This window comes from Phocoena sinus, chromosome 12 (genome assembly GCF_008692025.1).
Source record: "Phocoena sinus isolate mPhoSin1 chromosome 12, mPhoSin1.pri, whole genome shotgun sequence".
NCBI classification, from domain to species: Eukaryota; Metazoa; Chordata; class Mammalia; order Artiodactyla; family Phocoenidae; genus Phocoena; species Phocoena sinus.
The window spans coordinates 30396857-30507336 of record NC_045774.1 but is presented as its reverse complement, the minus strand read 5'-3'; the positions used below and the strand labels follow the sequence as shown (position 1 = coordinate 30507336).

The following is a 110480-nucleotide window of genomic DNA, read 5'->3' as shown; positions in this document are numbered from 1 at the left end:
AGGCACATACTTCTACAGGAGCCAAAAAGCATAGCTCAAAGGGATTTAAAATGAAGGCGGGCATCATGGCACATAGGCTGTTGAACTGATGTCATCAGGCAGGTCTTAGGACTGAAAGATGAGTCATTCTACTCACTGAAGCTTTCCACTGAAACAATCACCTGTTTTCCTGAAAGATCCTTTACTGAACTTAAGAGGAAGCAATCCCTTTCTCTGCTGAACACATTGGGGAAAACATGGTCCACAGAAGAAATTCCTGTTTTGAAGTTTCGGAGCCAAGAAAACCAGAGAAAAGCTGGAGCAGTCAGCAGGTGTAAACAGGGGACAACACAAAGCAATAAGCAATTGAATTCCGAATAGGATCCAGAGCAAGAGGAATATGCAACCACTATATTAGCATCTTCCTCAGGAATCATTGAAACAACTGAAGAAAATGCTAGATTCCCCAAACGACCTAGGATGGGGACTCAAACTATTTTATTTAGAAAACATTCTGGAAAGGTATAAACCAAACTGTTAAACACTTTTTATTGGGAAGGGGGATATTGTTTTTTACCTTCTATATTGTTACATCGTTTAAAAATAAGCATGAATTATCTTTATAAACATGAAAATCAGTAAAGATATTTTCATGATCATTTTTATGTATTGGTTTAAAATCATAACATAGTGAAAATTTAGCTGCTGGTGTTTTTTATTTTTAACTATTTATTTGGTTGTGCCGGGTCTTAGTTGCAGCAGGCGGGTTCCGTAGATGCAGCTCATCAGCTCCTTAGTTGCAGCAAGCATGTGGGATCTAGTTCCCTGAACGGGGATCAAACCCGGGCCGCCTGCATTGGGAGTGCGGAGTCTTATCCACTGCGCCACCAGGGAAGTCCCGATGGTATAGTTTAGAAGGTATAAACTTTGTCATTCTGACTCTCTCTGCTGGCTGGCCAACAGGACCAAGGAAGCAACCTTCATCCCTGCCACATATTCTAGGAGACTCTGGTGGGGAGCAGAACAACAGCATCTCTTCATTAGAGACTGTCAGTTGCAGAGGAAGGACCATATTGCTGGTCATTTCTTGGTCTGGAGGGAATCAGGTGACTCTTGGTAAAGACGGTTCTTCCTGGAGAATTCTTAGTGTGAAGGCACTCAGAATATGTCACCCAATGTTCTCCTGAGGCCCATCAATGGTATCTCACGCATGGTTGTTTTTAACCTTACATTTGATAAATGGATTAAGAGCCTCAGTTTACCAAGCGACAAAGCCTCAGGTCTTCCCTTCTTTCGTCTGTCTGGGATTTTCCAGGAAACAGAAGGAGTGTGTTATGTGCAGTCAGAGCTAGCTCATTGGTCACTTAATACCAGTAAATGCTTTGCCTTCAGGAAAGGCATCTGCCCCACAGCCACGTTAGGAGACACACGGGGTGATACTGACTCCAGTGTGATCTTCTCGGGGCCCACTTTCCCCTGCAGATGCCAGAGCTCTTCTTTCCTGCCTCTTGGTCCATGGAGTTTCAGTGGTGCTGGCTGCCTCAGCTAAGGGATGCCCACAGCTGTGTGAATCAGAACCTGGCTTCTGCTAACCTGGGACAGATTTCATGCTCCCATTTCTGCCATCTCCTGCCTGAGATCTTCGCTCCCTGCAATATGCCTCCTGATACCCAGTGTTGACCACTTTCTCTCTGCCATTTGGAAAGCACTGTCCTCTCCCTGTGTCCAGCTCTTTCAAAGAGAAGAAGTTCTCACAGTCGAGAAATAGCCCCGGTGGCAATTTATACTGTTCTTCTCTTTTGTCCCTATGGCAGCCTCACGTTGTAAAATACACCAGTCAAGCACTGTTACTGAGTCTAACTGCCACACCGTTTACTACTAGATATTTTCCCCCAAAGGCTCCTCTTGTGCTTTCCTGCCATCTGTCTCCACTTCTACACTCACCATCCCCCTCACCGTACTCCGTCTGTCCATTGGCATATCTCCACTCGACTAAACCCAAACTCTGAACTAATTTTAAGGTCTTTGGTAGAGGTGTTATGTAAATGAAAGCATGTGGCTAATTGCCTTCTAACATTCTGTGACAGAGGAGCTTTGAGGATCTGTTTGGCGATGTACAAACACACCCTCCAGAAAGATGTCAACTGTGGTCAGAGGTAGATTTACCATGTTGTTAATGAATCTTAATCTTTAGGGCCTCTCACTGTACCCGTTTTAAGGCTTGCTCTGTTCTCTGGATGACTAGAGGAGTGGCCCTAGCCATGAGCAGGAAGCAGGAAGTACTGCCCAGCCTGGTGGTCACCCTCTACAACCTAATGGTGGTACTGGGACCGCACTGGTACTAGCGGCTACCAGGAATATTACTGTATCATCCTGGGACTCCAGATATAACCTCAGGCCTCCAGACCCTATCTTTGAGCCCAACGAGATGTCTCCCTGCTTATGGGCAACTATGACCGAGAATTCAGGAATATTTTCTGTCCATCATTTCAGGTACTGCCCACTGGGAAGAGGGAGCAGCAAAGACCTAATAAAAGTGAACCATCTGCTGTGGCAGGGGTTATCAGGGTCCATATCCAGTGATATTGGAGTTTTCTTATAATTTTCTTGACCAATGCCTGAGAAAGAAACTCAGATGAGGCATTACCGGTAACGAATGAAGAAACTGCAAGAAAGCTTTCTGATCACTCAATTTCCATCAGTCATGATAGAGGAAAGAATGAACTATATTTCTAGTCTTTCTAGAAAAAGTATTACAAAAAATGTTCCTATGAAGAGATAAAAGTGTATGCAGCCTGAAAATGCAGGAAAAAAGTTATAAAAGTGTTAGGCAGACTATTGTCATCATAAATCATCAACATCACTTATTGTGTTGTGCTATTTTTCTTTTTAAAATATAGTAATTTTTTGTGATTTATTTTCTCATTCTAAATACTCACAATTCACAGTTTACTTTTGTATTCATAATTTTGTGTTCTCGTTCTTAAAGAAGGCCTATCCACCTGGCACTAGTCTGTTCAACACAAGCTGTCGTCTGGTTCCCATTCAGGCTGTGACTTAGCAAGGGCTGACCCTGCAGGGACAGATGCAGAAGACAGAAGTGTTTTTAATTTTGACGAGGTTTAAATTAATTAAGTCAATTGACCACAAATGTAATAATTTATATCAGGACTCTCAAGTCTCTTCCACTGATCTATATGTCCATTCTTGAGCCAATATCACATTGTCTTGATTACTGTGCCTTTGTAGTAAGCTTAGAAATCAGGTAGAAGTCCACCAATGTTATTTTTCTTTTTCAAAATGTTTTGGCTACTCCATGACTTTTGCATTTTCATATAAATTTTAGGATCAGCCTGTCAATTTCTATAAAAATTCCAGTTGGTATTTTGACTGAGATTGTATTGAGTTTATTGATACATTTGGAGATAACTGCCATCTTGCAATATTGAGCTTTCAACCAATCAACACAAACTATATCTCCATTTATTTAGATATCTTTAATTTCTCTCAGCAATATTTTATAGTTTTCAGTGTACAAGTCTTGTATATCGTTTGTTAAATTAATCCCTAAGCATTTTACTCTTTTTGATGCTAATGTGAAATTATTTTCCTAATTTGTAGAATGTTCACTGGTAGTATATAGAAATACAATTGATTTTGTACATTGACCTTGTCTCCTCCAACTTTGCAAAGCTCACTTAGTAGTTCTAGTAGCTTCTTTTTAGATTCCATTTAACTTGCTACATAAACGGTCACATCATCTGAAAGTAATGAGTTTCACTGCTTCATTTCCCATCCAGATGCCTTAAAAAAAATTTTTTTTTTCCTGATTGCAATGGCTATAAACACCAGTACAATATTAAATAGAAGTGAGGAGTAGAGGCATCTTTGTCTTGTTCTCAATCTCAGGGGCAAAGCATTTAATCTTTTACCATTTTAGATGGTGTTAGCTTTTTTTGAAGATGTCTTTAGCAGGTTGAAGAAGTTTCTTTCTCTTCCTAGTTTGTTGAGAGTTTTACCATGAATGAATATTGAATTTTGTCAAATGTATTTTCTGAATCTACTAAGATGATCATGTCGGTTTTTTGCTTTATTCAATTAATATGGTATGTAACATTAATTGTTTTTAGACGTAAACCAACCTTGCCTTCCAGTGTTATATTTTTAATACCAAGAATGTCTTTCTCAAGGACCTGGGAGCCATCCCATTAAAACATAATCATCTAGAAAGATTGCACCTTTATCTCCTAGTCTCTGTGAAAAGGTAGGGAACTAACCTCAATAAGCACCAATTAGCAAACAGAGATGGCCTAATGGCATTGACTAACCTCCCCAATAATGCCCAACAGTACTTTTCACCACCTCACTTCAGTGCTTAAAAGTTCTCTTACCTTTTGTTTCAGTGGAGGTAAGTTCAATCTCTTTCTCCTATTACAATAGTATTTAATAAAGTCTCCCTTGCCTGTTTAATCTGCTCAGTGCAGTTTTCTTACATTATGATAGCCTTCATAAGGAGAAAGGAGCATGGGTTCTCCCTTTGGTGGTTTCAGCTGTGGAACTGAAGTCACTATCCACTGAAGAGAGTCTTAATAAAAGGCAACTATCTCTTTGCTGGTTAAAAGGTAACTATCTCTTTGCTGGTTAAAAGGTAGAGACCTACAGAATGGGTGATAGAATGTTGATGTAAACTAAGAAGTACTGTGATTCAATTATAGTGTTCTCATTCTTTTTGAGAGTCTCTAGTTGCATATTATAATTTAAATGAAAACAACTACTTAGCTTTATCCCCTTAAAATATGCTACTGATAGAAAGGCCATTTTCCCCTCTCCCTGTTAACGGCTTTCCCAACAGTACCCCCGATAGTTTTAAAGGAATTACAAGAGCAAAGAAGCTAAGAGTCTGAGATAACTTGGTATAATTGATGACCCAAAGGAAAACACCACATATTAAACAGTGATTTAAATGCTATTCAACCGGTAAAATTGTGCCACTGTAGTATGTGCTTGCCTGTGTGTATCTCTGTTTCTCCTCAATAATTATGCTTCAATAAAAAAGAAGAGTCTTCCAAATAGTACTGTCATTATATAAAAAACAACCACATCATTAAATTTAGATAATTTGGAAATAGTCATAAGCAGAGAAATAAAAGTTAAATTAAAAGTATTGAAGGATAACGTAACTGAGGTTTTTTGGTTTCCTCAGTGAGGGCAATATTTATTCTTGCTCTAAGATCTTGATATGACAAATGTTTTCCAGTGAATTATTCACCCAACAAAAAGCAGTCAATTTCTCTTTGCTCTGTTCCATAGAGCTTGAGGGGGTTTTTAGATGGAAAAAAAAAAGAATACAAATGTCATATTGAAATCATTAGGTGGGAGACTTTGGTCTTTTTGTTTTCTCTTAATACAATGATTTTTTTTAAAGGTTAAATCATACTACTTTACAAATCATAAATAGCTTTGAGGATTAGAAAAAAGTAGACCTTTAAGCAGTCTTCTTTGTTTAGTCAAAAATGACTGGCTAACCTCACCCTAGTTCTCTGAGGCACAGTACTACCAAGTCTTAGAAAAGCAAATCAGCAAAAGGCCTGACCCATGAATCTCGGTGATCCTTACATACCTAAGTGTCTCCTCCAACCATGTTTAATCTCAACCAAACATTGCATAGTACCAAAATAAGACCTACTTTGTTTTTCTAAAACCCATTACTTTGTCAGTGTGTAATATATTTGGGATTAAAGGTTTTTCCTTATTAGAACTATTCAGGAAAAAAGTCTAGACTACCCCCAAATCAAAGGATACTGCTGGCTGTGAGTGATCAAATCCCTCTCTGAAATAATATTCTTCCCCTCCGTCTGTATTTTGAAAATTACAGAAAAATTAATAATGTAAAATGCAATTGATGCTGAATTATTACCCAACAGACTAAGTTAAGTGCTTAAGATACCAACAAAGCAGATGAACCAGAAATTACTAAGAAATTTTAACTGTGATGAATTTATGCAGCATTTCAAAATAAGAAAATCTAGAAAAAGTCATTTTAATTTCAGTATTTAGGTGTTTTATGACCTTCTGAAAAAATAAATTTTCTTTTGAATTACATATGGGGTTGTCATCACAATCTTTTTAGTATTTGGAGCTTCTAAAATTCTCAATCCAGCCCTGGATACAAAAACTCTAAACACAGAGGGTTAAGGCATCAAAGATGAAAGCTAGTACACTCACAACTATTTATATTGCAAAAGCTTTGCTCTTCTGCAAGAACATGCAGTTGCCCAAACACTAACCTCTCTTTACAAGGTTATGCTTATTAGGTAGGATTTGAAGCTCAATAGCAACACTGTTCATCCATGGTTCAATTCAGATTGTAATTTCTTTTTAAACTACCTGACCCTTATAATCATATGGTGAGTAGGTCTGATCATTCATCTTCCTGAGGCCAAGTACTTGGTCTGAACACAGAGTCACTTGTGTTTCTGAAGCCTCTCAGCATCACGATGATTGGGGTAGAAACTGTTGATTGAGAAAAGTTTGAAAGAAACCTTTCATACAATGTTTTCATTGTCTTGTTCTTTTTCTGGAATTAAAATTCCTGACTGGAAAAGCAAAAGTCTTCCTAGATACAAGGATGAGGTTTTAAGAGATGTTTCTAATTATTGTGGAAGCTATAAACAATTTCATTGTCCCCAATGTCAGAATGTGCTAAATAAGATTTTGCTTTTCCTAGGCCCAGTATTTATTAAGCACTCAGCAAATTCTTATTGAATAAATGAACGACTCTACCCAACTTCACATCCTTGTCTTGAAGCTGTATCATCCCTCATAGTATTAAAATGTTGCACTAGTGTCCAGCTTCATATCCAGTGCACCACAACCCACGTGATATCCAGATTGGATTATAGTTTGAAGGAGAGGAATCCTTGAGCTGATTGTTTAGACTGGGTTTCTGCCCTTCCCTGAACCAATCACTAAGGCAAAAGGAATGGGATGGGCTGATTTATCTAAAGTAATGCCCACCATCTCTGGAGCTAGGTTGGAGTCAATTCCACCCAAAGCATGTGGCTGCTACCCAAGAGAGGAGGAGAAAAAATATTCCAAAGGAAAGTCTGAGACCATTAAGAATTGGCAAGAGTTGCATGGCTTCTGGGTAGGCAACTAACACGTACTGACAACGTAATTTCTATTTTCAATATGACTCAATGAAAAACTGATGAATATTACATATGTTAGAAATCATCTTTCTCCAGACCTTCCTTCTAGTTATTTTTCTCTAAATTCATCCTTATTCTTTAAATGAAAGTTTATTGGTCACAAATTCTCCTTTTAAAAAAACAAAACTAAATATGTCTTTATTTTGCCTTTGTTCTTGAAAGATAATTTCACTGGGCGCTCATTCTAGATTGACAGTTATTGTCACTTAGCACCTTGAAGATGTTATTCGACTGTCTTTTGGCTTCAATTTTTGGCACTGAAAATTCAACTGTCAAAATCTGTCCTTCCTCTGCATGTGGATATTTAGTTATTCTGGCTGCTTTTAAGATCTCTTTGTCTTTGTTGTTCTTCAGTTTCCTTTTACTCATCTTGCTTGATATACATATTATTTCTTGTATATGTGGATTCATGTTTCTGATTAGTTCTGGAAATTTTTCAGCGATCATCTATCTCTTCCATTTTTTTCTATTCTCCAGCTTTGGGACTCTGATTAGACACATGTTAGACACATATCTTCTCATTCAACCCTTCAGGTCTCATCACCTGTCATTCATATTTTCTATCTCCTTATCTGTCCTTACTACAGTATGTCTTATTTTCTCAGTTAATTAACTACTCATGAAAGCTGTTCATGATTAGGTCTTCAGCTATGCAAGTTACTAAAAGCTTGTATCTTACTCCTGGGCTAAATCTCTAGTTTCTAGAGATGTAAACTTGGTTTCTTTGATCCTGGTTTGACTTTAGCATTTCAGATGTACCATTTAACAGTTGATATGAAACTTCCAGAAGGCACTCACTAGCAACTGAAACTAGTATCAGTAAATCTTTGTTGAGGGTAAACAACTGCATTTCTAAGTTTCCACCAATGCTAAGAGATTTTGGAGTTAGTAACTACTGTCTAACGGTACTTACAGTAAACACTTAAAAATTTGTACTTTGGGTTTGCCAAAGTGGGAATTAATGTCCTTTCAAGTTTATTTAAAGACTCAGTTCAGTTCTAGCAGACTCCCTCTAAAACAAGTAAGGGTGTTATGCGTGTAACGACTGCACAGGAAATCTGGTTTTGCCTTCCACCACTTACATTTTAAGCAGGAATGCCATCACTACACAAAACCTACAAGAATCCCACTCTGAGTAATTAAATGACCAACCTCTTAAAAACCTGCCAGAAGCAACAGGGTCTATAAAAATCTATTTAGTGTGTCATTTAGTTCTACTTCTGCTTTTAAAATTAGAATTATTTGGAGAAAAATAAGATTTCCTAATATGCATGATTTTCATGTTAACCAAAGGATTGCGAAAACAAAGGATTAAAATTGACCAATTGAAACAGTATTTAAATTATGAGAAAATGGGTTAATGTGAGCCATTGAGGGTGTTCTTTATTCCATTTTGATACCAGAAGAAAATAATAAAAATTGCCAAGGGATAGGGCAGGGTTAAATTGAAAATGTTTTAAGGGACATTTTACTAGGAGCATGCATAATGCATTGGCTTTGAGTACATTCTGAAGAAACATGGATTCCAAAATTCCCTTAGCTCTTTCCTCTTTCCAGTGCTCTTCCCTCTATTGGGAGTAATACTTTTGCAAAAGTCCTATAAATGTCAGTCCTATCAGGACACCCTAGCTCTGAATCCAGATGCTGCCACCAAAAGATGGAAAGTTGTTTCCTGGAGACAATACATACAGATCAACTTTCAAATTAGTAGCTACTTTTTAGAAAACTATCACTTTTCTAGTAGTCTGTTAACTGAGAAAAGAGAATGAAATTCACGTACTTGGTAATGAGGTAATAGGGTAAACAGGAAGCCAGTCCTTAAGAATGAGCAGCCCGCAGGTGTAGGTGGATTCATCCTCATTCAGTTTTTCCTTTACCTCCTTCCTCTCCCACCCACCATTTTCCTCCTAACATCAAGTGTTTTTTACATGCTTAATATCAAAATGTAAGCTCCTTGAGGGCAGGGACCACATTCTTTTGGTTCACTCTAATACCCTCTGTGCCCGGGCATGTGGCAGCCTGGCACAAAATAAATGCCAAATTAAGTACACAAATATTTATTGGGCAACTAGGGAAGGACAGAGGGAGGAAACAGCTAGGTGCTGGGGTCCCAGAGTATATATAATACAGAGACTTTGTTCTGGTTGGGAAAATGGGCTTGTTTACCATTTAAAATCAGTGTTATTTTTTTTCCCCACCAAAGAACCCCTAATGGAAGAGAATTCTGTGAGGCTTTCTGCTTCACCTTGTTTGTGCTCTTTCCATCTATCAGCGTTTCACCATTGTGATGGGCTGTGTGCTGTCACCTCAACATCACTGTCCCCTCCTTCTGTAGTGTCCTTTGCACTGCAGGGGAGCCAGAAACTACATTTTCCAGAACCTCCTTTGCTTTCTGGTTCTAAGTCAGTGTGGCCCAAAGAGAAGCATTTCCAGGGGATGGAGGAGGCAGAGAAGGGAGAGGCCACCCTCCCTTGGAGGCCATCCAGGCAGAAGTGTGCACAGGCCCGCAGACACGGGCATCGCAGCAGCTTCCAAGATCTCTCACAGGTCACCTGCTTTGGTGTTGTCAACAGCCTAGACAGCTGGTGACAGTTCCTTGAGATTCACTGCGTCGGTGCTGCAGGCTGAGGTGACAGGAGCTTCCTGGGTGCTTCCAGATTCTCACAGGCTCCTGGGCCAGCTCCCGAGATCCGCCCAGGGCGGTACTGCAGAGGCACCTTCCCTCACCTGCCCTTCTGACGCTCGGTGGAAGCTTCTGACTCCCCACATTGAAACCCTTTATGCTTACATCATCAGGTGGTTGTTTTCCTGACTGAACCCAAATAGAAAGGTTAAAATACTTGAATTTAGCATTAAGAGAAAAACAGGTTTCCTACATGTCTTAACTTAGTGAAAGAGATAATGCTTCACTGAGTCTACTGACTTTGTTAAACACAGATGAAATGAAGAAAGATGAACCTGCAGGTTTACATCAGGCAATTTCTTTATTTCCTGTGTGACAGTATTTTGAGGACACAGATTCCTAAAAAAGTGGGGGAAATGGTTTTCTCTTCACTGATTGATGAACTATGTCTGGACAGTCATTAAGCAGAAATGTGATGCATTCTGTCAAGGAAGTGGTCCAGTGTAACACTTTCAGGCTCCTGTGGGTGCCAATCTTGCTGTATTTTCTTGCTAAGAAATACAAGGTCAAGCTGCTCAAATCTTATGGTGTACTGAAGAGGTCTCGGAGCCAGAGGTCAGTTTTTTGTTTTCCTAAGTGAATTATGAAAATACGCAATTTTTTTTCCAGGAAAGGATGCCTAATGATGTTCTTTCCCACTAATGAGAAATTTTCATCATATTTAAATGAACTAAAAATGTCATTTAACACATAACTTACCCAAACAACTCTCATCTCCTTCTGAAATTTAATTTTTATTGTAGTAACCTGATCATGTGTAAAAAATAGTTTTGCTTTTCAAAAAATAAATGCTGAATAAGTTACCCTTGTGAATTGCTCTTCATTATAAAGGCGGACAATGACCTTTTCTTCCTTTATATAGCTTTTTTTATTGTGACATTCCTTTTTCTACACGAAGAAACCAATGAAAATCACACCAACTAGAGAAACTACTCTGCATTTTCCTTGCTCAAACCACAGATTAATTTTTGTGGAACAAATTTTCAAAAGTCATTTTTCATTATAAATTTGTCTAGATCGGTATTCAAAACATGATTTTTTGTGTGCAAGATTTTTCTTTTTTTTTTTTTTTTTTTCGGCACGCGGGCCTCTCACTGCTGCGGCCTCTCCCGCTGCGGAGCACAGGCTCCGGACGCGCAGGCTCAGCGGCCATGGCTCACGGGCCCAGCCTCTCCGCGGCACGTGGGATCCTCCCGGACCGGGGCACGGACCCGCGTCCCCTGCATCGGCAGGCGGACTCTCAACCACTGCGCCACCAGGGAAGCCCGATTTTACTATCTTTTAACAAAAGCAGTGAAGACCCTGAAGAAGGACCCAGTGGCAACGCCTTCCAGGTGCAGTGTTCTCAGTGAGCGACACAGGTACAGCTGCCGGGCACCCAGTGTACTCAGTGGGCCTGACTCCAGAGGCTGCCTCCATGGTTTGCTGTCTCAGATCAAGCTCCATCTGTGTCCATATCTGTATTTTTTTAGGGTTGATCCCATGCCTAGTAAAACAAGCTGCATTATGTTGAAACGGCACCACTTATTTTTCTACCACTAATCACTGTGCAAAACCAGAACATTTTCTTAATATTTAATGGCCAGTACAACAGCCTAACCCTTCATGCCACACTGTCATTCAGTTTAAGCAAAGAGGCTGGTTAATCTCAGTCTGCGTTGTTCAAGTATGTCTTCAGAACACACTAAAAGGAACAGTATGTGTCACTTGATAAGGAAAGTTCTTCAGTTTGAGACTCAGTTCAACTCAAACAGATTCAGATATGTTGACAGTCATGAAAGTAAGCATCACTCTTTCAAAGAGATTCTAAAACTCACCTAAAGAAAAACTTTGTTAAGAACTTAAAAAAAATTGGCTACTGTATTGTTTTTCATTTTATTTTTTCTAATCAAGACTACTCTTTTGTGGAAAAAATTGAATTTTGATGACAAGCAAAGCAGCTTCTACCTATTAGCGGCAAAACCTTTTAAGATTGCCAAAATAAAAACTTTTGAGTACACCAGTACTCCAGCAAGATGCAGAATGGTGGCCATGTGGTTACATCTCCTCTGTCGAGACTGCAGTGGCAAAAGTGTGAGGTAAGTATCAAGTCCCACGGAAGCAGTTCTCCTGAAATAAAACTATCCAGACACTTTTTAAAATCATCTTTATTTTGGTTGCAAAGATACAATTTACTTAGTTACTTAATATTTTATTTGTTCCCATTTGAAGTCTCATAGCTTGCCATGTAAAACATTGCCTTCACTATCAAACTGCTATATAAGAACATTATAAAATACAAACTATAAACTAAGATAATCTTCTTTACAGTATTCAGATTAGTGCATTAAAACAACATTGATTAAAAAAGGCAAGTGAGTTAAGTGGCGAACATCCAATTCCCTTTCTAATGAAGGATGGTACAAAATGGTATGAAGGGAAACAGAATTTTAAGTGTTAGGTGCTCAAAAACGGTAACTGTGGGAAAGTTACTTCCCAAAAGTAATCTTTATTATTCTACAGGACATAAGAGAAGGTAATTAATTTTCCATCATAACAGCTGTGGAAATACACAGCCGAATACAAGTTGGGATCTTTAGAATTCTAACACAATAGGTATTGATCTGTCATACTCTTCCTCCAAATCACATTAAACATTTATAGTGACCACACAATCCCCTGCAAACGAACGTAAGACTTAAACAGAACCCATATAAAAACAATCTATCCTTAGTATCTTACTAGCCAATCTACAGCAAATGCTTACTATATACACATCAGGAGTAAGAGATATACTAGGAAGTTATTCACTGATTTCATTCAGAATAAACAAGGGTCTTAAGAGAAAAATAACAGTAAAAGTTAAATAGACAATTTGTGTTGCTGTGAACTAGATAAAAACAAAACTCCAAACACAAACATATATGTTAATTTTTAAAGTTATTGACAATACTTCCTCTGCTGGCCCAAATCAAAATTAAATTTAAGATTTGTAATTGAAGTAACACAAACGTGGGTGCATGTTACACTGTGACAGAGAGGTGCACACAGAACACACACACACCTTTGAATTTACTAATCCCCAAAACTAAGTCAACAGGATAAATAAATTATAAACGAAAGGCATATACAATGTGGGCAAAAAACTAACAGTTACTAGGTCGAAAAGCATGAAGCTATGCCAGCAGTGATATTTAAAAAAACTTTCAGTATTAGAAAATATCAGATTTAATCCAAAGAAAATTTTCCCCCAAATAAAATTAGCAAAGTATGGGAACCATCCTTTAAGCAACAGCTTTAAAATAATAACAATTAAAAAAAACTACCATGATTAAAGGACTCTTCCTACATAATTTACATAATGTAGTGCAATATTGTGCTCCTTTATAATCTTAGCCTTTCACTCCCCATATGATGAGACCGATAATTACAACTCCGATAACAAGGATAAAAATGATGATGCACAGGGTTTTCCTGGATTTGCGCTGCAGATGTGAAAAAACAAAAACATGTTTACAGATGTAGTGGAGCACCTCTATAGCAAGTGAAGATCATTTGGTTCATTTCTAGAGTAAAATCAACAGTAATTTATTGCCCTCATTTTGGGCTATATTTTTTTGCTTTTCAATACATATAGCCCTATGATTTCAAAAAATATTCTTCTTGAATTAATGGTATAATTCAGGGGGTACTTCTGTTGGTACTTTTTCTAGATGTGTGGTTGGGCTTAATTTAAAAACGATACAGAGAAATAAAAATTAATAACTTGAGCAACAGAGTTTACCTATGTGTGAAAACAAAAAACAGCTTAAAGGAAGATAAAAAAAGCAGAAGGTAAATATTGGTCTTTGAAAGCAGAATTTTCCAACAAGAGAACTTATAACTCATCTCTTTCAATTTCGTCACGAAAGGCAGGAAGAATATTTAATTACCCTAATGGTTTACCCTAATTTATTTACCAGCAAAATTAGCTCCCCAGCCCAAGCTGAGTTAGTACAGGACTGGCACAGATTCATCTGCTTTCACCAGTCTTTTAAAGAAAGAGGGTGGATGGGGAGAGGTTTTGGTTGTACGTGTTCCTGCTGGCCTGATGCCTGGTTCCTAGGCATCAGGCCAGGCCAGAGGCCTTCTAGGAGTCTCCTGGGGTAGGGAGGGCCACATGGTTGGGGATTTAGGGGCTGGCCTCACTCAAAGCTGACGAAAGGTAGAATATATGAGTCCCTTCTTTAAAGTGGCAAGAAAACTTCCCTTCTCATCCAGACACCTACTCTCTATTTCCTTTATCCAAACCTCATGGAATTTTAACCAGGAGAAACTTTAGACAGTAGTTTGTCTCTTCCTTTTATAATAAGGAAATGGAGAAAGAGAAAGGGAAAATATCTTGCCCCATGGTCATACTGCTAGTGATTATCAAAAAGAGGATGGTTCCTTTCCACTGATGACTTGTCTACTGATCACACTGCTTGGGCTGTGAGCTACTTTTTTTTTTTTTTTTTTTAACATCTTTATTGTGGTATAATTGCTTTACAATGGTGTGTTAGTTTCTGCTTTATAACAAAGTGAATCAGTTATACATATACGTATGTTCCCATATCTCTTCCCTCTTGCATCTCTCTCCCTCCCACCCTCCCTATCCCACCCCTCCAGGCAGTCACAAAGCACCGAGCTGATCTCCCTGTGCTATGCGGCTGCTTCCCACTAGCTATCTATTTTACGTTTGGTAGTGTATATATGTCCATGCCTCTCTCTCGCTTTGTCACAGCTCACCCTTCCCCCTCCCCATATCCTCAAGTCTGTTCTCCAGTAGGTCTGTGTTTTTATTCCTGTCTTACCCCTAGGTTCTTCATGACATTTTTTTTTTTTCTTAAATTCCATATATATGTGCTAGCATACGGTATTTATCTTTCTCTTTCTGACTTACTTAACTCTGTATGACAGACTCTAGGTCTATCCACCTCATTACAAATAGCTCAATTTTGTTTCTTTTTATGGCTGAGTAATATTCCATTGTATATATGTGCCACATCTTCTTTATCCATTCATCTGATGATGGGCACTTAGGTTGTTTCCATCTCCAGGCTATTGTAAATAGAGCTGCAATGAACATTTTGGTACATGACTCTTTTTGAATTATGGTTTTCTCAGGGTATATGCCCAGTAGTGGGATTGCTGGGTCATATGGTAGTTCTCTTTGTAGTTTTTTAAGGAACCTCCATACTGTTCTCCACAGTGGCTGTACCAACTCACATTCCTACCAGCAGTGCAAGAGTGTTCCCTTTTCTCCACACCCTCTCCAGCATTTATTGTTTCTAGATTTTTTGATGATGGCCATTCTGACAGGTGTGAGATGATATCTCATTGTAGTTTTGATTTGCATTTCTCTAATGATTAATGATGTTGAGCATTCTTTCATGTGTTTGTTGGCAGTCTGTATACCTTTGGAGAAATGTCTATTTAGGTCTTCTGCCCATTTTTGGATTGGGTTGTTTGTTTTTTTGTTATTGAGCTGCATGAGCTGCTTGTAAATTTTGGAAATTAATCCTTTGTCAGTTGCTTCATTTGCAAATATTTTCTCCCATTCTGAGGGTTGTCTTTTGGTCTTGTTTATGGTTTCCTTTGCTGTGCAAAAGCTTTGAAGTTTCATTAGGTCCCATTTGTTTACTTTTGTTTTTATTTCCATTTCTCTAGGAGGTGGGTCAAAAAGGATCTTGCTGTGATTTATGTCATAGAGTGTTCTGCCTATGTTTTCCTCTAAGAGTTTGATAGTTTCTGGCCTTACATTTAGGTCTTTAATCCATTTTGAGCTTATTTTTGTGTATGGTGTTAGGGAGTGATCTAATCTCATACTTTTACATGTACCTGTCCAGTTTTCCCAGCACCACTTATTGAAGAGGCTGTCCTTTCTCCACTGTACATTCCTCCTGCCTCCTTTATCAAAGATAAGGTGACCATATGTGCGTGGGTTTATCTCTGGGCTTTCTATCCTGTTCCACTGATCTATCTTTCTGTTTTTGTGCCAGTACCATACTGTCTTGATTACTGTAGCTTTGTAGTATAGTCTGAAGTCAGGGAGCCTGATTCCTCCAGCTCCGTTTTTCGTTCTCAAGATTGCTTTGGCTATTTGGGGTCTTTTGTGTTTCCATATAAATTGTGAAATTTTTTGTTCTAGTTCTGTGAAAAACGGTTGGCAATATTTATTAAAGTAGACTTATTAATTTCCCAAATCATTCCCATCCTTGAATATGAATGGAAACTGCATTCAAAATCTCTCAACATTCAAATAAACTATAAAACACAAAGAGCTAAATAAATTCTAATACATTTAAAATATAAACGTTAAGAGTTTTGCTCCATTATTCATTCCTGGCCCAGCTGTAGCTTTCTATATTTCTCCAATGGCTTGTATATCTCACAGCTACATGCAGGAATCTTTTTTCTTACAAAGTAGAAAAATTTGTAATTTACTTTGTGTCAACTAGAAGTAGCATAAAATTTACAAAAAGAATATGTTCCTGACTCTGAAATTATCCTGAAAACTACTTATACTTTTCAGTATTCCATATGGCCATCTAATTTTTCAACAGAATATACTCTGCATATATTAAACACAGTTCAAGTTTCAATCTCATCATGCCCATGTATTTTCCCCAGATTCCACCTGGTTACCGCAGACCCATGTGTAACGTGCCTTCATCAACAATGAGAGCTGTTCCCCTAGAGTATCATTTTTCCTGGGGCACCCTCTCCAGCGTGCGGTGGTGAGGTCCTGTGGTGCCATGGTGATGAAAGCATTTTCCACCTTCCTTTATGTTCATGGTCCATCCAAACTATTTAGAAGCACTGCACCGTATTTTGCAGAGGCGTAAGTTTAATATCAAGGCTGCCAAGTGGGACTGTTGGGAAGCTGCTCTCTTTCCAGCCCTTGTGTTGCATGGCTCTTTCCTCATCCCTCCAGGGCCAGGGATTAAGGATGGGGGCAGCTCTTGCTCTGGAGGTACAACTTGGAAAGATGTGTTCCTTTTCCCCAGGGTGGCTATAGGCCTTCCCTTCCACAAGGAAGAGTAAAAGTAAAACTTGGGGATATATCTATATCCCCCTGAAGTCCAAAAGGAAAACGAAATTACATGGAATCCCAGTCACTGATGAATCCTGCTAAACACTCTGAGCAGCTATAACTGTTGGTATTTACAGATTACTCTGTGTGTGTGTGTGTGTGTGTGTGTGTGTGTGTGTGTGTGTGTGTGTTCAACTATTCATGAATGACACCTACATTCTAGGACATGGTGACATTAGCTATCCTGAGCTGCATATCTGAATCTCATACACAAAGACAGTAAACATGAGTTACTCTGTCGGTGAGCACAATTGGTTGTATAACTCAGCATCCTCTATATGCACTGATTTGTCCAGTGAAAAAAATGGCATTGAAACTAAAGGGAACTTCTAAGATCAGTGAGAAAAGTGAAAAGCAATTTAAAAATACCTAGGATGGTGATAATATCTTAGAAATTTTATAAGAAGGTAATAAGTTTCTGAGAAAATAATTATGAACAACTACATCAACAAAAAAAAAAATGAAGTTTTAAAAGGGAAATCAAATGCTAGGGTGGTATTTAGGGGTTCCCAAAGAGCCTGGGCTTATCTTTGTTAAATATCAAAGATCTACATATTAAGTGATATATTAATAGTTCATGGTGCTAATATTTGTAATCCTTTATATATACTTATATTTGACTCATACCTATGGATTCCCTATACTAACCTGATTCACTTAAGAAATCAGTTCATTCCTGGTGAAGAGTCTGCTGAATGCTGACAGAATACCCACTGGTCAAGGACACTCACTCTAAGCTAATATAATTTCCACAGGACCTGAAGAGATCTTTCTGGGACAAGGATCTTTGCCTCTTTAGTCCATAGTATCATTGACAAAAAAGTAAGGTAGAAGGGAACAGCAAGAAACAGAAGGAAATCGCTATCAAAGAGGTTTCTGGGTTGAAATGTCAAAATGACATCGGAGACCAAAAGTTGTCAGAAAAGACTGGAGTTGTGTACTGCTCCCCTCACGACTCTAAACTTCCCATCCCTGTGGGCACAACACTGGTTCAAACCTGAGAATAGACAGGCTACATACACGCAGTTTGAACTGACTGGCATATTTCTAGCCTGTCTTCCATGGTATTTGGAATTTTAACATCTCCAGCCACTTTAAACCTGATTTTACACACACACACACACACACACACACACACACACACACGTTTAAAAGTCTGAGTTATAAGACAATTTAGCACAGTTAATATTACCTGATAGTCTGCCGCCCTTGACAGCTGCTGGTTTGCTTGCTGGACGTGCACCTCAGCATTTTCCACATTGGCTTCTATGCTATCTTTAAAATAAAACACACACACAAAGCGGGTGCTGATGCTCTAGTAACAGAGCTGTATCAATCACCAGATTTTATTCAAGGTAAGATTAAGCATGTTCACTATTCAAAGGTTAATATTAATAGTGTATGGGTAAGGCTGAATTTTTTTTTTTTAGTGATACTACTTCTCAGGTGATCTAAACAATACTGAAGAATTTGAAGGAAAGAAACTTGATTATCTTCATTATAGTGCACTCCAGTTCTACCTGGTAACACCCAAAAGTACCGTCACCAGTACCTGCATTCTGTGATGGCCAACTCAGCAGCAAGCAAGGCATCTGAACTTTGGTTTAGGGTAAATACAGAGAACTGAAAACCGTCATCTGCTGGGCGGCCCTCATCAACCTAGGCTGAAACCTAGGCTCCCTGAGGGTCCCCAGAGCCTTCTCAACTGGTGACAATTTCCTCCCCCCCTCCTTTGACCTGGGGGTGGAACAGGTGTCAGTCCGTAGGATGGGTGACCACTGTTTCCTCCTCCTCCCTGCCGACTTTCAGTTTTAGAGCTAATGCTGTCCAACTCATTCAACCCTCCTTGCTGCAGACATCCACAGATGTCTTTTCTTCTCATTCTTTGAATATTTTAGCCCCTGAGTCACTGATGTTCTTTTCAAGGCTTCTACTATCCTACATATCGGTGATTTCAATATCCAATTGCTCACCCTCTAGTACCCAGGCCTCTCAATTCTTTGTTTTTCAAAGACTTTGCCTATGGCGCTTTCTGAGCCACCCACATCCGTGGTCACACCCCAAACCTGTCATTACCAATAACTGCAGCTTCTCTATCATCTATCATCTATCTCTATCATCTCTATCATCTCCGTTTCATCTCTATCATCTCTGTTTCATCTCTATCATCTCTATCATCATCTATCTCTATCATCTCTATCATCTCCGTTTCATCTCTATCATCTCTATCATCTCCGTTTCAGGTGTCACTCTCTGATTACCATCTGCTACCTTTAGAGTTCTCGCCTTCTAAGGCCCCAGCTTTAGTGATCCTACCACTTTTTCACTGCCCCTCACATACTTCATGTCCTCACTTTCCTCTTCCCTAGCCTAGACTCCATATGCACAATCATCTGTCACTGGTTTCTTGCATTTATCCTCAGCCCTCTTCCCTCCTACTGTGGTCACAGTTAGGTGACAAAACCCCAACCTGTCCCATGCAGCTGAACATGGGTGCAAAAAAGAATCACCGTGATGACTTATTTCACTTTAAATTCTTGACTGCACAGCACGCCTGCCTCGTCTCCCCAATTCCTGGAACACTAAGTCACACTTCCTCCTCTCTCCCCTAACTTCTCATGCCTCGTCACGCATTGTCATTCTCCACCAGTGACCTTATTTCTAGATCACTGAGACAACAGGAACAACCAGAAGACACTTCCACAATCTCCTCTGACCCTACCCACCACCACATGCAACAGTCTCTGTGCTCGGACTTCTCTCCCGTGGTTAGGGAGGACATGCCCACGCTCAGCGAGAGCCAACCTCCCCACGCGCGTACTTTATCCCATTCCTTGTTGTCTAGCTCAAAGACCTCAGGCCAGCTATTTCCTCCCTCTCACTATCAACACTTCTTTCCCATCAATCCTATTGCTGCCATCTTAAAAACACACAAACAAACCCCCAACCCCCTCATTTATGCCACACCCACTGGCAGCTATGACCTCATTTGACTCCTAGAAAGACTTGTCTCCACTTGCTATCTCCAGTCACTCTCCTCCCAGTGTCTTTTGAGCCTACTTTATCATGCTTTCACCTGCACTATTTCACCAGCACAGCTCTCATCTGAGGTCACCTATGCCCTACACATTGTTAAATTCAGCAATCAATTCTAAAGCCTCAGTTTACCTAACCGAATAGCAGCATTTGAGAGAGCTGACCTGCCATCGCTCTTGAAACGCTTTCTCCCCTCCATTCTAAAACTATACATTCACGTGGTTTTCTTCTATATCACTAGCTATTCTTTCTTGGTCATTTTTGTTCGTTCCTCCTCGGCTCTCTAGGCTCTAAATCAGGGATCAACAAACTTTCTTTGTCTCAACTTTAAGCTCTGCAGTTCATTCATATGGTTTCTGTCATAAATACTCAACTATGCCTCTGTTGTACAAAACCTGTTGTAGATAACGCATAAACGAATGGATGTAGTTTGCCGACCACACCCTAAATATTTACAAGTCCTCAGACACCCCTCTTCTCTATCTGCACTTATCTCCTAGGTGATCTCACCTAATCTCATGGCTTTAAATACCATCTATGTACAGATAACGCCCAGATTTATACCCCCAGGCCAGACGTCTCCCCTTTACCCCATCTTCTCTGTACCAATGCCTATCAAACCTTTACCTGGGTGACACCTGGCCCCTGAATCGTAACAGATCCAAAAATCACTGATTTATAGCCATCCAAACCAGCTCCAGTGACAGATTTCCGCATCTCAGAAAACGGCACTGCCATGATTTTCGTGAGCCAGGCCAAAACCTTACAGTCATCCTTGAACTTACTCTCTCACATCCATATCCAGAGAGTCAGTAGATCTTTTTGGCTCTACATTTAAAAAATATCCAGAATCCCACTGCTTCTCACCACTTCACTGCTTCCGTACCGATCCAAGACAACACAGCTGCTCACGTGGATTCCTGCAATAGGCTTTAAAGTGCTTTGTTTTTGGTCTTGGCCCTTTGCAGTCTGCTCACCTAAGTCAAATGATAACGCCCCTCTGCTCAAATCCTCCTGTGGCTTCCCCTCCATTAATACAAAAACAGTCCTCACGATGGCTCAGGGGCCTGTGTGATCTGGTCTCCTGTGACTTCTGACATCGTCTCCATCCTCCTCTTGCTCACTCCATTGGCCCAAGATGTCAGGCGTGCTTCTGCCTGAAGGCCTTTGCACCTGCAGTTCCCTCTGGCTGGAACACGTTCTCTTGCTTGCTCCCTTACTTCCGTGAAGTCTTCACTAAAATGTCACCTATCAGTGAGGCCTTACCTGACTCCCCCAGAAAAGCAGCACATTCCCCCACCTCCTGCAGTCCTACCCCTGACCTGGCCTTATTTTCCCTGTAACACTTATCACCATCTACTTACTTTTCTTTCTGTTTTAATTGTCTCTCTCTTCCAATTAGATTATAAGATCTTTTATCTGTTGTTTAATTTCAGCTGAATCCTCAAGGCCTAGATTTATGCCTGGATATAGTAGGCATTCAATAAATATTTACTGGATGAATGAATGGCTTTTGAAAATTTACCCTGTGATCTACTGGGGCTACAGAGGAGGGTAAGAATGGACAAATAATAATTATATTAAACTATAGGTCCAAGCATTTCAACTGAACCAAATTCAGAAAATGTATTAAATATATCTTTAGCATATCTACAGATATCTTCATATATCAAAATGATAAAGATGATCAGAATCCTGATCAGTGTTGACAACTACACCTTAAATGAATTACATTTAAAACTTAAAGGAAGTCTTAGTCACTGATTTTTTTTTTAAAGAATTTTTCAAAAAGAATTCTCAATATCTAAGTAATACAACTAAATTAATGTACTAGAAAAGCTATAAGAATTAATGTTCAGGCAAATGGCTTCTTATTCCCTCTACTTTAAAAGACAAGATAGTGTGCACAATTATGAACAGATGTTTTCCCCAAAGTCCTTGGTGTGATAAGAATTAAATTGGGATAAGAGAGAAACCAGAGATCCTGGAAATAAGCTAGAATGATGTTAAATGTTACCTTCCATGATCTCAGCAGCAGTAGACCCTGATTAAATTTGGAACTTCTTAAATAAATTAAGCCGGTCATTTCCACCAGTAGGAGCCAAAAACGAGATCTGTTTTAGATAATGCCAAGGGTGATGCTTTGTTTATTACAGACACTATACTTTTGATTTCAGGAGGACCGAAAGAGAGGAAGGAGCTACCCTGGCTCGAGAAGTTACCACAGGTAAACTGCATGTAGCTTCCTTCTGCCTCATGAAATCTAATGAGTAGGGCTTACCTATTACATCTCCTTGCTCATGAATCATCATTCCCAAATCTTTAAATATTTCATTAATATCCATAATATCAGCCTAAGAGAAAAAAAATGCATATTATTGTAATCAGAAATTCAGTCCCCAATCCACAAAAGGAGAAAATTTTAAAAAACACAAACCACTGCTCATACCTAGGTGAGCATGCATCTGGACCTAATAACATATATTTGGGGAATATCAGAAAACTATTTTACTATAGGCAATCCCAAGTAAGTAGACTCTGAATCTCAGTTCTCTAAAATAAGTCTGTGATGTTAAAAATATCAAGTGATTCAGAGTGGAAATGAAGGACTATACAATAGAGAAGGGTTGTGGGTTACTGAATTTATGTCATGCAATCTGATTTGTTTTCTTATCATGAATAGTATTTCCTCAAAAAAGTAAAAAATATTCTTATTGTATTTCTAGTAAAAATGTATATGTCAATTTGACACTTTAAAAGAATAAAACATTAGGTGTAAATTCAAAGCCTCACATTAATAAATCTGAAAATGCAATGGAAGAGTGATGGATAAGTAAGTTATAAATTTAATTTTCTTCAATATATAACTATTATTTTGCTTGATTAAAAAGTAAAGTTTAAACACTTTATTCAGGAAAGGTGGGGCAATTTACATATTCATCCTGTGCCTTACTTTCCCCATCTGTAGAAGGGCAATGATAATGACACAGTTAATTACTTCACAGAGCTTTTATGAGAACTAAGTAAGACAATTAAAGAATTCATCACATAGTGCTTGGTGCATGAAGCCCTCAATAAATGGTAGCTATTGTTAGCTATTATTAGCCCACTTTCTAGGGAACAGGTAGGTTCCCTAAGAACTAAGGCTACTAAACCTTTTAGACCTCTTTGATATCCTACACACACTAAAGAGAAATAAAACACTTTTAAAGCCCTTGGAAAAGTCTTATTCATGCATGTGTGATGTGTATCATGTGCCATGGAAGCTATCTAGACTCTCTGAACAGACCTTTACCTCTAGACTGATAATTTTCTCAATGCTCAGGTGGCTTGAGATGACTTAACAGAATTAAAAAAAAAAAAATTGGAGTAGAGGGAAGTATATTTTCTCATCCTTGCACAAATTCTAAAGAAATTACTTTTTTTTTTTAACAGAATGACTCTAATTTATATGAAATATGCCATCAAATTGATATATTTATTTAGTTTTCTCTCTTGACCTCTCTCCCAGCATCATCTAAGCATCTTGAGGACAAATTCACTAAGAACAGAGCAGCAATCCAATTCTGCAATGTAAAGCTTACTTCGAGTTGCCTAATAGAAGACTCTCTCTCCTGAATAAGGCGGAGGTCATCCTCTGTAATTTCTTCATCCTGCACCTGCACCTGAGGCTGAGTTTGGCTATTAAAAAGAAAAGAATATGTAAAATAAAAAAACCGGTATGAAAACAATGAGGCTTCCTTTTTATTTAAGAAATACTTATTGAATAGAATAATTTTTCTTCAAAGTCATAGAACTGCTCACTTAAATTCTAAAAATGTAACAGAAATGTTAACCAAATTTTATTCATGTTTCAGTTTAATGATGTTATGTTTAGAGTTATTATTTAATTATTGGAAACTATTATATTTGGCAAGTGAGTACTTCTTGGTTGATTTAAACTTCACCTATGGGAATAATCTATATCAAATAATAATTAAGTCAATAATATTTATTTGGATAATTAAAGAGTATTATTGCTATACTGGAATATTTTTATATATTTTATAATAAATAATGACACTGAAAAATTTTCAAACTTATTGTTTTCTATTTATAAATAACTTAGGATAGTCATGATATATACTGAAAGCTTTAATTCTGCCCAGGGACTGTGATGTAAAAAACGTATTTGAAGAATTATCTTTTGATCTGTATAATGTCTTATACTTCTTACCTTTCCCAGGACACAAGATTCCTTTCTTTTGAGCTCTCCTCAGGAAAACCACCCTGAATAATTTAGTAACAGAATGGATTGAGAAGATGCAAAGGAAAAACACACAACGCTCACATTTTACTTCATAATAATCTAAACTGATTGATGTACACACTGGAGTGCAGGTGTAAGAAAAGAGAGAGAAAAGTTCTTGTTCTAGTATTTTAGGTCAATTACTTCAAGTAATAAAAAAAATTATATCCTAAGCTGACAAAGAAGGAATTCATTAAATATTCTCAAGGGCCAAATAACAAATATTATTTGATTAAAACATAATGTAGTCTTGGAACCTCTATATCAAGGAACAACGAAACAACCTGTGATAGTTTCTAGGGAGACTTAAAATTAGATTAAGTCAAGATTCCACTCTAACGTATCCTTTATCTTCTCCAGGTGTACATTCGTTTTAAATATTCATACAATATATTCACTGTTCATTTACGTCATCTTCATGTAATGCAGGATTAAAGTGCTCTCTACACCAGTACGAATACAAAGTAACAGCCTCAGGCTCAAGGTAGGATTTGACTCTAATCTTTTCTGACAAAACGTTTCTATATTTTTACATAATCTTTTGTTCCACAACATTGACAGAATAACCACAATAATACATAATGATCATCCTTCTTAAAAACTGATTAGAAACACCTGAAAATAAGTATTCAAATACCGATTTCCAAGATATTCACAGGTCTTTACGACTCAAGAAACACGCCGTATAGCTCTTCACGGGGCCCTTGGAGGGTACCACGTTCTTTTTACAGTGCTGCTTTAAATACTTACAGACACTCTGGAACTGGCTCTCACTCGAGCGACAAACTCTTTCTCTCTCTCAGCAGCCTGTCTCTGCGCCTTCTGAAAGTTTGTCAGTGATGTGGTGAATTCCGCCACTAAGCGATCCTTCTGTATTTTCCTTTGACGCTAGAGGAAAGCCGGGGGGGAAAGAAACCTACCAGAATCAAGCTGTGAAGCTCTATAGAATTTGCAAAAGTTGTTTTGCCAGTAGCTGGCTCTTTATTTAATTCTGAAAATTTCACTCACTCTATTACAGGGCCTTACTGATTAACTCAATAACATTTTGAACAATTTGACAGTATGTTCAAATACTGTGCTTATTTTACCTTGAGGCAAAAGGCCCATAATGTTGGATTTCTCACCTCAAGTTCTCATCCTAAAAACTGGGCCATGATTTTATGTTAAAGTATTTTTTTTTTTAATGAAAATAAAACCTTTGACTCACCTAAGTAATAACTTCCACTAAGTAATAAGCAGGGTAATAAATACATGTGCCCCTAGGAAACCTCACATCTTGAATGAGCGTGCATGTTATATGAAGTCAGTCCTGGAAGGCCAGGAAACAATTACTCAGGAAGCATTTTCTGAGCACTTACTTAATTATGGGTCAGGGCAAGCGCATGGAAATAATTTTTGCTTTATTGAACCAAAGGATACTACCTGGGCAATTAAATATAGTTTTGTGTTCTGTGAACTAATCTCAAATCGATTTTTCTCCCTAATTTCCTTTCTAGCACAACAGTTCAAAGATCCTACAATACATTTGATTTCTTTCACATTCAATACATCAACAGTGCGTCTTAAAGCTTCATACCTGGTCACTGGGGGTGGTGGGCAGAGATCCAAACTCTTTAATGTACTTATCTGTTTCTTTGGCAAGTTGGTTCGTATATTGCTGCTTCTGTTGCCTAAAATGAGAAAACACGCATTATAGCGATGGAACACATTTCTTTAAGCTACAACTCTGCCACTTGATTCAACCCTGATGAATAGTTTTAGAAAAATCACTTTTTTATAGACTGGCTCCAAATTTTCTCTATGAAAACAAAATTTTCAGGTTCTATTCTTTGATAAATATTGAACAAATACTATGTGGAAGGTTCTTTACTCACACATGGAGTAACCAAGCTCTGAGAAGTAAATCAGCAGCCATTTAGAAAGGAAGATGACAAAAGCCAACAGGAGATTGTAAGGTGTATGATGTTTGAGATTTGGTGGCTGTGGGAGCCTTTGATGTGCATCCCACAATTGGGAGGTCAGTTGAATAAGTAAAGAAGATTTGTTGTCTTTAACTCTGCCCAGTTCCCAGGTCTCAGGGTACAGCCAGCCTCTCATATTTCTCTACCTGAACATTTATATCCTATACTTAAAAAAGAAAAAAAAAAAAAGCAGAGACGAGTAATAATACGAATTTACTATTATTTAAGTTTGCTGTGGAAAAAACAATAGCACTTCTCTGTAAAAAGAACAGAACAGAGTAAAAGAGGTAAATTATATAGCTATTTATATCTAGCTTGCTAGCTAGCTTATGAAGTAAAAACTAAGATCTCTAACTAAAGAAATTAACACTAAAAAAAAGCCTGTATTAATGTGATGCTTTACAGGTCACAACATCAGTATTTCTCATATATATTATCTCTCATTTTAAACATGTATTGGTCACACTTAGGATCCTTTAAAATAATGAGATACTATGTAAAAATGTTTTAGTATAGATATCTGTATTTGACTGATAAGGAAGAATTATACCCTACTTTTATATATTTACCAAGTGCCCTATCTTTAATATGCCTTTTAAAAATCTTTAGAAAAAGTAATATAATTAAAATTCTAAAAGAAGACTTTAATGATGTCTACATATTCAGAATCTCCACTATTAACCTTAGCAAAATATTATTAACTATTAAGAATTATGGTTTCCATTCCATTTTACTTTATTTTAATAAATGATGGTTTATTATTTAGATTTGGGGCATGTTTAGCTCCTTGATATCTATCCACTGCAGAAAAATGCAATACAAATTAGAAACAACTGCAAATTCCTCAAATTGTACTTCATAAAAATATGAATTACTATTACCTATCTCTTAATTTCTTCTTTGCAATTTTTCCTTCTGTAGCTAATGTTTGGCATATCACTTATTACATATATATTACTTGAAATTTGTAGCTGTTAACAGTGCTGAACTAAGATTTAAGACTCAGGTTCAGAATAATGTTGGGCAAATCATCAAACCCCAAACAGACATGTTTTCCTTATAAGCAAAATGGAAATAGTTCTTTTAAACTATCTAGCTCACTCCAATTTTGTAAGGTTCAGATGAGAAAATGCGTAAAAACACTCTGTAAAATCTGTAACCCATGAAGTATTATTGCTGTTTTTCTAATAGCATGTTAATTTATTCAAATATGTACTAGATAACTTCATTACAATTTTCTTTTTTTTAAACAGAGGCTAATGCTTTCTGAAATTCAAATATGTAAATATAAACTTTTAGAGGCATAGTTCATATTGGATATGCATTGAATCTAAGTGAAATAAAAATCATCTTATGGATTGTTAGCTACGGGAAGTGAATCACACAAGTAGAGAAGCTCAGAGTACCGTTTTTCAAAAGCCATCAAAAACAACCTATTAAAAGGTATAAAAAAGCTAACCAAAGAAGTTCTGCTTTGATAGAGTAAGCCAGATCTTTAAAATAAAGAAAAACATCTGCCCACTCTGGACAGGAAAAAACCTACACAAAAGCTTAGTACAAATGAGGCAGCAGAAAAATCTTATTAATTTTCCACTGTTTTCTCCAATAAACATAACACTACACACTATCAAAGGAACATAACAATAGGTGGTTTTTCCCATTTCCTTTTTCTTGTTTAATTAATACTTACAGCTGCTGCCTCAATTCAGGTGAATCTTGAGGTGTTCCAAGTTGATTCAGAGTCCTCTGTATTTCTGCAGCTATTATGATAGAAAATAAATGTGTAATTGTTACAAATATTAGGGCAATAGACATTAATACAAACAATAGGACAGTTAGAAAAAGACAGAAAAACAAAGAGATAAATATAGGAAGTATTAGTTGAGAAACAAAAAAGAAATGGTTTATTCAAATCTAATTAGTGACAATGGACTAATTTTCAAGATTAATTAAATTAATTAAAACTCAAGATTAGAAACAATGGATTTATTTTCAAGAGTATTGTGTGGGGACCTTACCATGTGAAACGGCAATTATGAGCCAAAAATATTATCGTCTTCCCTATTCCATCAGAACATTTAGTACAATGGCACATGGACTTTCACGTAACTCTACTGGCATAAAAATTGTAAGGAAAATAATTGTTACAATTACATAATTCACTGGGATATAAAGTGAATGAATTAGAGTTAATAAATGAAGGGGGAATAACAAAATTAGAAAAATTATTTTTCAACTATGTAATAAGTGATTCAAGCAAAGATCAAAGGATGCTAAAACCATGGGGATACTCACATGACCTCAAATTATCATCACACAGATGTCACTACTTTGAGTTAACTTTATCGAAGATAAATCTGTTGCTTATAAAACAAATGATCAAATTTAGGACCACCAATGGTACAAACTGGCATTATGAGCCTCCTGACATAATGCAACAAGAAAGTCACAATATGACCTATGTATTTTTCTTGCCAAAATATTTAACCCAAATCTAATCATGAGAAAGAAATCAGACCAATTTAAATTATGGGATAATCTACAAAACAACTGGCCTGTACTTTTTAAAATGTCAATGTCAACAAAAGAAAAAAAGTATGAAAGCAGGAAAGCTTTCTAAATTAAAGAACTAAAAAACACAAAATACTAGAACACCCAGTGTATGATTTTTGACTGGATTCTGAATCAGGGAAAAAAAAAAAAAGACAAACCCACAAAAACTATAAAAAAGTTGTGGAGACAACTGGAGAAACTTGAATTTGAATCTGGAGAGAGAGAGAGACTAAACAAAAGTTGAAAAATGTCAGCAACTGGTGAACCCAGGTAAAGGGTATATAAAAAATTCACTGTACTATACTTTTACTCTTCTGTAGGTTTTAAATATTTTATGCTAAGTTCACCACTCAGAAGTCTATGACCACTGTAATAAAAAAAAAGGGGCTCTTTACAAAACGGGAGGTCCTAGTTTTACGTATTTATATACACAAATAAAATGTCAAGTAGAAACAAGTTGAAAATCCATCTCAAAGTAAGAAACTTTCACACTTCTAAGAACTAGAGGAAAATGATTCAACCCACCCATTCTTTTCATTTAAAATAATCATTTATTTACATAGCTTAAATGCTTTTAAATAGTCACTACTTATTGATATTTATGGGATCAAAGGAATGACTGTATTCCAAAACACAGGATAACTTTTTTTCACTGAGGATGATGTAATAAATACTGGTTTCAAGTTAAAGATGAAAAATATAAATACTGGAGAGGAATCATATAGCAACTGTTAACCATTCAGCTACTTACAAAGGAATTTCTTTTTGCAGTTCTTCTCGGTAACAGATTTTTCTTTTGTGAGGTGGAGGAATTTTGTTTGCTGTTTTATAACATATGGCAGCTTCCAATTAGTTACATATTTCCTTCTTAACCTCAACAGATTTTCTTGGGCTACCTTATAGGGGTTTAAAGCTTTTATTTTCAAAAAAAGGATGTTGATAAGAGAAACTGATGCAGGCATTTATCACATATCTAGAGGGCTCTTGTCTTTTAAAAAAGGTCACAATAAGTGAAAAAAAAAAATAGATTGCTCAATAAATGACACCAGGAAAACTGACTAACCACTTGAGGGTAAAAACAGAGAACTCTAGCTTACCTCATGAAGTAAAATAAATCTGTAATAAATTATTAATATAAGAAACTATTAAACTGCTACATAAAACTATAAAAATGTATTTATTATACAATCTTATTTATGCTTTTGGCATGAGGTATAAAATATTATCCAAGTATGATATAAAACTAAAAACCATGAAGGAAAATGTATCAAACTGGCAAAACATACACAAAATTTTAAAATACTATATGAAAAATATGTATCTACATTACAAATATATAAAAGTAACGTGTGTGTGTGTGTGTGTGTGTGTGTGTGTGTGTGTGTGTACACGGGAGAAAATATCTGCAGCATATAATGAGTAAAGGGGTTAATATCCCTAATATAGAAAAGAATCCTATAAACTGGAAATATAAAAATAGCTCAATGAAAAATGGGTAAAAGGTATCATCTTAAAATTATAACAAGCAAAAAAAATATGAGAAATTAAACTTCACTGATAATCAACACATATAAGATTGGTAAAAATCAAGAAAAATAAGCAGATGATAATATAATTACAATCAAAAGCCTTGAAAAAGGTAATGACATAGGAAGGAGCAATGCCCATCATGTAGAAAGAATCAGAAATAACTGAGAAAAGGTCAGACAAGCCAGTACAAAAATCGGCCAGGAACAGGAACTTTAAAAATTGATAATATTCACTGAAAACATGAATAGCAAAAGAAAGATTGAAAAGAATATCAATCCTGGAAAGGATAAATAACTTTAATGTATGAACGCTATATAAAACTGTTCCGCCCTTAAAAAATTTAAGTAGACATGCTTCTGATAGGCCCAGTGGGAAGGAGCCTAAATCTACCAAGTGGTTATTTCCCTAGTTTTTGTAAACAGATACACTCAGCAACCTGTTTTCACCCTTTCTCCCTGAGTAAGGGCTTATATGCAAAGGAAGAGATAACCGGGAGCCCCTGAGGGCGCAATACTCCAACAAAACAGAAAACCAGGAGCAACACCTATTCTTGTGTACTGCTCAGAAAGGCCACCGAAGACCTGACAAGCTGAGCAGGGTGAAGCCTCCCCTATTCCTATATTCCCATTTAACTGGCCTGTCTGGAGGATGCAGAAGGCAAAGAGTTATGATGGCTAGCAGAAGCTTATTCAAATGGTGACTCCAACTGCAGTGCTCCTCAAAATGTGATCTATTTACTAGAACAGATCATCACAATCTCTGGAACCTTGTATAAACCTGCTGATACTTGTATAAACCTGCTGATATGGTAAATACTTTTTGCTCTACCCTAAAAAATAGAAAACATGAGAAGGAGTTTGTTTTCAACTGGATGGGATGGCGTAGAGCCTTCACAGTCTTATCTTAGGGTTATATATACTCTTTATCTCTGTACTACAAGTTAGTTGTCAAGGTTGTTGGTCCTCTCCTCCAATGGGACACTACACTAGTCCAACACACTGCTTACATGTACTTTTAGGATCTGAAAGGAAAGAAGCAACATGCACTCTTAGATGTCTTGGAAGGATGGAAGTATGCCAGCAGATAGAAGATAAATTCCATGAAAATACAGGACCCTGTTTCTTTGGTGAAGAATCTTGGTCCATTAATCCGTATGGATCACTGACATACTCCTGCAAAGTAAACGACAAATTGCTTTTCTTTGCAGTCTCAAATACAAATAGGGAAACAGTGCTTACTTAGTGAAACTTTTTATGTGGCTCCAACCCATTTTACTGAATGGCCCCAAACGCTGCCAGCTCTGGCTTCAGCTCCGCAAAAGAAAAGGCTATCCAGCTAGTTCAAGTGTTGGTACAAGCAGCTCTACAACTTGGTTTTAATGACCCGGTTGATCCAATGGTAACTCAAGCGCCTGTGCAATTTCAGAGTTCTGTATAACACTAGTGGCAAGTCCCACTAGGAAGAAAAAAACCCACAGGAGTCCCTTAGAATCTTGGAGCAAAATCATGCTCTCTTTGGCAAACCAATGTTATCTTTTGAGGAACAGTTCTAGTTTTGCTACTAAGTCCTGGATAAAAAGTAAACAGTGGTATACTAGGTGACCCAGTGACCTGAGCTGCCTGCTATGTATTAGGTGTTATGTTATCTTGTTAGTTTATCTCTTTCTAGATTTTGTTCTATGTATGTTAACCAGCCTGCCCCTCACCCCAACTTCTACAGCACTTGTTCACTGGACTAATAAACCAGCAATGGTTTAAGAATAAAAACCACTTGTAGGCTCACCAACTGGACTTCCCCTTCCTCAGATTAACATGATTACTGGAAATGCCATGTACCAATTTGCAGCAATAGCATCAAAAGTAAATAAGTGATGCGGCGCCATCTATGGGGCTATGAGCCAGTCACCCAGTGGCAAGATGATGATACTCCTTCCTTCGTGGTGGAGGTGGAATTTTATACTCACTGAAACAGTACTGTGGATTTTGTTATGCTTCTTCTACTGCCCTCCCCGCCATGATTCTACCAGCTTCCTAATCCATATATTAGTCACAATCATGGTATTCTACACACCAGTGCTTTTGATCAAGATATGCAATTTACAGAGAAAAAAAAATTAACAGAACTTCCAAGGACAATGGGATTCCTTGGTCTCCCAGTACTCCATTATCTGGAAGCTGCTGGACTTCTAGAATTTTTAATGGCCTTTTGAAGACCCAATTATGGTGTCATCTGAGAGACAGTATCTTGGGAAGGTGAACTGCAGCCCCATGGGATCTTTACGCTCTCAAAGAACCACCACTCCTTGGTGCTGCTTCACCCACAGCCAGAAAGAACACTCAGATTTAGGAACTAAGGGGCAAAAGTGAAGAGAAATAGTTCACATTTACACCTAATTACTCACTTGCAAATTTTCTTCCATCCCTTGAGGTGATTTACAGACAATATCCAAATAAGGAATATAATCACACCTCTATCTGGTAGAAGCAGAGGAAGAATGGACTGGAAATCACCCACTAGACCTGGCACTGGATGCAGGAAATAAACAGGCCTTGGTCCTACCCATCTGCAGAGATGGGAGAGGAGTTCAGGTTGTATGAGTGAAAGCGGTACCATGTTAGACAGGGGCTTTTTAATTTTTTCAAGCTTAAGTATGCAAAAAGGGAAATATGTTCATTATCGGAAACAAAAGGTATGAACTATAATGGACATTTATTTTTGGTCATCTGATACCCCAAATTCTTATTACATTGGCTCTTTTTGGTTTATAATACCATGACCACTGGGAAGCATCATTACAGAACCAGTCTTAGGGGAAAAAACTGGTTGTTAAACTAGTCTAAGAGTCTTTGGGCTTTGCTTACCTCCATTATGAGTAATGCAGGTGATTAACAGTCAGAGTCCTAGCAACAATCACAAAAAGAAAGGCCAGACTCATAAAACAAGCTACTTGTAATCAAAAGCTAGATTTACTTAGTGCTATTTAGGTTTCATAAATATCGAAGTTCTTTACAAGTCAAATGCTTTAGCTGACAACCTTCTTCTCACTCTGAAACAATAATTTTAATAACACAGTATCTCATAAATTGAACTTTCTTAGAAACGCAACCATTATGTTTTGCCTAACAGAGTGCATTAAATTAACGACTGCTAGATGTTTTTCATGAATACAAATGTAAGACAAGGCCCCTTACACTCAGGCAGCATGTAATCTAGAAAAGGAGAAAAAAGGTACATTATATAAATGTTATAATCATGTTTCAAACGAGGACCTATAATATAGGCATTCAATTGAAGGACAATCCAAAAAGCCTTAACAGAGGTGGCATTTGTATTGTTTTTGAAGTAAGACACTAGACACTTTGTTTTGGAGATTCAAACCTCTAATACCATACTTAGACATAACTTGAAATGATCAGATCACCGACTGGTTCCCCCAACCACAAGGGTAAACTCCTTAAAGGCAAGAACTAGGTATCCATTGTTCATTACTGTATCTCTAGAACCCACCATATTGTTCACACTCAACGAGTATTTTTTAAACTGAACAACAAAAGAGCATTAGAAAGACTGAATCCTATATAAGAAGTCATATGTATTTCTAAAACACAAGGCATAGAAAGGTAGGTAGGCTCCTTTATTACTCATTCATTCGACATGTTCCGGCCATCCACTATCTACCGGGCACAGTGAAGGGTTTCTGGACATCAACACTCGTTTACTTGTATATCTTTACTTTGTATAGCTCTAAACTTGAGGATCAAGTAAACGTATCATCTGATCAGGTGATAAAGGGCCTATGGAAACATAAATTTGAAATTACTGAATCAAATTTAGGAGAAATATTATATGGCATTAGTTCAATTCTATTATATACATGAAGTTGAGAACCAAACAGAATAACTGATTTGTCCAAGAAACTATGGCTATTTAAGTAGAAGAGCTGGGATTAGAATATAGATTTAGTTATAGATCTTAGTTTCTAAAACAGTATTTTTCAGTGTGCTAAACGGGCTAAAAGTAAAAGGCTTTTAAAAAGATCATTTCATAATCCAGGTGTATGATAGTTGCCAAAGCAAACAAAGGAAAAATAAGTCTGTGCTAACTTGGAGTAACTTAATAGGAGTTGAGCTGAGATGCTTAGGTGTTGCAAGTAGTGTTCAAAGAACATTTCAAGTCCCACCAGTGGACCACAAGGATTCTTCCGCCCTACTGAAGTTGATCAGGAAATAAACACCTGTCCTTTCTTCAGGTCTTATGAACTGGCAAGATTCCAGAGACATCAATTTACATATGACCAGTATTACCCTCTTACATCAGGGTCAGCCATTTATGACCTGTCGGGGCTTCCAGCCTAGTTTTATACAGCCCTCCAGCTAAGAATGGTTGTTACGTTTTGAAAGGGTTAACAAAAAACAAAACAACAATGAAAAAAAAAAACAAAAAACAACAATGAATACACAAGAGACCATACGTGGGTAGCAAAGCCTAAAATGTTTACTATTTGGCTCTTTATAGTAAAAATTGGCCGATCCTTGTCCTAAACTAGTAAAAATTCCTAAAACTTTGTATTCACAAACTCAATTCAGTATGGTACTTGAGTGTACTAAGTACTCACTATGTTGTCTGTTTCACACAAAACTGAACAATGCTGCAAATCTTCCACTGAACATGCATGTATACTAGGTTGGAATTCTGCAGTTTTCAGAAAGAATGTTACCAGTACATCATAGGTGCTGGCCTGTATGGGTTATTATTTTCAATTGCTGCTCTTCTCACATTAATTTAGAAACAATTATGGTTACTTTTTCATTGTATTGGATGAACATTTTTGTAGAGTAACTATGTCGTTACCAATCTATTATTTTATTACCCTCCGGTTTTTGACTATCTCCTAGTTTTAGGATAGTGGTCCAGAGGATCTCTTGCCTTACTCAAGTTGACCATGTTCAAAAATGTTTAAGCAAAATTAGTTTAGAGAAAGAGAGAGAGAGATAAAAAAGAGGTTTCTAGGTAGATGACAAGCAGGATGGTGATCTGGAAAAACTGATAATCATTCCTAGCCTCTTCCAGGTCATGTCTACTGGGTTTCATTTCATTACTTCGCCTGGGATACTGTGAATTTATGAAGCAGTCATATTCATTTTTATTGGCATATGTCTAATTTGAAAGAAAAAAACCCTGTGAAACATAAAAATTAAGGAACAAATTTTTTACATAACCATAAACAGTTACTTGAAGAAAAATTCACCTGATACTGATAAACTGAGATAGGATTAAATCAAGATGCACCTCTACAACAATAGAATGAACAAATTATTTTTGCATTATCTACAATCTGCACCTATTTGCACCATTACTTCTAGAGAGGTGACTTTACAGTATATATTACATTTTTCATGACGTAAAGATAACACTAGTTCCTACACATCTAGAAAAGGTGCATTATTATTTCCACAAAACCCAAACCATCCCCTTTCTGGCTCTTCATTATTTTCAGTACCAAACACCCATTCTGTTCCACGTGAGTCTGCTGCCATCTAGTGGATGATCTAAGGAAAAAAACGCTTCATAGCAAAGGGTATTTTTTTCTGCTGTACAACTGTAGGCAACAGTTGGCATCAGGGGCTTTGTAATGTCACCACCTGTCAGAGTGCCCTGGGGACCAGGGAGGATTATGTCTGACCACTGAGAGTGGCTGGGCTTCCTGGGCCAGCCCTAACAGGCATGTGCGCCTTCAAAGAAATGTCTCCAAACAACGGAGAACAGAATACAACTACTTGCTCTTTTAGCACAAAATATCTGTTGCTCAACCCAAAATAATTCACAGTTGAAACTGTCAATCGTAGAAAAAAAATAATGGTTATTAAAACCCTTGGACAAGTGGTTTTGAGATTCTGACTTGGTCTCACCCACATCACACTGAGGAAGAAGAAGGAGAGTGTAACACTGACTGGCAAGAAGCCTGGGAGCCAGACAGTCTGATTTGGAAATCTGACCTCACTTCTTGCTGGCTGCTGACCTTGGGCAATTGACCTCATCTTTCCAAGCTATAACTGCCTCACCAGTCAAGCGGGGGGAGAATCACCTCTTCCTCAGTTATGATGAACTTCAACTGAGGACAATGTATGTAAGCACCTTGTACTGGAAACAGAAACAGTTCAATAAATGAGAGCAAACAGTATGAAGTGGCTTAATGTTTTTCTCCTGAAAGTCAGAAATGAACAGTAAGAATATTCTTATTAATATATATTAATGTGAACCATGCTGTAGGAGGGTGTTGAAACTTAATAAACTCTGATATAGTTATGAGAATTGTAGAGATAATGATAAATATCAACTGACACAAGACAGTTATAACCCCTAATTAGGAGCGAACTCAGCTACCACCTGACAGTGACATGTATACACACAAGAAACTGAACTAGAAAAAAAACCCAACTAAATATTAATAAAAACAAATTCTGTTTTAGACAATTCTTTCCTCACCTGTCAAACACTCTATCTATTTTAAAGGGTGGGTTGAAATATTACAGACGATGATATATATAAAAACATTTTCAAAATGGCACAGATTTCTGTAAGAACACGAGATGCTATTACTGGTAAGTTTACTATAATCAGAGTTAGAATCATTATGTTGGGCTCATTACACAGTACAAGGTGCATAGGGTAATGTATCATGAGAAAATATATCAGCTAGTTGAAAGTAAGTTTCAACACAAAAAGGTTCTGAGATAAATAATCAAGTGAACTAGGTCCCAGAAAAGTATATTTTAATTCTAAAAAGCACATGTTAGGTAGAAAAACTCCTTAGAGAATCTGAAACAAAGCTACTAAAATAATTATGGGCTTTTTTCCAATAGGCTCTCTATCTCATGCTCTGTCTTGTGACCTGAATAGGGAGCTTATCTTCTCTGTGGGTAAAAGAACTGATGTGAACGGTGGGGAGGAAACTGAAGGATCTTCTAAAGGATGAGTCTTGAGCTGAGAAGCTCAGGTGAAGCCTGCGCCTCGGGGCCAAGCCTGCTGGTTTACTGCACCCTCCTTCCTGGCACTCCAACACTTGCAGGCAAGTCCTACTTCCATGAAGCAATCTCCCATTTAGAACACATTTAATTTTAAATTTCTCATTGGTTTTCTTTCCAAATACTTAGAGGGAGAAAGGCACACAGGCTAACAAGGTAGAAATTTAGGGCATTTTAAAGCTACTGTAGACTAATAAAGAGTTAAATCTAAAGTCATGATTCTTAAAAATGAACAAAGTGCAAAAACAAGCCATTTGAAAACTGTATGTAAACAGTACTTGGGATTTCTAAGATGGCCAGAACACTGCAAGCTCTGTCTTAGCAAAGATGTTCAGTCCTAACATCTTATCATGTGGCCCTGCTCAGCTGACCGGCTCAGAGAGAGTCGAGTATTGGGAGTAACAGAGGTCAAGAGGAGGACGTGGCCCCTTGAGTAGGTGATCTGTGTACTCAGCTAACACAGGGGGATTTGCCAGCGGGGCAGCCTTACTCCTTGCGGTTCTCCAGCCTTCCTGAGCCCTTCTTGGCCCTCCTCACCTCCTGGATGAGTTTCCTTCCTGTCATCCACCGGATGGCCCGACAGTCTGCTCCAAAAGCAGCCTGAGTATTAGCCATGTGAGGAAGTTCACCTCCAGCTCATATGGCAGTGATTCCTCAACTGTTTATCTCAGTCCGAATTTCTAATCAGTTTTGTTTTGTTTTTTTGCGGTATGCGGGCCTCTCACTGTTGTGGCCTCTCCCGTTGTGGAGCACAGGCTCCGGACGCGTAGGCTTAGCAGCCATGGCTCACGGGCCCAGCCACTCCGCGGCATGTGGGATCTTCCTGGACCGGGGCACGAACCCGTGTCCCCCGCATCGGCAGGCGGACTCTCAACCACTGCGCCACCAGGGAAGCCCTCTAATCAGTTTTATTTGCAAGGCCCTGCTGCTCACATGTTTTTGCTAAAACACTACAAATGGATTTCTGCTTCCTATAGGAACATGGTACAAGTTTTTTCCTGAATCTTCCCTCTTCTTCCCTCCTCAAGCCATATAGAACAGAGAGGCGGGAAAAAAGAAAACCCATGTAAGCTACATTTTCAAAGAAATTAAGACCACAAAAGAATTCTCAAAAACATGTACATGTGGCCAGAAGAAACAGAAAAGAGCAGATCGTGAGTGGGAAGCCATGGGGATGGGATAGGAAACAGGGGTGTTGCAGAGGAGAATAGGGGAGGCAGAGCGCCAAAATGTCACTAGCAAGTGTGTGCCACCAGGAGATGATGGTGATTCCCAAGGGGGACCGGGGCAGGGCTGAGCGAGGTGGAGAGCAGAGGCTTGGACCATGCTCGGGGCCCCTGGCTGCTCATCTCTGAAAGTGTCACCTTTCCCTAAGAGGAAGGGGATGCCTTATGCACTGGGGAACCAATGGAGTGACAGGGGGACGTCTGGACTGGAGGGGGAACTGTCCTACGTCAGGCTAGGTTCTGAGAGGCAGAGAGGGAAAGAAACAGTGCCTCAGGGCAGTGCAGAGAGGAAGGAGCCCGAGGGCACAGCCTGGGCACCCTCTCCCTTAACAGCTGTCTCCTGCCAGGAAAAGCAAGCTCACTCCACTGAACAACCACCAAGAGAACAGAAAGAGCAGCCATGCAAAAGATTATATAAAACTGTGGAAAAGAACAGCAAAACTCGCTACAAAGAAAATGCAGCAGGAAAAAATGTTGCCACGGAAGTGGATAAGGTGAAAATTATAACCCAAAATAGCACCCTTTTTTTTTTGTTTTAACTCAGTGAGGCAATTGCCATTTTAAAGGAAAATCACAAAACAGCTCATAGACAAGATGGCCAGATAATAGGCAGCAGCGAAGCAGAAACTCGAGGAACTCAGGGAAGAAAAGAGAAAGACAAATTCAGAAATGAAAGGAAAGATCAGACGCACAGAAAGCATGAGCCCCGTTAACAGCTGTTGCCATTTTGGGTTGCTCAGGCCACAGCCCTTGAACTGCTGATGGCTTTAGCTCCTAGCTCGCTGTCACTGTCACATCCTCTCTCAACTCCTAGTGATTTCAATACCCATGCTGATAACCCTGCCACCATCCTGGCCTCATTTCTTTGCACGCTTTTCTCCAAATGATCTTGTCCTCCACCCTCCCATAATCACACACTCCAAGATCTTACCAAATGCCTTCTCATTACCAGCAACCATAACTCCTCCATAACCTTAGTTTCATACACACCACTGACAAATCACCACCTCCTGTATGTCTAGCTCTCTCCCACTGGCACCCTGACCAAATGAGCCTCTGACCCACCCAGGACCTAGCATCCTTTGGTCCTGCCACTTTCCCTCGCATGACCTCCCCTTCCCGCCATGTCTTCGCTTGCCCCCTGACCCAATTTAAACGCCACAGTCAGCTTAAATGTCATCATCTTCACTCTCTTGCTTATATCCCCTCAAGCTGCTCTCTCCACTTACCTTAACCACTTGACAAATCCAAAACTCTAGTTAGGACCAACACTGTGCTTCCTCTATTATGTGACTGTGCCATACGTCATTTAACCAAACCTCTGTTAAAGGAGAATTTATCCTAAGCTTATAGGTTTAAAAGTTGGGGAACTTAACCATTTATGCTGTCTCTACAAATGAATCCTTCTGAGTTCTATTACACAGAGAGAAAATAAAGTGTAATGCTGACTAGATGAGAACATTCTCCTACCTATGTATCGACTTTCCATTTATTTACATGCTCAAAAGGCTGGTTCTACCCAGAGTTGAAGCCTGAGTTCTTACGATAGGCTGTAAGGCACCCCCCAGCGCCACCCCCAGCCCCTACTCTCCCCTCTCTGTGCTCTGCACACACTGACCCCTCCTCCACTCCTCCAACACCCAGGCAGGCTCCCACCTCAGGGCCCCTGTACCTGCTATCCCCCCATCTAGAACATTCTTTCCCCAGATACTGAAGGGTGCATTCCCTTACTTCCTTTAAATACATGTACAACTATCATCTCCTCAGTAAGGCCTATCCTGGCTCCCTGTGTATCCCATTTAGAAATGCAGTCCCCTCTCCAGGATACCAGATCCCCACTGTTACGTTTTCGTCGGGGTGCTTCTCATAACACTTAACACCTCCTTCCAATACACTATTTACTTATTTATTTTGTCTGTCTTCTCTCACTAAAGGTTAGCTCCATAAAGGTAGGTATTTTGCTTGTTTTATTCACTGAAATATCTCTGGCATCCAGACGGTGCCTAGCACATCACAGATGCTTAATACTCATGGTATGAATGAATGCACATAAATGCACAATGACCTGGTACAATATAAAACATGATCCAAATGCATAGTGTTATGTGAATCAGACTGTCCTGGGTTCAAGTGCCAGCCTCTCCATAATAGTTATATGAACTTGAGCAAGTGACTTAACCACTTCAAACCTAAAATTTCTCATCTGACAGCGTTGGCCAGAAGATCAAATAACAATGTACAAAAAACAGATTCAAAATACCAAATATGAGGCACAGAGTAAACAGTCAGCAAAGAGAGCTAAAAGATACTAACCTACATACATATCTTCCAGAATGAGATTTTTTGTTTTCAGAATGAGACTTCCGAGTAAAGCAGGGTGTACAGGCAATACTCTACAACTAAAGTCACTGGATGCATTTGGGCCACGCTGCCCAGCTCTCCTCCCCCACCTCAGCAGAAAGGCAGTGCTCTGAGCACTGCCAAGTAAACAGGCCTTAGCTGGATTTTTAGCTAAAGGCTTCCACATTCCCCAGTAGAAAAATAATAATCCACAGGCTACAAGGGGATCTTGGTGATGTCTGCAGGCATTCTCTTGGGACGTTAAATGGGATGAAGAACAAACTATTCCAAGGAAGTTGGTGGCCATACTCAATATAAGTAATACGCTACTGCAACAATGGTTTCTTCAAATAATGATCATGATAACGACACTATAACAAGAAAGATGACTCGAAAAGGAAATGCCCCAAGACTTACAGAACACCATTTTGTATGACCGTTGGTTTCTTCCAAATCAATTGATATGCAAACCAATTAATAACTGCTTTAAGAAAACACCCAGACTGGAGTAGTATAAACGGCAATATACTCTTTAATGAAAAATATTGCTTATTAATTGGTGAAAAACAAAAAAGTGTCAAAGAGATGAGGACAAGAATTGTCAAAACCATTCCACGAAACCAAAACTAAACAGCCCAGCCTGAGTTTTGTTGTCCCGCTCTCACACCAGCACTGAGACAACTAAACTGTACGCACAGGGAGCATCACAGGGCAGCTGAGCAGCAGTTACACAACTGACCACGAACTTTATTTAATAAGAGAAGCCACTCTGTAATACAATTACTGAGCATACTGAATTTATTTATAGTGGAAAAAGCTAATAATAGTTAAATTAATTTTTAAATAAGAGTCTGGAAACATATATATGAAAATCTTTATGGTATAATCAGCACCACATTTTATTTATACAGAACTCAGAGGAAGGATTCATTTGGGAGGCAGCATAAACAGCAAGCTCCTCAACTTTTTTTTTTTTTTTTGCGGTACGCGGGCCTCCCACTGTTGTGGCCTCTCCTGTTGCGGAGCACAGGCTCCGGATGAGCAGGCTCAGTGGCCATGGCTCACGGGCTCAGCCGCTCTGCGGCATGTGGGATCTTCCCGGACCGGGGCACGAACCCTTGTCCCTTGCATCAGCAGGAGGACTCTCAACCACTGTGCCACCAGGGAAGCCCGCTCCTCAACTTTTAAACATATAATTTTAGGATAAAATGTCCATTAACAGAGGTTTGACTTCTGAGCAGTTTCTCAGAGCTATCTGAAATGCTGTCTCCTGGGCTACAGTCCTCATTTTGCCCCAAATAAAACTTAACTCACAACTAAAAAACAAACCAAAAAAAAAACCGAACAAAAACAAAAAAAACACAGATGTTTGAGATGTATGGCAAATTCATATAATAACAAATTATGCAAGCAACACAGAAGAGAGAAAAAACAAGCAGCAAAAAAAAAAGGTATAGTATTATCCTATTTTCATTAAAAAAGAAAGAAGGTAATTATGTATAAATATTTCTGGAATCATTTAGATTTGCTACTAAAGAAAAGAGTATGCAAGTTGACTTTAATGCTGTTTTCTTCAGGTTGCCATTGAGGAAAAGCACTCTGACAGGTAAGTGATTTTGGCAGATAAGTGCTGAAAAAACAACTGATTGTCACACTGTCAGTCCTGACTTATCTTTATGATCATTCTCAGTAGTTGCTTCAAATAGAAGCAAATCTTATAATTAATGCATGTTTAATAAAGGTATTTCTATATTATTATGCATTAACTATTCTTCTTAATGTGCTATTTAGTAAATGAAAACATCTTTTGGAATCTTGAGTTTTTCATAAAAGTCAAAAGAAGTTAAAATAAATCTCTCTTCTTCCATTCTGTATCATGTGATCAACAATATCTTCCTAAGCACAGGAGTGCACATTACTTTTGAAATACAATTAGTTACAACAAACTGTAGAATCTCGGGATTCAAAAGCAAACTTCACCATTATCTGGGTTTCCCATAACTTTAAATCCCAGTGCATCATGCCAAGGAATGCAGGGCTGTATTTAGTTTGTGAGGCCTGCCATAACAAAATACCACAGACTGGTAGCTTAAACAACAGAATTCTATTTTCTCACAGTTCTGGGCGGAGGCTGGAAGTCTAAGGTCAAGGTGCCAGTGGGGCTGGCTTCTCCTGAGGCTTCTCCTTGGCTTACAGATGGCCTCCTTCCCACTGTGTCCTCATGTGGCCTTTTCTCTGTGCCTGGGCGTCCCTGGTGTCTCTCCTCTTCTTGTAAGGACACCAGTCATACTGGATTAGGGCCCCACTCTTATGACCTCACTTAACCTTAATTTCCTCTATAAAGGCCCTATCTCCAAATTCAGTCACACTGGGGGTTGGGACTTCAACAATACAAATTTTGGGGGGGACGAAATTCAGTCCATAACAAGGACCCTGACAGTGCTTATGTGAGAGGAATGTTAAAAAACAGTACTAATGAGTAAAAAGATACCTGTTAAGTATGCTTGACCTAAGCTCAAACACCTGTATGAATGAGTAACTTGTACCAGTCCACAGCATCCTTGGAAAGCCCTGCTGGAAGGACCACTCATATGTGCTGCAACTTCTTTCTACTCATCTCTTAACTGCCCTCCTTAATATCATACAGAAGGAAGGGTGACCCTCTTCCACCTGACACCCCTTCAATTATTTGAAGCAGCAATCCTAGCCCCCCTAGAAGTGTTCCTAGTACTTCCAAATGCTGCGTGTATCAAAGTGTGATTTCTGTACCCTTCTCATTCCCCTCTCTTTCCATTATTCACATTCAACAACTGCTTCTTTTTCAGAACTGGGCTCACAGAAAGGTAGAAAGGTAGAAAGGTAACGTGCCTTTCCTTTAAGATTTTTCTTCTTTTTTTTCCCCCATGTCATCCTTCTGCAGGGGCTATGCTAATCGTCTGTGTATTGTTCCATTTTTAGTATATGTGCTGCTGAAGCGAGCACTAAGATTTCTTTATATAACTTGTTTCTTCCTCATTCAGGTGATTTTACATTGCAGTCAGGATTTCTGAGAGCTTCCCATCTTCTCAAACCATGTTCCTTCCCTCCAGTGTCACATCTTGGAATCACAACATTCTCTTTTTTGAAATTTTCTATTCTATCCTTTCTGTTCTATCCTTCATCATCCAATAAATCCTTACTAGCACCTGTATGCAAAACTCTTGAGGGATATAATTCTGCATAAAGGTACGATCCCCAGCCACAGAAGAGATTACAGACCCTGGTAGTTAAGGGGAAAAAATGCTGGCACTTAAAAAAAATTATAAAGATGAAATACAAAAGAATTCACAAGCCAGCATCTCATCACCAAATGAGTGAGGGGAGATTGCTGCCATAAGGTCAAAGGAAAGAAAAGAAATAAACTTACAATGGTTACTACATGCGAGGCACACTTATCCCTACTCGCTGAAAATAGATAAATGTAGTTTAGATACATTGGGTAACCTACTTGAGGTCATTCACTCCAATTTTATTAAGGGCTGACTCATGGCCAGGCACTGTTCTTACAATACAAACAGAGCTGTGAACAAGGTATATTAAGCCCTTTCTCTTCAGGAGCCTAGTAGGGAATGCAGAAAATAAGTAGGCAAATGTCGTAGTTTAATTTACTGATCAAAGGCATTACAAAAACAAACTGGTTGGGCTTCCCTGGTGGCGCAGTGGTTGAGAGTCGGCCTGCCGATGCAGTGGACACGAGTTCGTGCCCCGGTCCAGGAAGATCCCACATGATGCGGAGCGGCTGGGCCCGTGAGCCATGGCCGCTGAGCCTGAGCGTCCGGAGCCTGTGCTCCGCAACAGGAGAGGCCACAACCCTGAGAGGCCCGCGTACCGCAAAAAACAAACAAACAAACAGAAAACTGGTTAATGAGAAAAAGAATGAGTGGAGGAACAAAAATGATAGGTCAGGGAAAACATCTCTAAGGATGTGACCTCTGGGCTAAGACCTAAAAGCCGAGGAGGAGCCAACCGTGTGAAGATTCGGGAAGATGTCTCAAGCAGAGGAAAAGTAAGCGCAAAGGCCCTGAGGAAAGAAGGAGCTCAACTGTTCAAGCAGCAGAAAGGCAGCCAACGTGGCTGAAATTTGAAATCTTGCAGCTGCAAAGGGGAGAGTGGTAGGAGTTGGCAAAGGGGGGCAGGATCAGATCTGGAGGGTGTTGTGAGGTATGGTGGGGATTTACATCAGATTGTGAGTGCCACGGGAATCACTGCAGAGTTTCCAGCTGTGAGATGGCATGGTCTGACTGATTGTTCACCTGGGCTATAGTATGGAGAATAGACTGCAGACAGGCAGGAATGGAAGCAGGGAGAATATTTTGGAGGCTACAGTCATGCCGAGAAGAAAGAGCAGCAGCTGGGACCTGGGTGGTGACAGCAGAGATGGAGAGAAACGGACAAATTTTTCAGGGAGAACCAACAGGATGTACACTTAGGTTGCAAATGGGGAGCAAAGACACACAGTACTAGGGATTGGGGCTGTAACCAACGGTAAGAAAATTCATGTTCAGGACAGAGGCATGGAGATGGTTCACATATAGGAGCAGTGAGGGACAGAGCTCCCTGGAGCATATTTTAAAGTTTTAGTTCATAAAACAAACAGAAAATGTTCACTCACATTCAGTCATAAACAGCACTCATGTTCAGTCATGTAGGAAAAATCACCAGAGAGAAGAAAGGATGGTTGTTCTCTGTTCAAGTTCCCTTGGATATGACATTAATTTCCACTCCTAGCTCTGTTCTATGTCAACACCTTAGGCATGAAGAGAATCACAACAATGAAATGAAAGCTATTGAAGCTTTTCTCCTCAAGGGGAAAAAATTCAACCAGGTATTTTCAGACGTGTGACGTCAGAAGTAGATATAACAAAGGGCATTTTAGGGGGGGGAGGAGAGGAGGGAAAGAGAGAGAGAAGAACACGTTTTCAACTCCTTTCCCTCTGTAAACTGCCTTCCTGTCCACCAGACCACCCCAGGAAACAAAAGGTAACACCTCCAATTCCTGGGTAAATACACAGTTCTAGTCAATTCATTAACTTCTCAGGACTGGAGTTCTTTTTTTAAAGAAAATTTGCCCTGGCAACCAAAAAGGAGAACTCAATGGTACTAGCTTCCCTTTTCTGCAGTCATGTGTTAAGGTGCAAAACTAGTGTCCCTTTCACCAGACTGTAGTTAAAAGAACTGCATTCATTCTCAAAAGTATAACAACAAAAGGGCTCAAGCTTTTGTAGAGATTTTATTTTTCTTCTCAAAGTCCTAAGGACCTTACAGGGACAAGAGCCAAGCACTGATCCTGCCTAATAAACAATAAAAGGACGCACACAGAATGAGAAGCTAATTGCAACACAGAGAAACCAATAATATTTACTTCACATCTAAAGAAGTCTGTGTTGGACCAACAACTTTAATCTATAGGAGATAAACGATAAAAAATAAAACAATTAAGATTCAACACAGACCTTTTTCAGTCACCTTCTCTTAACCTTTATAACATGGGCTTAAGTTCACACATTTTATGCCCCCCTAAAAAGTTCTGACTTCTCAAATCTTCCGGAACACACACATAAGCACATATGACATATCATGCATATTTCTGCTAAAAAGCAGAAAACTTCTGCACTTACACATTCCGCTGAGTATATTTTATAAAGTTACCAATGGATCTATTGGGTTCATTTTCCAAAGGCTAGCTTTTAGCCACTCTCTATCTTTCTTTTTAATTCTTTTTTTAAAATACATTTTATTTATTTATTTATTTTGGCTGCATTGGGTCTTCGCTGCTGCACACGTGCTTTCTCTAGTTGCTGCGAGCAGAAGCTACTCTTCGTTGCAGTGCACGGGCTTCTCGTTGCGGTGACTTCTCTTGCTGTGGAGCACAGGCTCTAGGCACATGGGCTTCAGTAGTTATGGCATGCGGGGTCAGTAGATGTGGCTCGTGGGCTCTAGAGCACAGGCTCAGTAGTTGTGGCGCACGGGCTTAGTTGCTCCGCGGCACGTGGGATCTTCCCAGATCAGGGCTCGAACCCATGTCCCCTGCATTGGCAGGCAGATTCTTAACCACTGCACTACCAAGGAATCCCTCTTTTACATTATTCTTTAAACCAATACTCAAATGCCAGAGTTCTCATTAGCACTGGTAAGATTTACTATAATACATACATATGGGGAAATTTTATCTCAACGACTGTGTTTCATGGTCAGCTGTGGTTATTTCTATCTATCAATTTCCTGCAATTCATAACTTAGTTACTTCTGACATGATTCACTCCAGAATCCCTTGTGACCGCAACTCTCCCACCTCCTAATACTTAGATATGTAACTCTTAGTGGAACTCCACTTGTGGCTAACTTGTGAATAACTGTTTCCATTACGGGAGTTTAAAAGCATGCATGATGGGTCCAGATATGGCAACTGGTTTCTTAATAACAAAGAGAATAATCCTGCATATGTCAGAAGAGCTTTCAGGATTTTTTACAACTTTAACTTGGTTAAAATTATAGCCTGTTAAAGTTGGTACAGACCATAATCCGGCCCACAGAAAAAATATATAAGAAAATCATGTCTTGGAAGGTAAAACAACTTACTCAGGCCACACTGCTGTTGGATGTGATTTCGGGAAACGAGCAAGCACGCACATACAGCTTGCCTAATTAGAAACTTTTCCTATTGTCCCATTGATTTTCTTAGCTCAGCTATATTCTGGAAGTCTGATTCTAATCAGGGAATTGCAATATACATCACAGTGGGACACACTGAAATTTAAGACTATACATGCCAAAAGTTGGCAAGGATTTGGAGCAACACAAAATCTGATACCGTGGCTGGTGGGAGTACAATCTGGAACCACTACTTTAGGTAACTGTTTACCTGTATCTACTACAACTGAACATACACATATCCTATGACCCAGCAACCCAATTCCTAGACACACATATGAAATAAAAGAACATACAAGAATGTTCAGCATTGTCCATAAAAGCAAAAAAACAAAACCAAACAAAGCAAAAATACAGAAACACTCCAAATGTCCACCAACTGTAGAAAGAATAACTAGATGTGGTATACTCGAATACAGTAATGAAAACAAATGACTGACAGCCACCTGCAACACAGATGAACTGCACAAACCTAATGGGAGAAAGAACTTCAATATAAAACATATTTCTTGATTCCATTAGATAAAGTTAAAAACTAGGAACATTAATCAATGACATTAGAAGTCGGGACACTGGTTACATCTGGAGAGTATGGAGGGGGCTCTAAGCATGAGAAGGGCTTCAGGGGGCTGGTAATATTCTATTTCCTGACATGTGTGGTGTTGTAACATAACTCACTGAGCTATATACTAATAATTGGTATACAACTCAATATATATAATATGCTTCTATTTTTTTTAAAGTTAAAAAAAACCCAATGTTTAATTATGTGATGGATTTCAATATATTTATCTGCTTCTTTCAAAAACACGAGTTCTTTCTGTGTGTTCCGTGTGTCCCAAATCCATTTTTCTGTATTGTGTGTGTCTGTTCCAGGATGACGGGCCCCTGTGAAATACCCTACCCTGGTTCACCTCATATAATAGGCTCAGCATTTTCAACCCACAGAGGCTTGCTTATCCTTGTCCTATATGTCACAGGTAGGAGCCTGTCTCAAAAAAAAATACAGACAGATGTTAAAGGGTAAATGAAGGGGATATGGGGATATATGTATGCATAAAATTGATTCACTTTGTTATACAGCAGAAACCAACACAACGTTCTAAAGCAATTATACTCCAGTAAAGATGTTTAAAAAAAAGGTAAATGAGTGTATATCTCCTTTCCACATACTCCTAATGAAAATGGTACTTTAAAAAAAAAACCTTGAGAACTAAATCTGAAGTTTGAGAACTAAATCTAAGCATGTCTTTGATGCACTATGATCTTCTAGACCTTGGATAACAATCAGTTTTATTTAGATGTCAACTCCAGTCTATTGGGAATGGTTGCCTGGAGCACTGGGTTGAGAAAGATTTAATGCTGTGTCAGGGCCAGTGACAGAGAATACTGTCAATGCCAGGACAAAGGATGGAGCACAGACACCTTGCCGACTCAGAGTCAACAGAACACTTTCTCCCCTAGGATAAAAATAGTTTCTTAACCGTTTTAAATGCTCCACAGAGAAATCTCTAATAAAGTTCTAATTTATAACATCTGTTTATTACTTATACTTAGAAAGTGATATTATTTAATACAATTTTACTTCTAATATATTTTACATTTATGTATTTATAGTATTTAAATATTTTGTTTAATATAAATTACATTATTGTAATGTGGTTTAAATACTTCACAAGTAAAGCAAATCAACAAGACTATAGGTTATTTTTTTAACAAAAAGTAGTTTAACAGGAAAACAAAACCACTTAAGTTTAAAAACATTTTGTTTCATCTATCCTACTCTTTGCAAAACAGAACTGCCAGAATACTATTTTAAAAACTCACAAAATTCCAGTCTTACTAAATGTTATTCTTGGGTTCCTCCAAGAATCAAAAATCTTTTGATTGCTATTTTTGGTATAAATTAAAACATACAACTCAATATATTTTTGGTATAAATTAAACCATACAACTCAATATTTTACAAGTTTTCGTTGATCTTAATCAAAGCTAAAATGAAAATAAACTTTTCCCACTGCAGTACTCAGGAAGACTTTAGCTTTAGTTGAACAGATGCACATATTCTAAGTCCAAGGGGATTACCTTACTTACAGCACCTTCTCTTTAGATTTCTTTTGTAAAATTTGTACTGACACAAATTCAAAAGATGCAAATGCAGTGTGAAGAGAAGCACCTAATGTGGTGCAAAGTACCATCTTATTCAATCACATCCAGTATTATTAGTATTTCCAGATGTAGAAAAAAGTGAACTGAAATTTCACACTTCTCCCTTTCACTTCCATGTGATTTCTGCATAGCCCTTATCAGTAATGCACACTGGATGGTAGGTTAGATTTTTAGCAATAACTTGCTCTACCGAAATCTAAACTTCCCATCATTTAAACATTGAATCTTAGAATTAAAAATATACACCGTGATGACTGGTTTCACTAAATTCATGAACCCAAACCTCAAATGAGTAATCAAACTGCCACACAACACTTCTCTGCTTCCCTGGTACATCCATTCTCTCAACTGTCGAAACTACAAGTAATGCACCTTCTCCTCTTTCCATAAACTTCTAACAACTTTCCCTCCCATTCTCTATCTGATGCCTTTGCCTATTTTATTTAGAAACACTCAGACAGACACTTTCCATCTTTACCCATCACACTCTGCACCAAATCTGTACAGTAGATAAAAGGCAAATCACTCATTAGTGGTCTATTCCCCATCGCTTCTCACCTTCAAAGACAATTTTGCAAGTATACTCTCACTAGAGTCTCTCTTTTGTAGTGGAAAAAATGTACCTTTTCTTTGACCCTCTTCCTATTCCCATGGTAGAATCTACTAGTTGCCTCCTAAATACTGATTTCTCCTTTCTCTCTCATTTTTAGTGAGCACATTGCAATACAGCTAAAAGATGCTTTCAGCTTTCCTAGTAGTGGATGTAGCCATGTGACTGTCTAAATTCTGGTCAAGGGGCTTCCCTGGTGGCGCAGTGGTTGAAAGTCTGCCTGCCGATGCAGGGGACACGGGTTCGTGCCCCGGTCCGGGAAGATCCTATATGCCGCGGAGCAGCTGGGCCCGTGAGCCATGGCCACTGAGCCTGCACGTCTGGAGCCTGTGCTCCGCAACGGAAGAGGCCACAACAGTGAGAAGCCCGCGTATCGCAAAAAAAAATAAAATAAAAAGAAATAAATTCTGGTCAATAATATATTCAGAGGTGAGTAGGATGCTAGGAAGTCTCTTTAAATGGAAGAGGTCAGTCCTTCTGCCTCCTCTCCATCTACACTTGGAACGTGGATAGGAAACCACCTTTTTTTTTTCTTTTTTTGAATTATCAAAATTTGTGAATCATCTTTTTTCTCTTAATTAAAAAAATATATATATTTTACCTTTTGACCCCCCCACTTCACCCATTTCTCCCACCCCCTACCCCTGACAACCACCAATCTGTTCTCCATACCTATGAACTTAGTTTTTCTGGTTTGGGGTTTTTTTTTAGATTCCACGTATAAGAAAGATTATATGTTATTTGCCTTTCTCTGACTTATTTCACGTAACACAATGCCCTTGAGGTCTAATCATGTTATTGCAAATGGCAAGATTTCATTCTTTTTCTTTTAATGGCTGAATAACATTCCATTGTGCATATCTATCTATCTATCTATCCATCCATCCATCCACCCACCCACCCACCACATCTTCTTTATCCATTCGTCTATCCATGAACTCTTAGGTAGCTTCCATATCTTGACTATTGTAAATAATGCTGTAATGAACATGGGAGTGCAGATACGTTTTCAATCTAGTATTTTTGTTTTTCTTGGATAAAAACCCAGGAAGAGTACTACTGGATTGTATGGTAATTCTACTTTTAATTTTTTGAGGAATCTCCAACACTGTTTTCCATAGTGGCTGAACCAATTTACATTCCCAACGACAGTACACAAGGGTTCCCTTTTCTCCACATCCTCACCGAACCTGTTATTTCTTATCTTTTTGGTTTCCTTTGTTGTGCAGAAACTTTTTAGTTTGATGTAGTCCTACTTGTTTATTTTTGCTTTTGTTGCCTTCACTTTTGTTATCAGATTCAAAAAATCATTGCCAAGATCTATGTCAAGGAGCTTACCACCTATGTTTTCTTCTAGGAGTTGTATGGCTTCAGGTCTTATGTTCAAGTCTAATCCATTTTGAGTTAATTTTGTGTATAGTGTAAGAGAGTGGTCCCGTTTCATTCTTTTCCATGTGGCTGTCCAGTTTTCCCAACGTGATTTATTGAAGAGACTATCCTTTTTCTATTGTATATTCTTGGCTTTGCTGTAAATTAACTGATGATATATACATGGGTTTAGTTCGGGGCTCTCTATTCTGTTTCATTGATCTATGTGTCTGTCTTTAATGCCAATACCATACTGTTTTAATTGCTATAGCTTTGTAATAGAGTTTAAAATCAGAGAGGGTGATGACTCCAGCTTTGTTATTTTTCTTCAAGATTGCTTTGGCTATTCAGGGTCTTTTGCAGTTCCATACAAATTTTAAGACTGTTTATTCTGTGAAAAATACCATTGTAATTTTGATAGGGATTGCACTGAATTTATAAATTGCTGTGGGTAGTATGGACATAATATTAATTCTTCTGATCCATGAGCATGGAATATCTTTTCATTTATTTGTATCTTCTTCAATTTCTTTCCTTAATGTCTGATAGTTTTCAGTATACAACCTTGGTTAAATTTATTCCTTTCTGATACAATTATAAATGGGATTTTCTTAATTTCTCTTTCTGATAGTTTGTTATTAGTGTAGAGAAACACAACAGATTTTGAGTACTGATTTTGTAACCTGCAACATTACTAAATTTGTTTATTAGTTCCACCAGTTTTTTGATGGAGTCTTCAGGGTTTTCCATATAATATCATGTCCTCTACAAACAGTGACAGTTTTACTTCTTCCTTTCCAGTTTGGATGCCTTTTATTTATTTTTCTTGCCTAAATGCTCTGTCTAGGACTTCCAATATTTCTGAATGAAAGTGGCAATAATGGGCATCCTTATCTTGTTCCTGATCTTAGAGGAAAAGCTTTTAGCTTTTCACCACTGAATATGATATTAGCTGCAGGCCCGTCACATATGGCTGTTATTACGTTGAAGTATGGCCCGTCACATATGGCTGTTATTATGTTGAAGTATGTTCCCTCTATACCCATTTGGTTGAGAAGTTTTATCATAAATGAATGTTAAATCTTGTCAAATGTTTTTTCTCTATCTACTGAAATGATCATATGATTTTTATCCTTCAGTTTGTTAATGTGGTGTATGTATATCACATGGCCTGATTTGTGGTCGTTGAACCAGCTTTGCATCCCTGGCATATATCCAGGGATTTATTCTTTCAAAGACACCAGTTTGCCAGATCCCATTCTCTGCTTTCATCTCATTCAGTCTGTTGGCAGCATTAGACACATGATGCCTCACTCATTCTTGAAACACTCTTTGAATTTCTGGAAACCCAGTAGAGCCTGATTTTCTTCTTACCTCACTGGTCACTCCTTCCCTGACTATGCTGTTTTCTCCCTGCTTTCCTGACTTCTGCATTTTTTTAAATGCTCCAACACTCTTCTCTGAACTCTACTCACTCCTTTGTGATTATTTTAGACCTATGGTTTTAAATACCATTTATATTCTGATGACACTCTGATCTCCAAATTCATATACCTAAACTAGATGTTTGACACCTCCACTTAGATGTTTAAAAGACACCTCAAAATTTACTTGGCCAAAACAAAACTCTCCCCACATCTCCTGAACTATAGTTCTTCCCATCTTAGTACATACTCACCACCATCCACTTGGTTGCTCAAAGCAAAAACCATGAAGTCATCCTGGTCTCCCCTCTCCCTCTCACCCCACCCCCGTGCATCAGCAAGCCCTGCTGTCTGTGCCTCCACAGTACATCCATCACTTCTCTCCATCTCCCTTGCTACCACCCTGGTGCAAGCCAACATCTCTCTCATCAGAGCCCTGCCATGGCCTGTGTGTTCTCCTTCTATTTCTTCAAAGTCTGTTTTCTAAGCAGCAGCCAAAGTAATCTTTACAAAGTGCAGATCTGATTGTGTCTCTTCCCTGCCTCTTAGAACGAAATTTAAGCTCCACATGGCCTCCAAGGTTTTAGGTGACCTGATTGGCCTCCTCTCTGATTTCATCTCCTGCCACTCTTGCCTCAAGTGCTGTGCTTCGGCCACACTGGATTTTTCCTATTTTCTGAACACCCTAAGCTCTGGACTGCTTTTTAAAAATACCAGCTGTGGCCTCCATCTAAATGCTCTTTCCCAGTATTTTCTCACTACCAGCCCCTTCTCTTCCACATTCAGAGAACCACCTAAGCTAAGGCAGCTTCTCCCTCATCACTTGCTCTCATCACATCACTCTCATTTTTTTTTCTTCATAGGGAATTATGTTGTTCATTAAATGTTTAAACCATCAGTTTCTCCTCACACTGGAAACTACAGGAGAACAGGACCTTGTGGATCTTGTTTACTGCTCGATTCCCAGGGTCTGAAACACTGACTAGCAAACAGTTGGTGCTCTATAAATTATTTGCTGAATGAATAAAGACTTAACATAAAAATGAAAAGTCATTTGTTTAACCATTATTCCAGTGTCTTAATTACAGACCTGAGAAATATCTCACTGCCATAGGCTGTTCACTTAGTAACAGGGACTGCACTGCTCCTGAGGTAGACAATTCTATCCCTCAACAACTAGGATTATTCAAAACCCCTTATTCCTTTCTCAAGCTGTTGCTTCCGTTCATCTGTGGAGGCCTCTGTGATCAAGTAGAGTACATTTCTTGTGTTTTAGACAAGACAGTTCTTCAAATATCCGAAGGTGGTGATTGTACCTTCTCAGAGTTAACAGTCCCAGTCTCCTTAACAGCTCTTCACAAGGCTGTTAAAAACAAGAGTTTCGGGTCCTGTCATCACCCTCCCATGTACTCCAAGACTGCCCCAAACCACGATGTAGTCACACACTTAGCTATCAACTATGCCATGAATATGCAACTGTGGTCCAATCTACCTCATATCATCTGGCTGGTCTCATGAACTGATCTCTTTCTGAGAGAGTGTAACCTGACTGAAGTTAACGCTTCCTTCCTTCCAGTTCAAGCTCACACACCATCTCCAAGATACATCTCCATGTATCTTTCACACCACTAAGTGCACAAGGCTTCTGTAATCCCCATGCACTACAGTCATTCCTCATCTTCTTCCCAGAATTCCCGACACCGTTTAGCTTCCCCAACACAGGATACCTGCCCTATCCTGCAGAAAAAGACCTCCTGGCCTCCTTTCTTGGATAAAGGTCCTGATTTTCCACATGTGCAAATTAAAATTATAATTTTCACACAAGTAGCCTGAGGCAGACTAGCACTATTTCTAATCAGCAGCAAGGGAGCCACAAAAAGGAGAGGTCCTTTTGGCTACCATGGAAACAATCTGAAGCAGGAAGAGCAAGGTGGAGCCAGCCAACGCTGGTGCCCCAGGACAAACTGGAACAATCCTTGACGTACCAATCCTATAGACCCTACTGGGGACAAAGTGATACCTCTATGCTATCCCCCTCCTTGCTCCTCCAAGGACAGCCAAAGAAAACAGGAGCTGCCCCAAATCAGGATAAGGGTTATCCTACACTGCTGTGCAGGTCAGCAGTTTCTTAGAACTATCTATAATCTAGTTTTACTCCCTCTGCCTCCAAAACACACTGATATCTCATTTCAGTCATTCAGGCAGAGTAATAATTGTTGGGAAGTTAATGATTAAAGAAACACAGTTGGTCATCTGAAAACATTTCAGATGTTCCACAGTGTGTTTAGCATTCTGGTAAAGAGAGTAGCCTTAATGAAGTAGGCTGAAGAATAAAACTATACATATTAACACACTCTGAAAGAGTTCAGGCATGCCCAGAGGGCCAAAATACCGACCACAAAATGACCGGAATAATCTAGGTATATGATTAGCTGTGATTCAGAAAGAAAAACTAAAAATCTCTATAGGTTCAAATCTGCTACAGGGATTTTTTTTTAATTTCTTATATATATTCTGAGGAGTACTGATAGTGCTTGACAGTGCTTCCCAGTGCCAAGCCTATGAGATTTCATCAAATCTCATTTATCTCATCTAGAACCTGACAGTTTTAATGCAAACCTAAGTATCTATCCTTTTAAATCTTGCTTTCATTAATGAATGTTTATCAGGTGCCTGACACTCTACAGAAAAATGCAGTTAAGTGTTACCTCTTCTAATATAACTACTCCTTATCTTTACTCGAAAGAGGTCTAGCCTTTTAAAATCTGCTCTTGGAGGGACACTAATTGTCCTTTTTTGAATCTCCACCAAGTTTCAATGAAGAATTGAAAACAAACAATGAAGTCAATTTAAAAACTCAACTCACAACATTGTGTGATCTTCTGGATGTTGGAAGAGATAAGCTGGGCCAGCTGGGCAGGGTCACCACCAATTCCTGGAGTGTAAGACATAGTTGATTTGCTTGTTCGCTAATTTCATCAGCTGTTTGTGGGCTGTGTAGTTTTCTAAGCAGTCACCTAAATAACATAAAAGAAAGGTCACATAATTGCATTTTTAAAGTTACTGGCTTACACTTTCCAAATTGTCGATCTGGGAGGTTACAAGTACAAATTTGACGATCCTACTAGGGTTGAAATCTAGCTCACACAAACACACTGTATGAGGAAGTGTTCCTCTTTCTTATTTATGTACTCTCTTAGGGGTGCTCTTCCATCTACATACACAAATACACCTACACACAAATGAGTCTCACATCCACATCTCCGAGTCACACTCTTAACTCTCTTTAGTGTCTATATGCCTTTGAAGCTATAGGAACTTGCCAACTGCCTTTTTAGCTGCCAGTGGAACTGGCAACAGGAAATCTCTACTTTGGGGAAGACACTTAGCATTTGGGCCTGCTACCAGGATCCAAATAAGATACTGCACATCCAGGGACCAAGAACCTTCCCACTCTATACAGAAGAAAGGTAAAGACCCACTCTTGCATCTACAGGACTAGCATCAACAGATCAGATCCTTGCATCAGGACCACACAACCACACGATTAGCTGAGGCCTGCTCTCTCCCCCAAAGAGGGACTATAATCAGTCCTGTTGATTGCCACTTAGTATTGTAGCATTTCCCTCAAGGCTCAAAACTCAAACAAGTCTGGTCTAAACCTTCTCCTGTTTTCTTTTATGGTCTCCTTTCCCCCCCTTTAGAGAATCAACCAATCAGCTACAAACTACCAGTTTTCCTCATCCCTTTACTCAAGGGCCTAAATTTGAGAAAGTTCCTGCTGGTGAGATAACTAAGCTTCATTCATCCAAAGAGCTGCCACTGTTGGACTGGCTGGCATTTCCTTAGAGAAGGGGTGCAATGGTGATTCCCTCAGCTCAGTGCTGAGTGAAGAATGAAAAGAAACTGTGAATGATGGAAGAGAAAGAAAAATTCAACAAGATTAACTATAGCTAACTTATTATTTCCTAAGCGTTGTGTTTAGGACTTTCACATGTATTTTCTTAGTTGATTCTTCCACCAAGTTTATGAGGTAGGTACAACAATAATTATATGATTTTTCAAATGAAGAAACTGAAGCATAATGAGTATAAGCAACATGTTTAATGTAAGAAAAGAGCTAAAATTTGGAACTAAATCTTAGAGTCTATGTTTTGAAAACACAAAACCATATTGTTGCTTCCCTGTATAACAAAATTAAGGACAGGTGAGCCCACTCAATGTAGAAAAACCAAATTTATCACCTTTCTGCAGACCCTGTATGAAGTTTTGCTAAACCCACAAGGAAGATGAGGAATTCGGCTTGGGATAACTACATGCATGGATCAAGGTAACACTGCTGAATAGCTTACAGCTCTTCTCTCTTATTCTGCTAACAGTGATATCTAAAAGACAACAGTGGTTGGCTCTCCTGATGATGAGATGAGAAATAAAGGATCCAAATAACTGACTGTACTTTAAAGTATATGTATATAAACAGACAGATAGACAGCTAACTATAAACTGACTTAACAGTGTACGATCTTTGCACACAGGCTACATCAACCAAGTTATTCTGATGTCTGCTTTCCACATCGGTCTCCAGCACCTAGCCCAGAGCTAAGATGCACTAAAGTACTTTTGCTGTATACTTTCGAAAGCCCATTCAGAATTCCTAGTTTTATTGCTCAGAATAACAGTAACTCATTATCTATACCTGCACTATCAAGTGTTCAGATATCACATGTGTGGCCACTGGCTAGGATAGCTCACGTATGGAACATTTCCATCACAGCAGAAAGTTCTATTGAACAGTGCTCACCAAAAATCTCAATAATTAGCTTGCTATGAGGATATATAAACACTATAAAGAGAAAGACGGGAAGAGGGGATCAAGGTGCAATACTCATACTGAGAATCTTCTCAAGACTGTTTCTAAAGAGCACAGATAAAAGAACAAAGGGAATTTTAAAAAGAAATCTTGAGTGTCAAACATTACCCCTAGTTACTACTGGACAGTGTAGAATCCTTAAGATTTCCATTAACATAAATCTCATGCTCTATAAATCCTGTGTGGATAAAACAACAGAAATAGTCAGTTTCACTTTCTTAATGGTGAGGACCAGCATAAAGCTCAGGACTTCCCTCCACCCTGTGCTCCAAAATGATAAGTTCCCAGAAGGGCAGGTTTTTTGTTTTCAGTTTTGATTTTTCTTTTTTTGGTCTATTTTGTGGACTGCTCTACTCTCAGCATCTGGATATACAATAGGTGCTTAATAAATATTTGTAGAATGAATAAATGTACCTATTTCCTAAGAACACATACCCAGTCTGAGGGTAAATATTACCATTTCTAAGACAGTGAACTCCAGGGCCTTCTTTCAGATCCAGGATGTCCTAGGCTTATCGCTGCCTTGGACTACTGCTTGGTGCCATTTCCTCTCCCTGCAGGGCGCTTCCCGTGATCTCCATGTGATCTGCTCCGCTTCCCCAGCAAAGTCTCATCACGTGCTAGAGAAGCATTTCATATTCACTTTGATTTGAAGTGATAAGTCACCACTCTGTCACTCTGCTGATCTAACCTACTGCATCATAGTACTAATCACCATTTAAAATAATCTAGTTAGTATATCATTTATTATCTATCCCTACCTCTGGAACATAAACATGAGAGAGACAAGGCTATCTTTTTTTTTTTTGAATTTTATCTTTTTTTTTCATACAGCAGGTTCTTACTAGTAATCTATTTTATACATATTAGTGTATATATGCCAATCCCAATCTCCCAATTCATCCCACCACCACCATCACCACCCCTGCTTTCCCCCTTGGTGTCCATACATTTGTTCTCTACATCGGTGTCTCTATTTCTGCACTGCAAACCAGTTCATCTGTACCACTTTTCTAGATTCCACATATATGTGTTAATATACGATATGTTTATCTCTTTCTGACTTACTTCACTCTGTATGACAGTCTCTAGGTCCATCCACGTCTCTACAAATATCCCAATTTTGTTCCTTTTTATGGCTGAGTAATATTCTATTGTTTATATGCACCACATCTGCTTTATCCATTCATCTGTCGATGGGCATTTAGGTTGCTTCCATGACATGACTATTGTAAATAGTGCTACAGTGAACACTGGGGTGCATGTGTCTTTTGAATTATGGTTTTCTCTGGATATACGCCCAGTAGTGGGATTGCTGGGTCATATGATAATTCTATTTTTAGTTTTTTAAGGAACCTCTATACTGTTCTCCATAGTGACTGTATCAATTTACATTCCCACCAACAGTGCAAGAGGGTTCCCTTTTCTCCACACCCTCTTCAGCATTTGTTGTTTGTAGATTTTCTCACGATGCCCATTCTAACCAGCGTGAGGTGATACCTCACCGTAGTTTTGATTTACATTTCTCTAATGAATAGTGATGTTGAATAGCTTTTCATGTGCCTCTTGGCCATCTGTATGTCTTCTTTGGAGAAATGTCTATTTAGGTCTTCTGCCCATTTTTTGATTGGGTTGTTTTTTTAATATTGAGCTTCATAAGCTGTTTATATACTTTGGAGATTAATCTAAGGCTATCTTCTTGTAGAATCCACAGTGCCAGGGACATAGAAGATGTTCCATGAATGTGAGGGTGATCACTCTGCTAACAGACATGAGCAATCTCTACATAAACTACATTAACTGTATTCATTAGCTCAGCTCCTCCATCCATTAAACTATTATACTAATTGGGTTTAGTCCACAATACCGAGAATTATTTTTCACTCTTTCACACACACTAAACTTTCAAATTAAATAGAATTATGGCAAATCTTATTCAGACTTACTGCAGGTGTTTTATACAATTTTTCAGCCAGCAGCACCTGGCTAAAGTTTGCGATCATAACCAAAATTAAGATTGACTTTGAGATCGGGAGCAAAAGTAAAATATCTGAAGAAAAATGTATATGTCAATGAGTTCACATGGTATCATATTAACTCTGAAACTAGAGCATAATTCTTAACTAGTCACAAGTCTGAGACAACCTTCTCAAAGTGGCCTGCAAAGCAGAGGCGTGTCCACATCACAAGACACAGCTGAACACTGCTATCGGTCTCTGCCCTGGGGGGATGATCAGGCCAACCCCCGAAGAAACGTCCACCTCCAATATTACTAAACAGCACAGCATTTCATAATCATTTCCTTTTCTTCCAGATCCCGAGCAAGCTTTAAATTATATATAATTATGGTCAGAATATGTTGATCTGAATTAAACAAAAATTAATGTATGTCTATAAGAACCAAGCAAATGTAAGAAACTTGAGAGTAAAAAAATATATAGCATTTGACGGGAAAGGCATTTTTGTTTTCTTTTTGTCTGAATTTAAAGAAAGTAACAACCTAAAAAACAAGAGGGGTGGGCTGAGGTGGGGTGGAGAGGCATCTTGGAATATTTTATGTAGCTGTAAAGGGCTTAATGCAAACCAACTAAGGACAGGTACTGAAAAGATCAAAGAAAGGTAGTGTGTCAAAGTCTCCTGGCCAAATAGAAAACCAACTACGATGAGCCTCCGAATAAACGTATACGGTTCCTCTACTATAGAAATATATATCTTAAGTTCTTCTATATTCGGGAGAAGAACTTTAAAGCGTGTTTTCTAAATCCGGGCCTTAAAAAGAGGAAGAGGTCAATTCGTGTCCAGCCTGAGGCAGAAGCTGTTCTCCTGAGCTGGGCCGGAGCGGCTCGGGCTCCAGCCCCGCCCCGGAGCGCTCAGCCCGCCGGTGCGCCCGAGCGAGAGCGGCCGGGGCGGCCGGGGGAGGCGGCGAGGCTGCGGCGCAGCCGGCGCAGGGCGGGCCGGGCTGACTAGGCCGGCGGCACCAGCCGGACCGCACCGCGCACCCGCGCCGGCCCGGGGGGCGTGGGGAGGAGCGCGCTCCCGGCGCTGGGGCAGCGCCGGCCCTCCGACTCCCGAAAGCCTGCCGCGAAGCGCAGGGCGGCGGCCACCCGACAACGCGCACAAACAAGGTGGCGCGGCAGCCACGGGGACACGCGCTTTCGGGGCGCCCAGCCAGGGACACCCCCTCCAGAGACTCCTCTTACCCCGACCTCCTCGGCTTCCTTCTCCTTCTTTGGCCCCGGCCACCCAAGGGCCCCAGAGCCGCCAACAACGAGCCTCAGCTGATGGGTGGAGGCGCTGGAACGCCCACTGCGCATGCTCTCAATCCCTCCCTGGGAAGGAGGCGGGGATAGCCCTCCTCTTATTGGCCAGCGGGGTTGAGTGACAGAGGCCCTTCCCCGCCCCCTCTGGTTCTAAGCTAAGGAATAGGGGTTCCAGCAAAACTGCAAGGGAGGTGTTCTTTGAGGCCTGACGTGTAGATGGTGAACGCCTTAGCCTGCGTGTAAAAAAGAAGAGGAGGGAATGGAGAGCAGCTGTTTTCTTTATCAGGTGATGCCGGCCTCCCTAGACTCGTGTCTTCAGTCCACCCCATCAACTCACGCCTGTCTTGTTTCCTAACCCTTAACCTCAGTAGAACATATTCGCAAGTCCATTAAAAAATGTGAACTCAAATACGCAGTTCTAGCAGGAACAGTGAGTGGAGTCATTTCCGTGTGCCCACTTAGTAACCAAGTTTTCGTAGCACACTCAAGTCATATGAAGCATCCTTGAAGGGCAGGAAGTAGTTTCAACAGGATTTGAAAAGAGCAGAGAATGTTCTCATGATAAATATTCAAACATAAAGTAATTGTTAGATAAAAAGCATCAGTTGCTTCAGGTGAGAGAAATACCAAATTAATTAATTAGGCCTTTGTCTGTATTAAGGCAATAATATTTTCTGAAAGGATCATCAGGACATCAAAAGTCCAGATGGACTAAGGTGGAAAAAAAAACTAAAGCCAGAATATTTTGAATTGGTACCACATGAGCAAATTCTAGTTTGTTTAGAATTATACATACATATGTGCATAAGTGAGTGAGGTCAACCAACGATAAGAAACACTTTAAGAGGCTCTCCGTTTATTTTTCATTTTTCTACTTTTAAGAGAGAAATGGGAACAAGAAAATTTTTCTGTTTCTCATTTTTTCCAGAAGAAAACTGTGGTATAAGTGTGGTAATAAGCAACAACTTATACTCTGCGTCTGTGAAGAGGGGGCAAGAGAGAGATGGGCAGGCTGGCCAAACAGAAGGCACACACCCCATCGAAAGGGGCAGCATGATTCAGCTAGAGCCGATTGTAGACTTTTAGGAATAATTGGCCCAATGTGATCAAGTTATCTGTTTTGTCAAGATACAGTGTAAATTCTAATTTTTATGTGAAAAATCTTTTTTTTTCAGTATTCATAAGTTTTTATAAAACATTCTGTGATCAAATAAAATACATATATCAGCCTTTGTAATAGGCGATAGTTTCAGCCATAGAGTATTAAAGCTGGAGAAAGCCTACCAGAAAAGCTACCTCTAATTCCTCATTTCACAGATGAAAAAATCTGAAGCCCAAAGAAATGTCATCAAAATCACACAAATAATTATGAGAAGCACAGATCCAGATGACCTAATTCAGAATCTTGATTTCTTCCTACCATATAATTCACTCAGCACATGTTCACTGGGAATCTGCCATGTGCCAGGGACTGCGACAGGCACTGCAGATATCAAGATGAGTAGGATACAGTACTTTCCCTCAGGTTGCTCAAAGAGTGAGATCCTTCCCAGACACTGCAAGAGATGCTGTGATAAAGATTTGTACACAGCACAGAGGGAGCCCAGAGATGAGGACGACTTACTGTGGGGTCAGGGACCATTCCAAAAGGGAAGTGTTAATAGAATCCTGAAAAATGTAAGACTTCACTGGGAAGACAAGATGGGAAAGGACATTCTAGCCAAAAGGAAGAACACATAAAACTTCATAAAATCACAGGGAAGTTCAAACTCTCAGGGATCTCTTCTAATTTTCATTAGACTAAAGCAGAGTGGATGGAATGGAGGGGCATCAGACTAGAAAGTCAAGTGGAGTTTATATAATGAAAAGCCTGTATATCATGTTAAATGAATATCTAATAGGAGTTAAACTATGAAAGCAAAGGTGCGATGTCCTCATAATTCCATGCTCTGAAGAAACCTTTGGAGAATGGGTGAAAATAAAGGGAAATAAAAGTGAGAGAGAGTTTTGACCACTTAGGAGGCTGTTGCAATGGTAGCATCCCCCAATTAAGAATCTCCCCAATATCAGAGATATTGAAGGACTGTAGTAAGGCAAATACATTGGAGAAAAGGAGGTGAGGACTGCTTTGAGAAATATTTAAGAAGACTTGGAAATCAATTAGATATGGAGAATGAAAGCGATGACTCCTATTTTTAAGACACAAAACAGCAGAACATGAGGTAGCTGAGATCTAAGATTGCTGATAAAGCAATTGCAGTTTGAGGATGGAGATGGTGGAATGAGGGAGCAAAGTGACAGTAAGTTTAGCTTGGGATGTGTTGTTGTGTTGAAGATTCTGGGGAAGTGAGAGTCAGAGATGTCCAGGGTCCTACAGGTACTTGAGAATGTGAGCTGGAGTTTCGGATAGAGTTCTGGTTGGAGCTATGGGAAGAGATGAGCTCACTGACCCTAAGGATGGGGTGTTGTGGACTTTCTGTGTTTAAGGGAGGGCAGAGGAAGAAAAACCATGAAAAGGAGTAATCAGAGATATAGGAAGTAAACCAGGAAAAGGTGTAGTAGAGAATGAAGGAAAACATTTCAAAAAAGAGGGAATGGTCTATGATAGCACATGTCACAGAAAGTTCAGGTAAATTAAGAACCAAAAGTTGTGCATTGGAGTTGGAAATTAGGAAGTGGTTGGTAAATTTAGGAACAGGCATTTCAGTCATTCAAGGAACTATCATGCAAAGAATTTACATTTACGTAGTGTCTGCTGCGCTATCCAAACATCCTATCATGTTTGATAGAACCCTGGGCTGTGAGAGGGGACGTCACGAAGCACTGTAGAAGAACTGGAGGCTTGGTGGTCTCTTCAGGTCACCCTGCTAGTTACTGACTGAATGAGGACCAAAGCTCTGTCGTCTGAATCCTCCTCCTGGGCTCCTTCCAATTTTTCATGTTTCAAAGTATGAGTGGATTTCTTCCAGGTCTTTTGAAAACTAGGAATAAGATTTCACTCCTTTGTATCCTTTATATTCAAGTGAAAAAAAAAAAAGCATAGTTTAGGTAGTCCTGCAAAATTTAGAAGTACAGAGGATAAATGCATTCCAGAAGAGTTCCTGATATTTATGGTATCCCACCTGAGCATCAGCCTGCTTCTTAGTGAAACTTAGCCAGGTGCCTTGAACACAGCAGGGATCAAAAATTCTGCCAGTTTAACAGGTGATCATTTCACTTCTCCCCAAACAAATCCTTTATACTTGCAAGAATTCCCTATGTCTGAAGCCTTGTGATTTGGATTTTTCAGAGCTAGTAATTTTGGGGATTTGGATCTTCTTGGAAAGAATTCGAAGGGCAAATCAGAAGTAAGGCTTTGAGCGGGAATTGTTATCTGCATACTTGTGTCCTTATTAATATAAACACCACCTAAACAACCTCTGCCATGTAGGCTAGGGAACTCTTCACTGCTGTATCTCCAGTGTTTGGAACAGCAATTCTAGCAAATAGGAGACAATTGCCTGTTCACATTATAGCCCCTGAGCTAAAATATTTTTTAAAAGGCCCACCACGTGATCTTGTGGGACAGCCAGAGAAGTAAAAGAAACAAAAAGGAAAATACAAAAAGGCAAGGAATTTATTGATAAATGAGAGGTACAAGTGTACCTGTGAAAGTTTGTTTTTGATTATAATGTAGGGGAAAACCAAAGCTGTTTTAAGAAATCTGTGCTAGATTAAAAGGTAGTTTAGGAACTTCCCTGGTGGTCCAGTGGTTAAGACTCCACGCTTCCACTGCAGGGGGCCACGGGTTTGATCCCTGGTCGGGGAACTAACATCCCACGTGCTAATATTCCACATATTGAGCAGTGTGGTACCACCCTCCCAAAAAAAGTCAGCTTAAATTAGTGTCTAATAAACTACAGTTTCTTCCATTGTGCTTTGTTTTTAAGCACCTCTCATCTCCCTCTGCAGTCTGCTTGTTTTCTAAGACCACTCTGCCCCTAGCTATATGCCAAGCACAGAGCAGATTTTGCTCTCACTTTTAAACATAGAGCTAATAGGAATCCCACAGAAATCTTATGTGGACCATCATAGCATGACGATTGGTATGTTCATCTCTAATTTTACCTCCTACAATTATTATCGTTGTGTGCCCTCTTCTCTCTGTGTCCCAGTCCACTACAATACCTTCCTCATTGGCATCTGTACCTCCAGTTCTACTCAACGTCATTATCCTCAAAGCCACCACTGAGTATTTGAAGCGCAAATCTGAAAACATTACTCCAGGCTTCATGCCATCACCATGATTACCACATGCCCCCAAATGTACTTCTTAAAAATAAAAGTGCTGGGGCTGGTCAGGGGTGAAATGTTGTGTAGATTGGGGAGAGGAATCACAGAAGGGCATCTATGGAGAAATGTCTGGAAATCTTATTACGATGCCTTCCTGAAGATTCGAGGTGCATGTTTATAAATTAAATGCTCTGAGAAGTGGTTCGGTAAAGAAACAAGTATAACTTTCTTTAACCCAGTATTTTCTGAATGTATTTGACCATAGAACTTTTTTTTATACTTAATGGCTGTAGAGATCTATATGATATCTATTATGGAAAATAGTGCTCTCAAAATCAAATCCAAGCCCCTTATCATGGCATATAAATAGGGTGATCATACATCCAGTTTGCCCAGGACAGCCCCAGTTTAGGCTGGTTTTTCCAGCCTTCTGTCTCTGGGCATTCCCTTTCCTTCTCAAAAGTGTCCCAATTCAGATGATATATTATATGGTCACCTTATATAAAAGGACCTAATGTGATCTGGATTCTGCCTTTCCCTGCACCAAAATTTATGCTTTGGAATATGCTAGCTTAAAGAACTTCTCCATCTCTTTCTGCTCCCACTTCCTTCCCACCAGCTCTCCAAAACCACACCAGGGCTTCCCTTATTTCTGTGCTTTGCTCTATCAGTTGCCTTTAACTGGAATGTGCTTTCTTCCTCCTCATTTTCAAAGTAAACTCCATTTTAGAATAATTGTAGACTTACAGAAGAGTTGCAAAAATAGTACAGAGTTCCCATATACACCTCACGCAGATTCTCCCAGTGTTAACATCTTACATAACCATGGTTCATTTGTCAAAGCTAAAAAATTAACATTGGCATAGTACTTTCAATTAAACTATTGATTTGGATTTCCCTAGTTTTCCACTGATGTCCATTTTCTATTCCAAGATCCAATCCCACATTGTATTTACATAGCATGTTTCCTTTGTCTCCTCCCATCTGTGACAGTTTTCTGTCTTTCCTTTTTTGTCATGAACTTGACACTTTAAGAGTACTGGTTAGGCATTTTGTTAGAAAGTCCCTCAATTCAGGTTTGTCTGATGTTTTCACGATTAGACTGTTACAGATTTTTGAAAAGAGTACCAGGGAGGTGAAGTGTTCTCAACATATCATTTCAGAGGATACATGATATCAGAATGATCTGTCTTCTGGTGATGTTAATCTTCACACCTTGGTTAAGGTGATGTCTTTGAGTTACTATTTTTCCATTTCTATGCTATACCCATTAGAAGAGAGCACAAAGTCCAGTCCACAATCAAGAGGAGGAGAATTGAGTTCTACTTCCAGAAGGGAGGAATATGAAAAATTTATGAACATATGTTGAAACTACCACAAGAACTAATAAATATTTGGAGAGAGACCCGTTGAGGCTAAACCATCAGAGGCCACAGTTATTATTACGGAAAGAAAAAATTTTCAAGTGGATAGTTATGGAAAGTACCTCTCCCATCAGATGCTTGATAATAAGAAAAATTCTCAGGCTCCACCCTACCTAGTTTCTTAGGTAGAAACTAAGAAACGGCTGTGATTGCTTTTCTCAACTTCATGTACATAACTAATTTTGACTTCTTTTTCTAAAGAAAGATCCTGACCGTGAATGTTTCATCTAGCTCTTTACACTTTTGTTTGTTTGTTTTTGTTTGTGGTACAGGGGCCTCTCACTGTTGTGGCATCTCCCGTTGTGGAGCACAGGCTCTGGACGTGCAGGCTCCGGACGTGCAGGCTCAGCGGCCATGGCTCACGGGCCCAGCCACTCCGCGGCATGTGGGATCTTCCCGGACCGGGGCACGAACCCGTGTCCCCTGCATCGGCAGGCGGACTCTCAACCACTGCACCACCAGGGAAGCCCCTCTTTACACTTTTGAACCTCAATTTTGCCTTCGCGTATTCTCTTCTGGTATTGCCATACTGCCTAGTGCAGTTATTACTATTGTGTTCTAAAGGTGATTTTCTATTTCCTTCAATTCTTCTATGAGGAATATTTGTCACTTCTCCCCAATTTATTTATTTCTTCAATCATTTATTTATATCGCTATGAATTTATGGATTTTTATTTTCTTCTTTAGGTTATAATTAAGTTACCTCTCTACCATTTCAGGTTTTTTCAGGTTGGTTCCTGTGTCCTTTTGACAGGCCCCATTTTTTTTTTCCCTAGCGCTTCCTTACTTGTTAGTATAACAAGATGCTCCAGGCTTATCTTGTATCTTCCTTGTTCCAGCTCTAAAATCAGTCATTTTGGTGTGGAGTCATTGTTCCTTTTACCAGAAAATAGTATTTAGAAACCAAGATCTGGGCACTAGCCTTCTTATTGCTACTGGGGTGTCATTGCTTCTGTGCCCTGTCAGTGGACAGAACTAGGAAATAAATGTCTGTGTATTAGCTCATGTATACACATGTATCTATAAGTTTATCTGACTTTATTGACTATATAAATAAACATGAGTTCATACAGTTATTTCCAACTCTCATCCAGCATCACAGGGTTCATTCTAGCCTTCTCTGCTTCCTTATTGTTAACTTCCTCTTCTGACAGTGAGGAACCCAGCCCCAGTATCTGTCATCAATTACTTACTTGTATAATGTAAGGTAGTTTCAGAACTGCTAACTCATACTCCTGTGAGAGAAAAACTTGAGAACAGTGTGTAAGGACAATTCTTTTTGCCTTTAGCCTTACAATACTGAGTCAAAACAATGTTTTCCAAAATTACCAAGATCAGCTCTTTTTTCCTCACTCCCTCCAGTGAATGTATGTTTTATGTTTGTATTGCACTTTGGTTCATTTGTTATGTGCCTGTATTCCATCTGGATCTCACCAAACATATTGGTTGATTTTTTTTTTAAATTTAAGTAAAGTTCACTCTTTTTGGTATATATCTCTATAGGTTTTTGACAAATGCCTGGAGTCATGTATCCATCACCCCAATACCATATAGAGCAGTTTAATCTCCCTAAGAGTTCCCTTTTGCAGTAACTGAGTCAATTTGTCCCCCCACCCTTGACAACCACTTATGTTTTCTCTCCCTATAGCTTTTTGCCTTTTCCAGAAAATTGAATCATGCAATGAGTAACCTTTTGGGTTTGACTTCTTTCATTTAGCAGCGTGCATTTAAGATACATCCACATTGTTCTATGAATCAATAGTTTGTCTTTCCTATGGCTGAGTATTATTCCATTGTCAGGATGTAATGCCCTTTAGCCTTTCACCTATCGGTTGTTTCCAATTTTTGGCTATTATGATTAAAACTTCTATAAATATTTGCATGCAGGTTTTGATACAAGTATAAGTTTTCAATTCACTTAAGTAAATATCTAGAAGTGGGAGTGTTGGGTCATATACGTTTAGTTTTATAAGAAAATGCAAATTGTTTTCCAAAGTGGCTGTATCATTTTGCATTCCCACCAGCAATGAATGAGGATTTCTGTTGCTCTAATTCCTTGTCAACGTTGGGTAGTGTTAGATTTCCTCTTTTAATTTTATCTATTCTAATAGGTGTATAGAGACATCTCACTGTGGTTTTAATTTCATTTCCTTAATGATGCTGGACACCTTTTTTAGGCCTATTTAAAATTCATATGTCTTTTTTACTGAAGTGTCTGTTCAGATCTTTTGCCCATTTTGTCGTTACATTGTCTCCCTGTTGTAGAGTTTTAAGAGTTCTTTATATGTTCTTGATCAAATATGTCATTTGCAAATGTTTCTCCCATCTCGTAGTTTGTCTTTTTTATTTTCCTTACAGCGTCTTTCACAGAGCAAAATTTTTAATTTTGATAAGGTCCAATTTGCCAAATTTTTCTTTTTGTGGATCCTGCTTTTGGTGTTGAATCTTTTTATTAGCAAACCCAGAGTTACACAGATTTTCTCCTATATTTTTTTTCTTAAAGTTTTATAGTTTCACCCTTTACATTTAGGTCTACAATACATACTGAGTTAATTTTTATGTTTATATGAGGTATATATCAAAGTTTTGCTTGGTTTTGCATATGGATGTCTAATTATTCCAGCACCATTTATGGAAAAGACTATTCTTTCTCCGTTGAGTTACTATTGCACTCTTGTCAAAAATCAGTTGAGGAGAATTAACAGCTTAACAAAACTGAGACTTTCAATTCATGAACACAGTATATCTCTACATTTACTTAGATTTTCTTTTATTTATTTATTTTTATTGTTTTAAATTTATTTATTTTATTTACTTTTTTTGGCTTCGTTGGGTCTTTGTTGCTGCGCGCGGGCTTTCTCTAGTTGCGGCGAGTGGGGTCTACTCTTCATTGCGGTGCACGGGTTTCACGTTGCGGTGGCTTCTCTTGTTGTGGGCTCTAGGCACACAGGCTTCAATAGTTGTGGCACACTAGCTCAGTAGTAGTGGTTCGCGGGCTCTAGAGTGCAGGCTCAGTAGTTGTGGCGCATGGACTTAGCTGCTCTCTGGCATGTGGGATCTTCCCTGACCAGGGCTCGAACCCATGTCCCCCGCATTGGCAGGCAGATTCTTAACCAGGGAAGTTCCCTTTTATTTACTTTTAATCAGTGTTTTATAATTTTTCGTATACAAAACCCGCACATATTTTGTAAGTCATATGTAATTTATTCATTTGTTTTGGTACTACATAAATGTATTTTTTATTTCAAATTCCATTTGATCTTAACTGATATGTACAGATCATTCACATTTAAAGTACACTTGAATTAAATCTATGATATGTTTGATATGCTTGAATTAAAATCTACCATCCTGATAATTGGTGTTTATTTATTCCATTTATTCTTTCTTTCTTTATTCTCCTTTTTCTTCCTTCCCTGAGTTTAATTAAGAATTTTTAAATGATTCGATTTTATGTCCTCTATTGACTTATTATATATATTGATACTTCTTTTAGAAATATTTTATACCTCTTTTTAGAATTAATCTGAGCCTACCTTCAAGTAATATATTTCTAAGGACATTATAACAGTATATTCCTAAGTCCTCCCTCTCCTTGTGCTATTGTCATGCATTTCACTTTTACATGCTATAAAATATATTTTACTATTTTTGATATAGTTATACATATCTTAGGGTAATTTAAAATGAGAAAAAAAATTATTTTACCTTCATACATTTCATTTCTGAATCTCTTCATTTCTTTGTGTAGATCCAAGTTTATGGTCTATGTCATATCCCATATACCTTGATGACTATTTTCATCTTGGAGTGAAAAAGGCAAGGAAAGCAGAATAGGATGGTTTGTATTTTTGATACATGCAGCAGTGGAGAAAAAAATTTTTTCTCTACTCTCTTAAGTTCAGTACCTGGGGCTTGTGAATTAAACTAACAAAAGACATATTAACGGGACAAAAGTTTAAGTTTGGGTTAATGTTTGTCTATACAGACATGAATGGTCTTAAAACTAAACTCCCTTGGAGAAGGGATTGGAGGTAGGTTTTATTTGAGTTCTCCCTTCTGGGAGTAGATCTGCCCTGAAAAGGAATTTTATAGCAGCCTAATTTCCCAGAAGTTGCTACTTTTTGTCAGGTAAGAGAAGCTTTGAGAAGACTTTTTTTTTTCTTTTTCTTTGTTTTTGCATCTGTTGAATCTCAGATGCTTTCAGCTTAAAACTATTTTTATGTTAAAGTAGTATATTTTGGGGTGGCATATTCTGTTCATCTTCACACAAATATTTATAATTTCTTTATTAAAATCATAAACAAAATGAAAGAGAATGACAAATGAACAGAAAATATGTGCAATCTCTAACACAAATGGTTTACATCCTTATCACTTACAAGAAAGACAAATCTCATGTGGAGGATGCTATTGATTCTCCAATCAAATTCCCTTTAACTGCCACTGGAACCAAACCACAGTTGCTGTACCTGCTAAGAACAAATCACAACCGCCTTCTTTGGAGAGTTACCCTTGGCCCAAGGGGAGCAGCCCTACTCAGGAGTCAAGATCCCCTGACCCCATAAACTCAGTCAGTGACTGACTGACCTCAGCTCCTGGACTTGTGGAAGAACAGATGATTCTCTGGTGCAACTTGTGCTCTAGAACTTCCCTGTGGGATGGACTGAAGCTGGTCTCTAGCTGAGACCACATTCTTAGCTTTTCCCTTGCCTCAACCTCCTTTCCCTATTCCCCTTCTCTTCTGAACTTTATTCTCACCTTCTCTTGCTCCCCACTTTAGTTTCTGCATCTAGAAAAACGAACCTAAGACATCACACTAGAAAAATAAGCAAAAGCTCAGCATAGACAATTCACAGAAGGATCTTAGTCCAAGTTTCCTAAAAAATACAGCTTAAGGCAAAATTTCACATACTAAAGCTTTTTTTCTTCATTGAAATATGTTTGACATATAACGTTGCGTAAGTTTAAGGTATACAAATGTTGATTTGATATGTTTATTATGGCACTATGATTGCCTTCGTAGCATTAGCTAAGACCTGCATCACGTCATGTGATCACCCTTTCTTTTTTGCGGTGGGAATAATTAAGATCTAGTCTCTTAGCAATACTGAGATGAGTTTCTAGGCTCCAGTTGGAGACACTACAGCCCAGGGGGCCACGTCATCAAACCAAAACTTAGATAACTTTCGTGTCCCTGTAAATGCTCCTTTTGACCAGAAAAGCAGTATATCCAGTCAGCCAATCCCCAAACGCCAAGCCACCAACTCTGTGTCTTCTCACTCGAAACAAGATTAACTATGTGGTCCCAGCCAATCAGATATTTTGTATTTTTCTCTTCCTTATTCTTTACTCTTTAACCTGTAAAAGTTTTTTGTCTTCTGTCCCATTTTGCAGTTTTCTGAAAGGAGAACCTTGTGAAGTGTTAAATAAAGTTTGTTTGTATGGCCTAAAATGTCTTTAATCATTTAGCAGCAAGTTTGATGTTTATAATACAGGATTGTTGTCTAAAATCAATATACTGTGCATTTGATCTCTAGGACTTATTTGTCTACTAGTTGCAAGTTTGTACCCTTAAACATTTCTCCTATTGCCCTTACTCCCCACCTTCCCCACCCCATGCTAAAGCTTTACAGTAATCCTAGGGCAGCAAGAACAAGATGAAAGGGGAAGCGAGGCAGGAAAGGAGGGAGAACAGATACAAAGTGGTACCTCACCAAGAAAACATGGCTTAGTCACTTAGGACAGGGGACTTGGGGTATCTTCCAGATAGGTCTTGTAGAACCACTGTGCCTTGGAACAAAGTTTGGGAGAGTGTGCTGGAAAGGGGAGAAGGGAGAGGTATTTACTTTTACTTCCCATCATTCTCTAGATTCTTGGGGATCAAAGATCACCCTGTGGGGCATCAAGTTCCCCCACATTTTCAGGTTGTGTTACCTAGGTTTTCTAGAAAGTCAGATCCGAAACCTAGAAGTGTACATTGTTTGAGGGGGAGGGTGGAGGTAGCGGCCTCAGCTTTTGTGGATTGGATTGGTCTGGAATTGTGTGCTAACATTGCCATGGATCATTTGGGTTGCATCCTGGAGGCTCTGCAGAAGCCCAAAGTCAGGGCAAGCAGGAAGAGAGGCGCGGCGGTGCTGGACTGTCCCAGCGGCGGGGTGTCTGGGGCAGATGGCGGAAATCACCTGGGACTGAGCAGGTCTGGGGAGATTCTTAAACTGCATGAAAAGAAAACAAAATCGCCAATAATTATACTCGAAAAGAGAACAAAAGTACAGGAGGAAAAGCAAAATCAAACAAGCTGTTTTGTTGTTGCTGTTTTGACCTGTCGAATAAAAACCAAATCTGGACTTAGTAAGAGACTTTCTTTGGAAGTTATTGCAATGGAGGGAAAAGGACAGTTGCAATGCGGAGAGCTCTTGGATCATAAGGTCTGCAAAGGTGTCAGGAGTTAGGCAATAGGCTTTTCCTTTTATAGAGAGTGGGGGGAGGGTGGAACTAGGCTAGGAAGAATTGGGTGTGTGGACTTGGAATGAAAGGGAGCCACAAGATCAGAGTGTTTTATCCTGTGGCCAGTGTATTCTCAGGAGAAGCTGTTAAGGAGCGGCTGGCCGTTTGTTGGATGAGGCTGAGGATGGACCAAAGTTCAGGCACCTGGGGGAAAGATAGAATCTTAACCAACATTTGAACAAAACAAGCATTTTGTTCTGATTGATTCGTAGAGACTAGAAGTTCAGTTAATCATTTATGAGGCTAAGAATGGCCTTGTCATAGGTAAACAAGGGGGGGGGCATCTATAAGTCTTATCTGTGTAAAAAACGGCTCAGGTAAAATTCAACATTGTCAGATATAAGAGACTGGGAATACGAGAAAGAATGATACTACACAGTGCTGACCAGGTAGGTATGTGGGGAAATGGATACTCTCTTACAGTGTGGCAGCTCTATAAATTGACACAGCCTTTCTGCAAACTTTTAAATGCAATGCACTAACTCTTCAGCCCATCAACTTCACCCTTAGAAATCTATAGTGAGGAAATGCTTGAACAAGTGTGCTGAAATGACTTATATCACAATATGATTTTAAATATCAAGCACTTGGGGGACTTCCCTGGTGGTCCAGTGGGTAAGACTCTGTGCTCCCAATGCAGGGGGTCCAGGTTCAATCACTGGTCAGGGAACTAGATCCTGCATGTATGCTGCAACTAAGAAGTCTGCATGCTGCAACTGAGACCTGGCGCAGCCTTAATTAATTAAAAAATTAAATATCAAGCACTTGGGAACAACATAAATATCTGTCAGTGGGATTCACTAAGGATATTTGCACACACACAACAGTGTGGCTTTATTAAAGATAATGGAGAGGCAGAACGTAGTGTGGTGATTAAGAGTATGCTCTTTGGAGTGAGGCTGCCTGGGTTCAAACCCCAGATCTTGCACTTATAGATGTGTAATCTTGGGCAACTCATTTACACTCTCTATGCCTCTGTTTTCTCACCTGGAAAATAAAGATGTATCCACCTCAAAGGATTGTTGGGAGGATGAAATGAATTAATACATGATAGCATGTAGTGCTCATATTGTAATATAAATATAATAGTATAGCTAGTATTACTAGGTTTATATTAGTGACATCAAAAGGTGTCTGCCATTTATTAAATACAAAAATCCATCTACAAAACGAAATATGTGTTATGATACCACTCTTGAAATACAGATATAGAGAGAAAAGGAGAGAAAGAAACAATAATATCTGGAAGAATATACATGCAGATTTTAACTTTTTATTTCATATACTTCTGAGCTGTTCAGTTTTTTCTTTTATAAAAGTCCATTTCTCTAGAATGCAGTCTTTTTAAGTTTAAATGTCAAACTATATTACAAAGTTACATTAATCAAAACAGAATGGTATTGCCATAAAAACAGACACATAACAGAATAGAGCCCAGAAATAAACTCATCCATATATGGTCAATTAATTTACAACAAAGGAATCAAGAATATACAATGAGGAAAGGATAGTCTCTTTAATAAATAGTGCTGGGAAAACTGCACAGCCACATGCAAAAGATTTAGTGTAAGACTTGAAACCATACAACATCTAGAAGAAAACATAGGGAGGCAAGTTCCTTGACATTAGCCTTGGCAATGACATTTTGGTCTTGACACACAAAACAAAGGCACCAAAAGCAAAAACAAACAAGCGGGACCACATCAAACAAAAAAAGCTTCCGTACAGCAAAGGAAACCGTCAATCAATACAACGAAAGGCAACTTATGGAATGGGAGAAAATACTTGCAAATCACGTATCTGATAAGGGGTTAATAACCAAAACATATAAAGAACTCATACAGCTCAATAGCAAGAAAATAATCCAATTAAAATATGGGCAGAAAACCTGAATACACATTTTTTTGATGAAGACAAAAAGGTAGTGATGCAGGTGCATGAAAAGGTGTTCACTACTCATCAGGGAAATGAAAATCACAATGAGATATCACCTCATACCTGTCAGAATGGCTATTATCAAAAAGACAAAAAAATAACAAGTTTTGGGAAGGAGGTGGAGAAAAGGGAACTCGTGTGCATGGTTGGAGGGAAAGTAAATGGGTGCATCCACTGTGGAAAACCATAGAGAGGTTTCTCAAAAAGATATCTGCACCCCCATGTTCATTGCAGCATTCTTTACAGTAACCTAAGTTTCTACCCACAGATGAATAGATAAGGAAACTGTGGTATATGTAGAGGATGGGATATTATTCAGCCATGAAAAAGAAGGAAACCCTGCCATTTGCGACAACATCCATGGACCTTGAGAGCATTATGCTAGGTAACATAAATCAGACAGAGAAAGACAAATAAACTGTGATCTCACTTATATGTGGAATTCAAAAACAACAACAACCACGAAGCTCATAGTACAGAGAACAGATTGGTGGTTGCCAGAGGCAGGGCCAGGGGTGGCATGGCAGTTGGGCAAAGTGGGTGAAGGTGTCAAAAGGTACAAACTTCCAGTTGTAAAATAAAGTGCTAGAAATGTAATGTACAGTATGGTGACTATAGTTAACAATACTGTAATGCATATTTGAAAGTTCCTAAGAGACTAGATCTTAAAAGTTCTCATCACAGGAAAAAAAATTGTAACTTTGTGTGGTGATGGATGTTAACTAAACTTATTCTGGTAATTACTTCGCAATATATGCATACATCAAATCATTATGTTGTACACTTAAAACTAATAAAATAGTATATGTCAATTATATCTCAAGTTTAAAAATCTGGTGTTAGGCCTTCCCTGGTGGCACAGTGGTTGAGAGTACACCTGCCGATGCAGGGGACGCGGGTTCGTGCCCAGGTCCGGGAGGATCCCACATGCCGCAGAGCGGCTGGGCCCGTGAGCCATGGCCGCTGAGCCTGCGTGTCTGGAGCCTGTGCTCCGCAGCGGGAGAGGCCACAACAGTGAGAGGCCCGCGTACCAAAAAAAAAAAAAAAAAAAAAAAAAAAAAAAACTGGTGTTAATTAGAATGAAAGATTATTGAAGATTGTTAAAGAAAAAGTGTAAATGTTAAAAATATTGAAGAAATTCTTACAACAGTTAATCGGCTAATGTACAGTTTAGGAAATAATCAGCTGAGCCTTGGCTTCAAATATTCCTGGTCATGACCTTCAATTAGTATTCTCCTCAAAACTTGCTAAACCACTCCCCCTCCACGTTCTTTTTTCCTTCTTGAAGTCATCAATATAATTTTGGTGCCTCACTTTTCTCAAGCCAGTGAATTAAGGAGGTAGAGAAAAGGAGGGACTAAAAATCTGTCTTCGGATAGCTTACAGAAAGAGTAGAAGACAAAGACACAGGTTTGTCTGAATCCTACTTCTGCCACTTATTTTTCTGTGAATTTGGGTAAATTACTCGAAGTCTGTGTGCCTCAGTTTTCACATGTCAAGCAGAAATTATAATATTACCTCATACAGTTGCGATGATTAAATGAATTAACAATGTAAAACATTTGTGAGAGTACCTAGCACAGGGTAAGTGCTCAGCAAGTGTTAGCTCTCACTGTTGTCATGGCCAAGATATTCAGGAAGCATCTTGGGAGGAGGGGGTTTTTGTGACGCTGGGCTGTGAAAGAGGATGAGTTACTGAAATGTGGTGGTGGGATTAGGGAATCACTTGTCTTTCTCAGTCTCCCTCCATCTTTTCCTTTGTCTTTCTATCCTTTGCCTTTCACTCTATCTGTCTGTTGATCCCATCTCCTCTCATCTCACGTTATCTCATCCTATTTTTCCCTTTGGACCTTTCTTGGGTTTCACTAAAATGCCATGATCAATGATAAGATTAAACAAAAATGCGTTATAGATCTCTGTCTGATAGTTTATTGTGAATTATTAATGAAATACAATGAGCGGTTAGAACCTTACCTGTTTTGGGTGAAAGAGTAGCCAACTGTTCTTCCTAAGACATCTGGATCACATATATAAATAACACTGTAAAACACTGGGTGGGAGCTATTTGGAGTCAGTGAATGACATCTTGTGGTCAGTCATTCCACCTATTACAAACGCTGTCACGAGTGTAAAGTGTAAGCACACTGTCAAGTAAAAGTGAAAAACAGCCCCAGAAAGAGTCAAACATGTAGGTAACCACATGTATAAATCCACATTATATATACCCTGTCTTTTTCTCGTACAAATAACAAATTGAAACCCAGAGAGTTTGAAGATGTGTTCAGGGTCAGAGAAGTTAGAAACTTGAATGCAATCTGTCCTCACTAACTCACTTCAGAGTCTCTTTGACTGGAGAACTTTCTACAATAAATACCATCAACCTGGCTCTCCCAGGGTCCTTCCCTCACCCACTCCTTGTCCCCCTGAATACTCCTCTCTCTTTCCAGAGTTCTTATCTCAGAGTGCTGTAATTGTTTACTTGGCCTCTCCCAAACTAGACTATGAATAGACTAGGGGTTGCGGCTTTTATCTGCACTCTTAGCACCTGGCATGGATGCCTGGCTCTAGAAGGATCTTAGCAAGTATGACTGGAATGTATGGGCTTGATTTTTCTGACTGAGTTTAGAGCACTTTCCTTTCTAACAGTGCTACTTCCCCTGTGGCAGTGTTTCTCAAAAAGTGTTCTGTGGAATGGCAGAATCATTTGGGGTGCTTGATTTAAAAAAGCACATTTCACCTCAGTCCTAGAGGTCGGAACTTCTGGGTGTAGGGCCTGGAAATCTTAAGCACCTCATGTGATTCTAATGAAGACAAGTTCAAAAACCTTTCTTTGACTTGTTTGTATAGAGGGGTAGCTTGGAAGGGAGAAAGTGGTTGGTCCCTAACTGGCATGCTTTCAAGGGGCTCGGCCTGGGCCTCATTTTGGGGAGGTGGTAGGGTGGTGACTCATTTTTGAACAGACACTTCCCTTCTGGGCTTTTACTTATCTTTTGTTTGGTCAGCCCAATATTGCTCAGAGTGACCGCTAAGGGGCAGCAAAGTACAGGGGAAAAATGAGAGGGTCATTAAAACAATGGAGACCTTTGAAATAGATCAGTAAGAAGGACCTGCCTAGAAAAAATGAGTTAAGATGCCCCGATCCCCTTCATACTTTTACTTACTATTTTAGGGATTTAATTTTCAAGCATCATCATTTATATTTTGTTAAGTAAATGATTACTCGATTATGGATAAAATTCCCTCAAAACCAAGAAAATAGTGTTTAGAAACAGTTTTTCTTAAAACCAAAGAGACTATCCCAAATGAAGATATGTTCTAACACTGATAAGAAGCGGAAATTTTAAAAATAGTTGTAAAAAACGTATTATATCATTTGAACTATGTGATGGAGCATATTGTATCCTAAGATTTTGATCAAGAAAGAATAATGGAAATTTCAGAACCATTATTATACCTAACTTGTTCCATGCATTATAAAACAAATCTAGCATCTTGGACAATTTTATTCATAGTCTGGAATTGTAAAGTCATTAATAACTCACATGTGATCTGAGAAAAGCAATTTTATCATGTTATAGTGGCACTTACTGGGTGCCTGACACACAGTGGATTTGTAATGAAGAATCATTCCCTCAACATTGTTAGTTCCCTGGGGGATTGATTATGATATATGATGATGGCCCCAAATAACTCCCTCTAGTCTTTTGAGTTCTACACAGATGTATCCATTAGTCCACTGGACAGTTCCCAACTTAACTGTCCTTAAACATCTCAGCTTCATCATGTCCCAACTGGAAATCCTCTCCCTTCTCCATGCCCTACCCACACTTTCTCCTCCACCTGGTATCTCAGCCTGAAAGCAAGTAATCATCCTGGAATCCTCATTGTTTCTCATTCACAACATTGAATCCATTTGTAGATTGTTTTATGAAGAAATTTAACTCACTAGAAAGATTTAGGGTAGGTCCCCAAACCTACAGAAAGGCAGGAGAACCATAATTTGGACATGCTTGAAGGACATGGGTTGGCAGGGAACTTGTGGGAAAACACGGTCTTTCTGGCCTGGAGATCCAGGGTAACTGTGGTGACTGGGAAGAGTGTGGGACTCTCAGAAAGAAAAGAGCCAGATTGGAGGATCCCTAAATTCTGTCCACCTACAGCTCTGGTTGACGCCTGAATGACACATGTGCCAAGCAGATTAAAACAGGTTAGATAAAGACAATGGGTCTGACATAAGAGGAGCTACCCCCCAGGAAACAGAGTCTACTAAAACCAAAGAGGTAATACTCACCAGAGAAAATAGCTCAGAGGGTTAAAGCCAAAAATAAATGGAGACCAGCCTTGAAAATTCCCCGAGCAGACAAAACCAGTTTAGTCATAGGAACAAAGCTTAATTTAGCTTAATTTGCAGCACTAACTTGACCTGGATCTTTCTTTCTTATGCCTCTAGGAAATCATAAGCAAGCAAAACTTGAACTATTTCCAAAATTCATATGAGGTAACCACTAACCAATTCCACATCATTTAAGAAAATTCTAATACTATAACCAATCACTGTGAAGAATGAAGTCACTGCCTTCTGGACAGATAACTTTTGTTCTTTTTTTTTTTTTTTTTTTTGTGGTACGCAGGCCTCTCACTGTTGTGGCCTCTCCTGTTGCGGAGCACAGGCTCCGGACGCGCAGGCTCAGCGGCCATGGCTCGCGGGCCCAGCCCGGCATGTGGGATCCTCCCGGACCAGGGCACGAACCTGTGTCCCCTGCATCGCGCGGGCGGACTCTCAACCACTGCGCCACCAGGGAAGCCCTGGATAGACAAGCTTTGTAACAATATACTCCTGAGCCTTATTCCAAGTTTTGGTTTGAGTGCTCCTGGCTCACAAACTGTCTTTTGACGTGGGCACAATAAACTTTTATTAATCACTACTTTCGTGATTTGTTGTTGCTTTTATTGATACTCCTGCTATTTCTGAACGTTTGAGGAGAGGCTCCAAAAGTTAATATTCACAGCGTCTGGAATACAACCCCAAATTATCCAACATACAAAAAACTAGGAAAATGGGACACATTGTTAAGAAAGAAGAAAATCAGTTGAGACCAACCCTGAGATGACAAACATGAACTAGGAGATAAGGAGGTCAAGGCAGTTGCTATAACTACCCTCAATGAAGTAAAACAAAATATGCTACCCATGAATGAAACACGGGAAATCTCAGCAGAGAACTGAAAGCAATAAAACACCAAATGAAAATTCTAGAACTGACAAAAATAAGTATTTGAAATAAAAGATTGCTAGAGGGGTTTAGCCAAAGGGAAGTTACAGAGAAAATAGTAGTGAAGTTGGAGATAGTTCATGAGATATTATCCAATATTAAGAAGAGAGAGGGAAAAAAAGATTGGAAAAAAGAATGTGGCTTCAGAGAATTGTTAGATAATATCCAGTGGTTTAACGTAGTGTTAACTGCAGCCCTAGAAAGACAGGAGCAAGATTACTGTCAGACAGGAGCAGAAACAAGTATGTGAAAAAATAACAGCCAAGTATTTCTCCCCATGCCACATTTAGGATTTCTGAATTTCTAAAAATTGAGGTTCTGAAAAATTAAGTACTACTATTTGAGTATGAGTTTTTCTAAACCTGAGGTCTGTGTTCTCCCCCCGCAGCCCCACCAAGGACTGTGTCCTTAATTACCCCACTATTCTGCCTTAATCATAGGTGCTCACTAAATTAAAAAATAAACTTTGAAAAGCAAAACAAAATAATCAATACTATTTTCAGGACAAAAAGTCCAGTTTTGCTAGACAAAATGACCTAAATAAAGTTTGTATGGTGAAACAGCTCTCGAAATTAAAGTGCTGTGATAGGTCTTTTTTGTTTTGTCCCTTTAGCATAGGCCTAATCTGCCCGATACAGTTGCAACTAGCCACATGTGGCTATTTTAACTTAAGTTCTTTAAAATTAAATTGAATTTAAAAAATCAGTTTCTCAATCGAGAAACCACATTTCAAGTGTTCAATAACCACATGTGAATAGTGGCTGTCATATTGGACAGTGCAGATTATAGAATGTTTCTTTCATCACAGAAAGTTTTATTGGATAGCTAGCTCTGGGCTAGACTATATGTGGTTCAACTCAATTAACTAACAAGAGCATTGAATCAACAAGGACATTAAACCTTGTTTCCTCTGATCTAAAGCCTCAAAACTTGTCCAAGAATATTTTAGGGAATCATTAAGACTCTTAAGCAAATGTTAAAAATCTAGGGTAACAATATGGACCTGATACTTGGCATATATTTTCTTTGGCATCCCTCCTTTTAGGGAAGCACTGTGTTCCTGTGTTGTCCTCTGACTGCTTTATGTTTCAGGGCCACCCAACAAACACTTCTTTTCTGAACCTTCTGTTGTACAATAAACATGTCCCGTTTCTCAGTCTCTATGCTAGGCAAGAATGGATTGTCTATGGATATAATGTGATACTAGATATGAAAAATGTTCTACTACATTGCCCCTCACAGTAAAATACACTTTCCAGAGAGCTCTTAAAGATGATGCTTTGCTAAGAATTTCCAGCATCATGGAGAGACAAAAAGACTTTAAAGGAGCTATTTATCACATCTCGCCGAGGAGGACTGGGGGTATTGCTGTGTCTGTGCTCTTCCTAATTAATCATTTATATCTGTAGAAAATAGTTCTGTTGCGTCGGTTAAACTCTATTTCAAAATGCTTTTTCTAGACTCTCATCAAAATTCCCCTCCCCTCCCACCAGATTTAGCATCCATTGATGATTCTCTCTGAATCAATATTATTGTGATGGCTCCAAAATTATGATGCTCCAACTCCAGCACCCTCTCCATATGTATCAGTTGCACTTGGTATTCTACTATAATAAAGAGCCCTTCTTTATCTACCTGTGATCTATCTATCTGTCTACAATCATCTCTCTCTTTCTTTTTCTCTCTAATTAATATGGCGTCACAGTTTCTCATTTTTTTCTAATGGTTTATAATTTGTTTTTACTCTCCCTAATTATTTTAGCACTCAAATTGTCCCTTATTTGGCCAGTGGGAACCCGTTCATGCTGTAACAGCGTCTTTATGAAAGTGCTCCAACATTAAAAAAGAAAAGTGATATAAAAATATGTTCCAGTTTCTTCCTGTACTTTCCCGGTCCCATGGCTTGGATGAATCATTTCTTTGAGAAGCTCTAGTTCCTTTTACGGGCGTAAAATATTAAGCACCATGATGTGGGTCTGAGGAGTGCTCATCACTCCTCAAGTGTCTGCTTCTAGGGAAGGGTAAGATTTAAGACACTTTATAAGACTGAAGGCTGCTATTTTAGGGCCCAAGTGTAAAGACCTGAGGAAGGGGTCTCTCTCCTTTTGCACTACAGCAGCATTGCCAGTGAAGTGGGGAGCCTAAAGCTTGGGGAGATAGCAGCCTTTACGTAGACACTCAGACTCTAAGGCAGGACACCATCTATGGTGGCAGTGATGACATTTCTTTAGCCAGCTCTAGAATAAAACAAGAGATGTGGTGAACTTTATCTGGAGAGCTGGGACAGAAGAAGAAAATATGGGGGTGTCAAATGGTCTTTTTATGGGGTAAACTGACTTGTGAGCACATGCATGCACCCACCTTGGGAATCCCAGGAGTAACTGGGAGGTGCTCTCTAAGGAGGAGACTTAGACTTATGCCATTAAACCAGTGAGGGCTTAAGTAAGTATAAACTTGAAGAATAAAAGTAAAAATGAGGGTCTTCCCTGGTGGCGCAGTGGTTGAGAATCTACCTGCTAACGCAGGGGACACGGGTTCGAGCCCTGGTCTGGGAAGATTCCACATGCCGCTAGAGCAACTAGGCCCGTGCGCCACAGCTACTGAACCTGCGCGCGTCTGGAGCCCATGCTCCGCAACAAGAGAGGCCGCGACAATGAGAGGCCCACGCACCGCGATGAAGAGTGGCCCCTGCTCGCGGCAACTAGAGAAAGCCCTCGCACAGAAACGAAGACCCAACACAGCCAAAAATAAATAAATTAATTAATTAAAAAAAAAAAAGTAAAAATGAGTTGATTTAAAATTCATGGACTCGTAAATCCTGAAAGTACCACAGGTGTATATACACACATACCACACATACACAAACATATAAAATTCACAGATTAACAAAGCCTACTTACTAGAGAGTATAGATATATAGATAAAAGATACACGGGTGTGTTCACATAGCCTTTTTTTAAGAACCTGCAGTTTCAACAGAGGACAGAGCTCTGGTACGGGATAATGGCAATACAAGTAGTTTAGTCTCTAGTTCAGTTAAGATATAGATGCAAGGTTGTACATTTTCATGGTTAAATGAAGTAAAAAAATAATTAGTCACTATTGTTTGGTGAGCTCTGTAAAGTGTTTGAAGACTGTTTTCCTCAGTATAAAAACAAACAAAAACAAACACCAGGAGAAACCAACTTGGTCACTACTTGAATTTTAGAGGACTTAGCATGAATCCATTCCCACCAGAGACATGGCTAATCTAGAACCTCCCTACCCACCCTGCCCCAAGACCATTCCAGGTGTTGCCTACTCCTCTGTGGTAGGTTTAAAAATATACTGTTTTTTAAGGATGGGAAGGTAAGGGGCTAGGTGAGTTATTGCTTATTTTAATCAATCTTACTGATTTTAGACATCTAAAACTGGCTAGTAGCAGGGAAAATACTTACACACTGGTTATATATTAGTATCAATCTGGTAAGAATAGTTCTCCAAATCATCTTAAGCTATCAGACCATGAAGGAATACAAAAAGAAAAGAAAACCCCATAAACTCTGAAAATATAAGAAGAAATCTATTCCCCAAATAAGTTTAACAAGCTATTATGAGTAAATGTTTCCTCCGTCTTTACAGTCTATACTACAGGGATTTTTGAGGCTATAATTTGAAGAAGATGTAATTTATTTCTTCCTTCTTGAAAGAATGAAGTACAGTTTATCATTACTGCTGAAATGACTACTTAAGGGAGATAGCTTAGTAAATAAAACAGCCTTTGGTAGCTTAATTACTTCTCAGGTGGTCACAGGCAAGATTTCAAAAGGTAAAGTAACACAAAAAAGGGATTTTCTAGTGATTAGCTAATTACATTTTATAAAACATATCATTGGACTAAGTATGTTGACTATAATTTTAATGACTTTCTGCAACAAGTTTTCACTCTAAATATATTAAAAACTTGGGAATACTTTTTGGAAAGACCAAGAGGTTATAGTTAATATGCCCCTCAAAATGGGAGAAAAGTTACTAGCTTTCATTTTAACTAGAAATTTTTTCCTCTTACAGAAGCTTTTGAAATTGCCATCTCCTTCTTGTTTTAAACGGCTGAAATAGGGAAGTTGAGAACCTTGAAATCATTCAAACAAGAAGGCAATGGTGAACAATTTCTCCCAAGCTGAAGCTGTGGAACTCTGCTACAAGAACGTGAACAGGTCCTGTCTTAAGACTCCTTACTCACCAGGTCCTCGGGCAATTCTGTATGCAGTCCTCAGTTTTGGGGCCCTGCTGGCTGTGTTTGGAAACTTACTGGTCATTACTGCTATTCTTCACTTCAAACAGCTGCACACATCTACAAAGTTTCTGATCGCATCCCTGGCCTGTGCGGACTTCTTGGTGGGAGTGACTGTGATGCCCTTTAGCACAGTGAGGTCTCTGGAGAGCTGCTGGTACTTTGGGGAGAGTTACTGTAAATTTCATACATGTTTTGATAATTCTTTCTGTTTTGCTTCTTTATTTCATTTATGCTGTATCTCTGTTGACAGATATATTGCTTTACTGATCCTCTGACCTACCCAACCAAGTTTACTGACTTGGTTTCAGGAATATGCATTGTTCTCTCTTGGTTCTTTTCTGTCACATATAGTTTTTCTATCTTTCACGCAGGGGTCAATGAGGAAGGGGTTGAGGACCTAGTAGTTGCTCTCACCTGTGTAGGAGGCTGTCCAGCTTCAATGAATCAAAATTGGGTTCTAATTTATTTTCTTCTATTCTTTATACCCACTGTTGCCATGGTGTTTGTTTATATACGGTAAGGTATTTTTGGTGGCTAAATATCAGGCCAGGAAGATGGAAAGTACAGCCAGCCAAGTTCAGTCCTCCTCAGAGAGTTATAAGGAAAGAGTGGCAAAGACAGAGAGAAAAGCTGCTGAAACATTGGGTATTGCTATGGCAGCTTTTCTGGTCTCTTGGCTTCCATACATTATTGATGCTATAATTGACGCTCATATGAATTTTATAACTCCTCCTTATGTTTATGAGATTTTAGTGTGGTGTGTTTATTATAATTCAGCTATGAACCCCTTGATATACGCTTTCTTTTATCCATGGTTTCAGAAGGCAATAAAACTTATTGCAAGTGGCAAAGTCTTAAGAAGCGATTCATCAACAATTAATTTACTCTCTGAGGAAACAGATGGATATTGTTAAGATTACTGCAGGGACTTTAAAACTAATGTGGGGGCTTCCCTGGTGGCGCAGTGGTTGAGAGTCCCCCTGCCGACGCAGGGGACGTGGGTTCGTGCTCCGGTCCGGGAAGATCCCACATGCCGCGGAGCCGCTGGGCCCGTGAGCCATGGCCTCTGAGCCTGCGGCTCCAGAGCCTGTGCTCCGCAACAGGAGAGGCCACAACAGTGAGAGGCCCGCGTACTGCAAAAAAAAAAAAAAAAAACTAATGTGGATTAAGGTCAAGTGCAAAATTAAACACTTGGATCTAGAGAGGCAAGTGTAATCATTTGCCAACTAGGAGGATATTAACATTCAACGGTTAGTTGTTCTAAAACATTTGTTTTCTTCATACATTTTGACATTTTTTAGCATTTAGAAATAAATGAATAGGATTTGCTGATTATTTTCCACTTCGTATTCTTTTATCCTTTTCTGATTCTCTACCTTTGCATCTGAAATTTCTCATTGTTTCTTCAAATAATTTGAATTTTGTAGATCCTTCTATCCTTGTTACCAATGTTTATTTGTCCAAAATGTATATAGGGGAAAAAAAACTCTTGCCTAACTTGAAGGTAGATTTCGGGGGGACAAAAATCTTCCAAAGTATACTCTGAGAAGTAAATACAAGATTATAAATTGCTGAAACTTTTGTTAATCTACAAGGACTTTAGAAAAAGCTGCAATGGAAATTTCCCAGTGAATTAAACATTGAAAAACACTGAAGCTCTTGTGTTTTCCAAACCCTGGTGATGCCTCCTCTCCATTTTACAGACGCTGTGTTCATAGAACATGTACAGTGATTATATGATTAGACTGCATTTTACTTTTGGAGGACATAATTTATTATGGTCAAATGAGTATGTGGACAAAGAGATGGTTTCTGTGCTGCTTTTCTTTAGCAATTTGAAGTAAAATAAGAATTTTATTAAAAAGCTAATTCAAATTAACATTTGTTTCACTTTTGAGTTCGTTCTTTGTACTAGACACTGTATTTGGCATTGGAAATATAAAACCGAATGACCCGAATATAACCAAGAATTATTTCAAATTAGCAAGTACCCAAACTGGTATTGTAGACTCTAGGAAGAGCTTCGGTTTTCTCATCTGATAATTTCTTAGTCACATGAATTTTAATTCATTTTAATTAAACATATACATTGCGTGTTTAAGATAGAGTAAAAATTTGAAAAAAACTAAAAATAGGGTGATCTGCCTTTTCAAGTCTTTGAATCACAGCCTTAAATCTTTGTTTATGTAGCTAGCTGATTTTCACAGACTATTCTGTAGCAAACTTGTTTTTTTTTTTGGCCATGCTGCATGGCTTGTGGGATCTTAGATCCCTGACCAGGGATCAAACCCAGCCCATGGCAGCGAAAGCACCAAGTCCTAACCACTGGACCGCCAGGGAATTCCCTGTAACAAACTTGTTTTATGAAATGAGAAGAAGAGATAACTAAGTAAATAGAGTTACATAAACATTATGTGTTATATGTTTTATTAATGAACCAGTTTGGAAATACTTTACACAAGATTAAGCTGTTTCACATTTGTGCATTAATACCTTTCAAATAGAGCTGACAGTATTTAGGAGAAGAAAAGGTAAAGGTGAAGAGGATGAAAGGTATTTGCAGCAGAATACCTGTGTGGTTCACACCATAACGTCATGGAACAGGTCTACTGGTCACCTTTTTAAAAATTTTTTTGCGGTACGCAGGCCTCTCACTGTTGTGACCTCTCCCGTTGCGGAGCACAGGCTCCACACGCGGCCTCAGCGACCATGGTTCACGGGTCCAGCCGCTCCGCGGCATGTGGGATCCTCCCGGACCAAGGCACGAACCCGTGTCCCCTGTATCGGCAGGCGGACTCTCAACCACTGTGCCACTAGGGAAGCCCTAGATAAGTTTTTTTTCACTTCCCCCTTTGTGTTCTCAAGCGTGTTGCTGATAACTCGAGCATGTCATTTGGAAACAATAAAGATTTTGCCATAAATACCAACCATAATAGAGCCAGGAGTAAAAAAAACATGTAGTGAACAGTACTGTCCCCCCAAATTTGTTGAAAGTAAGTGCACAGAAATTGAAGCAAGCAACGAGAATCTCATAGCTCTGCATACCAGAAGCATTGACCTTAGATAGAACTAAACCAAAAGAAGAAAACGTAGGGGCTGATCAACAAAGTGTCAACAGCTGCTTTATCATGGAGGTGGTCATTTTGGTTGTGTAGTGTAGGGGGTAACACACAGCATAAAATCGATCAATTGCCATGGAACAGAGGAGGAAAATGGAGGCCAGACTTAGCATCATGTCAAAGCTCGTGTGGAATTTGCAAAACCACCCCCAAAATACCAGCAGCTCTCCACTGATCACGCCATGTTGCACGGCATAATGACCAAACCCAGCAGAAAGTCAGTGGTTGCCATGGAGAGGATCAGAAAATTTGTGGGAGAGTGAAGTTGCTTGAAATGCGATATGGAAATGATTATAACCAAGTTTCCAAAGATAGTGATAAACATGGCCCCAATCATAATTGAGTACATTATTCCTCGGACATGAAAATGGCAGCTGGTGGGAGGACAGCATTTATTTCCAAATTTTGGACAACTGGATAAGTCTTCAGGAATATAAGTTAGATCCATGGTGCTTTATGACTTCAAATTACTTTCAAGGAGGATAAGTTGGTGTTTCTTCTCTTCTTAAAATGATTCCAGTAAATTTCAGCCCCTGAGAGTACAATAAAGTCCCGTTATTAATTCATTTCAATTATATCTAAATATTTAAAATTATATCACTGGTGTTTACTTTCTGAGTTATTTGCTACATTTGAAAATGAAAAATCTCAACTGCTCACTCTTTCCTGTTTTAGTCTATTTTATTTCACCCATCTATTTATTCATTCAAAATGGGTTTATCTATTGGTTGTTCTATTCCCTGTAATGTATTGGAAGCTTTTCAGTGGTTTGCTCCACTTATATGAGGCATCTAAAATAGTCAAACTTGGGCTTCCCTGGTGGTGCAGTGGTTGAGAGTCTGCCTGCCGATGCAGGGGGCGCAGGTTCCTGCCCCGGTCTGGGAAGATCCCACATGCCGCAGAGCGGCTGGGCCCGTGAGCCATGGCCACTGAGCCTGCGCGTCCGGAGCCTGTGCTCCACAGCGGGAGAGGCCACAGCAGTGAGAGGCCCACGTACCACAAAAAAAAAAAAAAAAAAAAAGTCAAACTTATGAAGCAGAGAATACTATAGTGGTTATTGGGGGAACTGGGTAGTTGCTCAGTGTGTATAAAGTTTCAGTTATGCTAGATGAATACGTTCTGGAAGTCTGCTGTACAACATAATGCCTATAATTAATAAGATGGTATTGTGCACTTCAAAATTCATTAAGATGGTAGACCTCATGTTAAGTGTTTGTACCACAAAGAAACAAACAAAACAAAGGGACAGAAGGAAAACCTGGGAGGTGTTGGATATGCCTAGTACCTTGATTTTGGTGATGGTATCACAGGTGTTTGCATATTTCCAAACTCATCAAATCCTGCAGCTCACGGTATATCAATTATACCTCAATAAAGCTGTTTTTTTAGAAAAAGGAGGTCAATTTTCACGTTAAACTGACACTTCCCTAGAAACTCCTTTGAACTACAACATAAAAATACTTAATCCACAAAAGCTAAGTGAAATCACAATGTTTTCCTTCCGCATTCTTTCGATAATTTGAAATCTTCGTTTGTAAAAAGTCTGTGGGTGTTTTAAGAGTTATAAATGGCATGCGGCTATTGAGATACACAGAAAGCCATGTACCTACCGGCTAAACCACAGCTTCTGTACTGTCTATTCCCTTCCTCTCCTCTCCCCTTTCCTCCTCTCCTGTCTTCTACTCTTCATTTCCCTTCCCTGTATTTCTTGAGTCTTCTTCCTTATCTGAGATTCTAGCTAGTGGAACCATGTCACATACTCCATTGCTGACTGACTCATTACAGTCACAAATTTCCCACTCACAGACTCATGTGACTCCTATTGGTCACAGGCATGCCTTTCTGATATACGACCAGGAGGCAAAGACCTAGTCTATCTTGCTCACCCCTGGATTCTCAGTACTTAGGTTAATGTTTGTAGCAGGCACTAGATACATATTTCTGAATGAATAAATTTATACATAAATGGTAAGTTACAGTTGTTTTTTTAAATACCTGCATTGTTCCAGTAAAAGCAATTGATTCAATATGTTTGAAACTTTGATGAAAATGAATGGACTAGATTCAGGAGCTCAATTCATGACAGTATCCTCCTGTATTAAATTGCTTCTGTTGCTGCTATAAAAGAATCCCTCCCAGAGTAGCATTTAGACAGGCAGAGCCGAGAGATTTTCTACGAATGTATTTTACTGATCCCTTAGGCTAGTGAGACAAGAACTAAGGATCTTGAGTCCAGATAGATACGAAGGTATTAGTAAAAGAAAGAAAAAAAAAAAAGCTGCTGAGTGTTTCAGCTAAATGCACTTGGGAGATGGTGGCAGTAGTGGGATAAGAGCCCACTCAGTGGTCCATGGTTATGTTAGGATGGGGTTTTACTGGCTCATTAATGTCCCTTATGCAATACTTGGCGCCTTACCTACCTCTTTGCAGAGTTGGGAGTGTTCTTCCCACTGAAGCTCACATACTCCCAATAATTAAAGAAAATACTGCGTTGGAGAGCACATATTTAATTAAACTTGTACACATTTAAGTCCATGAATATGTAGGCAGTTAAAGTATGTTATTACCCAGAAAACCATGTGTCACACCTCAATTGCCCATATGATTTCAATGATCACAGCCATGACATTGAACCAACTTCACCTGGGTGTTGAATACAAGTAACTGCTCCATTTTTTAAAGATTGAGAGGATTCTAGAAGGTGTTTCAATGTGAGACCAAATCTTCCACTATGCCCACTTACTATTTATAAAAGGGAAAATTCAAATACTTTCAGAACTGGAGAAGCCCTCAAATGGAATGTTTACAAAGATTTATTATGTGATGCAGTTTCCAGCCTCCTTTCTCCCTTACATTCCACAGTATGGCTTTGAAATCAAGCAGCCCTGTGGTTGATTTTTGGTTGCACCACTTATTAACCATATTATTTTGGACAACTTTCTCAGGGCTCCTGAACCTCAGTCTCCTCCTTTATAGAATAGGGAGAATAGACCCTATTTAACATTTTATTTTAAACATCGTTAGAAGCATGACATCTATCTAGTAAACACTTAATGAAGCCCATGTTAACCAGTTTTAACGAATAATGACCTTTTGGAAAACTGTATTCTGATTTCTAAATCGCTGATTTTCAAAGAAACTTTTGTTTCCTAACTTGCTTATAAGTTTAACAGTTGTCTATGGAGGTATTTAAGGCCATTAGCATTATTCCTACCTTCCTTCTTGCTTTTCCTCATAAGGATTATGACATTTCTTTCAATTTTATACTTTTCTTTTTTGAGTCTTCCATGTAAACTATTTTATTAAACCCTGTAACCTTGATGAAATTGCCATTTTTGTATGTAAAAAATGTCCAAATATGAATAATTTCCCATGGGGATCTTTTCCTTTTTCCCCTCAAGTTTTAGTTTCAAGCGCTGACAGATAATAGGGTTGGCACATCTCCAGTCGTGTACATTTACAAGGAGTCAGATTATCAGTGCTAGACTCTATCATGGAACTAAAGCTTATTGAAGAGAATCTTCAATGGGCTGGACACATTCATTTCAGTAGAAGAAAAAGTTTGGTTCACTGCTATCAGAATATATCTAATAAGCTGAAATATACCATCTTAATATACACCAGATTAATGAACTAACCTAATATAGCAGCTGGCAAGAGAGCACACTAGGGCTTTCCTGAGCAGGACTGACCATGGGAGAGGTTAGATGGACGACTAACCCTTGAAAACTCTTCTGAACAAGCCTCTTTAATCCCATTGGAAAGATGTGAAAGTGAGGGCTCTTTGGTGAATGTATGTGTCGTGAGTGCCAGCTCAGTCTTCTTTCTAAGCCCTTGGAAACCGTATGGTCGCCTGACAGCTCCATATCTCTACATCATCGCAGATGGAACGGCATCTTCGGACTGGGTGGCCTCCTACTTTCAACAGTGACACCTTGTGGCAGCTTGGGAGAACTGACTCTTCAGATTCAGTCCTTAGAGAATATATCAAGAGAGCAGAAGGGAAATGGGAAAGATGGCTAATTAATTTAATTAAAACAGAGATATGGTCTTATTTTGTACTTCAAGCTGGAGAAAATGGATAGATCACTAATATAACTGTTCACATTTTAAATGAAACTCAGGTATGCAGAATTTGAATTAATCACAATTAATCATGCCATACGTCTTACCTGCTTTATTCGTTTGTAGCATAATGAATACCCATGACTGTGAACTAGCTTGACAATAGTGTACATACCCCTATATTCTGCTTTCTGCCTGTCACCTCAGGTAACTACTATATTGAATTTTTGTGTTTATCAGTTTTTGTATTCTTTTAATAGCTTTATTGTGTATGTTTGTATGATTAAATCAAAATATTGTTGGGTTTGTCTTTTGAATTATTTATAAAATGAGTATCATGCAATTTGTTGTCTTTTAGAATTCGTTTTGCTCTTATTTTTCCACTCAATTTTACGCTATACGTAACTGTAGTTCATTCATTTTCACTGCTATATAATCTTTTCTCCTATCAATAGATACTTGAATTACTTCTAGTTCTTTTGCTATTATGAATGGTGCTATTTTGAATATTCTCGCGCAAGTTTCCTGATGCTTATATTCAAGAGACTTTCTTTTTTTTTTTTTTTTTGCGGTACGTGGGCCTCTCACTGTTGTGGCCTCTCCCATTGCGGAGCACAGGCTCCGGACGCGCTGGCTCAGCGGCCATGGCTCACGGGCCCAGCCGCTCCGCGGCATGTGGGATCTTCCTGGACCGGGGCACGAACCCGTGTCCCCTGCATCGCAGGCGGACTCTCAACCACTGCGCCACCAGGGAAGCCCAAGAAAACTCTTAGTTAAATACTCATTTTGTTTGTCCCTTAATGATTAATTTCAAATTTTAGAGTTATGAGTAAATTACATACATAGAATAAATTAAGATTCTGTGTCAACAGAGGGTATAATACTGGACGAAGCCAACTTTTTTCTTAGCAGCAAGAATTCTTTTGCTTGTGTTTGTTTGTGGCCTTTGTCACCTATTTTCACTGCATTGTGAGCATATGTTATAAACAGTCCTTATGACTTTAATTTCTTCAATGATTGGAGCTGACCTGATGCCTCCCTGGTATGTTGCAGGCTCACCATAAAACCTTACTGCCAAAAACACCTTTCTTGCTATAGGTGTTACTAACAGCGTACAATAGTGGATTCAGGGATTTCATAAAAAGAAAATTTTTTAACCATGGGGGCAAACATAGGTTTGTCAAATAAGATCCTTGTTAAAATCTTCTGTCTATTATTAACATATTTTCATAAAAGAAAAGAACATCTTAAATCTGGAAATTTAGTAAGGACATGATCTTAGACAAAAGACAGTCTATTAAATTGAATAAGTATTCCATAATGAAAACCTCACTACATTGTGTTTATTTTCTCACTTTATAATGATCTGTAAAAAGTTTGTCACAGACAACACTAATCCTCAGACTGGGAGGATTTGGGAATCCCTAAGTTAGATGGTCAAGGTACCATTAGTTTGAGAAAATAATGTTAAAATGCTTAAATTTTAAGACATAACTTTAGAAATAGTTTTTCTCTTGCTGGTTTTAAAATGTTGCATTCAAGTCAGTTAGTTATCTTTCCTCTCTCCCTTCCTTGAACAAATGTTCCTAGAGCAACTATTCTGGCCCAGGTCCTACAGCAGGTGCTGGAGATAAGTGAGCCCCTGCCCATAGAAGCTCACAGCCAGGGCTTCTGAGCTCATTTCTCAATTTCAAATACGTTATTCTCCTAAAATTTCACTGTACTATATGAACTTTAAATTTTTTAATTCCTTTTTCTTAAAGATCTAAGGCAATGGTTCTTAGAAGAAATGTAATCCAAGGAACCTGGGTTGCTGTTTGAAATTGCAGATTTCTGAGTCTCAGTCCAATCAACCCCAAATAATTCGAAGGCAGTTACATCAGCCTGGGTAGTAGCCCATAAGCTAAGTCTAGTTAGCAGTTTCAGAACAAATTTTTAAATAACTTAGCTGTTAAAATATTTTTCTATTCATAAAGAATACATATTTAATGCCAGAATTAAACCTGTACAGGCACATCTGCTTCAACTTGGCTGGGGATAAAATTATGAGTCCCCATGGTTGCTTCATATCCCGCCCCCCCGCCACTTCCTGAAATAAGAAAGAGAGTGGAGTTTGTAGCCAGAACAGATTTGGACTAAAATCTCTCTCTAACTGTCAATAGCTCTATCCCCTTGGGTACCTTTTTATCCCTGATTCATCTATTCCCCTAAAGAAACGTGCATTGAATGACTTCTCTGTGCCAGGTGTACCCTGAGTACAGGGTACAATGATGAATAAGACACGGTCTCTTAACTTCTGCAATCTACACTCCATTGTGAACACAGCCAGGGAGTGTACTGATGGGAAGGGCAAGACATATTTGGAGAGTGCAGAGAAGACCCCTATCTGGTCTTAGGGGATTTAGATAGCTTCCTGGAGAGGTAACCCTCAAGATAAGTCTTTTAAAATGAGTAAATGTCAGCCAGTTAAGGGAGGTGGGGTTGCAGGGAAGGGGGCTTTTCAGGCATGGAGGCTGCAGGAGCAAAGACACAAGGAGGGAAAGCACAGGAACCACGAGGAAAGCTGGGACTTGAACCCAGGCTTGTCTGGTTCCAAAGCCTGAGGACGTCCCTCTGTGCAGGGAGCTTCAGAACTTTGGCTCTACACCAGCATGCCTCAGAGCTTACACAAGGTGCTAGTCCAAGTTCATTAGCTAGGTAGACAATAAATAGTTACTTTGCAGATAGATATCAATAGTATATATGTAGAATTGTAGAATAGAATATGTAATTACTTTATGTATATGTATCTTTATAGAAACTATCTTTAAGGAAATAAAAATTCCCACACTCTTTCAAATATACTAAATGCCAAATATTGCACATCACAGACTAATGCAGAAAGGTATCACCAGGTTAGCTTCTTTCCTCATAGACCTTGGAATAAATCTTCTACTATTCTTTTGCATAATTTTAATTGTAGAATTTATTTTCTTGACATAGGGCCTTCGTGTCCATGTTATTTCTATTTCTATTACAGCTCCCCTTCAGCAATCAAGGTTGAGAAACGCTACTTTAACACATTGCATTTTAAAAATATTGACCAATAAACAAATTTTAGAGCTTTTCGTCGCAGTTAATGCTTATCTGACTGGTATATTTATGAAGAGGAAAGTTTGCCATTGATAAGCCATTGTGAGTGGCTGAATTTAAGCTTCTAAATCACTTTAATTGATAAATACGCTGAGAACTTCTTTTAATTTGTGTGATTTCTTCCTCCTGAAAAAAATCAAAGGCTAAAACAAATTAGATGCTGTGGTTGATATGACTTTACAGTAGAACTAGCCTCAATGGAACACTCTAACCAAATTAGAATGTTGGAGCAACATAAATTGACTGGGAGCTTAGAGACTTGGGAAAGAGGTTTTAGGAGAAGGAGGAATGTGGGACAGAAGGTCAGGACCTGGCAAAGACAAATTTACTTTCTCTGAATACCTGTTTACAGTTGACCATGTGCTCAATGACCTGTGTTGAAACACTTTGGGAAATGCACATATATTTTATCTTTAAAAAAAATCTTCAGTCTGATTCTTACATCACCTAGCTTATTTGAGTGCAACATTCAAAGTATCTCTCTGAATAATTCTTTCTTTGGTACACTTTATAGTCTGCTAAATTTCAAAACATAAATCATTCTTTAAACACTTAAGTTAATGTTCACACTCTGGTTGACAATGTACGATTAACCAGACTGATTCACCAGAATCCACCAATTTACAGGAGTTTATATGGTTTGCTTTACTTTTTTGGCCAAAATTATTTATGACTCTCCAAAGATTGAATTATTGACTTCAATAACCAAGCTGAAAATCAGGATGGAACTTCCATTTCACTGATCTCTTAAGATGGAAATATTATTATTATAAAAAAATCAGTTCCAACAAGCTCCTTGCTAATACATTTATTTTTATCTCTTCTTGAGTGGAAACTTATATGAATACTTCTCTTTGAGAGGACAGTGGAATATGAGACTGCTTCAAATGAATGTTGTCTGGACTAGGAAAGGAGAGTCATGCCGTGTTGTTGCAATTGCTTTTTTGGTGTTTAGTGTAATATTGTATGTCAAGTTAAAGTTCTTTTCGTGCATGCAACCAAAAACTACTCCTACAGAGAATTCATTAGAAGACTATCTGGGACTCATGGAATCCATAAGAGAATGGATAAGTCAGTTTGGAAATGAATACTTGGGTATCTCTGGAGTCTGGGAAGCAAGAATTCCAACACCAAGAGCAGTCAGGTCACAATCTTACCACACGGATAGGATGAAAACCCACAGTTTTCATTAGTTTGTTTTCTGCTAAAAATCACTGTCTTTTTCCCTTCGTTTAAGATTCAATTTCCAAAGAAAGACCTTCTGAAAGTTTTAGTGTAGGTTATCCACCCATCTGTTTAGTTAAGGGGAAAGGCAGAAAGCCAGTCTCTTCATTACAGTCCCAACAGTTTATCCCTAGTTGGGATGGGAAAGTTCTCAAAAGCTAATTGGATTCCAGTTGGGAAATGGATTCTGGGCAACCAAAATACCTTCTGCATGAGGGAATGGTAGCTAGAATAAAGCTGGGAATAGGGAAAGACAAAGTTGTTTCTTCTTGTTTTGCTGAGAGGATGGGTTATGGGTTGTCTTTTATTATGAGTATTAAAAACAGAGGTTACAAAGAGAAATAGGCTATAGGGGATTTAGTACTAAGTAAAAAAGGTAGAATTATCTGAGTCATGAACTTGTCCCGAGAAAAATGTGGGCTCAATATTAAAACCTAAATAGTAATTTAAAATAGATATGACAAGGATGACTCTTATCAACACTATCAATATCAATATTGCTCTAGAAATTCTGACTAATGAAGTATGCAAAGAATGTAAATAAGAATAACTATTGGAAAGGAGATAAAATTTAGCATTATTTGAGGATAATATGACTATAGAGTGAAAACCCAAACAGGTCAACTGAAAAACTGAAATAAATTTTACTGTACACCAGCAATAATAATTACATAGAAAATATAATGACCTAAAAAAGATATATTCATAATAGGCAAAGCACACACACACACACACACACACACACAAGAGTACAAAACATCTAAGAATGTGTGGGAGCAAATGAAGAAAACCACAGAAACTTACTCTAAGGTACAGAAAACTGTCTAAATGCTTTTGTTCTTTTTAAAAATTTAACAAAATGGTTTCACAAGTAGAAAAAGCCAAGGTAGTTTTTGAAACTAGGAGTGATTAGGGGCAACTTGTCTTACCATGTACTAAATGAAAAGGTTTTTAAAATGTTTTTAAAATCTACTAGAACAAAAATCTAGCCAGTTCAATGGAACTAAATATACAGTCCTGAAACAGACTCTAAAAGGTGGAAGGGTTTGTGAACAGAAATGTATATACAGGAACATGCATTTTAGTTTCATTTAAAATTAGCTGCCTTACCCTAACTTACCCATGAGCATAAGTCACAGTTATTAAATAGATAAATTCAAATCCCTGGTGCTACTCAACGTAATAAAAACGACATGAAGTCTGGATGAGAAACAGCTCAAATGGGTACTTATGATTAAGAATGCTGGCCCACTTCTATAAGATCTTACTTGAAACCACTATTTTTCCTCTTTTTTCTCTTGTATATGACACCTTAATAGACATGGCATACTCCGTGTCCGATTATACCTCTTCTTATCCTTCATGTTTAGCTGCTTTGATGGATAGCTGCTTCTCTTTCAGTGTAGACTGGAGCCCAACAAGTGAATTTGTTTTATTTCCTATGGCTTGTCTTTTGAGTCTTACCACACCAGCCACGACCTTGAAATATGGTGAAATCTTCCAGACATTTTCATGAGCTTCAGTAACAGGTAACAGGAATTAATTTCTATTGTTTGAAAAAAAGGAATCAAAATGAACTAAGTGGTCAACAATGGGAAAACGGTTTAAAAAAAGTTTTGTGCATCCATACAATGTAGCCTTATACAGTCACCAAAAATTAAGTTTTTAAGAAGCGGTACGCGGGCCTCTCACTGTTGTGGCCTCTCCCGTTGCGGAGCCCAGGCTCCGGACGCGCAGGCTTAGCGGCCATGGCTCACGGGCTCAGCCGCTCCGCGGCACGTGGGATCTTCCCGGACCGGGGCACAAACCCTGTCCCCTGCATCGGCAGGTGGACTCTCAACCACTGCGCCACCAGGGAAGCCCCAAGTTTTTAAGGATTTTGAATGATATGATTCTTTCAGGAAGTGAGCTCTGAGTGATATTTTAATTTCATTTTGTTTCTATGTGATATATTATTTTTATTTTTTACTTTATTTTCTAAATTTCCTACAAGTATGAAAATCAGAAAAAAACATATTTTTAAAATATAAACATTGAGATTTAAGAATTAGAATATATAAATAAGAATTAATGATAAATAGCAAATTATGTGTAAACAATTACTTAATAGTAACATTTAATGTGTACTTTCAGTTGATTTTACAAAAAGGCATATATATTCAAGCAAAGGAATGACAAATCTCTTCTAATTTGCATCCCCAAATGTAGCCTCTTAGTTTCCACCACTGAACAACTGAGCAAGGTACCACTGTCAATTTCATGGCAGTTCATGTAAGGTCAGGAGAAGTTCTTTAAAATACAAGTCCCTAAATTCTGGGCTTGTAAATCTTCAATATGTATAATAAGAATGGCAAATAGGAAGCAAGATATAAGCATCACATCTAACTACACAATCTTTGACCCTAATACTTGATAAAAGCCCCTGTAGCTGGTGCATGTGGTTGACACTATGTTGTGTTCATAAATATGATCACCAACTGTTGGCCAAACAGTAAAGTCTAATAATTCTATGGATTTAATTCTAAAAATAATTTACATCTAGATGAATCTTTTTGGAAAATTTTACCAAATAGAATCATCTTCAGTGCTCTTCTGAACCAGGGATAGAAAAATGCATAAACCATTGGATTTAAAGTGGAATTCAAGTAGCCAAACCAAATCAATGCATCGTTCAGGATGGGCGGAATAGTATAGTCCAGGAAAGGATCCATGACTGTGCAGACAAAGAAAGGACACCAGCATGTTAAGAAAACTCCCATCACAGTCCCTAAAGTCTTCGTAGCTTTCCTTTCTTTGCTTTGTGAAATTCCATTTTTCTCTTCCAACCCAATTCGAAATTTCTGATTTGCATCATGAATTGATCTTGCCTGCCCTTTTGCTATGAAATATATTCTACAATAGATGCATATCATAATAGAGCCAGGTATATAGAAAGAAGTCAGAAAGGCCAGAACCCCAGATGTTTTGCTGAAGAAGACAGAGCAACTCCCTATGCAGTGAATGTGTTTGTAATACATCTCTTCAGCTCCTTTGAGGTTTAGCTCCAGAAAGATCATTCCAAATGCAAAAAGAGCAGGAATACTCCAACTAATGAAGATCATCACAAAAATAACCAAGATGTTGATCTTAGTTTTGTATCTCAATGGGTCACACACAGCATAGTAGCGGTCAATGGAAATGAAGGACAAGTGAAAAATTGATGCTGAGCTCAGCATAATATCAGTGCTGGTGTGAATTTTACAGAAGACTTCTCCAAAATACCAGCAGTGCTCAACGGATCTCACCATACTATAAGGCATGACCAGACACCCCAGCAGAAAGTCCACGGTGGCCATGGAATGAATGAGCCAATTAGTTGGCGTATGAAGTTGCTTGAAGTGTGATATAGAAATAATAACTATTAGATTGCCAACCACTGTGGTTAGAATTATGAGCACCATTAAACTGTACAGGGAAGCACGGACGTCATTTGACCAGCTGCTTTTCACACAGGAGATATTAATTATATTGTGGCAAAAGGACGTCATTCCTGAGGGTTATGCACTAGTTATTATCTTTTCCTTTGTGTGTTGAGGAGTCTTTCTTCGAAATCCATGATCAGGTTAGAGTTCCTTCTTTTATTTCCATATATGTATCCCAGAAACCTGGGAGGATAAAAGAAAGGAAGTCATCAGCAATTTGATTCTTCTCACTTTGATTCTTCTCACATTTACCTATTACTTCTTGCTGAAAAATGATTATTTTGGAAAGAGCTTTTATTTCCAAGTTTAGTTCAGTAGTTCAGTTCTACAATTATTATTATTATTATATATATATATTTTTTTGTGGTATGCGGACCTCTCACTGTTGTGGCCTCTCCCGTTGCGGAGCCCAGGCTCCAGACGCGCAGGCCCAGCGGCCATGGCTCACGGGCCCAGCCGCTCCACGGCATGTGGGATCTTCCTGGACCGGGGCACAAGCCCATGTCCCCTGCATCGGCAGGCGGACTCTGAACCACTGCGCCACCAGAGAAGCCCCTGCAATTATTTTTAACATCTACTTGATGCTGCCCACTGTGCTGGAAATGCAAAGTTGAATTATTCGTTTGAAATATATGATTCTGTAATTCTGTAATACTCAGCTAAATTCTCGAATTTGCAATACATTTTTCAATACATGTACAATACATATTATGTGTAATATATAATACATTATATAATTATGTATTATAAATATAAAAAGAGGGGGAGAGAGAGAGTTTGGAGGAAGAATGTAAATTCTGGCTATCAATGAACAACCTGTCACTATATTGTGAAAATGCTGGAAAATAACAACAAGTCTTAGCATTCCAGGAGTCCACCCTCCTCTTTGGCTCTTATTCCCTCTGGGCTGACAGTTTAGGTCAAGACCACATAGAAATTGAAACTTATCCAAAACTAGAATTGGAGGAATAAGATATTTAGGAACTAAAATGCATATTTTAGTAAATTTGAAGTATCTCTCCCCCTAATCCCTTTCTGCCTTCTCTTCTCAGGAGGAAACATATTCATATCAAGTACATCCGTAAGATTTATTTCAATAAACACCCAGACCCACTTTATGACAGAACAAATTGCAGACGAAATCTATTTATATTATCTGAGCTCTGTAATATTTGAATTATAATTAAAATTTTGCTAAAAGAACGATGGAGTTTTTACTCTGAAATTTGTGTTCACTCAACTAAACTATCATTTAGAGTTATAAATCTTCTACTTGGACCTTTTTTTTTTTTTTCTATTTCCCCCCTTTTCTTCTTTCTCTTACTTTTGCTGTTGACATTAAAGGAACCAAGCAACACACCTGTAATCAGTGTTTAGAACTGTTTGCTAATAATTACTACCAGTCAAGAAAACATTCCTACCTGATATCACATTGACTAGCTTTACTCAGCGGGAACTAGGGTCCAAAAATAAGTAAGGGAAGATGAAAAGGGGAAAAAAACTGGTTGTTCAGTTTTAGAAGACTACCTTCATAGATGATGAAAAAGTCATCTGACAACTTTGTATGCCATGTTCTTCATTCCCAGATAAAAACCAAATGGCTTCCTCCTCATAATGGTAACATCCTGGTTTTAGAGAATAGAGCCTGAAGCATGGTATCTGGGAAATTATTGATAATACCAATGACATTTCAGAAGAGTAAGTTGTCTGACCAACTTTAAGAACATTACACATAATTTTTGTGCAAGTAATTTTTGTTATAATTTATTTTTAAAAAGATTGACTTGTTTAAATAAATGCCCTATGATGATATTGAGTTGAGTGCTTACCTAAAAACATGACATAATAGTGTTTTTGTTTCTTTTCTTCCAGCTCTAAAAATTTAGCTAGCTAGAAATGCTTACTCTCTGTATGTAAAAATTGCCAAGTTGGGACTTCCCTGGTGGCGCAGTGGTTGAGAGACCGCCTGCCTATGCAGGGGACACGGGTTCATGCCCGGGTCCGGGAAGATCCCACATGCCGCGGAGCGGCTGGGCCCCGTGAGCCATGGCCGCTGAGCCTGCGCGTCCGGAGCCTGTGCTCCGCAACGGGAGAGGCCACAACAGTGAGAGGCCCGCGTACCGCAAAAATAAAATAAAATAAAATAAAAATTACCAAGTTGAACGTACAGTAGTAATAAGGAAAGTTAATAAATCTCTTTAATTACCTAGCTAAGCAAACAGTTCTGTGCAAATGATCTAATCACCTAATGTTTGAAAACGATGTACGATTTAAAAATATATTGGTAAGCATTACAGTTTAAAGTAGATCTGTCTAGCAGGACAGGAACTCACTGGTTGAGTGGCCCCAACTTCCCAATAATGGGCCATCAGCACTAAGTTCACCATGCCCTTTGTCTCTGGCTCCTTCAACCACCCATCTCTAATGGTTCAGACTCTCAATCCCAAACTTTTCTATACAATTCCTAATGTGAACCCATCTCCCAATCTACCTACCCATTACCCGCCCTCCCCAAAACCATTCCAAGTGTGCCCTCCAGAACTCATGGTCATCACCCTACTTCCTCAAGCTCTTTATTAAATGCTTCCCTCTCTTTGTTCTAGCTAAAACCATCTTTCCCCTGAGGATATCTCATCCCCTACAGACTTGTCAAAGGCAGCTGTTTTCTCACCTGTATCCCTAGCTACCCTTTATATTACAGGACTTAGAGGAAAACTAAGCATCCTCTTGTACTCATTGACATTGTGGATACTTTTCCGTCTTTCCTTCCTAACCTCCACCCCTTGCAAACTCTGAAGTTCTGTGTTCAAACTATACCTCTTCTTGCTGCAGACCTCAGACTTCCAAGTCAGGTCTCTCTGTCTTGAAGATGTTAACTCCTAGTCTACCGTCACTTTCTCCAAGGCTACTCTTGCCAAAATTCTTGATAATTTTCTTGTCCACATAAATGATCCAATAATGGACTTTCAGCTCTTTAACCCTCTGTCTTCCAACAAGCATGTCCTCCACTCCATATTATCTCACACTTTCATAGTCATCCCCAGAATCTGCCATTATCGGTAATGAAGCCATTCCAAATGATTAATTTCAAGTTCCACCCTTTGTCTTCCCAGGCCATGCCACTAATGCTCTACTTCCAACACTTGTTCAACCTGCTTGAAGCCCATAATTCATTTATCTTATCACCTTTTCACTGTTCCTCATTTACTTACACTCATCTCTTTACCTAGTGTAGATTCCAAATTTTTTTAACATTATTTTAAACTCTCCCCCATTAATACACTTTTCTGGCTAAACTTGACCCCTTGTTAAATCGAGTTTGCCTCTTACTGTATTACACATGTGCAACTGAACATGATGGAGAAAAACAGACAATTGGCCTCAGATTAAATTCATGACAGGTATGAACCATTCGAACTGCTGAAGAATCCTACCCAGTTCCCTATTACATTCATTCTCCCACTCTTCGAGATGACTATTTCATATCACCTCCCTCCTTCAATCTCAAATACTTTCCTCATCCTCATTCTCAGTTAATGACTTGTATCTTGTTTCACTGAGAAAATAGATGCAATCAGAAGAGAATGTCCATATTCCCACCTCTACCCCTACACCAGCTTACATCTGTTCATATACTCAGCCTTCCCTCTTATTACTACAAATGAACTAACCATCTCCCATCAGAGCCGCCCCTTCATATGTGTCCTATAGGCACCCTTTCATGCCTGTTCAAGAATATACCCTCCAATTCTCCTCTATCCCCTGAATCTTCAGGAGTTCTCTTCTAAATAATTAACTCTAGTGTTCAAAAAATGTAGTAATATTCCATCTTAAAAAGAATTATTTTAAACCCACATCTTTCAATTATCACCTTATTTCTCCCCTTTATGAAAAAAGAAAACATCTTTGAAAGAGTCATGTAGACTCCTTGTCTTCAGTTATTCTCTTCCTAACCTTTTGAATCCACTCTAATGAGACTTTTGTCATTAACACTTCACCAAAACAATCTTAACCATATTGTTCTATATTACTAAACCCAATGGTAAACTCTCAGTCTTCATCTTGATGACCCCTCAGTTACTTCTTGAAACAATTTCTTCCTTGGCTCCAACTCACCTCCCTCTTGGAGCTCTGTTAACTCACTAGCTCTTCTTTATAGTCTCATTACTGGTTCTTCCTCAAGTCACCGGCCCTAAGGCTAGTCCTTGGTTCTCTTCTCTATTTACAGCTTCTCCCTAGGTTATTTCTTATAGTCTCATGACTTTAAAAAAGAGTCTCAAATGAGTATCTCCAGCCTTAACTTCCCCCCTGAACTCTGAACTAAAATTTCCTGCTGCCTGGAGAATATCACCACTTATCATGTCTAAAGCCAAGTCTCTAATCTCCCCCATAATATGTGTTCAACCCCTCTTCCTCCCTAACGTCTAGAAATGGCAACTCCATTCTTGAAAATCTTCAGTCCCAAACACTGAAGTAATTCTTTACTTCTCTCTCTCACACTCAACAATATAGCCAACTTTCAGTAAATACCTTGACTCTTCATTGAAAGTATGTCCAGAATCAGACCATTTCTCATCACTTGTACCATAGCCATAAACTTATCACTAACCACTGTCAAATTAGTAGCCTCCCAACTGGTTTCCTGGCTTCTCCTCCATTTTTCCCCTTCCTTTTTGACTTACTTTTAGTGTCTTGACTTAACATATAGCTTCTAAGCCAAGAAGGGGTGAATTGTTTCCCTCCTCACTACTCTTTCATAAAACGTAAAGAATGTGAACAAATTCTGTGGAAGGTGTGGAGCGTATGTTCAATAGAAGATGTTGACAGAGGAGAAGATTATTCTGTTTACAACCGGGTGTGAGAATTCATTATAAAGCAAAAGGAAAGGAGGTCCACAGTGTCCTTTGAAAAAAGGCAATCATAGAGTCAGGAGAGGAAAGTCATAGCCTTTTAAAAACCCAGCTACAATCACTGGGGTCCAGGGGAATAGAGCCTGGGAGAGGCAGAAGCTGTATAGGCTTAGATGAGGAATTCCACAGCATGCCCAACCCTTACAGGAGAATGTCACCTGAGTTCCCAAGCGGTTTTACAGAGAAGTCAAGATCTCCTGCCCCTTACCACGAGGAAACGGGAAGCCATTCAAGGAAATGCCAGCAAAATGGCCTGGAGTTGCAATAATGTAGAACCTTCCACCAGGTATAGGTACTTGTATGTCCTTACCCGAATGCACAAGCTAAATAGACATACAAAAGTTGTCTCCAAACAGAAAATGTGGAGCAGTTAATTTCCTGGGGAGTTCAAGGCAGAGGCCACTTGGTACCTTAAAGGAAACTAAGAATAAACAACTGTTTATCTGGGAGAAGACCAATCCAGGTAGAGGGGTCGGCAAGTACAAAGGCCCTGAGGTGGGAGCATGCCTAGTATGCTTGCAAAATAGCAGATGTCAATGTGGTTGGAGCAGAGCAATGAAAGCAGAGAGAAATCGATGGAGAGGCCAGAGAAGCTGCACAGGGCTACATTGAATAGGGCCCACAGTAAGAATTTCAGCTTTGCCTTTGAGTGAGAAAGGAAAACAATGGAGGGTTTTGAATCCAGTAACATGCTCTGACAGATTCTAACAGATTCACTCTGGCTGCTGTGTCGAGAACAGGGACAGAGGGCAAGGACAAAGTGAGATGATTAGGAAGCCGCTAAAATAACCTGGTGAAAGAAGATGGTGGTTTAGAGAAGGGCAGTGGTCAAGTTTGGATATGTTCTGAAAGTACAGCAGGCAGGATTTACAGATAGACTGAATATGTGTTGGGAGAAAGTTATCAAGGGAAATAGCAAGGCTTCTGGTCTGGGCAGCTTGAAGGGTGGAGGTCCCATTTACTGAGATGGGAAGATGGCGGTTAGAGGAGGGTAAGAAGCAGGAGGAAGTCAAGAGTTCAGTTTTGAACTTGGAGGCTGGTGCTGTGTGCTGAATAGCATGGCCTTTAGTACCTAGCTGCCTTTGTTTAAGTCTGGGGTGGGCCATTCACTAGTTCTGTGGCCTTGGACATTCTACCCAACCTCTTGGGGCCGTAGTTTGATAATGTGGAAAAACAATCTATTTCCTGGGCTTCTATGAGGCTGAAATAAGTTAATATTTGCAAAGTGCTTATAATAGTATCTTGTACATAGTGTTTATCCGATAAATAAACATCCAAGGGGAACGTTAAGGGTGTGTTGAGGGAAGGTATAAGAACCATCGCGAGGCTTTTTGAAGACTACATGTATATTTAAATCAATATAAAAAAGATATACTCTAGACTGTCACTATGGGCAGAGGGAGGAGGGGGGTGAAGGGTGAACAAAAAATAAGATGAAATGGAACAAACAGAAATAGTGTGTCACAAGGGAATAGATGGCTTTATTCACTGCTATGGCCCCAGGGCCTGGAAAATGAGCACAAAATGAGCATGAAATGAACACGAAAATGAATAAAGGATTGAATGAATGAACAAATAAACTGAGGGGTTCATTAGCTCAATTCTGTGCTCCCTGGGACCAATAAAAATTAAGGCATATACGCATAGCATGGATCTGATTCCAAAGATAGAGGAAAAATATAGGCATTCAGATAGAAGTTCCTTGATTGCGGTGATGGTATCACAGGTGTTTTGATAAGTCCAAACTCATCAAATTGTACACATAAATTATGTGCAGTTCTTTGAATATCATAACTCAATAATGCTGTTTTTAAAAAATAAGAAAAGGAGGATCAGTCTAACATAGGGATTCTCATCTGTAATTTTGGAAGCCAGAGGGCAGTGGAATGAGCTTAGAAACTATTAAGGAAATAGGATGGCAACTCAACAATCCTATATTCAGCCAAAATAGTAATCATATGAAGGCAGAAAAAGGACAGCAAATATATGTCTCTGACCACCTTCTGAAAGTCTCTAGAACATATTCTAACAATATAAAAATTAAAACAAAAATTTCTAAATAGCAAAAGATGAAGAGTAAAAGCAACAATAGTGAGTAATATTATCTAAATTGGGATTTAGTTTATATCAAAAAGAATTATGATAATATGACGCCATATAATACTGTTAAAAAAGAATTTTTGAAATGGAAAAAACAAATTTCAAGAAAACACATAATATTAACCTGGAATTTAAATTTTCAACTGTGTATAAGATAGATAACTAGTAAGAACCTTCTGTATAAAAAAAAATGAAATTAAATTAAAAAAATTTTTCAACTATGTCAATAACCCCTAGTTGTTAACAGCACTGGTGAATAGCTGGCAAGTTAATTTTCTTGACCAGATTGTAAGATGCATAACTAATAATGTAATTTTGGAAAAATTCTCCAGCTGTATTTTTTGAAGTTCAAAATGCCAAATTGTTTGATCTAGCAAATGTTTGGTGCAATGATTTTCATTACAGCAACAAAAGTAAAAAGTAAAATTGTCTGAACTTATATCAGAACTTAAGTAAAATTGTCTGAACTTATATCATGAACCTCAGTAGATATATGTTCAACAAGATGTCAAATTGGAAGAGTTGGTTCTTTTTATAAGACATAGAAAGATGTCAATCAGATCCTGTCAAGTAAAGAAAAAAAATTGCAGTGTTTTAAAATACCATGTACAGGGACATACACACCTACACACACACAGAGGCACACACATTAAAGCAGGAAGTCATTCAGAAATGTGCCAGGATTTTTCCCACCAAATAATATTTGTGCAAGTAAGATTTTAGTTCTGTAGTTTAGTATATAGGAACAATAAGATACAGTTTAATTTTAAAACCTGAAAAATCTCCATGAAGACTCCTCTATTATATCAAAACCAGCCAACAAACACAACATGTCATTTCCTTCTTCATTTACAAGGAAAGGAAATTTTCAAAAATCATGTTTCAACTTTTCAAATTTTCTAGCTTCACACAGGTGAATTTTTAATAAAAGTGAAATATTTTTAAAAGCACATGTAAAGCAAGCTATTTAAAAATATGTAACTCTTTTTATCCTCTCCTACTAATATGACAGAAGCCTTGTGAATCTTCCCAATAAATAATCCTAAATTTTAATGTAGGAATAAGTACGAAACCATTGATAAGTCTTATTCTCTTGAGCACTCTCCCTGTAAAAGATTACCTGGGCCTCCAGGCTAGTCTGTGTGATTTGGCGAGGCCGTTCATCGCCTTCAGACCTACCTTTTCAGGAAAGGGTTACAGAGCGAGTGGATGAGCAGAAACACAACCTTTGGGAGGAAGCTGTCTGCACGTGTCTCCCGTACACCTGCTGCAGGTGGAGCCACCGCGGCTCTATGATAGACCGCAGTTAACGCAGACAGAATGACGCAGATATTAAAATCTGAAAAAGATAAGCTGATAATAAATCTTTCTGAAACAAGGTAACAGTATACTATTGAGAAAGATAAGTGGAAGGTGCTTTTACTCTAAACCAGCATCAGGAAGCTAGCAGTCAGCAAACTAGAGAAGGTAAATATTACCATTACTTTAAAAATAGTCTCAAGCATGAGCCACCAGGAGCCACAGTCATGGGTGTTAACAGCATATAAATGAAACCACATGTCCATTAAAACTGCCTTAATTGTTGATTAATTTGAAAAAAAGTACTCCTGTATTAGACATCTGTACAATGCAGATAATAGCACTAAAAAACAACAACAAAAAACCCCACCTCACTTCCAAAATAGATGATTTGTACCTGACGAAGGAATATTTTTAAAAATCAGACTGTATTTAAACCCAATAACATCTTATAGTTAGAAAATAATTTAAGGCATTGGCTTTCAAAATTTTTTAACCACGATAGGAAAAAAATGCATTTTAGATAATGAATCAACACACATGTAAGTACACATTTGTAACAGAAGCAGATGTTTTCATTAAAAATATCCTTAGCTCATTCAATTCACTAACACTCTCTATTTTATGCTATTTCATTTTTTTCAAATGAGTAGGGTTCCCACCTCAATAATGTTACTAATCACAATTAGAAAAACATGACTTTAGAGATTATATGATCACACATATTTAGCCCACCAATTTTTAAATTCCTATATATAAAACTTCCAAAATGACCCTCTTTTTAGACAAGTGCCTTCAGTATAGCAAAATAAATAGCTGAACAAGTGTAGTTTCTCATCTATTTCTATCTCTCTGTTATTCTGCCAAAGGAAATCATAGGATCATTATGACAGATTGATTATCAGTTCCAATTCTTACTCTCCTAGCATCTACACCTTTGTCTTTGCTTCACTGGGAGTGGAAGGTACTACCCTGTCCTTTGAGCCCGAGCTTTGCCACTTGGCTTGTTTGGGCCAAAAGAGTGTAGACAGAAATAAAAGTGTGCCAGTTCCAGCCTAGTTGTCAGGAGGGCTCAAGTGTTTGTGAATGTCCTCTGTGCCATCCCCATGAGGAGAACACGCCCTGGAGAAGCCCACTTGTCCAGGGAGGCTGAGAGGCATGCAGAGCAGACTAGGGCATGGAGATATGCAGTATATGGCAGAGCCACCCTAGCTGACCCTACAGATTCATGAACTTAAGTGGCTATTATCTTAAGCCACTGAGTTTTGGGCTGGTTTGTTACACAACATTGTCATGGGAATAACTAACTGAGTTAATTCTATTTCTGAAAGAAGTCACTGAAATCTATTACCCATTCTCTTGCCTTGGAGAAATACTGACACCAGAGAAGTACTGACACCACACGATGGGCCACCTGTGATCTAAACAGCCATTGACAAAAACTGCAACAGCACAAAGAAAGAAAGCAAAAAATAAAAATTACCCCATACTAGGTGAAGTTGACCTTTTACAAAGTAAATGTAACTCCATCTTCAGAAATTCCTAGATATTAAAGGTCAGTTCAAGAAATAACTCCAAGTTCACTTCTTATTAACAGTACATAGAAAATATCATTCATCTTTCCAAAAATTAGTTCAATGTGTGCCTGACTCATGTGTATACCTGTCATTTTGTGAATGACTGAGAAAGCATAATGCCTCACATATTGGAGTTTATTAAGCTCCAGGAAATCAAAGATCTTATCTGCTTTGTTCACTACTGTCTCTCCATCACCTAAAATAGTGCCTGCAAACCATAAACACCCAATACACATTTGCTCATTGAACGATATTGATTTACTGATTAAACTTATTATTTTTAAAAATCAAAGTATTACATTGATATGGAACTCTTATAGCTCCACTTGTGTTAATTACTAAACTTCACCACCAGTCAATCTTTTCATTTTAAGTCTAGTTATTTTTTTCACCTGAAAATTTCTTTAACCAACAATGACTGAGTGCTAGGCTTGTGAGATGAAAGATAATTATGATTCTTTCTGCCAGGAATAGATAGCTAATGGTGAGACAGACATGCAAACTGTTGGTCATATTACAATAGAGAGAATGCTAAACGGAAATATAAAGGCCGTGTATGGGAGCACATAAGAGAGATCTTGAAAGCAC

General features: G+C 38.8%; 3 protein-coding genes, 1 non-coding gene and 1 pseudogene across 16 annotated transcripts; 1 reads left to right on the top strand and 4 right to left on the bottom strand.

The window, feature by feature from the left end:
• Positions 1 to 11032: 11032 nt before the first annotated feature.
• Positions 11033 to 61372, bottom strand: STX7 (syntaxin 7). 12 transcript variants are annotated; one of them, XR_004352458.1, is made up of 13 exons: positions 61257 to 61350; positions 58514 to 58676; positions 56053 to 56203; positions 29556 to 31506; positions 28270 to 28365; positions 27942 to 28011; positions 25867 to 25960; positions 25041 to 25178; positions 24219 to 24271; positions 23587 to 23683; positions 22284 to 22356; positions 18159 to 18241; positions 12003 to 13337 (listed from the first exon to the last, which is right to left on the bottom strand). XR_004352458.1 is itself a non-coding variant. In XM_032650714.1 (11 exons), the coding sequence occupies exons 3-11, from the start codon at positions 56135 to 56137 to the stop codon at positions 11817 to 11819; spliced, it is 870 nt and encodes a 289-aa protein (XP_032506605.1). In that variant the 5' UTR covers positions 56138 to 56203; positions 58514 to 58676; positions 61257 to 61350; the 3' UTR covers positions 11033 to 11816. The 12 variants fall into 12 exon arrangements, 7 of the variants coding, with proteins under 7 accessions (XP_032506605.1, XP_032506604.1, XP_032506607.1 ...); XR_004352457.1 differs by having other exon boundaries at positions 28270 to 31506; positions 61257 to 61357; XR_004352461.1 differs by lacking the exon at positions 58514 to 58676 and having other exon boundaries at positions 61257 to 61357.
• LOC116763832 lies at positions 43801 to 43907 on the bottom strand. Its single transcript, XR_004352646.1, has one exon. It is a non-coding gene; the product is annotated as a U6 spliceosomal RNA (small nuclear RNA).
• A 23402-nt stretch (positions 61373 to 84774) lies between the features above and the next one.
• On the top strand, positions 84775 to 85919 carry LOC116763278 (trace amine-associated receptor 9-like). The gene is given in 3 exon segments (XM_032650856.1): positions 84775 to 85263; positions 85266 to 85510; positions 85512 to 85919. Coding segments are annotated over 3 exon segments (1050 nt in total). The 5' UTR covers positions 84775 to 84866.
• A 1514-nt stretch (positions 85920 to 87433) lies between these two features.
• LOC116763735 lies at positions 87434 to 98031 on the bottom strand (annotated as a pseudogene).
• Positions 92863 to 110169, bottom strand: LOC116763734 (trace amine-associated receptor 1). 2 transcript variants are annotated; one of them, XM_032651806.1, is made up of 3 exons: positions 108196 to 110169; positions 99112 to 100189; positions 92863 to 98091 (listed from the first exon to the last, which is right to left on the bottom strand). In XM_032651806.1, the coding sequence occupies exons 2-3, from the start codon at positions 100070 to 100072 to the stop codon at positions 98006 to 98008; spliced, it is 1047 nt and encodes a 348-aa protein (XP_032507697.1). In that variant the 5' UTR covers positions 100073 to 100189; positions 108196 to 110169; the 3' UTR covers positions 92863 to 98005. The 2 variants fall into 2 exon arrangements, with proteins under 2 accessions (XP_032507697.1, XP_032507698.1); XM_032651807.1 differs by lacking the exon at positions 92863 to 98091 and having other exon boundaries at positions 98631 to 100189.
• Between the last annotated feature and the right edge of the window lie 311 nt (positions 110170 to 110480).

Excerpts from the sequence above, each read along its gene's own strand:
- STX7 (XM_032650713.1), bottom strand. The coding sequence starts at position 56,137 with ATGTCTTACACTCCAGGAATTGGTGGTGACCCTGCCCAGCTGGCCCAG. Across the intron at positions 25,179-25,866 it reads CCACCACCCCCAGTGACCAG|CGTCAAAGGAAAATACAGAA; the intron begins GTATGAAGCTTT and ends GCTTTCCTCTAG. Across the intron at positions 24,272-25,040 it reads GAGCCAGTTCCAGAGTGTCT|GGTGGTTTTCCTGAGGAGAG; the intron begins GTAAGTATTTAA and ends TAAATTATTCAG.
- LOC116763734 (XM_032651806.1), bottom strand. The coding sequence starts at position 100,072 with ATGACGTCCTTTTGCCACAATATAATTAATATCTCCTGTGTGAAAAGC. Across the intron at positions 98,092-99,111 it reads ACTGAAGATGATTCTATTTG|AAATTAATTCCTGTTACCTG; the intron begins GTAAAATTTTCC and ends TTCAAACAATAG.